This window comes from Bufo bufo, chromosome 1, assembly GCF_905171765.1.
Source record: "Bufo bufo chromosome 1, aBufBuf1.1, whole genome shotgun sequence".
NCBI lineage: Eukaryota > Metazoa > Chordata > Amphibia > Anura > Bufonidae > Bufo > Bufo bufo.
The window spans coordinates 536,392,910-536,537,088 of NC_053389.1; the positions used below are offsets into that span (position 1 = coordinate 536,392,910).

The 144,179-nt window shown below is 44.5% G+C and overlaps 1 protein-coding gene across 1 annotated transcript; it reads left to right on the top strand.

Moving 5' to 3' along the window:
* Nucleotides 1-62,586: 62,586 nt before the first annotated feature.
* Nucleotides 62,587-117,899, top strand: BRD1 (bromodomain containing 1). The gene is made up of 13 exons (XM_040412201.1): nt 62,587-62,892; nt 69,962-71,335; nt 83,459-83,618; nt 84,555-84,686; nt 85,098-85,226; nt 85,360-85,672; nt 87,614-87,877; nt 97,712-98,206; nt 108,032-108,164; nt 111,741-111,871; nt 114,467-114,576; nt 114,735-114,889; nt 116,314-117,899. The coding sequence occupies exons 2-13, from the start codon at nt 69,972-69,974 to the stop codon at nt 116,495-116,497; spliced, it is 3,570 nt and encodes a 1,189-aa protein (XP_040268135.1). The 5' UTR covers nt 62,587-62,892; nt 69,962-69,971; the 3' UTR covers nt 116,498-117,899.
* Nucleotides 117,900-144,179: the final 26,280 nt, after the last annotated feature.

Below are 144,179 nucleotides of genomic sequence, written 5' to 3' on the forward strand. Positions count from 1 at the left end.
GTGTCCAGCCAAGACAGTACAGTGATGTTCCTCAAATACCTTATGACGTAAGTCTGAAGGAGCAGGTAGCTGAAAGGCGGTAGGTGACAATGAAGTTAAATCTGGTGAAAAACAGCGACCATCTGGCCTGCTTTGGATTCAGTCGTTTAGCCGACTCAAGGTAAGCCAGATTTTTGTGATCAGTAATTACCATAATAGGATGAATTGCTCCTTCCAACCAATAGCGCCATTCTTCAAAACCAACTTAAAGGTAGTCTGTCACCTCCATATGGCCATATACAGTGGTTACATTGTCCTATAGCACACCTATACATTAATGTAATGTAATGCTACCTTTTGTCTTTTTCTTTACACTTGCAGAAGCTGGAAAAAACGAACTTTGATTCATATGCAAATGAGCAGTCGCAAGTGCCCAGGGGGGGCGTTCACTGTGTTGGTGCCCAGGCTGCTCTGCCTTTTTTTCATTGTTTCCCCACCCCAGCCTCTGCCTATGCCCGCCCTCCTATTCCCGTGCGTCATCCATTGGTCTGGCCGAGATCCTGCGCACTGCCTCGCCGGGCCAGGGCATGCACACTGCGATGCCTATTGTTTGCATGGCATCGCTTTAACTACTGCACATGCGCCGGCGAATGGCACGAAACCAGCGGCAATGTGGGTTTGCCGGCGCATGCGCAGTAGTTAAAGCGAGGCCGTGCCCACAATGGGCATCGCAGTGCACATGCTCCGGCGAGGCAGTGCACAGGCGCGGGATCTCGGCCGGACCAAATGATGACGCAAGGGAATAGGAGGGCGGGCAGAGGATGGGGCGGGGAAACAATGAAAAAAGGCAGAGCAGCCTGGACTCCAACACAGTGAATGCCGCCCCTGGGCACTTGTGGGTGCTCATTTGTATATGAATTAAACTTAGTTTTTTCCAGCTTCTGCAAGTCTAAAGAAAATAACAAAGGTACCATTACATTCATGTATAGGTGTGCTATAGGACAATGTAAGCACTGTATATGGCCATATGGTGGTGACAGACTCCCTTTAATGGCCAGCAATTCCCTATTCCCCACATCATAATTTATTTCAGTAGTCGAAAGTTTTTTTAGAGAAAAAAGCACATGGGCGCCATTTACTAGGTGAAGGACCTTGCGACAAAACTGCTCCCACCCCTACCTCGGATGTGTCAACCTCTACAAGGAATCGCTGAGACACATCCGGTTGCACCAGAATAGGGGCTGAAGCAAAACATTCCTTCACAGCAGAAAAGGCTTGTAATGCTGCCTTAGACCAAACAGAGAAATCAACCCCCTTCCTAGTCATGTCTGTTAAAGGTTTAACCACAGTTGAATAGTTCAAGATGAATTTACGGTAGTAGTTGGTGAATCCCAAAAACCGCATAAGCGCTTTCAGATTTTCGGGTCGATCCCAGCCCAACACCGCACTGACTTTCTCGGGATCCATACGAAAACCTGAAGATGAGAGCAGGTAACCCAGGAATTGCACTTCCTGAACAGCAAAAACAAATTTTTCCATCTTCGCATACAATTTATTCTCTCTTAGGATCTGTAACACCTGTCTCACATGATCCTTATGAGTCTCCATGTCTGGAGAATAAATTAGTATGTCATCCAGATATACAAAAACAAATCTCCCCACCAGATGATGAAAGATGTCATTGATAAAGTGTTGAAAAACCGCTGGAGCATTGTTTAACCCAAAGGGCATGATCAGGGTTTCAAAATGACCCTGAGGGGTATTAAATGCGGTCTTCCACTCTTCCTCCTCCCTGACGGAAGTCCAGACATGGTCTAAGGGTACCGTCTTTTTCTTTTACAAAGAACAACCCAGCAGCCACTGGGGATTTGGATGGTCTGATATGACCCTTCGCCAACCTCTCGGTGATATACTCTCGCATAGCCTTTCTTTCGGGCTCCGAAAGATTATACAACCGAGATTTGGGCAGTTTAGCTCCAGGAATAAGATTGACGGGACAATCATACTCCTGATGCGGGGGTAACTCCTGGTTACCACTCTCAGAAAACACATCAGAAAATTCAGAAATGAACACGGGTACAGTTTTAGTGGTGACCACAGAGAAAGACGCATTAAGACCATGCAAAAATCACTTCAATCGAGAATCTGTCTCGCTTGCCAGTCGATGGTATGATTATGTTTGCTTAACCATGGTAAGCCCAAAACTATCGGAGCAGGCAGACCCTCCAACACATAACACGAGACAGATTCCTGATGGAAATCACCCACTCTTAAATGGATGTCATTTACCACCTGCGACAGGCATTTTTGGGTAAGAGGTGCAGAATCAATTGCAAAGACAAAAATGCTTCTCTCTAGTGCACTACTAGTCAACCCATGAATACGAACAAACTGTCCATCAATCAGGTTAACCCCAGCCCCACTGTCGATGAATACCTCGATTTCCACAGTTTTGGACTCTAGCGCCACCTCGGCAGACAGGAGAAAATGGGTACTACCAGTAAATGACAAAAGTAAGTTTTCTTGCTCCCCACCCACACCACCAATAGTAATTTAGGGATTAAGCGTTTTTTTGTTTTGTTTACACCTTGATGCTGAATGTACAGACAAATATTCACGAAATGTCCCTTCTTTCCACAACAAAAACAGACTCCCTTCATATGACCAGAGCTCTTACCAGCAGTCCCAGGAGTAGCTCCCCCCCAACTGCATAGGCTCCTCACAAGGCGTAACCACAGGTGTCTCTTTACCATAAGTGTCAAAGGAAGCTGCCACCTTATTTGACAGTACGTCCTGAGGATGAGGACCCTTAGATCTCCCCCTCAGCCGTCTATCCAGACGTACAGCAAGGTATATGGCTGCTTCCAATGACTCAGGTTTTTCATGAAAGGCCAATGCGTCCTGCAGCCTCTCAGATAGACCCTGACAGAACTGGCTACGGAGAGCAAGATCATTCCACTCCGTATCCGTAGCCCATCTCCTAAATTCAGAGCAATAGATCTCCGTGGAGCGTTCTCCTTGCCGTAAACCACGTAACTTGGTCTCAGCATGAGAGATCCGATCCGGGTCATCATAAATATGACCCAAGGCCCGAAACATTAATCTACCGACTGGAGGGACGGTGATCAGGTCGGCAGAGAAAAAGCCAGAGACTGTGCATCATCCTTAAGCAAAGAAATGATCATACCTACACGTTGACACTCATCCCCAGAAGAGTACGGATGCAGCTTAAAGTACAATTTACACGATTCCCTGAACCAAATTAAATTGTCACTACCCCCAGAAAATCTGTCCGGGAGGGCAACATTAGGTTCAGGGCAAGCCTGGTACCCACCATTGGAACCAGCCGCCTGTAATCTCTGAATCCGTAAGACTGGTGCGCAGAGGTCAGCTACCTCCAAAAGTCCCTGTAGCTGTTCGACCAGTACAGACATAGGATCCATAGCTGCAGTGACCTGAACGAAATGGCTTTTTTTGTGGCGGTTGATAATGTTACTATCAGTGTGGGGGGGGGGACTCCACACTGTACACAGGAGGGAAGGGGAACAGTAAATGAGCCTGGAAACTAGGGAAGAAACAGGTCACCTCCTAGACAACCCTAATCCGGTCCCTGACTACCTATCAATATGAGTAGACCTTGAAGGTAGGAATATTCATAAGCAGGATACCTAGGCCCTGATTTCCCTATTAGGCCCTGAAATAGGTATAGGACCAGAGACAACCCATTCCTCCCCAGATGGACGAATGGAAGTCTCTGTCTCAGGCCCAGATACAACAACAGGGAATATAACAAATACAAACAAACGTGACACTTAACTTTTGTAGAGATGGAAGAACAGGAACACCAGAGAGGATCTCACACCAGCTCAGCCAAACCCAAATGAAGCTATCAACCGCATAGTCAGAAGGGTGGAGTGAGACTATAAAGGGTAGAAGTGATGACCACTGAACAAGGCTGTTAGATTCCTCCACGCTCAGACAATCTCCTTGATTTCCTGACATCAGTCACCTGAGGGACCATGACAGTCCTACTCATAGCTCACCTTAATCCCAAAACCCGGAAAAGACTCCCTCAATTGTCAAAATTATAGGCCTATTTTATTACTTAAAGGGAACCTTTCACCTCCAAAACACATTTTAAACCTACTTAATTACCTTACAGTAGCCCCCAGTGTGTTCTTAATCATGTTTGTCATTCCTCCACTGGTTGTTGTATACTTTATAAAAACGCTGTTTTAATCTGTGTTTTCGCTATCCTCAGAGTCAGCTTGAAGTCTGCGCATGCGCCGGGCAAGCGCGCACAATGGAAAAGCCCAGCACATGCGCAGAGAGAGGAAAGCGGCCGGCTGAGTGCGGGAGCTGGAGACGGGATCGCGCAGTGACAAGGAGCGCATTGTGCATGCACAAGGCTTGCACGATCCAAGACTCACAGCAGGATGTCAATCACAGTGAAGGGAGGACAGGTAAGGGGCGGGCTTAGCTTGACTTGAAGCAGGGAGGCTGCTGCCTCCTTGACTTCAAGCTGACTCTGAGGATAGCAAAAACACAGATTAAAACAGCGTTTTTATAAAGTATACAACAACCAGTGGAGGAATGAAAAACATGATTAGGAACACACTGGGGGCTACTGTAAGGTAATGATGTCATTTTAACCACTTAAGGACCACAGGTTTATACCCCCCTAAAGACCAGGCCCTTTTTTACAAATCGGCACTCCACAACTCGGTCATGCAACTTACCACCCAAATGAATTTTACCTCCTTTTCTTCTCACTAATAGAGCTTTCATTTGGTGGTATTTCATTGCTGCTGACATTTTTACTTTTTTTGTTATTAATCGAAATTTAACGATTTTTTTGCAAAAAAATGACATTTTTCACTTTCAGTTGTAAAATTTTGCAAAAAAAAACGACATCTATATATAAATTTTGCTCTAAATTTATTGTTCTACATGTCTTTGATAAAAAAAAAATGTTTGAGTAAAAAAAATTGGTTTGGGTAAAAGTTATAGCGTTTACAAACTATGGTACAAAAATGTGAATTTCCGCTTTTTGAAGCAGCTCTGACTTTCTGAGCACCTGTCATGTTTCCTGAGGTTCTACAATGGCCAGACAGTACAAACACCCCACAAATGACCCCATTTCGGAAAGTAGACACCCTAAGGTATTCGCTGATGGGCATAGTGAGTTCATAGAACTTTTTATTTTTTGTCACAAGTTAGCGGAAAATGATGATTTTTTTTTAATTTTTTTATTTTTTCTTACCACGTCTCATATTCCACTAACTTGTGACAAAAAATAAAAACTTCCATGAACTCACTATGCCCATCAGCGAATACCTTGGGGTGTCTTCTTTCCAAAATGGGGTCACTTGTGGGGTAGTTATACTGCCCTGGCATTCTAGGGGCCCAAATGTGTGGTAAGGAGTTTGAAATCAAATTCTGTAAAAAATGGCCGGTGAAATCCGAAAGGTGCTCTTTGGAATGTGGGCCCCTTTGCCCACCTAGGCTGCAAAAAAGTGTCACACATGTGGTATCTCCGTATTCAGGAGAAGTTGGGGAATGTGTTTTGGGGTGTCATTTTACATATACACATGCTGGGTGAGATAAATATCTTGGTCAAATGCCAACTTTGTATAAAAAAATTGGAAAAGTTGTCTTTTGCCAAGATATTTCTCTCACCCAGCATGAGTATATGTAAAAAGACACCCCAAAACACATTCCCCAACTTCTCCTGAATACGGAGATACCACATGTGTGACACTTTTTTGCAGCCTAGGTGGGCAAAGGGGCCCATATTCCAAAGAGCACCTTTCGGATTTCACTGGTCATTTTTTACAGAATTTGATTTCAAACTCCTTACCACACATTTGGGCCCCTAGAATGCCAGGGCAGTATAACTACCCCACAAGTGACCCCATTTTGGAAAGAAGACACCCCAAGGTATTCGCTGATGGGCATAGTGAGTTCATGGAAGTTTTTATTTTTTGTCACAAGTTAGTGGAATATGAGACTTTGTAAGGGAAAAAATAAAAATAAAAAAATCATAATTTTCCGCTAACTTGTGACAAAAAATATAAAAGTCTAGGAACTCGCCATGCCCCTCACGGAATACCTTGGGGTGTCTTCTTTCCAAAATGGGGTCACTTGTGGGGTAGTTATACTGCCCTGGCATTTTCCAGGGGCCCTAATGTGTGGTAAGTAGGTAAATGACCTGTGAAATCCTAAAGGTGCTCTTTGGAATGTGGGCCCCTTTGCCCACCTAGGCTGCAAAAAAGTGTCACACATGTGGTATCGCCGTATTCAGGAGAAGTTGGGCAATGTGTTTTGGGGTGTCTTTTTACATATACTCATGCTGGGTGAGAGAAATATCTCGGCAAAAGACAACTTTTCCCATTTTTTTATACAAAGTTGGCATTTGACCAAGATATTTATCTTATTGATTCCGCTACCACGGACCACAACGGAATTCGGAATCCATATCGGGATCCTCCGCTAACCGGATGCCGAACTTTAGACGCCGAACTTAAAACAGAAGTTCGCTCATCTCTACTCCTGATGACGGTTATTTAAAGCAAACTCAGCAAAAGACAAAAAAGAACACCAATCCTCCTGATTCTCCGCCACAAAACAGCGCAGATATGTCTCCAGATTCTGATTGACGCGTTCGGTCTGACCATTCGACTGCGGGTGAAAAGCAGAAGAGAACGACAACCGAACCCCCAAGCGAGAACAGAAGGCCTTCCAGAATCTGGAAACAAATTGCGTGCCCCTATCAGAAACGATGTCTGAAGTAATGCCATGCAATTTAACAATGTGATCAACAAACGCTTGCGCCAGCGTCTTAGCATTGGGTAACCCAGGAAAGGGAATGAAATGCGCCATTTTGCTAAAACGGTCAACTACTACCAGAATCACAGTCTTCCCCGAGGAACGAGGCAGGTCCGTAATGAAGTCCATGGACAGATGCGTCCAAGGACGGGAAGGAATGGGTAACGGGAGGAGAGAACCCGATGGCCGTGAATGAGGGACCTTGGCACGAGCGCAGGTCTCGCAGGCTGCCACAAAACCCTCAACCGTCTTAGGAAGAGCCGGCCACCAGAATCTCTGAGCAATGAGATCCACTGTGGCTCTACTCCCCGGGTGCCCAGCAAGGACCGTATCGTGGTGCTCCTTAAAAACCTTGTGTCGTAAAGCGAGAGGCACAAACAACCTCCCAGGGGGACAAAGATTAGGAGCCTCTGCCTGGGCTGCCTGAACCTCTGCCTCCAAATCAGGATAAAGAGCAGAGATGACCACCCCTTCAGACAAAATGGGACCTGGGTCTTCAAAGTTCCCCCCTCCCGGAAAACAACGTGACAGGGCATCCGCCTTCATATTTTTAACCCCAGGGCGGAACGTAACAACAAAATTAAACCTAGAAAAGAACAAAGACCATCTGGCCTGTCTCTGGTTCAGACGCTTGGCTGATTCCAAGTAGGCCAGATTCTTATGGTCTGTAAACACGGTAATAGGGTGTCTGGCTCCCTCTAACCAATGGCGCCATTCCTCCAAAAGCTAATTTGATGGCCAACAACTCCCTATCTCCCACATCGTAATTTCTCTCTGCAGAGGAGAGTTTCCTTGAGAAAAAGGCACACGGTCGCCATTTGGCAGGAGAGGGACCCTGAGATAAGACCGCACCCACACCCACCTCAGAAGCGTCCACCTCAACAATAAACGGTAGAGAGACATCAGGTTGTACCAAAATGGGAGCGGAAGCAAAACTCTCTTTGATAGTAGAAAAGGCTTTAAACGCATCTACCGACCACGAAGAAAAATCTACCCCCTTTTTAGTCATATTAGTGAGTGGCTTAACAACAGGAATAATTCAAAATTAACTTTCTGTAATAAATTGGCAAAACCCAAAAACCGCATCAGCGCCTTCTGATTCTCAGGAAGCTCCCAATCAAGCACAGCGCTGACCTTCTCAGGGTCCATGCGAAAACCAGAAGCGGAGAGAAGAAAACCAAGAAATTGAATCTCCGGAACTGCAAACACACATTTTTCCAGTTTAGCATACAATTTATTATCCCGCAGAATCGGCAAGACCTGACGTAGGTGGTCTCGATGAGTCTTGAAATTAGGAGAAAAAATCAAAATGTCATCTAGATACACCAGTACAAATTTCCCCATTAAATGATAAAAAATGCTGTTCACAAAATGTTGGAAGACGGCCGGAGCATTCATCAAACCAAAGGGCATAACCAAATTCTCGAAATGACCCTCAGGGGTATTGAAGGCCGTCTTCCATTCGTCCCCTTCCCTGACCCTGACCAGGTTGTATGCCCCTCTTAAATCCAACTAAGGCTACTTTCACACTTGCGTTTGGAGCGGATCCGTCTGGTGTCTGCACAGACGGATCCGCTCCTATAATGCAAACGCTTGCATCCGTTCAGAATGGATCCGTCTGCATAACTGGTTTTTACAGATCTGATTTTTCACTTCGTGAAAACTCAGATCCGACAGTATATTCTAACACCCCAGGCGTTCCCATGGTGATGGGGACGCTTCAAGTTAGAATATACTAAAAGAACTGTGTACATGACTGCTGCCTGGCAGCCCCCCTGATCTCTTACAGGGGGCTGTGATCCGCACAATTATTGTGCGAATCATAGCCCCCTGTAAGAGATCAGGTGCTGCCAGGCAGGAGGGGGCAGACCCCCTCCCTCCCCTGTATTAAATGTGACCAGTGCGGCCCCCCTCCCTCAATATTCATTGGTGGCCAGTGCGGCCCCCCCCCTCCCCTGTATTAAATGTGACCAGTGCGGCCCCCCTCTCTCTATATTCATTGGTGGCCAATGCGGCCCCCCCTCCCTCCCTCCCCAGTATTAAATGTGACCAGTGCGGCCCCCCTCCCTCTATATTCATTGGTGGCCAGTGCGGCCCCCCCCTCCCTCCCCTGTATTAAATGTGACCAGTGCGGCCCCCCTCTCTCTATATTCATTGGTGGCCAATGCGGCCCCCCCCCTCCCCAGTATTAAATGTGACCAGTGCGGCCCCCCTCCCTCTATATTCATTGGTGGCCAGTGCGGCCCCCCCTCCCTCCCTCCCCAGTATTAAATGTGACCAGTGCGGCCCCCCTCCCTCTATATTCATTGGTGCCCAGTGCGGATTCCCAGTATTAAATGTGACCAGTGCGGCCTCCCCTCTTCCCCCCCCTAATTAAAATCACACCCCCCCCCATCATTGGTGGCAGCGGAGAGTTCCGATCGGAGTCCCAGTTTAATCGCTGGGGCTCCGATCAGTTACCATGGCAGCCAAGACGCTATTGCAGTCTGGGCTGCCATGGTTACTTAGCAATAAATAGAAGCATTATACTTTACCTGCGATGTCTGTGACCGGCCGGGAGCTCCTCCTACTGGTAAGTGAAAGGTCTGTGCGGCGCATTGCTTATAGCACAGACCTGTCACTTACCAGTAGGAGGAGCGCCCGGCCGGTCACAGACATCGCAGCTCGCAGGTAAGTATAATGCTTCTAAAAATTGCTAAGTAACCATGGCAACCAGGACTGCAGTAGCGTCCTGGTTGCCATGGTTACCGATCGGAGCCCCAGCGATTAAACTGGGACTCCGATCGGAACTCTCCGCTGCCACCAATGATGGGGGGGTGATTTTAATTAGGGGGGGGGGAGAGGGGAGGCCGCACTGGTCACATTTAATACTGGGAATCCGCACTGGGCACCAATGAATATAGAGGGAGGGGGGCCGCACTGGTCACATTTAATACTGGGGAGGGAGGGGGGCCGCACTGGCCACCGGCACCAATGAGTTAAATACAGGGGGGGGAGGGGGGGGTCTGCCCCCTGCTGCCTGGCAGCACCTGAGGAGGTGGGCCGCACCACCGCAACAGCATTGCCTGACCAAGTATAATAGCAAAGCCACAGCGCTTCAGCCATATCTAATTAATCTCTGGCAAAGCATTGTACTACATTGTCAGTAAAAGTGACTGGGGAGCATTAAACGAACAGCAAACATCCAGCTGCACCTGCAGCTGCAGCACACCAGACTTGATAAAGGGGTCATGCGCACCCCGAAACACGTTGTCTCTCAATAAACCCATACTTGTCAAATCCGGTTGTGATTTGCGCCTCACGTCCACCAGCTCGCCAGACTACAAAGGTCGTGACGGGCACTGTCAGTATTTCTAGAAATTAACGAAGTGGCGACTTGGCCCTCGCCCTTGGTTCTGTTGGACACGGCAGCTCCAACCTGATACCTAGCTAATCCAGCGGACCTTCATCACGGTTGCACCCAATCGGTGCAACATAAACAGGTGAGCAGCACATATTCACCTTAAATTGAAGAACGCTGTTTCATCTTTACCTATTTACCCTATGAGCGCCTTTCTCATCCTGTGGCCACATATTTGCTTGGACTGAATATGACAGGAAGGAGTAGTCTCCTCTCTCTCTCTAAGACGCCTGTCAATATGAACAGCTAGAAACATGGCAGATTCTAACGAGACTGGTCTCTCATGAAAAGCAAATGCATCTTTCAATCTTTCCGAAAGACCATTGCAAAATTGACTTCGGAGTGCAGCATCATTCCAACCAGTATCAGCTGCCCATCTCCGAAATTCTGAACAATATATCTCTGCGGACTGTTTACCCTGGCATAAAAGACGCAGTTTAGATTCAGCCAGAGCAATACGATCCGGATCATCATATATCTGCCCCAGGGCTACAAAAAATTCATCCACCGATCGGAGGGGCCGTGCCCCCACCGGCAGCGAAAGGGCCCAAGACTGAGCGTTATCCCTGAGCAGCGAGATGATGATCCCCACCCTCTGCTCCTCATCACCAGAGGAATGGAGATGTAGGCGAAAATGGAGTTTGCAAGCCTCTCTAAAGCGAACAAAATTCTCACTACCCCCGGAGAACGTATCCGGAAGCGAGATCTTAGGCTCGGAACAAACTCCATGAACGCCAGCAGAACCGGTCACCTGAAACTGAGACACAGTTTTACAGAGATCTGCTACCTCCAGCGAAAGACCTTGCATGCGGTCAATCAAGGTTGAAACCGGATCCATGCTTAAGACGGTTATGGCGGTTTATAATGTCCAGAAAGCTGGAACTTCTAAATAAACATCCGACTGGCTTGATCACAAACTAAGGAGCATATGGGTGAGCCCTATAAAACCCCTAGAGCTCTCCCTGACTGCTATGCCCATGCAAAGGTCTTTATGGTAGACGATTGCATGCCCACGTACCTTATACTGTGTGACACCTGAAAACCCTATAATAGTGAGGGGACACGACCACCGGCTCCCTGCACTTAATACGGACGAAGTCAGGGTCACCCAGAATCAAGCCAGTAAGGAAACACAAATAAAGGAAAAGGACTTATCTGAGGAATCATCAGTAGGAGCCTCCAGCAGTGAACAACTCATCCAGGAAGAAGTATAAACTGCAAAGTGAGGCAGTATGGGAGGGAATATAAAGGAAGACAATTAGTGAAAATAGGTGACAGCTGGGAGAAGGAAAGGAGATCACAAAGTGAAACCAAAACAAAGAACCTCATGCAAGAGGTAGAGAAGAACGTCTAACAGACCTTCTCACAGAACTGGCGGTGACAGAAGGAGGCATTGCTTCTTAGTTTGGACGCTGAAAAAGAGTTTGACCACCTAAGCTGGCCATTTCTGTTTGCGACCTTGAAAGCATACGGTCTATCTGCCCCTTTGTTCAGGCCATCCGAGGCTTATACTCCTCCCCCACAGCGACAATCAAGCTTCTGCACGCTGAATCTCGACCCATACACATAGCCAATGGGACAAGACAGGGGTGTCCCTTATTCCCCTTATTATTCGCAATGTGTATTGAACCCCTAGCGGCTAAAATTAGGGCTTGCCATGACGTCAAGGGTATTATGGTCAGGTTCAAGCTCTCACTATATGCGGATGATGTTCTTCTCCCCCTCACTAAACTCCATATCTCCCTTCCAAAACTTCACTCCATATTACAAAAGTTTGGACGACTGTCGGGGTATAAGGTCAACACCCAAAAAACTGAGGCCCTCCCCCTCAATATACCTCAGGCGACCCTTGGTTCCCTCCTGGCAAACTTCCCTTTCCATTGGAAGGAGGATTCCTTATGATAATTGGGTGTGAACCTTACCCCGTTACACAGACCTCTACAAACTTAATTTCCCACACATACAGCTAGGTCCATAAATATTGGGACATCGACATAATTCTAACATTTTTGGCTCTATACACCACCACAATGGATTTGAAACAAAACAAGATGTGCTTTAACTGCAGACTGTCGGCTTTAATTTGAGGGTATTTACATCCAAATCAGGTGAACGGTGTAGGAATTACAACAGTTTGCATATGTGCCTCCTTAAGGGACCAAAAGTAATGGGACAGAATAATAATCATAAATCAAACTTTCACTTTTTAATACTTGGTTGCAAATCCTTAGCAGTCAATTACAGCCTGAAGTCTGGAACGCATAGACATCACCAGACGCTGGGCTTCAGTTCCTGTTTGTTCTTGGGGCATTTTCCCTTCAGTTTTGTCTTCAGCAAGTGAAATGCATGCTCAATCGGATTCAGGTCAGGTGATTGACTTGGCCATTGCATAACATTCCACTTCTTTCCCTTAAAAAACTGTTTGGTTGCTTTTGCAGTATGCTTTGGGTCATTGTCCATCTGCACTGTGAAGCGTCGTCCAATGAGTTCTGAAGCATTTGGCTGAATATGAGCAGATAATATTGCCCGAAACACTTCAGAATTAATCCTGCTGCTTTTGTCAGCAGTTACATCATCAATAAATATAAGAGAACCAGTTCCATTGGCAGCCATACATGCCCCCGCCATGACACTACCACCACCATGCTTCACTGCTGAGGTGGTATGCTTAGGATCAAAGTTCCTTTCCTTCTCCATACTCTTCTCTTCCCATCACTCTGGTACACGTTGATCTTGGTCTCATCTGTCTATAGGATGTTGTTCCAGAACTGTGCAGGCTTTTTTAGATGTCGTTTGGCAAACTCTAATCTGGCCTTCCTGTTTTTGAGGCTCACCAATGGTTTACATCTTGTGGTGAACCCTCTGTATTCACTCTGGTGAGGTCTTCTCTTGATTGTTGACTTTGACACACATACATCTACCTCCTGGAGAGTGTTCTTGATCTGGCCAACTGTTGTGAAGGGTGTTTTCTTTACCAGGAAAATAATTCTTCGGTCATCCACCACAGTTGTCTTCCGGGTCTTTTGGTGTTGCTGAGCTCACCGGTGCGTTCCTTCTTTTTAAGAATGTTCCAAACAGTTGTTTTGGCCACGCCTAATGTTTTTGCTATCTCTCTGATGGGTTTGTTTTGTTTTTTCAGCCTAATGATGGCTTGCTTCACTGATAGTGACAGCTCTTTGGATTTCATCTTGAGAGTTGACAGCAACAGATTCCAAATGCAGTGTATACTATATAAAATAGACAGATGGCTCACTGTGGATAACCACAACTGGTGCTCAGGTTTAAAGAAACACCCCTGGTTCTTGAGTGTATAAATGTTTAAAAGGTAGAATCGGCACTCAGGACACTTCGAGAATACGTAGAAACGAATAAATGTATTATGTTAAAAACATTGTGTACCTAGATAACAATACATGTAAAAAAATTATAAAAATAAAAAATAAAAAGTATACGTAAAATAGTGAAATATAGCGGATGTTAGGGATGGCAAAATCACAATTTTAAAACATGCCCAGAATCCACTACATCCAATGGTTGTGTCAGATGGCACCAATAGGTCTCAGTGGATGTAATGGGATGGGGTATCCAGCTGGATAGACTTATACCCCAATGTATGGTGTAGCTGGTGATTCAATAGTGAATCATCAAATCCCATGCAATGCGTTATTTCTTATATTAGTTCAGTCCATACATGGGTCACATCATCGATTAATCTCACTGTATGAGTAAAATACTACTTTGGTTTGCGATCTTTGACTCTCTTATGTGAATAGAGGTATGCTTGCATAAGCAGAAGTCCCGATGTCAGGTACCGTGTCAGGTACTTGTAGTCTTGTGTGTAGAGGACACAGTTTCTACGTAGTTCCAACTTTCAAAGTCAGTCAAATTCACCCGTATGTGGGGAATACAGTGTTCACATTTGGTGTATAGTAGTTACGATAAGTTGCGCTGGTCAGAATCTTTTCGCGTGTAGAGACTTTCAGTGGCGTCCCACAGCTCCACCATGCTCCAGCAGTGTCGGTTTCGATTTGCAGCGTCTCTCTGGATTTGGTCCCAATTCTCGTAAGACTTGGTCCGTCTATTGATTTCGTAAGTGAAGCGATACTGTATTCCTTGACGGTATGATTTAATACATGGCCATGTATATTTCGCAGTTAATTGACGCATAGGTATTCCGCCCTGGGCACCCACAGTACCTGACATCGGGACTTCTGCTTATGCAAGCATACCTCTATTCACATAAGAGAGTCAAAGATCGCAAACCAAAGTAGTATTTTACTCATACAGTGAGATTAATCGATGATGTGACCCATGTATAGACTGAACTAATATAAGAAATAACGCATTGCATGGGATTTGATGATTCACTATTGAATCACTAGCTACACCATACATTGGGGTATAAGTCTATCCAGCTGGATACCCCGTCCCATTACATCCACTGAGACCTATTGGTGCTATCTGACACAACCATTGGATGTAGTGGATTCTGGGCATGTTATAAAATTGCGATTTTTCCATCCCTAACATCCTCTATATTTCACTATTTTACGTATACTTTTTATTTTTATTATTTTTTTAGATGTATAGTTATCTAGGTATGACGTTTTTAACATAATAAATTTTATAAGTTTCTACATATTCTCGAAGTGTCCTGAGTGCCGGTTCTACCTTTTAACCATTTATAGATTCCAAATGCAAATAGCACACTTGAAATGAACTCTGGACCTTTTATCTGCTCATTATAATTGGGATAATGAGGGAATAACACACACCTGGCCATGGAACAGCTGAGAAGCCAATTGTCCCATTACTTTTGGTCCCTTTAACAAGTGGGAGGCACATATGCAAACTGTTGTAATTCCTACACCGTTCACCTGATTTGGATGTAAGTACCCTCAAATTAAAGCTGACAGTCTGCAGTTAAAGCACGTCTTGTTTGTTTTTATTTCAAATCCATTGTGGTAGTGTATAGAGCCAAAAATGTTACAATTGTGTTGATGTCCCAATATTTATGAACCTGACTATATATAAAGAAATTAGGGACCTCCTCGCCAAATGGCAAGCACTCTCTATCCTTTTTAGGTCTTATCGCGGAGGTAAAAATGATAATTCTACCCAAGATCCGGAAACCTGTTTGAGACCCTACCCATCCCAGTTCCCCTCAGAGATTTGAAATCTATTCAGTCACAACTCCTCCGATTTATATGGGCTGAGAGACTCCATAGGATCCCTAGGTCTATACTCCTGTGTAGCAAGTCTCATGGGGGTCTGGGAGTACCTGACCTGATCAAGTATTATTGGGCAGCTCAGTTATGTTGCATCACAGCTTGGGCATCCCTGCAACCTTATTCCATCTGGATGCAGATATAGAGACTCTGGCTGGCTCCTATACACCCTAATACTTTGCTATGTTCTAGTACCTATAATACGTCAGCACCAAGGGAAATTCTGGGGCCCATGGCCTGCACTAGTTCCATATGGCGAACCTGTAGTCGTAGATTTCCTTTGGTCTCCTACCACTCTTCCATGACTTCTTTTCTATATCATCCACTACTGCCAGCGAGTCTCACCACTTCAGCAACTAGACTATGGTTTCAGTGCGGTGTCTTTCGCTATGCAGACATTGTAGACCCATTCACTAGGGACCTACTGCCTTTCTCAACTGTTCAGACCAAATATATCCTTCCCACTTCAACCAATTACTTTTATGTTCAGATCAGACACTTTGCCCAATCTATCTTCTCAGGGTTCAAAGTCTCTCTCCCGACGGCATTTGAGCACCTTTGTAGAAGGGGGTCCATATGAAGGGGTTAATATCTAAGATCTATTCCATTCTGTTGACCCCCTCCCCGGAATGAATTTGTAGACACTCTTATATGGTCCGATGGGAGGAATACTTAGGGAGATCCCTTATATGGAGGAGAGCAGCGAAGACTTCAATGTCAGTTCTCTGTCAAGAGAACCAGTATAAAATCCTAATGTACTGGTATCATACTCCCGATCTCCTCCATAGATTGAATCCTGCAGTCGCAGAGATTTGTTGGAGATGTGGGACAACTAGGGGAACACTGCACCATATTTTCTGGGACTGCCCCTTGATATGCACTTTATTGAGTGATATTTTGGGCTACAGTATACCTCCTGACCCCATATCCTACCTACTTAATATTACGCCCCCACATATAAGTAAACATTCACTTAAACTGCTATTACTAGTACTGACGGCAGTCCGCTGCCTTATTGCCCGCTTCTGGAAATGATCTGACCCACCAAAAATGTTCGATCTATATGCTAAGGTGACAGAAATCCGGACCCTGGAATGCACGACTGTTGTCTTCCAGGATAAAGTAGATCTATTCCATGCCATTTGGGATGTGTGGGACAATTATTGGGCTATTAGGCAACCCTGAGATGTAACCAAGAGAGCTATGTATACCCCCCTCCCCCCGATGTGTCTTCGTCTGTATTGTCTAAGTTTTTATTTCCTCTGCTGTTACATTCTTTATGATAGTGATGCTCTGATAGGATTCAATACAGATCATACCCACCCTAATAACAGATTTATATGGCTACTTCCCCAGGAATGTTCTTCTAACGGTGGGATACCACCTAATTGTCTCTTTTTTTTAATTTCTTTTCTTTTTTAAATAACTGAATACGACCAGATTTTGGATTTTCACATATCCTTTATTGACTTTTGCCTGGTTTACATTGCACATATCACCAGATGTTATTTTGTGTTCTTTTCCTGAATATTTTGTGCATTCTGCCTGTTCACTTTGATCTGTACAATGGTGCATACAGTTGAAATTGATTTGTGCTGTTGTATTTCAATAAAAATACAATTGTATAAAAAAATATTTTAATAGTTTAGACTTTTACTTTTATGTTTATTTTGTATATATTTTATATGTAAAATTGGGAAACGGGGTGATTTAAACTTATTTTGGTGTTTTTTTTTAGGGGGGGCACTGCACCACCAGTGAAGATAGTTAACCTGTTAATATAAATGTAGGATGCGATATGTGATACCGCCCGCACCCGGCCTCTATGACAACGTGCTGCGATCCCCATCAATTAACCTCTCAGGTGCGGCACCTGAGGAGTTAATTACCGTGGTTCGGCGGATTGCAGGGCCCTGTCATAGAGGGCGGATGCCGAGTATGTGATACCGCCGGCACCCTACATCTGACATTTGTATTGACAGGTTAATTATCTTCATTGGTAGCGCAGTGTCCACTGCCCCTCCCCTCCTCCTCCCCTTTCTTCTCAGTGGCAGCGGCACAGTGGGGAGGGAGGGACACGTGCAATAGCGCAGCCTAGTATCAGAAAATAGTAAAACCCGGTATTAAATCCGGGTACAAAAGTATTGATTGTCTATTGAAAGTTGGATACCTGGTGAAACCCTAATTTTATGGTCACTATTTCCCAGGAGTCCCCCAACTTGCACATCTCTTAGGGTACTTTCACACTTGCGTTAGAGGATTCCGTCAGGCAGTTCCGTTGCTGAAACTGCCTGCCAGATCCGGAAATCCGTATGCAAACGGATAGCATTTGTTTCTGGATCCGGATGCAGATCTGTCTGACAAATGCATTGAAATACCGGATCCGTGTCTCCGGTGTCATCCGGAAAAACGGATCTGGTATTTATTTTTTACACATTTTTTAAAGGTCTGCGTATGCGCAGACTGGGTAACCAGATCAGTTTTTCCGGAACACTTGGTACCAGATCCGGCATTAATACATTTCAATGGAAATTAATGCGGGATCCAGCTTTCCGGCAAGTGTTCCGGAATTTTGGCCGGAGAAAATACCGCAGCATGCTGCAGTATTTTCTCCGGCCAAATACCGTAAGAGTGACTGAACTGAAGACATCCTGATGCATACTGAACGGAATGCTTTCCATTCAGAATGCATTATGATAAAACTGAAGCGTTTTTTTTTTCGGTATTGAGCCTCTGTGACGGAACTCAATACCGGAAAACTTTAACTCTAGTGTGAAAGTACCCTTATTCTGTCAGATCTATTGGTTAATACTAAGTCCAGTATGGCTGTCCCTCTAGTCGGATCCTGAACCAGTTGGGAAACGTAATTGTCTTTGGTTATTGCCAAGAACTTTTTTCCTTTTATAAACGTGACTGATCATTTGCTGTATGCTGCTGTCTTGAATGGTGGGACTCTTAGGTGAGTGGGGGTTTTTGGGGCTCAAACATTCTCTTATTTTATATCTTGCACAAATAAATATGCTGGAATTGTAAAAGTTTAACAGTACACAGCATTTAAACCTTTCACCTTGTGAATCAAATCATTCAGAAAATCATGTCTACAGCCCTTCATCTGATCTGGTTGATTGAAAGGACTTCTTCTGTTCAGTGTCGAGAAATCGGTAATTCAGTCACTTTCTTTCAATCAGTGCTTGTACTGGTTAATTCTGTTTCATCCTCATTGTGGTCTTTTTTTATGTAAATCTGGCCACATAGTAGTTGAATCATATAAATTACGGAAAACGTATAGCAATATCAAATGCAAAAATTCTATATATTTCCATTTATAGAGATTCTGAAATGAACAATGCAGACAGGGAAAATGATCCTTCTTATGTTCACTGAAAAGTAAGTGTATGACGGGACGATGTTTGATTTAACTAATCTGTCCCTTAAGTAAATGCCTCCTCTAGGTAACCTAAGAGGAGAACTGGAGAAGGCTGCAATGTTTTTTATAGCCCCTCCTAAGTCGGGACCAAAGTTCACTAAGATTCTGTGTTATATGATTCTTCATAGGTACAAAAGGTGAAAAAAAGGAGTATGTCGGTCATTGATCTGTGTGTAGTGTTCTGTTTCTGAATTTAGCCAACGTTAATTTCTGTTTCTTTCTAGACAAGTGGACCCTAACAGAAACCTGTAATCATAAAAATGCAGTCCAGTCTGCAGTCCAGATGTTTTAGAGCAGGAGGAGCTGAGCAGACTGATATATAGTTTTATGGGAAAAGATTCAGTATAACTTGTCATTTATTCATTTAAACTCTGCTCATTCTGGGTAAGATCTACTGTATGTCAGCCGAACCAGACAATTTCAGGCCAACCATCTAATCCTCCAACAGCAGATGACAGGGTAGCTAAGGATTGGGCATGTTTGATACCAAGACACTGCCAGATGTGTCTGGCTTTCTGCTGTCACCACATTCACTATATATGCATGCTTAACCAAGCTGAGCATGCATATGTATGGGAGGATCAGGGGAGATAGCTATTGGTCAGACAGTTATCCCGTGTATGGCCAGCTTTAGGAGTCATATGGGAGGTCCGATCATTAAATAACATATGTCTCTCTATGACTTTGCATATAGTGAAGGCTGTCAGTCATTGCTATGACCTCTCCTAAGCTCAAAAGGAGTTGAGATTTCAATGAATAAATGACACATTTCACAGAATCTTTTCCCATAAAATCTGCTTAGCTCTTCCTGCTCTATAACATGATGTCTGTAGATTGCATTGAATTTTCACAGTGGCAGGTTCAATTTAAATGGGTCTGGTAACAGATATTTACAGCATATCTACAGAATATGCTGTGTGTAATATCTGGAGAATGGGGGTCCCCTAAACCCTCTTCAGCAATCCAAAGTGGATGGAGGCAAGTGTCCATAACACCTATACACCTACAATGGAAATGATTGTGAGCAGCCAGCATCCTGCTCTATCTCAGTATATGCAGACACTTGTTCTTGCAGTACATGGGGAACTAGAGGTGAGATACCCATCTATCAGATTTTTATAATTCTAATATGTACTGTGGTTATACAGTATACTATAAATGTCTGTAGTTAGAATAGCCCTTTAACTTGTGAATTAGCCAGATATGAGGAAGAGTATCAAATGCTGTAGTAAAGTTTAACTATGTCACATCTCGTGCCATCCCTCTGTCCAGATTCTGACTTCATAAATATTATTGTAACGCAGCGCGTGTGGAGCCACTGTGTCACTTAACGGATCTGCCTTAGGGCTGTTTTTAAGTGCATTATCTAAGTGGCTCTTCTGGTCTTCACCCTTTCACCCCGATACAGGGATCTGGTCTCCAATGCAGGGAAACCACCAGCCCACTACCTCTTGGAGTAGTCTACTTTCAGTGAAAGCTGACCAAAGTAGGTCAACAGACACCGATGCGTGGCACTAAAGGGGATAGGGAGTATTGTAGCCAGTGGACATGCAGAGGTCAGAGCAGGCAATCCAATAAACAGGACAAGGATGGGAGCACAGGGTCAGTACTATAAACAGGAGGAGGTCAAGGCAGATGAAACCATTAAAATATAGTGAATGGTCATAGGTCAAATATAGAAGATCAGAAAACATCTTTACCAGGCTACGAACCTTTTGTTCAGTAACCCTTTCATAAATACCCTGGGAAGGCTAGCCATAGGCTGTGACAGAGAGCACAGACATCTTATGGGCAGAGATGACTGCAATTAGAAAAAAAGAGGTCACAGCCCCAGCATGGAGTGGATAGGCCGAACACTACTCCAGCAGCTTTGTCTGCCGAGAAGGAGCAGAGAGATACTGGTGGGCACATACCACCAGATAAACAGGACAGAGGGACAAGTGAATGTTCTGGCAACCTTAGCCGACAGGGGTGGAGAAACAGTGTTACAATACCTCCTCTTTATGCCCCTTCTTTATTGGTCCAGACTGTAGGAGACGTCTTCTAAGGAGGACTGTGTGTCAATGTTCTTGGCAGGTTCCCAGGATCTTTCTTCCGGACCAAAATACTTCCAGTCCACCAAATAGTTATTCTCCCAACCTTCTTCATAACCAGGATACTCTTAACCCTAAACTCATCTTCAGGGACAATTGGATTGAGGGCTGAGACTGAAATAATGGTTGCACACCAATGGTTTGAGGTGGGAAACGGGTAAGGAATTGGGAATTGTCAGGATCAGGGACTTAGATTCAGAAGGGGAGCCTGCAGGGTCACCCCGGACCTCCCTCTATCAGCACTCCTTCCTGAAACTAATGAGTCTTAGTTGCCACCACTTGTCATATCAGGCTGACGAGACACCTTTGCATTAAATAACACCTAAGTACTCTCGACAGCTGCTAGCATTCACAGGTTTAATAAATCTAGGTAACGCTTCTTCTAAGGTCATGGAATGGTTGGTACACAAGAAGGCTCTTATTAAAGTGAAGTTTTAATATAAAAAATGGACTGTGTGTACAAACAATGGGGTTATCATAGAAAATATAACATAAAATACACAGCCATATACATACAGTGCAAAATAACAGTTTGTAAAATAAAAGGGATAAAAACAGAACTTAATACATTACGAGACGGTTAAGTCCGGTTGCCTGGGGAAGCAGAAATATTGGTTAGTCCATCAAGCTAGTGATCCTAAAAGAAATGACAGTTTGCTTTTCTCTATGCATGTGTTAAAAAGGGTCAATATCTTCCCCCATCACCTGTGATGTCAGAGGAGGGCAGGGAGTATGGTAGTGACCTTTTAAAGGGCTTCTGTCATCCCCCAAAATTCATTTTTCATTTTTGGGCATATTAAAATCCTTATTGTACGACTATTCCCTATATAGGGCTCTTACCTTGTTCTGTGGCTTCGTTTCATTAAAAATCGAGCTTTTAAAATATGCAAATGACTTCACTACCAGCAAGTAGGGCGTCTACTTGCTGGTAGCCGCCCCCTCCTCCAGTTGATTGACAGGGCCAGCGAGCGCTCTACTCCTCCGGCTGGCCCTGTCTGCAATTCAAATCCCGCGCCTGCGCCTTACGTGTCTTCATTCGGCGCAGGCGCTCTGAGAGAAGGACGCTCGCTTCCTCAGCACTTCCTCAGTGCGCCTGCACCGATGACGTCTTCTCTTTCGGGTTTAGAGGAGACGTCATCGGTGCAGGCGCACTGAGGGAGTGTTGAGGAAGTGAGCGTCCTTCTCTCAGAGCGCCTGCGCCGAATGAAGACATGTAAGGCGCAGGCGCGGGATTTGAAATGCTGACAGGGCCAGCCGGAGGAGGAGAGCGCTCGCTGGCCCTGTCAATCAACTGGAGAAGGGGGCGTTTTTTTAAAGGAAGATGCGGTGGCTACCAGCAAGTAGACGCCCTACTTGCTGGTAGTGAAGTCATTTGCATATTTTAAAAGCTCGATTTTTAATGAAACGAAGCCACAGAACAAGGTAAGAGCCCTATATAGGGAATAGTCGTACAATAAGGATTTTAATATGCCCAAAAATGAAAAATGAGTTTTGGGGGATGACAGAAGCCCTGACTGCCTCAAAATCTTTGTATTGAAATATCTTTTCGGGTATTCACCTTAGCAATTTCATATTACCTCCATCCACTCCGTCAGAATGTCCTGCACACATGCATACCAAACATGGCGGAGGTAATGGCAGGATAGATGGAGTTATCTAATTGCTCCCTGTTACTGAGGTGGGATCTATTTGATTTTGATACCATGGAAGAATATACATGGCATGAGTTCTTAGGAGGAAGCATGTGGTTCAAATATGGATTTGTCCACTTATTTATTTGATCTATATTGCAAGATAGGAGTTTCATGTGTGACCTCGGCTGGAAAGGACACTAGCCTTTTCCTGACCCCTCTAACTGTTCTGGTCTGTATAACGCTGGTATCTGACATCTTCACACTTTATAATACGGCTCTGGTTTCGATGAAGTTGTTCCATCCTAATGGTTTTTATTGCTACAATCTCAGGCCTGGAAGGACATGGAGGAGGTGATGACCCCCTACAGCAATGTAAAGGGAGGGGTTGCCTACTCCTAACAAAATTTTAATATCTGGATGGATGGCAGGTCCATGATAAAGTCCATCGCGAAATGTTGCCATGGAATATCAGGCAAAGGAAGGCACAGTCTACCAGGCGTCTGCCGGGAGGACTTATTCTGTGCACATGTGACACAGAAGGCAACATAGTCATGGGCATCATGGGAAAGTGCAGGCCACCAATAGTTTTGGGAAATAAAATTTGCGTTCTTGCAGAGAACTGAGCATCCTGCAAATTTTGACTTGTGTTCGCAAACAATGATACACCTCTATTTGGCCACAGGAATGAATGTAATACCAAGTGGGAATGTCCTTAACTAAGACCCGAGCTACTGACATGATTCCAGTGGATCAGTATTATGTTGAGGCTCCACAATCTGGTCTGTTGGGTCAGAGGAATGCAATAGGGCATCTGCCTTAATGTGCTCTGCAGGACGAAAATGTAGAACAAAGTTGGAACAGGCAAAGAAAAGAGACCACCTGGCTTGACGTGGATTGAGTTGCTGGACCGTCTGGAGATAGATCAGATTGTTGTGGTTGGTGTAAATAACCACAGCTTGACTGGCCTTGCTCTCTGGCACCCACGTTACTCCTGGTCCCTGCATGGCTGCCGCTGCATCTCCCCATACGCGGATGAAAACATGGGGGAAGTGGGAGGGGCAGCCAAAAGCAGGCAGCAACTGGGACGAGCCTCCCTAGCGTCACCTGCGATGCTAGGGAGGCTCAGCCCCGTCGCCGCCTGCCATTGGCTGCCCGCCCCCCTGACACCGTATGATTTCATCCGCGCATGGGAATGAGAATGCATTAGGGCAAAACTGATCCGTTTTGGATCGCTTTTGAGAGCCCTGAACGGATCTCACAAACGGAAAGCCAAAACGCTAGTGTGACAGTAGCCTTAGATCTTTGAGTGGAGTCATCTGCAGGGAATAATGCAATGTACTAAAGCATAGTTGCATCAGTCTGGGTCTCCTGCTTGTCAAATTTGGATACATCCAGCTGTGGGGGGGGGGGTGAAACATAGCAGGGAAGCATTGTTGGTGTCTTGTTGATTGAAATATCTTTTATTCACAATCAGTTGTCAGATTACAAACATATGGTATACTGCAACGCAGTACAGGCTAGAACACAGTACAATACATACTACACACATACTTTATAGTTCATACTTTAGGGTACACGGACATTCCAATAAAGCATCACATACAGTACCAATATATTACATATCAATTAACAAGCATCACACAAGTGATATGGAAGTGGGAAAGGGAGCGGAGTCAAAGGCCCAAAACTTTATTGAAAGATGGAAACACCGAGGGGAGAGGAGTAGGACAGGGGTTTTAATCCCTTTTTTTAATCGAAGTCCAGACAGTCTATGATAGCTTCTGTGCAGGTTGTGAAGCAGCTTACAGCAGTCCTGAATGGACATCCTCTCCCAGTTCATCACCAGGCGCAGCTGTTTTCATGTTATTCTATTCGATTTTTTATTTTATTTATGTTTATACTAATTTGATGTTTGCCTCTCCAGATATGTAGCTGTACTGTCAATGTTATATAAAAACTAGTGTTGATCGAGCACTAAAGTTCTCGGGTGTTCGGGTCGAACACCTCGGGATGCTCGGGTGCTCTACCGAGCACAATGGAAGTCAATGGGAGAACCCAAGCATTAAACCAGGCACCCTCTGCTCTGAAGAGGGGAGGGTGTCTGGTTCATAGGAAAAGGTCAGAAATTGATGGAAACACCACCGAAATGGTTCGGGAAAACATGGGGAGGATGTCTGGATGCATCTTGGACTCCCAGGTCGCTGCTGGGAATGATGTTGTTCAAGTAGTACGCCACTTTTACAGACTGACAATAATACGCACAAAACCGAAGATAAAAATGGATTTTAGAGGAAAAATTGTTAGGAAACATTCTTTCCTGTATATTAACTTGTATATAAAGTGCAAGTGCTGCCAAAAATTACAAGGAAGAGGCACTCCGATAGAACCTGTATATCAGTGTTTCCCAACCAGTGTGCCTCCAGCTGTTGCAAAACTACAACTCCCAGCATGCCCGCACAGCCAAAGGTTGTCCGGGCATGCTGGGAGTTGTAGTTTTGCAACAGCTGGAGGCACACTGGTTGGGAAACACTGCTGTATATCACATAATGGAGGTCTCATTCACATTGTGGTACAAGTTTTCAGGTAGTGGGACTCCTACACTCATAAAGCCTATGCACTAAGTAAAAGGGCTTCCAAAAATTACTAGGAACCGGCACTCCAATACACCCTTTATTACACATAAAGGAGGGCATCATACACCTTTGAAAAATTATGATTGATGGCCTGCTGGTGACCCTCAAAAACATTAAGAGCAAGGGCCTGCTGGCAGGGGCGTAGCTAAAAGCTCATGGGCCCGGGTGCAAGAGTTCAGCTTGGGCCCCCGTCCCTCAGCGCTTGTTGGCAAGGGGCAGGGGAGCACATATCCTTTCTGCTGCCTGAGGCAAACATTGAAAGGGCACCCCCTCATGCCAAATTGTTAACCTAACCCCTTCCCTCCAGCCAGAGGTGTAAATTGAGCAGTATGCACTTTCTATAATGCCAGTGTCTCATGTGGCACAAGGGTCTTTGGGCCCCCTCAGGCTCCTGGGCCCGGTAGCGACTGCTACCTCTGCACCCCCTATAGCTACGCCCTTGCCTGCTAGTAACCCTATAAAACATTATGGGCGAGGGCCTGCTGCTGAGCTGACCATCTAAAACATTAGGGGTGAGGGTCTGTTGCAGAGCTGACTCTCTAAAACATTAGGGGCGAGTGCCTGCTGCTGATCTGAGCATTGAAAAAATTATGGGCAAATGCCTGCTGCTTAGCTAACCATTGAAAAAAATATGGGCGAGGGCCTGCTGGTGAGCTGACCCTCAAAAACATTATATGCAAGGGCCTGCTGGTGAGCTGACCCTCTAAAAGATTGTAGGTGAGGGCCTGCTGGTGAGCTGACCCTGTAAAACATTATGGTTGAGGGCTTGCTGGTGAGCTGAAATTGGGGTACGTTTTGAGAAACCGCTGAACCACTAAGTTGAAGACGAGGGCTAGGCATGGAATGTGTGTGAGCTTGCCAAGCTCCAAAGCCGCCACCAAGTTATGGCCATTATCAGACACAACCATGACTGGTTCTAGGTTGATTGGCGAGAGCCACAGCTCAGTCTGGTCTCTTATTCCCTTCCACAGCTCTGCGGCGGTGTGTTGTTAGTCACCTAAGCAGATCAACTTAAGCACGGCCTGTTGACGCTTCCCCACTGCAGTGCTACACTGCTTCAAGCTACCGACTGATGGCTGACTGGTGCTGCAAGAGGATAATTCTGAGGTGGAAGTGGAGGAGGAGGCGGAGGAGGAGAAGTGGGGGTTGGAGCCACTAACGTAGATGGTGGCGGAAACCCTAATGGAATTAGGGCCCGCAATCCTTGGCGTCGGTAGCACCTATGCCATCCCAGGGTACGAGTCGCTCCCGGCCTCCACAACGTTCACCCAGAGTGCCACCAGGGAGATGTAGCATCCCTTGTCTATGTGTCAGTGGTTAAGTGGATCTTCCCAGTAACTGCATTGGTCAGGGCACGGGTGATGTTACGGGACACATGCTGGTTTAAGGCGGGCACACCGTGAAAAATAGTGGCTGGTGGGGACTGCGTAACGAGAGACGGCTGCTGAAATCAGGCTGCGGAAGGCCTCAGTGTCTACAAGCCTTAAGGCCAACATTTCCAGGGCTAGTAATTTGGAAAGTTGCGCATCTAATGCTATCGCCTGTGGGTGGGTGGCTGGGTATTTGCACTTGCGTTGAAATGCCTGGGGTAAGGACATTTGTACGCTGCGCTGGGACACGGAAGTGGATGTGGTCGCTGACGGTGCTTGTGAAGGTCCAGGTGCATGGCGGGAGGCATACGGGCCTGCGTCTTTGACAGGGGATGGGCCAGCATGTAACACAGGGGAAGAGGAGGCAGTGATGTGACCTGCAGACACATATTTTGGACCCAGGCATTCGGCCCACCTATTACAGTGCTTTGATGCCATGTGGCGGATCATGCTGGTGGTGGTAAGGTTGCTAGTGTTCACACCCATGCTCATTTTTGTATGGCACATTTTGCAAATTACAATTCTTTTGTCGTCCGCACTTTCCTCAAAGAAACTCCTAACCCTTGGCAAGGGAAATTTCCGCTAGGGTGTGTTCTGGGGAACAGTTGCGGGCCTGTTTGGTGTGGCCCGCCTCCTCCCTTTTGCCACCCCACTGCCTCTTCCAGCCTGTTGCAGTGCTGCAGATCCCTCCCCTTCCGTACTGCTGTCCTCGCTCGGCTCGCCACCTTCCCAGGTTGGGTCATTGACTTCATCGTCCACCACCTTCTCTTCCACTTCCTCACTCTGCTCATCCTACTGTCTTGTTGACCTAACAACCTCAGTTATTGACTGTTTCTCATCCTCATCATCAACCTCTTGAGACACTAATTGCCGTTGACTTATTGGCAACTGTGTCTCATCATCATCATCCACCTCGTGAAACACTAATTGCTGTTCCCCACCGTAATCTTCTTGTGACTGTGGATGCTCCAGAGTTTGGGAATCAGGGCAAAAGATTTCCTCATGTCCCATTTCAAGCAGGCTTGGCGAGAGGCACAAATTAAGGAATGGCGATGAAAAAAGCTCCTCGGAATATCTGAGTATAGGATGTCTTGTTTGGCAAGACTCTCCATGGTGGGAGGAAAGAGGATCAGGGTGAGGATTGTGTTGACCAGATTCTTGGCTACTGAGACTAGATTTGGTGGAAGACAGGGTGGTGCTTAACCGACTGGATGCATTATCTGCTGCAATCCAACCGACCACCTGGTCGCAGTAGTCTGACTTCGAGAGCGTTGTCCTGCGCCGCCCTGCAAACTGGGACATGAAGCTAGGTATCGTGGATGATTGTTTTTCTTGTGCTCTGGCAGCAGGCACAGTTTCAACGCGCACGGGGCCACGGCCTCTGCGTGCACCATCAGCATCGCGGCCACTTCCCTGACCCTTACTGCTCGCCTTCTTCATATTAAATGTTATACATGCTTGAAAGTATGTCATAAGTACAGTAGCATAGGATTTGTAAGTGTATGCACAAAAAAATTAAAAAAGGTATTTGGGATGTGGAAATTTTACACAAGAGATATACCGCAAATAATGTCGCTGATAGCAGCAGCTAATAAAATATTACAGGGAATGTCACAGGTATTTAGGATGTGGAAATGTTACACAGCAGAAATACTGCAGATAACGTCGCTGATGTCACCAGTGGCTAATATAAAATTACAGGGAATGTCACAGGTATTTTGGATGTGGAAACGTTACATAGGAGAAATACTGCAGATAATGTTGCTGATGTCACCAGCGGTTAATAAAAAATTACAAGGAATATCACAGGTATTTGGGATCTGGAAACGTTACACAGGAGATGTACAAGTTGCGCTAAAAATATACGGTATATTGCTGCTGCCACACACAACAATAGTCCTTAAAAGGACTTTTGGGTCTGTAATGTTTTAGCAATTTAGCGCAGGTTGCGCTAAAAATATATATTGCTGCTGCCACACACAACAATAGTCCTTAAAAGTTTTTAAACGTACAAAAAAAAATATTTCACTCCCTACACTATCTTTCCCTTCTTCAGCACAGCTCTCCCTGACTAACACTGAGCCGAACACGTGTCATCGGGTGCTATATAGCACCCGATGACACGTTACGGCCAGCCAATCATTGTTATGCCAGTAACCAACATGGCTATGGCATTACAGTGAAGGGCAGTATTTACCTGCACGTTTATTGGCTGCGAGCTGAACTGGTGTTTGGCCGAGCATGCTCGATCAACACTAATAAAAACCTATAAAAATGTGTTATCATATATAAATCTCAATACCATAGTGTGTAATGATATTCTCCAGTTCAGATTTTAACATTTATTTAAAATGTGTATATAAGAGCCATGTTGGTTTGGCTACATGCATACACTACTCACAAAAAGTTAGGGATATTTGGCTTTCATTTGAAATCCATGGAAAACGTGAAATGTTCACGCTACAGTGATATTATATCATGAAAATAGGGCATTTAGGTAGAAGCATACAATTGTGATTTTCTCATCTTAAAACAGTGGTAGGTATACCCCACAAATAATGTCAGTGTCTCAGTTACTTGTAGTAAAGAGACCGGCACTCCGCAATTCCAATAATGAAAAATGGTTTCTTTTATTCGTCACCCATATGTGACTTATTGTCTGATGAGGCATGGCATCCCACTCTTCTTGAAGGGCGGCCCTTAGGTCATTGAGGTTCTGGGGTACAGTTATGAGCCTCTACACGTCGACTCAGCTGTTTCCATAGGTTTTCAATGGGATTCGGGTCTGGAGAAGGTGCAGGCACCTCCATTTGAGGTACCCCAGTCTCCAGCAGCCGTTCCCTAATGATGCAACCTCGATGAGCTGGAGCATCGTTGTCCATGAAGATGAAATTAGGCCTGTGTTGTTAATGCAGAGGTACATTGACTGGATTAATGATGTTCAAGTAGTATGGGCTTGTCACTGTCCCATTCACAAAGTGTAGGGCAGTTCTGTATTGACTAGACACACCTGCCCACACTGTAACACTACTACCACCAAATACTCGTCTGGTGACAACAGTTGCTTATGCATAGCGTTCTCCTTGATGTCTCCAACATCGTTGGCGGCCATCATTTCTGCGCAAAGTAAATCAACTTTTATCAGTGAACAGCATTGAGACCCACTGGTCCATCGTCCAGCGTAGATGCTCCCTGGCCCATGCAAGGCAATTAAGCCTGTGTCTGGTGGTGTGGTCAGGTACCCTTGCAGGTCGTCTAGCACGCAAACCATGCTGATGTACAAACCGGATTCCAAAAAAGTTGGGACACTAAACAAATTGTGAATAAAAACTGGAGATGGCAAATGTCAATATTTTATTTGTAATAGAACGTAGATGACAGATCAAACGTTTAATCCGAGTAAATGTATCATTTTAAAGGAAAAATACGTTGATTCCAGTTTTCACGGTGTCAACAAATCCCAAAAAAGTTGGGACAAGTAGCAATAAGAGGCTGGAAAAAGTAAATTTGAGCATAACTAAGAGCTGGAAGACCAATTAACACTAATTAGGTCAATTGGCAACATGATTGGGTATAAAAAGAGCTTCTCAGAGTGGCAGTGTCTCTCAGAAGCCAAGATGGGTAGAGGATCACCAATTCCCACAATGTTGCGCAGAAAGATAGTGGAGCAATATCAGAAAGGTGTTACCCAGCGAAAAATTGCAAAGACTTTGCATCTATCATCATCAACTGTGCATAACATCATCCGAAGATTCAGAGAATCTGGAACAATCTCTGTGCGTAAGGGTCAAGGCCGTAAAACCATACTGGATGCCCGTGATCTCCGGGGCCTTAAACGACACTGCACCACAAACAGGAATGCTACTGTAAAGGAAATCATAGAATGGGCTCATGAATACTTCCAGAAACCATTGTCAGTGAACACAATCCACCGTGCCATCCGCCGTTGCCAGCTGAAACTCTACAGTGCAAAGAAGAAGCCATTTCTAAGCAAGATCCACAAGCTCAGGCGTTTTCACTGGGCCAGGGATCATTTAAAATGGAGTGTGGCAAAATGGAAGACTGTTCTGTGGTCAGACGAGTAACGATTCGAAGTTCTTTTTGGAAATCTGGGACGCCATGTCATCCGGACCAAAGAGGACAAGGACAACCCAAGTTGTTATCAACGCTCAGTTCAGAAGCCTGCATCTCTGATGGTATGGGGTTGCATGAGTGCGTGTGGCATGGGCAGCTTGCATGTCTGGAAAGGCACCATCAATGCAGAAAAATATATTCAGGTTCTAGAATAACATATGCTTCCATCCAGACGTCATCTCTTTCAGGGAAGACCCTGCATTTTTCAACAAGATAATGCCAGACCACATTCTGCATCAATCACAACATCATGGATGCGTTGGAGAAGGATCCGGGTACTGAAATGGCCAGTCTGCAGTCCAGATCTTTCACCTATAGAGAACATTTGGCGCATCATAAAGAGGAAGGTGCAACAAAGAAGGCCCAAGACGATTGAACAGTTAGAGGCCTGTATTAGACAAGAATGGGAGAGCATTCCTATTTCTAAACTTGAGAAACTGGTCTCCTCGGTCCCCAGACGTCTGTTGAGTGTTGTAAGAAGGGGAGATGCCACACAGTGGTGAAAATGGCCTTGTCACAACTTTTTTGGGATTTGTTGACACCATGAAATTCTGATTCAACATATTTTTCCCTTAAAATGGTACATTTTCTCAGTTTAAACTTTTGTTCCGTGATTTATGTTCTATTCTGAATAAAATATTAGAAGTTGGCACCTCCACATCATTGCATTCAGTTTTTATTCACGATTTGTCCCAACTTTTTTGGAATCCGGTTTGTAAATGGTTTCAAATGGTCTGACATGAAACTTGGGTTCCTCTCGCCTTCCTTAAATTTGCCTCGAATTGTGTGGCATTCATCATCTGGTTCCACAGGGCATTGTTCACAATGAAGTGATAATCAGTGTGGGATGTGGCCAAAGGACATCCACTTCTATACCTTTCTGTGACTTTTCCAGTCTCTCTGTATCACTGTTGCAACTTGCTGATAACACTCTGTGATACTCTAAGCTCAGTGGCCACTTCCGTCTAAGAACATCCTGCTTGAAGCATCACAATGGCAACGTACTATTGATCAATTGTTAGGTGTCATCTTGGTCTCATGATATCAAAATGTGAACAGAATTTTGAGGAGGACTGTTTAAATACAATTCTAATTGAACCAGGACATTTATTGGTCAATTCATGGATCAAACACCTGTTGTGAATTCTGCTGTTAAGCTCCTTGTTAGAGAACAGCAAGTTGTGCAAAAAGTACTGAAACACTGAACAGCTGGACACGTGCATTCAGAAGTTTAGAGAAGGTCACATTAAATTCACCTGTAAAGGATATAGTGCATTTTAGGTTCATCCTGAAATTTCACCTACAAGCCAAATATCCCTAACCTGTATATGTTTCAGCAACTGAAGGAGCGAATCGCTCAGAAATGCATTTGGCATATGGAGTATTTTATGCAAAAATCTGTGTCACTACAGTACCATTCAGGTTGCACTAATAGCCAGGGCCGTCTTTAATATTGATTGGACCCTGGGCAAGAATTTACTTGGGCCCCCTGGATCCCGCCTTCCCACACCTTAAAAAAAAAGCGAAAATCTTATACTCACCTGTGTCCTTTCACTGGCGCTCACTAGCTGCTGGTACGGCGAGGGATGGTGCAACGCAGACGCGCACACCTTACAGCGTCCTGGCACAGGCGGGCGTGATGACATCATCACGCCTGCCTGCGCTGGGATTTCACTACCAAATAGACCTCAGGCCTGTAGCCTATGACAAGTCTTGTCGCCATCTGCAAATTTTAAGGCGCATTGGCGACCATTTTGGTCGCCATCTGGAGCGCTGTATTGCATCAGTGACATGAACACTCTCCACATATAATGTTATATTACATCAGTGACATCACCGCTGTCCACATATAAGTGATATTTTACATCAGTGACATCACCGCTGTCCACATATATGTGATGGGCGGTGATGTCACTGATGTAATATATTACTTACCGGTATATGTGGACAGCAGTGATGTCACTGATGTAATATATTACTTATGTGTGGAGAGTGGTGATGTCACTGATGTAATAGATCACTTATAAGTAATATATTACATCAGTGACATCACCGCTCTCCACATATAAGAGGCATATTACATCAGTGACGTCATCCCTTGGCGCTGGGGTGCGCGGCCAGGGCCGGCCTTAGGTGTTCAGGCGCCCTGTGTAAGCTAACCTTGTGGTAGTGTTACCTGCAGTCCTATGTAAAACCACAGATAACACTAGTGTAGATCATGTGGAAGTGTTACCTTCGTCCTTAGTGTGCCTCCCTGTGTCTATCGCATGGACTCCATGCTGGCGCTGCCTCCTCTTCCATCTTCTTCCTCTTGCCCCGCACAGAACGTTCTGAAGCAGCTGCGTCAAGACATAGGAACACTGTGGGCATGGTGATACACACAGGGAGAGACACACACAAAGGGACAGGGACACACACAGGGACGGACACACACACACACAAAGGGACAGACACACACACAAAGGGACAGACACACACACAAAGGGACAGACACACACACACACACACACACACAAAGGGACAGACACACACACACAAAGGGACAGACACACACACACACAAAGGGACAGACACACACACACACAAAGGGACAGACACACACAAAGGGACAGGCACACACACACACACACAAAGGGACAGACACACACACACACAAAGGGACAGACACACACACACACACACAAAGGGACAGACACACACACACACACAAAGGGACAGACACACACACACACACACACAGGGACAGACACACACACACACACAAAGAGACAGACACACACACACACAAAGGGACAGACACACACACACACAAAGGGACAGACACACACACACACACAGGGACAGACACACACACACACAAAGGGACAGACACACACACAAAGGGACAGACACACACACAAAGGGACAGACACACACACACACAAAGGGACAGACACACACACACAAAGGGACAGACACACACACACACAAAGGGACAGACACACACACACAAAGGGACAGACACACACACACACACAAAGGGACAGACACACACACACACACACAAAGGGACAGACACACACACACACAAAGGGACACACACACACACACACACACACACACCCACACACACAGGGACGCCCCCCCCCCCCTCCCCCCGGGCTACCAAATACCTGTAAGTTCTGTCAGTTGCTTGGCTGGCTCAGGCTGTGTGTTGGGGCTGCTGGCTCGGGCTCCGCCTCCTTCCTCTCTCTCTGCCTGTGCGGCAGCTCAGCTGCGTCACGCTCCAGCAGCCACTGGTCTGCTCTGTTAAAGAGACAGGAGGCCAGGCAGCAGAGCGGAGCGCAGAGCGGCCGCGGCCCCCACGCCCCCTCCTCACTCAGTCTATTTCTGTAGACCGGACCGTGACTTTGTGCTGTTAGATGGGCGGCGGCGGCAACAAAATATAGGGGGCCCAAGTAAAATCCAAGTAAAATGCTGCTTGGGCCCCCCAGGAGCAACTGGGCCCGGGGCAGCTGCCCCTTTTGCCCTGCGGTAAAGACGGCCCTGCTAATAGCGAGCGATTTCCAATGTTCTGCAGGAGCCACAGCGAATGTACAAGGAAACAAGCACTATTGGAAACATCAGAATAAAAGACGACCATGATATCTACACAACTGTGGCACTCAGCGAAGACTCCAGGCAGAGAAGGATTCTCTTCTACTTTTAAAGAGTTTGTCTGGGTTCAGAGCTGAACCCGGACATAAGCTTCCCTTCACTCATTTACCATCTCTGAGTGGCGCATCGGAGCATTTATTGTGCATGACGAGGACTTTTTCTTTGCTACCAGTAACATACCAGGCTTCACATGGGTATGCTAGGCCGTGAGCCCTGTGACTGCACAAATCAGCGGTCTTTAACACTGCCCTAGCCTGTTTTAAAGGCTAGGGCAGTGCTAAAGACTGCCCATTAGTGCTGATGACGTCACCAGGATCACTGCTAGGTGGAAGCCTCCACCTTGCAAACTGAGAAAAAGCTGGGTACGTCACTTACATGCAGTGATCGCCACAGTATGGGAAGGAGTGATCACTAATGCCATCGCTTGTCCCCATACAAAATCATTGTTTGCCGGCAGAAGAGCTTGTTTAGACCACACAAACGATCATATTACCCAATAAATGGGCGTTTCACTCATTCATCGGGTAATTGGTGGCACTTTTACTCCAGCAGATAATCACTAACGGGCATTCCTACAAACGCTTGTTAGCTTTTATCTGGCTGATTCTTGGCCATTATAAAAGGGGCCTTAAAGCGAACCTTTCACCTCATTTTCACTTTATAAACTAGCAACAGTACCTTATAGATCATCTTCAGTGTGTTCTTATACATGTTAGTGCCACTTTCCTGCGCTGTTTATTCTTGAAAAAATCGTCTTATAAAGTTCACATTTCCTGCTCCAACAGTCACGCAACAAGTCAAGGGGGTATCCCTTCCCTCACCTCTGGCTGTACCTCCCCTGCCCTAACCCCGCCTCTATGCTCTGTAATTGACAGCCGGCTCAGTCGCCGGGACCGCGCTTGTGAATCCTGCTCATGCGCCGTCCTCATTCGCCGCGCAATCCCGTCTTTCTTGCGGACACAAGCACGATCCTGTAACAGAATCGCGCATGCGCCGTACGCGATGCCTGCCTGTCTGCTCTCCCTCCCGTGGGCGCACTCCCCTATCTTCAGGCTCCAAGTGCCCCACGTGATCACTGTAGACTTGCCGCAGATGGCAAGTCTACAGTGATCACGTGGGGCACTTAGAGCCTGAAGATAGGGGAGCGCGCACACGGGAGGGAGAGCAGACAGGCAGGCATCGCGTACGGTGCATGCGCGATTCTGTTACAGGATCGCGCTTGTGTCCGCAAGAAAGACGGGATCGCGCGGCGAATGAGGAGGACGGCGCATGCGCAGGATTCACAAGCACGGTCCCGGCGACTGAGCCGGCTGTCAATTACAGAGCATAGAGGCGGGGTTAGGGCAGGGGAGGTACAGCCAGAGGTGAGGGAAGGGATACCCCCTTGACTTGTTGCGTGACTGTTGGAGCTGTAAATGTGAACTTTATAAGACGATTTTTTCAAGAATAAACAGCGCAGGAAAGTGGCACTAACATGTATAAGAACACACTGAAGATGATCTATAAGGTACTGTTGCTAGTTTATAAAGTGAAAATGAGGTGAAAGGTTCGCTTTAAGCTGGAGAAACCTTCACCCAGGCAGTTAGAGAAAGAAATGAAAACAGTATACACATTATTCATACAGTAGACTCTCAGCTTTTGGTTCTGTTTGTTTTTCTGGGTGTTTAATTAGCTAATAACGCTCCTGGGCACAGGGAAAAGCCTTTGTTGTGCTGCAGAATTCTAAACAACCTCTTTAAAGACTATATCCACTTTAATTCATAATGATGACCTATCCTCAGAATAGGTCATCAATATCGCATCGGCAGGGGTCCGAGTCCCGGCACCCCTGCCGATTAGCTGTTTTAGGGAGCTGTCACACTCACTGGAGCTCTGGTGAGTGCAGCCTGATCCCCGCAGCCTTTCAAGCACAGCGCCATACATAGTACATGGGCTGTGCTTGGTATTGCAGCTCAGCCCCATTGAGTTGAATGGGGCTGAGAAGCAACTAGGAGCACTGGCCCCTTCTAAGTGCTGATTGCCTGGGGGTCCCGGTTGTTGGACCCCGGCTGATCTGATATTGATGACCTATCCAGAGGATAGGTTATCAATATAAATTACAGGATAACCTCTTTAAAGAATAAAAAAGAATTGCTCAACTTGTCTTCTACACCCTGCATGTACTCTCACACATTGCAGGCTGCTCAGTGCCGTTCAGTGTAAAATCCATCAGAAAAGTTTCTGGCTATGTATGTAGCCCCTCTGCTGTCCCGAATATATAGACTTGCATATCCTACAAATCAACGCTTTGTCATGTTCCTCAAACCATTCCTGAATAATTTTTGCAGTGTGGCAGAATACGTTATCCTGCTAAAAGAGGCCACCGCCATTAAGATATACCATTGCCATGAAGTGGTGTATATTGTCTGCAGCAATGTTTAGGCAGGTGTTAAATCAAAGTAACAGCCGCACGAATGTTAGCAGTCAAGGTTTCCCACCTAGTAGTAAATTGGCCAGAACATCACACTCCACTGGCTTACCTTCTTTCCATAGTGCATAGTGGTGTCATCTCTTTCCCAAGTAAGCAATGCACACACACGGCCATCTACATAGCAAAGAAAACCTGATTCATAAGACCAGGCCACCTTCTTTTATTACTCTATGGTCCAGTTCTGATGCTCACATGCCCAATATAGGTGCTTTTGATGAAGGACAGGGGTCAGCATGGGCATTCTGACCAGTCTGTGACTACAGAGCCCAATATGTAACAAGCTACAATGTGTCCCAGATTTATCATTAGCTCAAGTGAAATTAATGGAGTGAAAAAGTTGCAAATTTTTGCGCAATCGCTAAAACTGCGTAAAATTTGCGACTTTTATTGGCTCTGCACTATGCTCAAACCACAAATTGAGGAGTAGGGGCATTGCCACAGAGCATATATGATATATACCCCTGATGTGTCGTCCCTTTATTTTTCTTTATTTTAATTTCTATGTTTTGTTTGTCTGTGGGAGTTTGTTATTTTATATATAACCAATATTAAAGGCTACGTTTTATAGCAGGAGGTACCCTGTGACTTAAAGGGAACCTGTCACCTGGATATAGAGCTGAGGACATGGGTTGCTAGATGGCCGCTAGCACATCCGCAATATCCAGTCCCCATAGCTCTGTGTGCTTTTATTGTGTAAAAAAAACGATTTGATCCAATATGCAAATGAACCTGAGATGAGTCCTGTCCCTGACTCCTCTCACGTACAGGACTCATCTCAGGGTAATTTGCATATGTATCAAATCGTTTTTTTCACACAATAAAAGCACACAGAGCTATGGGGACTGGGTATTGCGGATGTGCTAGCGGCCATCTAGCAGCCCATGTCCTCAGCTCTATACACAAAATCCCGGTGACAGGTTCCCTTTAACAATTATACATACATACTACCTGTGATTATTACTCCCTCTGACGGGATATTGTCTTTGTTCTGTCCCCACATGAAGGCGAATGAAGGTGTAAATGATAATGACTTTGTGACTGGCCTACCTTCGTATCCAAGCAGTGGAGCAGACCGGACCGGCAGATGCTCAGGTTAGATGGATCCAGACGTAGACATGAGGATGCAATCAAACGTGGGTTTATTTGATCCAGAGCAGTGACATACGGTGATATAATACAGGAATGCAGTAGATGCTGTGATGTGGATGTCTTTCTGAGGCTAACTGCTGAGGCAACTGCTGAGGCAACTGCTGATCAAAAACTGATGCCTTCACAAGCCGAGGTGTGTGTCTCCAGTCACAAAGGATGCAGCACTGAAAAAGGCTACAGGAAGTGACCAGGCCCAAGGCTGCTAAAACCACGCCCAGAGAAAACTTTATAGACAACGAACGAAGCGTGCAGCATACAAATTCCGGCCAGCAGATGGCAGCAGAGAACAATAGACTTAAACAACATAGGTAGAACAAGAAATAATACAGTGCAGAAATTCAATATGAAAGGAACAGCACACTCCCCGTCTGAAATTCACTTTGGGGATTTCACTATGACGAATGTCCATAAAATATAAACAACCTGTAAAAGAAAAACATGTTAGAATGCAAAAAAGATTAGTCCCGTTTTCCAACTTGGAATGGAGAAGATCTGCGAAGCTATATACAGTCCTGTTCACCCATCAGGGACGTTCTCGATGGGTCTCATCCAACTGGAGAAACGTTCAAAGCGCTGACAACTGAAGCTGGCGGTTTGCTTTGTTCCAGTGACTAATGCACTAACTTCAGTGCGGATTTCTGGATCATTATCCGGATCCTGGATGCTGAAAACTTCCTGTACACATTCGTCCGCCTCTTCAAGCAGAAACTCTGGACCAAAGACGAATCCAACGTGATTTTGGTTGTTGGGTTCTGTGACTTTCAGATAGGCAACCGCTGCGATGGCCTCCGTGGAGGCGTCCGAGAACACGTGGAGTTCTTTCTTTATGCTAGAGGAAAGTGAAGTTTTAATATAGCATCTCGGGATGTGGATCTCATCCAAGGCACACAAAGATCGCTTCCAGGCTTCCCATTTTTGCTCTTTCTCGGAGGGAAGTGGGGTATCCCAATCCTTGACTGTTTCAGAAAACTGTCTCAGTAGAGATTTACCTTGTATGGTAATGGGCGCTACAAATCCCAGCGGATCAAATAGGCTGTTTACTACTGATAGGACGCCTCGTTTTGTGAATGGCTTGTCTGCACAACTTATCTGAAAACCGAAGGAGTCAGCCGAGAGATCCCATCTGAGGCCCAAGCTCCTCTGCACAGGTGGACTGTCCAGTCCCAAGTTAATGTCCTTGAATCCTGGTGCATGATCGCCTGATTCGAAGGCCCTCATAACAGCCAGGCTGTTTGAAGCAATTTTGTGTAGTCTAAGTTTAGCTTGGTACAACATACTTTGAGTCCTTTTGAGCAGATCGATAGCCGCTTCTTCAGTGGGTAGTGATTTGAGTCCATCGTCTACGTAGAAGTCCTTTTCTACAAAGTCTCTGGCGTCTTTACCGTACTCGAATTCTCCCTCTAATGCAGTGCGCCGAAGGCCGTAAGTTGCCACGGCAGGTGAAGGGCTGTTTCCAAATACGTGTACCCTCATACGATATTCTGCCATCTCTGCGTTGGTGTCATTATTCTTGTACCACAGAAACCTGAGGAAATTCCGGTGGTCCTCTCTGACTACGAAACAGTGGAACATCTGTTCAATGTCGGCGGTGATGGCAACGAGCTCTTTTCTGAACCTCATCAGCACTCCGACTAAGTTATTCGTCAGATTAGGACCTGTGAGAAGGACATCATTAAGCGATACACCTTGATGTTTGGCACTTGAGTCGAAAACAACCCTAATTTGATTAGGTTTCCGTGGGTGATACACTCCAAATGAAGGCAAGTACCAGCACTCGTCGTTCTTCCCTAAGGATGGAGCTGGTTCTGCATGGTTGTTGCGGAATATTTTGTCGATAAAGGCAACGATGTGTTCTCTCATCTCAGGCTTACTGTTCATGGTACGCTGAAGAGAGTTAAATCTAGACAGAGCTTGTTCCCTATTGTTCGGGAGTCTCACCCTGGTAGCTCGGAAGGGTAATGGAGAAACCCAGTGATTGGTTTCGTCTTTAAGGAACTCATTGTCCATTATCTTGATAAATTCTCTGTCCTCTACTGACAAAGCTACTTTATCATCGTCCTTGCTTGTGTGAAAGACTAATCTTCCCAAGTTGTCAGCAAAGGGAGGAATGTCGTCAGGTGGTTGTATGAGGTCTGGAGGCTTCTCTTTCACCTCATAGTGATGAGGGCAAGGCTTAATGCAAGTTGTGCGTCCATCTCCACGCACGTACGTTTTGAATGAGCGGATTTTTGGTTGATCCAGGCATACATTTCCTATGACTACCCATCCCAAGTCCAGTCTCTGGGCGTATGGTGCATAGTCGGGACCATTACACTGTTGACGCACCTTGTGTACCCTTAGATTGTCTCTGCCAAGCAGGAGTAGAATCTCGGCGTTGTTGTCCATAGGTGGGATAACATTGGCTAGGTGCCTTAGGTGTGGATGGTGAAATGCAGCTTCCGGGGTAGGAATTTCATCCCTATGGTTGGGTATTTGATCACATTCGATCAGCGTCGGTAGAGGTATTTCCGTATTTCCACTGACGGAACAAGCGATGAATCCTTGTGCCCTCCTGCCGCTAGTCTCTATGCGACCCGAGCAGGTGTTTAAGATGTAGGGTTCTGACGGTCCCTTTATTCCAAAGGCTTCAAAGAATTTAGGTCCTGCTAGGGAGCGGTTGCTTTGGTCGTCAATGATGGCATACATTTTTACTGCCTTTTCTGGTAGCCCCTCCGGGTAGACCTTGATTAGGCATATGCGGGCACAACATTTCTCACTCTGGCCCTTCCCACATACGTCCAAGCATGAGCAGGAAACAGCAGTGGCTGTGTTAGCGTGGTTCTGGGGCTCCCCGCCATGACTTTGAGCAGGACTGGTGGTGACAGCAGCAGGTGAGTCCCTTGTGAGTGTAGTTGGGTGCATAGCTGAGGCATGTCTTTCACTATGACACTCCTCACACTTGATAATGGATTTACAGTCCTTAGCCATGTGCTCCAATGAGGCGCAGCACCTGAAACATACCCCAAGCTCGGTGAGGACTTTCTTGCGCTCCTGCATGGTTTTGGATCTAAATCCTCTGCATTTGTTCAGTGAGTGTGGTTTTTTATGAATGGGACATTCACGATTGAAGGCCTTGTCTCCTGATGAGGTAGTGTACTGTCTACCAGTGAGTACTGCAGATGATGGTAGGTTAGTCTTTCTAACATTCACGCTGCTCTTAAAGTCTCTGTGTTTATGTACAATACTTTCATACCTTGATGATGGTGTCACTGAGGCTGTAGTATTGAACTCCAGGAAGTCGAGGCTGGGGTCATTCCTCATCTGGGACTGTTCATCGATGAATCTGCAGAAATGAATAAATGGGGGAAAAGTGACGTCATGCACTCTTTTGTACCTTGAGACTGATGCCGCCCACTTCTCTTGCAGGCTGTATGGTAACTTCACGACAATTGGGTTCACCCCATGGGCTGTATCGAGGTAGCACAGCCCGGACAGACGAGGGTCTCTTTTGGCAAGCTCCAGTTCCATGAGCAAATCACTTAAATCCTGAAGCTTATGGACATCCTTGAGACTGATCTTGGGGACGTTCTGCAGTCTCCTGAATAGTGCCTTCTCTATTGCTTCTGCACTGCCAAAGGTGCGTTCGAGTCTCTGCCAGGCTGCAGCGAGACCTGCTTCTGCTTGTCCTACATAGACAGTTCTAAGGCTCTTGATACGATTTGTGGAGCCTGGGCCCAGCCATTTGATCAAGAGGTCGAGCTCCTGCTCTGCGGTTAGGTTGAGGTTGACGATGGCAGCTTTGAAGGTTGCCTTCCAGGCTCTGTAGCTTTCCGCACGGTCATCAAATTTTGAGAGACTGGTGTTAATTAGCTCTCTGCTCACCATAAACCTGGCAAACTCAGACATATCTGATTTCTCACTGCTTGTTGCCATGACAACTTGTGATGCCCCTGGGGCGTATAGGCTGCGTGGCGTGAAAGGGTGAGATGCTTCCGGGTAGAATGATGTTGCTGCAGGGTTGAGCTGTGGTCTAGCCTCTGTAGATTCTGATGACTGCTGCTTGAGCTGTGGAGGTAGGCCAGGAAACACATGGTAGCCATCTTGCTGTAATAACTGTCCTTGAGAGGGTGCGTCTGGGCGACTGTTATTGGATTGCTCAGGTGCTGTGGGTGTCACTGGCACTGCAGGTAGAGCTGACTTGGAGGTTTCAGTGTTGTTGGCTTGGACAGTACTGCACACTGGGGGTGGTGCAGATAACTGTTTCAGTACGTAGTCGCTGGTGCGATCAGCTGGATCGTCTATCTCCTCTGGTGGTAAGCAGACTGAATCAGGGCCTTGGCTCAATGCTTGCTCAAGTAGTCTTACTTTTGCTAATGCGATTTCCTCTTCCCTCTCTGATTCAAGGATCTTTATTCGAGCCTCTGCTTCTGCCCTGGCAAGGACTTCTTTTTCGACGAAGGAACGCCTCACTTTGGATTGCTCTGCATTTATGCGGGCCTCTAGTAATCTGTCGCTCAGGGCGGAGCTTCTAGAGCATGATGATCTGTAGGACCGCGAGGACTGTTTGGATGAATGCGATCTGTGTGATCTAGTTTCTTGCAAATGAGAGATGCGGAGTTCCACTTTATCTTTAGCATCCAGCACCATGGCGTCTCTTTGTCTGTCTATTGATTCTGCCTTGCACAATTCTGACGGGGCTTCTTCAATATTAGAGTCTTTTAGAAAGGTTATATACCTTGTGGACAGTCTCTTGTATCTTTCATGGGCTGCGCTCAGCCGCCCGACGGCAACTTGTAAACTGGTGGCATCGCCTGAGGAGGACTTAAATCCTGATATGAGGGAGGAAACTCGTTCCCATAGCTCTTCCAGGTTGTCACATAGCTCATCTTTCCTGGTGTGATAATTTTCTGTGATCTTCATAGTTGGTTTGAGAGAGCGCGTTGGTCGCGTGACTTGGTCTGCTGGAAGTGTGGGTTCTACATCCAGCTCTTCATAATGATCAGTATCAGGTAGCATTTGTTTTGTTTCATCACTGGGGAACTGTACGAGGTCCTTTTCGGCCATTTTTATTTAAGGTGCGCTGTCTCTTTAAGAAAATGAACTTTTGAATTGGGGGCTGAAAATTGCTGTGCGGCTCAGATGAGGCACCCCGATGAGTTTCCCAAGGTGTTTTAAGTGAATAGCGGGGTTTTGGTTTGAGGGAGGCCCCACGTGTGTGAACAGTCCTTATATCGTGCGAGCAAGGGTTAATATAGGATGTAGAAAGTGGCTTGGCGAGTAGTGGAGGACTTCCAGGCGAGAGTATATCTACTGCGGACACGCCGTGCTTCCCCTTGGGCTTATGGGACGTGCACTGTTGCCGGGCAGATTTGCTGGGAGTGGGCCTGTTGCAGGGGAGGTTCCTGAGTGTGGCGCTGGGCTCTGAGGGAACCTGTAGCCGGGCATTGGACATTCAGACGGGTATTTACTGGGGTATAAGGCTTTAAGGCAGTTTTTGACTGTTCTGTCCCCACATGAAGGCGAATGAAGGTGTAAATGATAATGACTTTGTGACTGGCCTACCTTCGTATCCAAGCAGTGGAGCAGACCGGACCGGCAGATGCTCAGGTTAGATGGATCCAGACGTAGACATGAGGATGCAATCAAACGTGGGTTTATTTGATCCAGAGCAGTGACATACGGTGATATAATACAGGAATGCAGTAGATGCTGTGATGTGGATGTCTTTCTGAGGCTAACTGCTGAGGCAACTGCTGAGGCAACTGCTGATCAAAAACTGATGCCTTCACAAGCCGAGGTGTGTGTCTCCAGTCACAAAGGATGCAGCACTGAAAAAGGCTACAGGAAGTGACCAGGCCCAAGGCTGCTAAAACCACGCCCAGAGAAAACTTTATAGACAACGAACGAAGCGTGCAGCATACAAATTCCGGCCAGCAGATGGCAGCAGAGAACAATAGACTTAAACAACATAGGTAGAACAAGAAATAATACAGTGCAGAAATTCAATATGAAAGGAACAGCACAGTCTTAGCTGTGATCTGCACTATGCCTGCCAGTTTTCTCAAAGTGGACGTGTTTTCTTATGTAAATGAATCTCCAGACAGATTTACTATTGCGACAATTTAAAAAGTCGCTAAAAATTGCGCAAGTTCACTTCAGTGAGGACCATGCTTATCTTAAGCGACTTTTTAATAGAACATGCGACTTTTTCGTAAAGATGTGTGACTTTTGTAAAGCCGCTTACTGAAGGATAAACTGCTACCGTCAAACCACATTTATCAAAGTATTAAAGGACCGTTAATAAATCTGACTTACTAGGGGGAGAAAAACAGAACTGCATCGCACATCCACAATGCTATGCTTTGATCTAATCAAACTCGCTTCTCAGCGCCATGTTGAAGTGTACAGCCACCCATACTGCATGCTGTACAAGAGGCATTAGTGTACATTTTGATCAAAAGGCATAAGCCCACTCACCACGCCAAGGTGACCCTTTTTGAGTGGGACCTACTCTGACAAAAAGGCGCAGCGCAATGCGGTGACAAAGCGGAACTTCCCTAGTAGGCGGCGGGACCCAGGAGTCAAACAGCAACCCTGCTGTCTGACAATGCCACCCATGGCACTGGGTCATTGTCGGACAGCAGGGTTGCTGTTTGACTCCTGGGTCCCGCCGCCTACTATGGCAGTTCCGCTTTGTCACCGCATTGTGCTGCGCCTTTTTGTCAGAGTAGGTCCCACTCAAAGAGGCGACCTTGGCGTGGTGAGTGGGCTTATGCCTTTTGATCAGAATGTACACTAATGCCTCTTGTACAGCATGCAGTATTGGCGGCTGTACACTTTAATATTGCGCTGAGAAGCGAGTTCAATTAGATCTAAGCATAGCATTGTGGATGTGCGATCCAGTTCTGTTTTCTTCCCCTGATAATTATTAATAAATCTGACTTAGCCAAAAGTTACTTTGGACATATGTAAAAGTGGAGTAAGATGTACAGTCAGGTCCATAAATATTGGGACAGACACAATTCTAACATTTTTGGCTCTATACACCACAATGGATTTGAAATGAAACGAACAAGATGTGCTTTAAAGGGCTTCTGTCACCCCATTAAACCGTTTTCTTTTTTTTTTTCTTTACTAATAATCCCTATAGTGCGATCTCATGATACATAAGCAAATTAATAATTTTGGTTCAGTAGAATTTGCTAAAAATCGATTTTTAAAATATGCTTATTACCTTGCTACCAGCAAGTAGGGCGGCTACTTGCTGGTAGCAGCCGCATCCTCCGATGGTAATGACGCCCCCTCGGCATGCTGATTGACAGGGCCAGGGAAGGGAATCGTTCTCTGCTGGCGCTGTTAGAATTTGAAATCTCGCGCCTGCGCCGTACCTGTCTTCAATCGGCGCAGGCGCACTGAGAGGCGGCCGCTCGCTCGACCGCTCCATCCTCAATGCGCCTGCGTCGATGACGTCATCAAGTACACCCCGAAGAGAAGACGCCGGCATCGCTGGAAGGAGGCGGAGAGTCTGGTGACGTCGCTGGGTGCTCGAATCAGGTAAGTATGTACATAATAAGCATGCTGCCACAAAAACCACCAACGAAATGGGAATAAATAATTTTATAAAAATGACAGTTATTAACACTATACCACCAACGATTATTAATAATAAATCTCTTCCGGGTGTACTTGATGACGTCATCGACGCAGGCGCATTGAGGATGGAGCGGTCGAGAGAGCGGCCGCCTCTCAGTGCGCTTGCGCCGATTGAAGACAGGTACGGCGCAGGCGCGAGATTTCAAATTCTAACAGCGCCAGCAGAGAACGATTCCCTTCCCTGGCCCTGTCAATCAGCATGCCGAGGGGGCGTCATTACCATCGGAGGATGCGGCTGCTACCAGCAAGTAGCCGCCCTACTTGCTGGTAGCAAGGTAATTAGCATATTTTAAAAATCGATTTTTAGCAAATTCTACTGAACCAAAATGATTAATTTGCTTATGTATCATGAGATCGCACTATAGGGAATATTAGTAAAGAAAAAAAAAAAAAAAACGGTTTAATGGGGTGACAGAAACCCTTTAACTGCAGACTGTCCGCTTTAATTTGAGGGCATTTACATCCAAATCAGGGGAACGGTGTAGGAGTTACAACAGTTTGCATATATGCCTCCAACTTGTTAAGGGACCAAAAGTAATGGGACAGAATAATAATCATAAATCAAACTTTCCCTTTTTAATACTTGGTTGCAAATCCTTTGCAGTCAATTACAGTCTGAAGTCTGGAACGCATAGACATCACCAGACGCTGGGTTTCATCCCTGGTGATGCTCTGCCAGGCCTCTACTGCAACTGTCTTCAGTTCCTGCTTGTTCTTGGGGCATTTTCCCATCAGTTTTTTCTTCAGCAAATGAAATGCATGCTCAATCGGATTCAGGTCAGGTGATTGACTTGGCCATTGTATAACATTCCACTTCTTTCCCTTAAAAAACTCTTTGGTTGCCTTTGCAGTATGCTTTGGGTCATTGTCCATCAGCACTGTGAAGAGTCGTCCAATGAGTTCTGCAGCATTTGGCTGAATATGAGCAGACAATATTGCCCGAAACACTTCAGAATTCATCCTGATGCTTTTGTCAGCAGTCACATCATCAATAAATACAAGAGAACCAGTTCCATTGGCAGTCATACATGCCCACGCCATGACACTACCACCACCATGCTTCACTGATGAGGTGGTATGCTTAGGATCATGAGCAGTTCCTTTCCTTCTCCATACTCTTCTCTTCCCATCACTCTGGTACAAGTTGATCTTGGTCTCATCTGTCCATAGGATGTTGCTCCAGAACTGTGAAGGCTTTTTTAGATGTTGTTTGGCAAACTCTAATCTGGCCTTCCTGTTTTTGAGGCTCACCAATGGTTTACATCTTGTAGTGAACCCTCTGTATTCACTCTGGTGAAGTCTTCTCTTGATTGTTGACTTTGACACACATACACCTACCTCCTGGAGAGTGTTTTTGATCTGGCCAACTGTTGTGAAGGGCGTTTTCTTCACCAGGGAAAGAATTCTTCTGTCATCCACCACAGTTGTTTTCCGTGGTCTTCCGGGTTTTTGGGCGTTTCTGAGCTCACCGATGCGTTCCTTCTTTTTAAGAATGTTCCACACATTTTTTTTTGCCACGCCAAATGTTTTTGCTATCTCTCTGATGGGTTTGTTTTTTCAGCCTAATGATGGCTTGCTTCACTGATAGTGACAGCTCTTTGGATCTCATCTTGAGAGTTGACAGCAACGGATTCCAAATGCAAATAGCACACTTGAAATGAACTCTGGACCTTTTATCTGCTCATTGTAATTGGGATAATGAGGGAATAACACACACACCTGGCCATGGAACAGCTGAGAAGCCAATTGTCCCATTACTTTTGGTCCCTTAACAAGTGGGAGGCACTTACAGGGGGACGCTGCGGCATGACGTAAGCAAACGGGCGTGCAGCGGTCCTCCCCGCCCCCAACGCCGGCTCTTGATGCAGCACGGGCAATGCTGCTGCTGAGCTACTCAACCCCCTGCTGAGACGCCGATGTACCTGCCGATGTGTCTGCTGGGCTTGCTGGACTAACCCCTTGCCGTGCAGGGCACCGCTGCTCTGCCTGCTGAGTCGGCGTCGGAAGTTAGACGTCCGAGGTCCATGCCTGTTCCAGGCTGGAGGTTCCACACGTTCAGAATCTTAAAATCGCATTGTGAGTGGACGTCCTTTCTATCCCTCCATCTCTGAGAGCCCCGTCCGCCCTGAGCTGTATACTGAGAGCGGCCGTCTGTATGCCGTTTTATTTGCCTCACCTGCCTTATCTGCTGAGCTGTTCTGAAGAGGCGGGGGGCTGTTTGACTGGGAAAGGTTGCTCCTTTCTCCTACTATTGCTGCTGTTTTATCTGCCTGCTGTCCCACCCTACGCCGCTTTACCTGCCAGCGGTTTTATCTGACTTACCTGTGGAGCCGCTCTGAAAGTTGCGATGGTTATACAGCTGTGGGGCTTTGCCCTGGGTGCTATATCAGTGCTGCCTCCGCTTTGCTGCTGGACACTGTACTGTCACGTTTGAATACTGCTTTGTCATCCCTCTGAGCCCTGGACCCCTGAACCTACGAGCTCCAGGCGGCCGCGTTGGTCCATCACCCAGTGAGTGAGTGAAGGCCGCTGAACAACGTAGGCGTGAGTGAAGGCCGCTGAATAACGTAGGCGGACTGTGCCGAAGACACCGGGAGAACCCCACTCCGAAGTTGTCCGTGATTCAGGAAACTAGGGAATCAAGAACTAAGGAGATCGAGGATATGTAAGACTCTCTGATTTATTTTTCTGTGTCATAAGACATTTATGACTGTCTATTTAGAAATACAGAGATCTGTGTAATATAAATCCTGAAAGCAACCGCGTAAGAGAAGGAAAGGAGGAGGGGGGAAAGGGGGAGGAGGGGAAAAAAAATAATAAAAAATGGCCCCAAAACTACCCAACAGAAAGTCCATGGGAACATCTTCACCCAAAGGGGGCGCAGTAAGGACGCAGTTAGATAAATATCTCAAATCCCCACCTCCATTAACTAAGACAAGGAGTAATCAGAAACAAACACCGCAGATGGAGGATTATGAAGAGAACGAAAATCCTCTAAATAGGGCAGGAGAAAACCGGGCATTAGAAGCAGACAACCAGATGAGCAATATTGATCACAAATTAGCGGGTATACTGGAGGCAGTTAAAACAACTAATCAATCATTAAGTACCTTGACGACAACGGTGGCAGCAGTGCAGACCGACATCTCAGTAATCCGAGACGACTTAAACAAAATGAGGCAACGTGTCAAAGAGTACGAAATTCTGACTACAGAACTGCAAAAAGAATCTAGTCAGATAAAAAAAAGGATAGAAACAGTAGAAAGCGATAATAAGGCACTGAAGGAAAAAATGGCGGATTTGGAGGACAGATCCCAGAGAGACAATCTCAAACTAGTGGGTTTCCCGGAAGGAGCAGAAAAAGACGACCCCACAGGTTTCATCCAAAAATGGTTGTCAAATAATGTAAGAGACAGCTGTAACACTCATAGTGGAGAGAGCACATCGCATCCCAATAAGAAAACTTCCACCAGGGTCAGCACCAAGGCCATTGTTAATTAAAATGGCTTCCTCAAGAGATCGGGACTATATCCTTAGGTGGAAAAGAGAGATACAAACGGCGAAATACAACGATGCTAATATATAGAGATATACCCGGACTTTTCTAAAGTTACGCAAGATAAAAGAAGAGAATATAAGGATGTAAAAAAGAGATTGATACAAGCCCGACTAAAATATTCCATGATGTATCCCGCGAAACTACGGGTTATCTACAAAGAAACCGTTCAATTCTTCTCCAACCCAAGTGATGCAGCTGATTGGATGGACTCTAAGGGCATTAAATAATCTGCTCGTGGTGCCGTGAGGGGGAGCTGGGGGCGGGGGTCGACGGCGGAGGGGAGGGGGGGGGATAGTCTATAGTTAGAGACCTATGAGTCACAGTTTGCGACTCGCAGGTCAGAATGGGAGTGGGATTTGGGGGGGTGGGAGGGGGGGCTTTTTTCCGTGGGGAACTGTCGAGGTATTGAGGGTGCATCGTTGGGGGTGCCCCTGCCCTTCCGCCCAGTGCTGTCCTAAAGTTAGGGGGGACTAAAAAAAAAATTAAAAAAAAATATTGACATGGAATATCCACGGTTTTGCGGATAAAATTAAGAGGTGCGTAGTGTTTGATTTGGTCTCTAGACATTTACCAGCAATAGTTGCCCTGCTAGAAACACACCTTACAGGTGAAAAAGTGGCAGCGCTCGGCGGAAGGAGATGGGCCTCTCACGAATATCACTCTTGCTATTCCACATATTCTCGTGGAATTAGCGTTTATGTTCATAGACAGGTAGATTATGACCCAATAGAACAGCTAATTGATCAAAAGGGCCGGTATATTTTTCTTCACTGTTATTGGCAGGGGCAAAGGAGAATTATTGCTTTTATATATATTCCACCCCCTTTCACAACAACTGTGTTATGTAAACTGATGGATTATATTGCAGCACGAGAGGAGTGCCCAATACTGGTGATGGGCGACTTCAACTCGGTCATGGACATTAAAAAAGATAGGATTTATACTATAACCAATTATGAATCAAATCTTGGTTCAAGTACTCTACTATCTAGAATGTGTAAAGAAATGGCATTGGTCGACATATGGCGATCTCTTTATGGAAATAAGCAAGTTTTTTCATGTTTTAGTAAGACATATAGGTCCATGTCGCGAGTTGATCTGGCCCTCGCCAGCCCCGGGCTCATTAATAGGGTTAAAAAAATGAATTATGAACGTCACAGTGTTTCTGACCACAGCCCGGTTATGGTAATACTGGATAGCCATAATAAACCAAACAAAAATAGAATTTTTAAACTTAACCCCCATTGGATGACATTAATAAGGGATGTGGATAAGATTAACGAAGAAATAAAGCTCTTTTGGAGCGATAACGTTAATTCAACACACATTCACATGGTTTGGGACTCGCTTAAGGCATACCTTCGGGGTATATATTCACATCAAATCAGGAAACAGAATAATGCCTTTGCTCAAACTCAAAAAGAAATAGAAGGTATGCTCGACCAGATAATGAACGAGATCACCCATGTAAACACCCCAGAAAAACAACTTCAATTAAAAAAAGTACAAGATGAATATAAACAATATCTATATAAAAAAGCACAGAATAAAATGTTCTTCTCAGGGTTGAGAACCTTTAGCGAGTCCGGCAAACCAAGCAGACTGTTATCCATGATAGTAAAAAATCAAAGGGGGAGTAATAATATCACCGGAATTAGGACAGAGGCAGGAAACATTCTACGAGACCCTGATGATATCCTAAGGGAATTTACCCGATATTTCTCGACGCTATATCAAGCTGGGTCTAAAAATCAGGGAGGAAAAATAGATCAATACCTAGACAATATTAAGATTCCTGAATTTGACCAACAAGATATTGACTGGTTGAATAGACCTATCCAACTGATCGAGCTACAAACTACGTTGCAATCTATTAAGGGTAATACATCCCCAGGGTTGAACGGCTTTCCATTCGAAGTATACCGAAAACATGAGGGAATTATCCTTCCCCAAATGTTGAAGGTATTAAACCAATCATGGATAATGGGTTCCCTACCCCCCTCATGGATGGAAGCAACCATCACATTAATCCCCAAAAAATGGAAAGATCCGCTGTCAGTCACATCTTATCGCCCCATCTCTCTGTTGAACACAGATTATAAAATCCTTGCCAAATTGTTAGCCAATAGATTAAAAACAGTTATCCACAAATTCGTCCATGCGGACCAAACTGGGTTTATTCCCAAAAGGAATATACAGGACAACATAAGGAGGGCCTTCCTGAACGTCCAGATGGGGGATGGGGAGGACTGCTCCATCCTGTCCTTGGACGCCGCCAAGGCCTTCGACAGGGTGGAGTGGCCCTTCCTCTGGAGAGTAATGTCTCGGGTGAAAATAGGTGAATATTTCTCCAGATGGGTTCGCATTCTGTATCAAAGCCCGGTATCCAGGGTCCGAATCAATGGTGAATATTCTGTCCCCTTCCCCCTGACCCGAGGAACGCATCAGGGTTGCCCCCTCTCCCCCTTGCTCTTCTCGTTGTTCTTGGAGCCAATGGCATGTAAAATCAGAGCAGATGGGGAAATACCGGGTTTTGGGCGCGAGGGAGAAGTTGACAAAATAAGTCTCTATGCGGACGATACGTTACTTTTTTTGGGGAGAGGGTATATGAATTTACCCAGGGTTATGGAAAGCCTGGACGAATTTGGATGCCTATCTGGATATGAGATAAACTGGGAAAAATCTAAATTTCTCCCATTAAGACGTCCGGTCCCGCCCGGTCATAATTTTCGGGTTAGCATATTGACTCCAGCAGACTCCTTACTATATCTAGGCATCCAGATAGGGACCAAACTGGAACATTACACGAAACTGAATATACTTCCAATAATAGATAGAGTTAAGGAAAAAATTTGAACATGGCTAAAACTTCCCCTGTCACAAATCAACCGCATAGCCCTTATAAAAATGACGTTACTACCAATGTTACTATATGTATTTAACGCAAGTCCAATAACGATAGAAGATACGTTTTTTAATAAGCTAGAGACCCTCTTCAATGAACTAATATGGGGGCGCAAACGAGTTAGAATTAAGATACAATATCTGTATAAAGAAGAGGGTGGAATCTCTGTCCCTTTTCTAAAAGGATATTATATAGCTGCCCAATTGAGATGGTGCGTGAGGAATCGAAAGAATAAATGCATTCGGCCTATTTTTGGGGAGCACTGTAGACCCTGGGAGGATCTTTTTCACATTCTCGAAACTGGTATTATTGAGAAGAAAACAATATTAAACCCGTTCAGTAGAATGCTTGGGTATATTTGGCAACAAGTTAGATATATGGTTGAAGTAACCCAGGCAGTTCAGTACACCCCATTGTGGGGGAATGCACACTTACCACAAGTTATGCAACTGGGTGATGTGGAATACTGGGAAAAATATAGGATACATTTAATTGCACAGGTTTTCCATAAAGGACAGATTAAGCCCTTAAATGAAATCTTACCTGACATCACATTAGGATTTATTGATAAATTCCGATATGAACAACTACGACACGCTATTCACTACACGGAGAATAAGAATTATCTAAATATTGTACGGAACACTTTTTTAGATTTTTGTCAAGATATGACATTCAACACTTCTATATCGCACATCTATGCAAAGTTAAAATATGAATACACGAAAACGATCACATTTAGAGGTGAGGTTAAATGGGAAAAAGATCTGCAAAATGGGGAACCCATTCCGTGGAATACAATTTACAGAAATATTAAAAGATCGACGGTCTCCCCCGCCCATGCATGGATCCTTTTGAAAATCATACACCGTCTCTATTACACACCAGCATTACTGCATATCATTTATAAAGACAGAAAACAGAATTGTTATAAATGTAACAAAGACAGAGGAGATTATAAACATTTGCTGTGGGAATGCCCAGGGATAAATGATTATTGGATTAAAATATTCCGGAAACTGCGGGATAGCTCCCCCATGAAATATGAAGCCTGTATTGATTATGTTATCCTGGGCACTGTCCCAGAGACAGATAAAAATAAAACTGAGCAGACACTTTGGTTCCGGGGCATTGCCCTGGCCAAAATAATAATTGTTAAACATTGGGGCTCCACGAAATATCCTAATTTTCAGGAGTGGATGGAGCGGATGAACAGGGTTAAGCAATATGAATACATTCTCGCCCAAACAGCGGGGAAAAAGGCAGCCTGGTCGCGGATATGGGGCAACTGGAAATGATAACACTAGGTGTAACGACAGTAGCTCCGCGGAAAAAAGGGGGTTGGAGGGAGGCATGGGGGGGTTAAAAATAAGAGGGAAACTCAGTATAAGATGAGATGATGTATTATTGTTTTGTGATATTGAAATGGAAGACTGTAGATTTCTATCTTTTGAAAAATAAATAAAAAATAAATAAAAAAACAAGTGGGAGGCACATATGCAAACTGTTGTTATTCCTACACCGTTCACCTGATTTGGATGTAAATACCCTCAAAATAAAGCTGACAGTCTGCAGGTAAAGCACATCTTGTTCGTTTCATTTCAAATCCATTGTGGTGTATGGTGTATTTATGGACCTGACTGTAAGTGGAATGATAAATCTGGCCCTGTGTGTTTTGAAACCTTAATGCACTAGCGAAAAATGAAAAAAAAAAAAAAAATAACATCTGTAAAATGTGATTGAACTGAGGTTGACAAAGTTTAAACTGCTAGTGGTGCTTGGTCAATGATCACACAATCAAGATGGTGCAGCCTTCATTTTGGGTTCTGCAGCCGGGTATGTTGAGTAAAGGTCACATTAATACTGGGTGGCATCTCACCCTCATACAGATGCTGGATATCCTCCTGTGGTATATCATTCCAAGCTCTTTCAATTTGGACCAGTAGTAATTGGCTACTGTGCAAGGGAGATCTGTCACCCCATCTAGTTCCAAACATTCTTGAGGGGAGATAGATCTGGTGATTGAGCTGGCCGGGAGACTGCTTTTTTGTTTAATTTTTAAACTTATTTTTTCCAAACTCAGCATATATGCATACCAAGAAAATAAACCAGGGAAAATATACACATCATTCGGACAATTAATGGCAAGTCTTAAACCAGTAAGCTTCCTCCTATCCTCTTAGAATGGCCATGGTATCTGATGGCGCCCCCGCACCATACCTGGTGTTGGTCCTTAGTGTCTCTGCACTATGCATTATGGCAGTAGGCGCCTTCCATCCCTCTTGTCAACTCTGATGTGGCCATCATTAGCACCAAGGCAGAACCTGCTTTCATCACTAAACACAAGTGTTTGCCATTTATGCCTCCACGTGCTCTCTCACTGCACCAGTGCAGGTGGTCTTGGAGATGGTGAGAGTTCCGTGGCAAATGAGCTAGTGGAGAGACAGTTTTTTATGGTCTTGGTGGTGTAGGGGGTTAGCTCTTCACCGGGGGTCATTCTCACAGATACGCCTTTAGGACACCAGGTTTCAGGTCCAAACAGTGTATTTATTGTGCACACTCCAACCAATACAGGTTATCATGAAGTCGCAGCTTCACCTAACACATGTGACATCCACATAAAATAATAAACACTCGCCCGTCCAGGCTCTAACTAAACATAAAGTTTCCTGACTCACCTAGGTCCCAGTTCACACCCTGTGAACTCATGCGGCTTTTGTCAGCCAATGTCCCACAGCCTCCTGGCTGTACAGAGCACAGTACGCCCACTGCCTCCAGTCCAGTGTCTCTTGTGGGGGATTGGGGCTCAGTAGTCGGCCTGACTATGGCCCTGCGACCCTCCCAGGCGTCGCTGCGTCCCCCAACTCCAGGCTATCTCCCAGCCTTGTGGTCCCTCAGCCTTACCCAGCTGAGACCACACAGACAGAGCCTCCAGGCCTCTGTCCACAGGTAACACACTACCCCCTTTCTGACACTCTGGGAGGTGCCTTATGCCAGGCTGATTACCTCCAGCTTGTCTCACCTGTGGTGGAACAGGGGTGTGGACCGCACTATCCACCCCTTCCTTGCCTCTAACCTGAGTGAGACCTGTCACTGTCTCACAGTGGTCACTGCAGAAACAATTTGTGATGCTGTGACAGTCCTTGAGATACAGCAGCTCTTCTTATACAGCGATCTTGCTGTATATTTAATTACATAAATTAGACCCAGGCACATGTCAAGGCACTTCAAATTAATTTTACTATTAGTCAGACTATTTGCCTTATTTTAACATATGTCTTATTCACACTGATAAAACGTAACTTTTTAGATTCATTGTTCTTAAATCATTAAATTGATCATTAAATGCCTATATTAAAACTATCAGTTGTGTCGCCTCCTTTATTTTCAGAGTATTTCATCAGCACTGTTGTAACATAGTGCTGGTCTATCTGTGGCGAGAGGCTGGTAGCCGCACGCTGGCCCCAGACCTACCACATAGTATTTGACCTACAAGGAAAACGGAGCCGGGGAGCGTTGTGGCTGGAAACCCGGGGTCCGTCCACCACCAGGCGCAGTTCCTCGCCTCTTTCATTGAAGTAAATGGGAGCAACCCGCGCATGCACGGCCACCGCTCCCATTCATTTCTATGGGGCGGCTCCATAGAAATGAATGGAGGGTGGCTGCACATGCGCAGTGCGCCCTCCTCAACTTTCTCCGCTCCATTCTCCTTGTAGGTGCGGGTCCCAGCAACTATCAGACAATGGGGGCATATCCGAGCGATATGCCCCCATTGTCTAAGATGGGATAACCCCTTTAATTGTAGGTAAATGTCTCATCACTGTAATTGTGAATACCGTTTTGCAGTCTTCAAAATCCTTCCCTGCTCTGATTTCTTATTACGTCCTGGTAGTAACAGGAAACACCTTTAGGCACCAGAGGCCACTGCGGACGCTAGCATTAACCCCTTCAAACATGCTAGGTCATCAGAGGTGTTTACATTAATCCCTTCCCTAGACCACCAAGAATGCATGTTAGGCTCTTCACTGCTCTAGACCACCAAGCCTATTGGCATTGACCCCTTCAGTAACTAGACAGTCAGGAAAGTTGACAGGCATTAAACCCTTGACTACTTTAGATTGTTAAAGACATTTTTAACCCTTTCACTAGCCTAGACCCAAGGGATATTAGATAACAAAAGTTCTACAGGAGAAGCCATTCCCCCAAAATCACATAGCCACACACAGAGGGAAATAATACAATGTCTAATACAGTAACTACCCAACATCTGCTTGCTTTCAATGAAGCACGTAAGCTGCACCTTACTTTTTACACCAGCCTGATGAACTGCTCCCAAATCTTAGCTTCTGTGCAGGAGCTTAAAGGGGTTTTCTGAGATTTTACTCCTGTAGATAGGTCATCAGTATCTGATTGGTGGGGGGCCAACACCCGGGACCGCCAACGACCAGCTGTCTGAGAAGGCACTGCCAGTCCTCTGAGCGCTGCTGCCTTCTCGCAGCTTTTCCTAGTCCATGTGATGACATGTTCATCAGTCAAAGAAATGATTGGAGCTTAGCGTGATACCAAGCACAGCCGCTATACAATGTGCAGCGCTTTGCTTGGTAAGCTACGATAAGGTGCGGCACTCACAGGAGCGCTGGTACCTTCTCAAACAGCTGGTCAGTGGGGGTCTCGGGTGTCGGACCCCCACCGATCAGATACTGATGACCTGTGAGCGCTGCGCCTTTCTCCGTGCTCATCAAGCACAGCGCCATACGTTGTATAGTGGCTATGCTTGGTATCGCAGCTCAGCCCCATTGACCTATTTGACTGATGAACGTGTAATCACACGGACTAGGAAAAGTTGTGAGAAGGCTGTGGTGCCACCACGAGAGCCGATGCCTTCTTGAACAGCTGATTGGCGGGGGTCCTGGCTGTCGGACCCATACCAATCATAATGAAGGAAAATGGTGGCTCACCCTGTCAGTAACTCTGGAGTGGGTGCTGCAAAGCCCTATTGACTCACCCGGTCAAAAAGTAGTAATAGAATAGAATATAAATTAAGGCTGAGCACTCATCATCTGTAGGACAATATAGCAGAGCAAACACCTGTGGGATTTATTATTAAAAAATATATAGACATAAATAAGACCAATAGATGAATGTTCATGAGTAGCGATGCTGAGTAAAATCGCATGTAGCGACAATGAGCAGAATACAGTGCGATTGTGCTGGATCACTGGCTCAGTATATATAGAGCGATAGTATAGTGTCCGGTGTTGGTTGTCAGATCCTGGATTGTTTCTACAGTAGTGGTAATGAATGGCACATAACAATCACTGTTGTATCTTCTCCCAGATATTAACAGCAATTATATTGCATCAAGGAATAGATGTAAATAATGCTGACTGTAATATTAGAGTTGCACTCAACGGTGCACTATGACACCAGCGTATAATAGAAGACGTAATAGTAATATGCTGTGCGATCTGCGCTCAGTGGCGTCCCACGTGGCTGCAGTATCTAAACCAGCAATATCTTACTGTGAGTTGTCGGCTGGAACTGCTGTTAGAACGGGTGGTCGCTTGACTGGGCGGACTTTAGTTTCGTTATCCCGCTTTCACTTTGTAAAAAGTCGCCGACCAATGATCGTATGAGGACTCTAAATGGCTTGCAAAGCTGGAGAGTCAGATCGCAGCATTCCTTGTTTGTCAAATGGGAGGTAAGGCTTTATTGTATAAGACCTTGCCTGCAAATGTATCCAAAGATGAAGTCGATGCAGGGGTATACGTCCATCAGCTGATGTGCGGGTCAGGAAGGGGCCAGGTATAGACCCCGAAACGCGTATGGTTAATAGGAGACCCGCACATCAGCTGATGGACGTTTACTCCTGCATCGACTTCATCTTTACTATTACGTCTTCTATTATACGCTGGTGTCATAGTGCACCGTTGAGTGCAACTCTAATATTACGGTCAGCATTATTTACATCTATTCCTTGATGCAATATAATTGCTGTTAATACATGGGAGAAGATACAACAGTGATTGTTATGTGACATTACTGTAGAAACAATCCAGGATCTGACAACCAACACCGGACACTAGACTATCGCTCTATATATATGGAGCCAGTGATCCAGCACAATCGCACTGTATTCTGCTCATTGTCGCTAATTTTACTCACCATCGCTACTCAGGAACATTCATCAATTGTAAAGTAAAAAGAATGGGCACTCATATCTGATCCACAGAGTTAGCAAAGCGACAATGGTTTATTGATAGTGTATATGCAAAAGAAATAATAGTATACAAGAGATGACAGTATACAAGTATATACACAAATAATGATATATAACCTAAACAGAGCTGTAACCCCAAAATAGGTGTTAAAAAAATAAATATGCAGTAAAATATCAAATAACAGTCCACTGATATAACTGATATATGGAAAACCGGGAATAAATGGAACAAAATCTGTCCAGACAGTATATGAACTAGCGGGCTGGTTGTCTTCTATTACTTAAAGGGTTTCTATCACTTCGTATGACATAATTAGCTCTCAGACACTAGCGATCCGCTAGTGTCTGCTCTGGCCAACCATCCTAATATAACAGCTTTTGGGGCAGCCGTTTTGCTAAAAAAATAACTTTTATAAATATGCTAATGAGCCTCTAGGTGCTATGTGGGTGTCATTAGCACCTAGAGGCTCCGTCTACCTTCATACACAGCCACCGCCCAGCGCGTCCTTCCAGCCCGCCCATCTCCAGTTGAATGCGATCCTCCGTGTGACGCAGCGGACGAATTCTCGCGCATGCGCCGTGCGCGGCTGTATTCGGCGCATGCGCAGTGAATGTCTGACCGCTTCCCTGCTCAGACATCTCCACTGCGCCTGCGCCGATGACGTCATAGTGCTCCAAGGAACAGGCGCAGTGGAGATGTCTGAGCAGGGAAGCGGTCAGACATTCACTGCGCATGCGCCGAATACAGCCGCGCACGGCGCATGCGCGAGAATTCGTCCGCTGCGTCACACGGAGGATCGCATTCAACTGGAGATGGGCGGGCTGGAGGGACACGCTGGGCGGCGGCTGTTTATGAAGGTAGACGGAGCCTCTAGGTGCTAATGACGCCCACATAGCACCTAGAGGCTCATTAGCATATTTATAAAAGTTATTTTTTTAGCAAAACGGCTGCCCAAAAAGCTCTTATATTAGGATGGTTGGCCAGAGCAGACACTAGCGGATCGCTAGTGTCTGAGAGCTAATTATGTCATACGAAGTGATAGAAACCCTTTAAGACAGTGGCTGATACCAAATGAGTCTCCACAGATACGATTCAAAGTGAAAATGAAATTCGAAGTGATAATAAACCGGTGAGTATAAATACCAAGTGACAGCAAAACATTAAATCAAACGTGGTAATGCAGTGACGTTATAGTGCATTGCGTGATAATGACTGTAAAATAAATATATCGATATATATATATATAAAACAGTGCTCAAATCATTTGGGTGTAAAAAAAATATAAAGTGTCTCTGGAGAGTCGGCAGTATTTGATGGACACTTCGTCCCACTAGTACTTCTATTCCTAAAGCTCAGTCTTTCTGTAGTGTTAGAGCAGGTCTCCTGCGAACCGGCTTTATATTTCTATAATAGGTCCACACAGTTCCTGGGAATACACTAAGTTTCACACAGTTGCAGTCCTGCAAATATCTACTTAAGCGAACTTTGGATTCAACGGCAACAGTGCAGTAGATACGGTAAGGTAGTTATGCAGCGGTACATATAGATGTAGCAGTGTTAGGTTGGTTACTCACATACAGTCCTACTATTCCCACCGTGGCGTCCCACATGGTGTAGATTCCGGATAGACTTGTCTTTGGGCAGCACGATCAGAAAGCTGCCTTGCTGCTATATAAAAGTGTTAAGCAGACTAGTATTATAATTTGTAAGTCCGGCTGTGAACGGGAACACTTGCTGTATCACGCTGCAAATCCACATTAGGTTTCCTTGATTAGAGTAGGTGTTCCACCTGTCTGGATCAGCACAGGTGGTTGGATCTCACCCGTCAATTGCTGCACTGTGTCCAAAGGAAGCCGCGGTTCATTTCTCCTTGGGAAGCACTTTCTTAGTCCGGCAAATAAAACAAGCTATTATAGTTGAAAGTTAGCCGGTATTTTGTCAGGTCCAATTCCTCCACGCCAGACGCGTTTCGAAGGTTATCCTCCTTCTTCCTCAGTGGCTCTGTTGGATCTGACTAACTTGCCGGCTATTTATTCATTTTTACATCCAGGAGGCTCTATGTTAAACCCGAGATGGATCTAAAGGATCTGGATTTCACATATTAAAATTGTATCTGTGAAATCCAGATCCTTTAGATCCATCTCCCCCCATAGAGAATCATTTTTTCTCGTGCCGCAGATTACTGTTTAGACAGCACGCTCCGCGGCACGACCACCTGATGAACGAGCCTTTGCTTTTTCATTGGATGATTGCCGGCAACATTTACACAGGCCAATTATCGGGAGTAAAGGATCTGGATTTCACATATTAAAATTGTATCTGGCGTGGAGGAATTGGACCTGACAAAATACCGGCTAACTTTCAACTATAATAGCTTGTTTTATTTGCCGGACTAAGAAAGTGCTTCCCAAGGAGAAATGAACCGCGGCTTTCTTTGGACACAGTGCAGCAATTGACGGGTGAGATCCAACCACCTGTGCTGATCCAGACAGGTGGAACACCTACTCTAATCAAGGAAACCTAATGTGGATTTGCAGCGTGATACAGCAAGTGTTCCCGTTCACAGCCGGACTTACAAATTATAATACTAGTCTGCTTAACACTTTTATATAGCAGCAAGGCAGCTTTCTGATCGTGCTGCCCAAAGACAAGTCTATCCGGAATCTACACCATGTGGGACGCCACGGTGGGAATAGTAGGACTGTATGTGATTAACCAACCTAACACTGCTACATCTATATGCACCGCTGCATAACTACCTTACCGTATCTACTGCACTGTTGCCGTTGAATCCAAAGTTCGCTTAAGTAGATATTTGCAGGACTGCAACTGTGTGAAACTTAGTGTATTCCCAGGAACTGTGTGGACCTATTATAGAAATATAAAGCCGGTTCGCAGGAGACCTGCTCTAACACTACAGAAAGACTGAGCTTTAGGAATAGAAGTACTAGTGGGACGAAGTGTCCATCAAATACTGCCGACTCTCCAGAGACACTTTATATTTTTTTTACACCCAAATGATTTGAGCACTGTTTTATATATATAAATCGATATATTTATTTTACAGTCATTATCACGCAATGCACTATAACGTCACTGCATTACCACGTTTGATTTAATGTTTTGCTGTCACTTGGTATTTATACTCACCGGTTTATTATCACTTCGAATTTCATTTTCACTTTGAATCGTATCTGTGGAGACTCATTCGGTATCAGCCACTGTCTTAACTAATAGAAGACAACCAGCCCGCTAGTTCATATACTGTCTGGACAGATTTTGTTCCATTTATTCCCGGTTTTCCATATATCAGTTATATCAGTGGACTGTTATTTGATATTTTACTGCATATTTATTTTTTTAACACCTATTTTGGGGTTACAGCTCTGTTTAGGTTATATATCATTATTTGTGTATATAATTGTATACTGTCATCTCTTGTATACTATTATTTCTTTTGCATATACACTATCAATAAACCATTGTCGCTTTGCTAACTCTGTGGATCAGATATGAGTGCCCATCCTTTTTACTTTACAATTGTTCTTTGGTGATCAGGGTACGACATCTGGTTGGTGCACCTTGCCGTATAGAATCAGAGGTGAGCCGTCCTTTACTTATCACATTCATCTATTGGTCTTATTTATGTCTATATATTTTTTTAATAATAAATCCCACAGGTGTTTGCTCTGCTATATTGTCCTACAGATGATGAGTGCTCAGCCTTAATTTATATTATATTCCATACCAATCAGATACTGATGACCTATCCAGAACATAGATCATCAGTAAGGATGAGCGAATCGACTTGGGACGAAACATCCGAAGTCGATTTCCATAAAACTCTGTACAGTATTAGAATGTATTGGCTCCCATGAGGCGAAGACTTTGCGCAATAACTTCATAAATTTATTTCTACTGTAAAAAAAACATTTCCCGAACTCGGGATTGGTTCCAAGTCCAACAGCCTTTTTCAAATAAGCATAGGCTGTTTAGCTGAAACGCGGCGTCACATCTGCTTGTATTTTAGGCAATAGTGAAGATTTATTAGCATCATAAAGTGAGCGCTGATCCACTTCTTCTACTTGGAGGTACGGGCCAGCAACCCCGTGTAGGAGCCCCACGGTTCATCTCTTCCAGCATGTTTCCACACATCCAGAAGGTGCCAGTGCTCCTATCACCATGACAACCCTTTGGTGTGGACAGCAGGCTTGCCTCCCCTAACATGGCGGCACGTAACGTACGTGACGCCGTTACGTCTGTCCAGCGGAGAGGGGCGGTACGCGTTCTGGTGAAACCGCATTGTTTGTTTCAAAGGAAGAATCTGGGCCGAGCCGCGGCCGCCGTGCGTCTACCCGGGGACAGGCCGAGGCGTCGACACGGATCCCAGGAAAGCTGCTCACGGCTGATTCCGGGGCCCCTCCTCCTCCGCCTCCATTTGCCTGGACAGGGGAGGGAGTCACGACCGGAAGAGCTGGAGAGGAGGGGAGGCTTTTGTGATCGCTCCGTGGCGGTGGCCACAGTTGGCGGTCAGGCTGGGAGAACGACCCGTCGCCATTAGAGGCTCCCCCGACTATTCAGCGTCCCCCTGCAGGTAACGGTGCCCACTAGCCCTGCAGCCGCCGGCCAGCCATCTTCATGCTGGGACTCTCCTCCCCCATCCCCAGCCGGCGTCAGGGGAAGGAGGACCGCTGCTCCCCGGCTCTGTGTGCCTTCTGCTTTGTGCGCTGGTTTTGTTAGACGCCATGTTTGCAGCTGGCCGGCCGGAGCGCCGTGTGGGGGAGCGGGGCGCTGCTGCTCCCGGCCGCTTAAACGGCCACCTATTGATTTGAACGGGCCCGGGAAAAGGGTTTGGTGCAGTGACGTCACGGGGCTGGCTCCTGTCCCGAGTTCGGGGGGCAGCATTTAACTCTTGAGCTCCCGTAGGGGTCAGGTGCTCGTGCTGTTATCAAACACTGCGAGGACTGCCTATCAGTGCTGCCTTAAAGGCGCAGGCCACCCAGGCTGATAACAGGGAGTACTACACTAGTCTGAGCACTGGGGGGCTGTGTTTTCCATGTATACCCCCCCAGATTGACAGCTCTGTTGCTGAGTTACCTGGAGCATCCCACACCAAAACCACCAATCCAGTGCCCTTCATCATGTCGTCCCGTTCCACTTTCTCACCACAACTTTGCATATGGTACTTGAGAGCGCCTGAGATCTTGGCGGAGCCTGTAGACCTCTGTCAGATGCGTTGGTAGAAACCCGTATCTGAGGCTTCGCGTTCATTGCCTGGTGGCTGGTTCGTCCTTGGTGTAAGGGTGCTTTCACACTTGCCGGATCCTGTAATCTGTATGCAAATGGCTACCATCAGTAGATCCGTCTCACAAATGCATTGCAATACCGGATCTGTCTCTCCTGTTGTCATCTGGAAAAACGGATCCGGTAGTTTAACTTTCTCTCATTTTTAAAGATCTGCGCATGCGATGGATCCGGCATTAATGCTTTTCAATGGAAAATAATGCCGGCAAGTGTTCCGGAATTTTGGACGGAGAAAATGCCACAGCACGCTTCGGTATTTTCTCCGTCCAAAAACCGTACAGTGACTGAACTGAAGACATCCTGAACGGATTGCTCTCCATTCAGAATGCATAGGGATATGCCTGATCAGTTCTTTTCTGGTATAGAGCTCCTGTGATGGAACTCTATACCAGAAAACAAAACCGATGGTGTGAAAGTACCCTAAGGTAAGCACTGTGATTTCACACGTAGACTTGCACCTGTATTGCTCGGTTCGTAAGAGAACGTGTAAAAACGGAATTAAAGTTGCGCCAGCTTACGCTGGGTGGAGGGATTTTCTGATGCACGGTTCTAGATGACCAGTCAGAAGTGTGCCACCATTCCACACGTGGCATAGACACACCAAGACGTTCTCTTCTACTCTTTAGGCTGGCTTCACATCGCTGTAGGGGGTGATTTACGCGACCGTAAGAGCTCTGTCCTGCGGACTGCAAATGGCGGTCCACAATGCATGGGCAGCGGCCGTGTGAATCCCGTATTGCTCTGCAGAGCCATTGACCTGAACGGGTCCGCAATCCGCAAAATACAGCGAAAGATAGGCAATAACCTATCTTTTGTGCTGTTAAAGTACGGACCTGAAAGCCCACGGAAGCGCTACATAGTGTTTTCATGGGCTTCCGAGCCGTACCTCCGCTCCGCAAAAGATAGGACTTCTGTCTTATGCCGTATTTTGTGGATTGGGGACCACAACACAGAGTGCACATGGCTGGTGCCCGTATTTTGCAGTCCACAATATGGGCACTGAGTGTTTACGGTCGTGTGAATGGACTGTTAAAGGGGTTGTCACTTCAGTAAGTGGCATTTATCATGTGGAGGAAGTTGATACAAGGCACTTACTAATGTATTGTGATTATCCATATTGCCTCCTTTGCTGGCTGGATTCATTTTCCCATCACATTATACACTGCTCGTTTCCATGGTTATGACCACCCTGCAATCCATCAGTGGTGGTCGTGCTTGCACACTAAAGGAAAAAAGCACTAGTCTGTGTGCTCCTAGGGTCCTTTGCTTTTTCCTATAGCGTGCAAGCATGGCCAACGTGTGATGGAAAAATGAATCCAGCCAGCAAAGGAAGCAATATGGACACTCACAATACATTATTAAGTGCCTTGTATTAACTTCCTCTACATGATGAATACCATTTGCTGAAGTGAGAAAACCCCTTTAAGCTTTGCTTTCCTTCTGATCCATCAGAAGAACAGAAAAAGAAAGAAAACGACGTATCAGTTAGCAACACTTTACACTAAAAATGACGGATCCGTCTTGTTTAAGCCTCAGTTATGAGTTTGTGTCACGTCCATTAGAGATCAGTTATTTTTGACGGGAGAAAAAGTACTGCATGCATGTGAGCGTACTGTACGTAAAGTCGCTCACTCCCGATAATTGGCCTGTGTAAATGTTGCCGGCGATCATCCAATGAAAAAGCAAAGGCTCGTTCATCAGGCGGTCGTGCCGCGGAGCGTGCTGTCTAAACAGTGATCTGCGGCACGAGAAAAAAGGATTCTCTATGGGGGGTGAACGATCTCTAGCGATCACTTGTCCCCATACAGCGGAAGAGGTTGCTGCATGTACATGTACGCATCAATCGGGCAGTTGTCAGAAAGGCTTGGTTCATTCAGGAGAATTGCCTGATGTACAGTCCGTGTAACATGACCTTTAGCACGCCTGCGCGCAGATTTGTATTTCAGAAAATCTGCATGAAAACAGCATCCAAAACACGGTAAAAATGCACATAAGGCTACTTTCACACTTGCGGCAGAGGAATCCGGCAGGCGGTTCTGTCGCCGGAACTGCCTGCCGGATCTGTCTAAACGTGTGCCAACTGATGGCATTTGTCAGACGGATCAGCATTGCGGTATTTTGAATGCTGTATAAAACCGTAGCATGCTGCGATATTATCTCCGTCCTGAACTGAAGACATCCTGATGCATCCTGAACGGATTGCTCTCTATTCAGAATGCATTAGGATAAAACTGATCAGTTCTTTTCCGGATTTGAGCCCCTAGGACGGAACTCAGTGCCGGAAAAGAAAAACGCCAGTGTGAAAGTAGCCTTAATCCGCACACGAGTGGAGATTTCAAAACAGAAAATCAGTGCGGTTTATTTAATGTGGATTTTCTTACTAAAAACTGCATTTGTTACTTTTTTTTGGTGCACATTTGCTGCAGTTTTGCTGCAGATACCGTCCTTCCATGGAAAAGGCACAAACGATTGACATACTGTGGATTTCTGTCCACCTCTGCGCAGAAGGAGAAAGCAGTGTGCGCCCTGTATTACGCTGCCGTGTCTCTGCAGGCGCCCTGAATGCGGTTTTGGTGCAAATTTTCAGTTTATTTCCACATCCCCATTGAAGTCTGAGGAAAACCACTCTACGTAAGTTGCAGAATCTCACCACGGCTGGTGAATTTCCAGGAGTAAAAAATATGAACTGTGTACGTGTGATTTGGCAAATCTTCACTTTGCTTATGTTACACTGGGGGTTATAATCCTCAACCTGTGCAGTTACCCATAAGGCTCCATTCAGACGTCCGTGTGTGTTTAGCGGATCCGCAAAACACGGACACCGGCAATGTGCATTCCGCTTTTTGTGGACCGCACATCGCCGGCACTTAATAGAAAATGCCTAATCTTGTCCGCAATTGCGGACAAGAATAGGACCTGTTCTATTTTTTTCGGGAACGGAATTTCTGGATCCGGGCAGCATATAGTGCGGCCCCATAGAAATGAATGGGTCCGCAATTCCGTTCCGCAAAATGCGCAACAGAATTTCGGACGTGTGAATGGAGCCTAAAGAGGTTTTCTGGGTGTTTAATATTGTTGCTCTATCCTCGGGATAGGTCATCAATACCCGATTAGCGAGGGTCCGACACTTGGCACTGTCACTGATCAGCAGCACGTCCATAGGAGAGTGTCATCCTTGGTATTTACCTGAATGGGACTGACCTGCTCCTAGGCCCATGCCCTGGTGAGGACTGGAGGATGGAGAAAGCAGGTAAGTATGAATCTTCAGGGGCTTGTGGGCACATATTACCAGAAACCCCCTGTGAGGTGGTCACAGACTTTTCTCAAAGTTGATACAAAGTCTATGATTAATATCATGTAGCTGTAGTTTACCTTTAGGCCTAAAAGTACTACCACACATTGCGGCTGTGCTGCGTTTTGGAAGGACGGTGACCCTGCACAAGCGCCTCAAAATGAACAGAGCGCCAGATCGAATGCACACTGCGGCTCCTGTCACTCCATTTATCTGTCTTTGAAACTTCCATAGAGATGAAACAAGCGGCCAGTCCGTGTTCTTGTGATTGGTGGGGTCCCAGCGGTTGGACCTCCACCAGTCTAATATGACGCCCATCCTGTTGATAGACTATACCCTGCTACAACTGGAATACCCCTTTAGCAGCCTTTTTTTTTGCAAAGGCCACACAAAACCAGTGTGTAACTCCAGCTTTATACTTGAAAATCTCAGTTGGAGCTCATGCACATGGCACAGCGGGCACCGGCTGAGTGCACCCCGCATCACGGATGCGGACCCTTTCACTTGAATGGGTCCGCACTCCGGGAGGTGCCCAGATGTGAATGGTTCTGTGGGTTTTCTGTCCGTGCCTCCGCTCCGCAAAAAAGTTGTGTATGCACTGCTTTTTTGCAGTGCGGACCGTTGGATGCAGATTGCAGACCCCATTCAAGTGAAAGGGTCCGCATGCCACTGTCCCGCGGTCCGCAGCATGGGCCCGGCAAGCACATGGTCGGAAACAAACCACTCTCTCCTGATAATTGCAGCGATATGCCATCAGTCCCAGGTGGGAATACTACTTTAAGGTCTTACCCTGAAGCCTGGGTTAGAGATGGCAGGAACAAAATGTACAATTCGCCTAGTCTACTTTTTTTTTTTTTTATATTTTCTTTTAGGTGGTGTTTTAGATCATTTTATTTCCCCCAGGATATATAATTGAAAAGTAATATTTTATATATATATATTGTACCAAAAAAAGTAGAAAAAAAAAAAATGTGGATGTAAAGAAATGCTGAAGTGCCAGCCACCATAGCTTGGTGTGGAAGACGACTCCTGACTGGAGGACCTATGACCACTGCAGGGTTCCTGGAGTCTATGTACAATCTGTGGCTGTTGATTGTGTAACTATATAGGGAGTCTTCTAGCGCAGGGATTTAGGAGCTCATTTCACTGGTAGAACATTTTTATGAGCTGAAGGTCTCCCCAGGCTTATGTCCTATAGTGACATACTCCATAATTATATGCTTTCAAGCTTACTTGAAGGAGCTGCCAACATTCCTTTGAACTGTGCAACCCATATGCTGTCTAGTATCCTAGGATGATGGAGGTGGATTTATCAGGGTAGTTTCAAATAGTATTCACATGTGATTGTGGAAACCGATCATTCTAACAATGCAATGTCATATGTTCTGTTTGGAGAGCATGATGTCACTTTTACCTGTAAAAATCAGTTGTGGTAAAAACGCATATTTTCTTTTTTTTCCCCCTCCACAAAAACTGGACCGTATAAACCCAGCCATATATTTCCAAAAAGTGTTCATCTAGGTTTTTCATAGGATGCATTTTCTTTACATGTCAGGAGGTACAAACGTTAATCTTATAGTCTCTACTTTTCATTGCTTAGTGCTGAAGACAGGGAGGCGTAATCTAGTTTACCACTAAACCAGTCACCTGTCATCTGCTAAGGCCACGAAAACCATAGCGTCATGCTAATTGGGGTGTTGGGGTACTTTCACACTTGCGGCAGAGGAATCCGCAATGCCAACTGATGGCATTTGTAAGACTGATCAGGATCCTGATCCGTCTGACAAATGCATTGAAATGCCGGATCCGTCTCTCCGGTGTCATCTGGAAAAACGGATCAGGAATCTTATAATTTTTTTGGTCTGCGCATGTGCAGACCGGAAGGACTGATCTGGCATTGCGGTATTTTGAATGCACTAATTCATTCCTATGGAAAAAAATGTCGGCATTCAGGCAAGTGTTCCGAATTTTTGGCCGGAGATAAAACCGTAGCATGCGGTATTATTTCCGTCCTGAACAGTCAAAATGACTGAACTGAAGACATCCTGATGCATCCTGAACGGATTGCTCTCCATTCAGAATGCATGGGGATATGCCTGATCAGTTCTTTTCCGGTATTGAGCCCCTAAGACGGAACTCTATGCCGGAAAATAAAAACGCTAATGTGAAAGTACCCTTAGCAGTTAAACCTCTTTCTCGTGACTGATTGGCTCCGGATGCGTTCAGGGTGCTTTCGGTGAAACTCGCACCATTTTGCAAGCAAGTTCAGTCAGTTTTGTCTGCGATTGTGTTCAGTTTTGTCTGCGCGTGTGCAATGCGTTTTGATGCGTTTTTCACGTGCGTAATAAAAAAACTGAAGGTTTACAAACAACATCTCGTAGCAACCATCAGTGAAAAACGCATTGCATCCGCACTTCCGGATGCAATGCGTTTTTTACTGAAGCCCCATTCACTTCTATGGGGCCAGGGCTGCGTGAAAAACGCAGAATATAGAACAACACAGAACTGATGCGTGAAGAAAAACCGCTGATGTACACAGACCCATTGAAATGAATGGGTCAGGATTTAGTGCGGGTGCTATGCGTTCACGTCACGCATTGCACCTGCGCGGAAAACTCGCTAGTGTGAAAGGGGCCTTACAGTTGTAAAAGGGGTTGTGCCACCAATATAAAGGCATCCCACCCAACAGACATTACTGCTACATCACTTTCCTCAAATACCCCAATTTATCAAAACTGCCTTTTTCTAAAGTATTTAGTCTATCATTGATTTCATATTCAGTTGCTGTAGTTTACACCCTGCATCGGAGCCTTGTAATGGGGGATGACATGGTTAGTGGTTTATGGCACAACCTCTTGAACAATCCATTTGCGTGTTGGTGCGGTCATCAGTCGCCGGCCAGCTGCGATGTCAGACTGTGAAGGATTGGCTTGAAGAGGTGATGCGATTTGTTCCACGTTTAGTTTCAGTTACAGGACTATATTACTATGTAAAACTAGGTCTTGAATGTCAGCATTTTTCTTAAATGCCTGTATGTCTCCACTAATATTTGTTAATTTTGTTTCAGATCTCCCAAGATGAGGCGAAAGGGACGTTGGCATAGGGTTTCTGCCCCCAGAACATCTACTTCTCCATGTAGTATGAAACATTCCCCGACTCGAGAGACCTTGACCTATGCCCAGGCACAGAGAATGGTTGAGATTGAAATTGAAGGCCGCTTGCACAGAATAAGTATATTTGACCCTCTAGATATTATTTCTGACGATGACCCCACTGCTCAAGAAATGAGTGAATGCAATAGCAATAAAGAAAACAGCGAGCAACCTCCCCAGGTTTGTCTGCGGTCTAAAAGACACAAAGCAAGCAAAGCGAAAAAGAAAAGTGAAGTTCTTCCAACCACTCATGGTCATGCGACCACCAGCACTCTGCCAGAGCCCAAAGTTCGCGTCATAGAATGTAGCCCCCCATCAGCTCCTAATAGGCCTTCTGCTTACTACCAGTTTCAGGAAAAGTCCTCCGAAGAGTTGGATACAGAAGTGGAATACGACATGGATGAGGAGGATTATGCTTGGTTGGAAATAATAAATGAAAAAAGGAAAAGCGAGGGCTTCTCAGTAGTTTCTCAAGACATCTTTGAATTTCTTATGGACCGATTTGAGAAAGAATCTTACTTTGAAAACCAAAAGCAGGGTGAGCAGCAGTCGCTGATCGATGAGGATGCCGTGTGTTGTATTTGTATGGACGGTGAATGTCAGAATAGTAATGTTATCTTGTTTTGCGATATGTGTAACTTAGCAGTACATCAAGAGTGTTACGGCGTGCCATACATACCAGAAGGACAGTGGCTATGTAGGCATTGTCTACAGTCAGGTAATACCGCTATTGAGTGCATGTTGTGCCCAAACAGGGGAGGTGCCTTTAAAAAGACTGATGATGATCGATGGGGACATGTTGTTTGTGCCCTATGGATACCGGAAGTAGGGTTTTCAAACACAGTTTTTATTGAACCAATTGACGGTGTTCGAAACATTCCCCCGGCAAGATGGAAATTAACTTGCTACCTCTGCAAGAAAAAAGGTGTTGGTGCCTGCATTCAGTGCCATAAGGCGAACTGTTACACCGCTTTCCATGTAACCTGTGCTCAGAAGGCCGGGCTGTACATGAAAATGGAGCCTGTGAAGGAAGTGACTGTGAGCGGCACTACATTTTCTGTAAAGAAGACTGCGTACTGTGATGCCCACACTCCCTCAGGGAGTGTCAGGCGGCCACTAAATATTTATGATGAACCAGAGACAAAAAATGGGATTTGTAGGAAGGGCACGGATAAGTCCATGAGGTCAACATCTAAAGTTAGGAAAAAAGCTAAGAAATCAAGAAAAGCTGCGACAGAAACCTGTACAGTGGTACCCACAGTCAGTGTACCGGATATTCCACCTCAGAGGTAAGGTGGGAAAGCCATATGTTAATGATGTGTGTATTCTTACTATCCAAGGCTACTTTCACACTAGCGTTTCTATTTGCCGGTATTGAGATCCGTCATAGGGTCTCAATACCGGAAAAAGACGCCTCCGTTTTGTGTCCGTTCATTTTTAATGGGGACAAATCGTAACTGAACAGAACGGAGTGCTCCAAAATGCGTTTCGGTCTCATACCGGAGAGCAAACCGCAGCAGAGATTTCTCTGATGCCATCTGACACAATAGAAACCGGATCCGTCCCCCATTGACTTTCAATGGAGTTCATGACAGATCCTTCTTGGCAATGTTATAGATAATCCAACCAGATCCGTTCATAACGGATGCAGACGGTTGTATTATCAGTAACGGAAGCGTTTTTGCTGAACCCTGCCGTATCAGGCAAAAACACTAGTGTGAAAGCGGCGCAAGTCGGCAGTTGTCATGCGTTGTTCCTTCACGTTTGTATGGTACATTTTCACCTTCTTGAACACCATTTAAAAGTATGTATATTTACTGATGTAGTACTTTTTTGCTATCTGTTAGCTCTGGTCCCCTTTTCAGGGTATCTCCTGGTGCATATGCTGAACAAGAACCATAGGGTAGAATACGTATTCCGCTGGTTGTTTATGGAAAATTATAATTATACTTCACCAGGCGGAGTAAAGTAGAAAAGTGTCTTTCTACAGAAAATTTCTTCCTGATTTTAGACTGTTTACTTCTGTGTTGTTGGTCTATAATGACGAAAATGGCTGAGCGCATGTGCAGTGCGCTCCCCTTCACTACTATGGGGAGAGTGCTTGGTGGTGGCCGGACCCAGGGTCCTCCGACCACCACCCTCTCCGCTCAGTGGGACCCACACCTATCAGACCTATATCCTAGCGATAGGCCCCCATTGTCTCAGATGGTATACCCCTGTAAGCTGCTCACTGGTGTCTGATGTTTCAGCAGGAGTAGAAGAACTGCAGCAACACTTCCATCAAATTTTTTAATTTTTTTTTGTTTTGTTAGGGGGGATGGTTTTCTTGATATAATATTTATTAAAGTCCCTATGTTTGCTAGTTCCTGTCCAGAGTCCCTATCTGTGGATAGGAACTAGTATACATCCGTCAGACCAGGAGAAGTGAAGGGTGGTGACTCGGAGCGGCACACGTTTCCTATACTAGATCGGTAGTGTCGCTGGTCAGGGTTTCTCACATTTTACAGGTACATCTCAATAAACTAGAATATAATCGAAAAGTTAATTTATTTCAGTAATTCATTTAAAAAAGTGAAACTCATTTAAGGGCTCTTTCACACTTGCGTTGTTCTTTTCCGGATTAGAGTTCCGTCGTCGGGGCTCTATGCCGGAAGAATCCTGATCAGGATTATCCCAATGCATTCTGAATGGAGAGAAATCCGTTCAGGATGTCTTCAGTTCCGGAACGGAACGTTTTTTGGCGGGAGAAAATACCACAGCATGCTGCGCTTTTTGCTCTGGCCAAAAATCCTGAACACTTGCCACAAGGCCGGATCCGGATCCCATTGAAAGGCATTAATCCGGATCCGGCCTTAAGCTAAACGTTGTTTCGGCGCATTGCCGGATCCGATGTTTAGCTTTTTCTGAATGGTTACCATGGCTGCCAGGACGCTAAAGTCCTGTTTGCCATGGTAAAGTGTAGTGGGGAGCGGGGGAGCAGTATACTTACCGTCCGTGCGGCTCCTGGGGCGCTTCAGAGTGACGTCAGGGCGCCCCACACGCATGGATGACGTGATCGCATGGATCACGTCATCCATGCGCATGGGGCGCTCTGACGTCATTCTGGAGCGCCCCGGGAGCCAGACGGACTGTAAGTATACTGCTCCCCCGCTCCCCACTACTACTATGGCAGCCAGGACTTTAATAGCGTCCTGGCTGCCATAGTAACACTGAACGCATTTTGAAGACTGATCCGTCTTCAAATGCTTTCAGTTCACTTGCGGTGTTACGGATCCGGCGGGCACTTCCGGCAAATGGAGTACACGACGGATCCGGACAACGCAAGTGTGAAAGAGCCCTAATATATTCATTAAACACAGAGTGGTCTATTTCAAGCATTTATTCCTTTTAATGATGATTATGGCTAATGAAAACCCAAAAGGCAGTTTTTCAGAAAATGATGTACAGAAACGTACGTACAGTATATGCACTCCATACTTGGTTGGGGCTCCTTTTGCATTAATTATTGTGTGTCATGGAGGTCATCAGCCTGTGGCACTGCTGAGGTGTTATGGAAGCCCAGGTTGCCTCGATAACGGCCTTCAGCTTGTCTACATTGTTGGGTCTGGTGTCTCATCTTCCTCTTGACAATATCCCATAGATTCTCTTTGGGGTTTAGGTCAGGCAAGTTTGCTGGTCAATGAAGCACAGTGATACCACGGTTATTAAACCAAGTATTGGTACTTTTGGCAGTATGGGCAGGTGCCAAGTCCTGCTGGAAAATGAAATCCGCATCTCCATAAAGCTAGTCAACAGAGGGAAGCTCTAAAATTCCCTGGTAGACATCTGCGCTAACTTTGATATAACACAGTGGACCAACACTGGCAGATGACATGGCTCTCCACTGACTGTGGAAACTGCACACTGGACCTCAAGCAACAAGGATTATGTGCCCCCTGCTCTTCTAGAGTCTGGGACCCTGATTTCCAACTGAAATGCAAAATTTACTGTCATCTGTAAACAGGATTTTGGACCACTGAGCAAGAGTCCAGTCCTTTTTCTCCTTAGCCTAGTTAAGATGTTTCTGGGTCGTGAGTGGCTTGAAAAATGGAATGCGACAGTTGTAGCCCATGTCCTAGATACATCTGTGTGTGGTGGCTGGACAACAAGTCAGCAGTCTTCCCCATGATTGTATATAGCCTACTAAACCAGGCTGAGGGACCATTTAAATCTTTGCAGGTTTCTCTGGTTGATTAGCTGATTAGAGTGTGACTGCAATATTGAACCTTTTCACAACAGTCTAATTGTCTGAAATACTGACTTTTGGGTTTTCATTAGCTGTAAGTCATAATCATCAATATTAAAAGAAATAAGTGTGTGAAATAGACCACTCTGTGTAAGAATCTATATCATATGAGTTTCAATAACTTTTTCATGATATTCTAATTTATTGAGATTAGGGCTGGGCGATATCAAAAATATTCAGACGATAACGATATTAAGAAATTTATCGTGATAACAATATATATCGCAATAAATAACCGTTTAAAAGAAAATAACACAAGGAGAGGTTATACTGTATGGGACAGCCTGAAGGAGAGGTTATACTGTATGGGGCAGCCTGAAGGAGAGGTTATACTGTATGTGGCAGCCTGAAGTAGAGGTTATACTGTATGGGGCAGCCTGAAGGAGACGTTATACTGTATGGGGCAGCCTGAAGGAGAGGTTATACTGTATGTGGCAGCCTGAAGTAGAGGTTATACTGTATGGGGCAGCCTGAAGGAGACGTTATACTGCATGGGGCAGCCTGAAGGAGACGTTATACTGCGTGGGGCAGCCTGAAGGAGAGGTTATACTGCGTGGGGCAGCCTGAAGGAGACGTTATACTGTGTGGGGCAGCCTGAAGGAGACGTTATACTGTGTGGGGCAGCCTGAAGGAGACGTTATACTGTGTGGGGCAGCCTGAAGGAGACGTTATACTGTGTGGGGCAGCCTGAAGGAGACGTTATACTGTGTGGGGCAGCCTGAAGGAGACGTTATACTGTGTGGGGCAGCCTGAAGGAGACGTTATACTGTATGGGGCAGCCTGAAGGAGAGGTTATACTGTATGTGGCAGCCTGAAGTAGAGGTTATACTGTATGGGACAGCCTGAAGGAGAGGTTATACTGTATGGGGCAGCCTGAAGTAGAGGTTATACTGTATGGGGCAGCCTGAAGGAGACGTTATACTGTATGGGGCAGCCTGAAGGAGACGTTATACTGCATGGGGCAGCCTGAAGGAGACGTTATACTGCGTGGGGCAGCCTGAAGGAGAGGTTATACTGTGTGGGGCAGCCTGAAGGAGACATTATACTGTATGGGGCAGCCTGAAGGAGACGTTATACTGTGTGGGGCAGCCTGAAGGAGACGTTATACTGTGTGGGGCAGCCTGAAGGAGACGTTATACTGTGTGGGGCAGCCTGAAGGAGACGTTATACTGTGTGGGGCAGCCTGAAGGAGACGTTATACTGTGTGGGGCAGCCTGAAGGAGACGTTATACTGTGTGGGGCAGCCTGAAGGAGACGTTATACTGTGTGGGGCAGCCTGAAGGAGACGTTATACTGTGTGGGGCAGCCTGAAGGAGACGTTATACTGTGTGGGGCAGCCTGAAGGAGACGTTATACTGTGTGGGGCAGTTTTCATGCTACGGTTTTCTCTTTTGTCTGATCAGTCAAAAAGACTGAACTGAAGACATCCTGATGCATCCTGAACGGATTACTCTCCATTCAGAATGCATTAGGATAAAACTGATCAGTTCTTTTCCGGATTTGAGCCCCTAGGACGGAACTCGGCGCCGGAAAATAAAAACGCTAGTGTGAAAGTACCCCAAGTCAGATTTATTAATAGTCCTTTAATGCTGTGATAAATGTGGTTTGACGGTAGCGGTTTATCCTTCAGTAAGCGACTTTACAAAAGTCGCACGTCTTTACGAAAAAGTCGCATAAGATAAGCATGGTCCTCACTGGAGTGAACTTGCAAAATTTTTGCGACTTTTTAAATTGTCGCAATAGTAAATCTGTCTAGAGATTAATTTACATAAGAAAACACGCCCACTTTCAGAAAACTGGCGGGCATAGTGCAGAGCCAATAAATGTCACAAATTTTGACTTTTTCACTCCATTATTTTGACTTGAGCTAATAAATCTGGCCCTGTGTGTGGGAGTTGGAGACTTCTCCCGCCTGGCTGTTGTGCTCTCCTCTGCTGTTATCCAATTCTCACGTCGGTGGGCGGAGGCATGAATATTGGGAGCTAGGAGGAGCCGGGGCGGCCACTGTGGGCAGTAATGTGGTTGTGAGTACTGTGATGCAGGAGCCAGCGGACACAGATTTAGAAGCTGTCGGAGCACATGTGACTGCTTCTTAGGGGTGGGCGGTATAGGCGATATGCGATATAAATTTGGGCCACGATATGGATTTTCGCCATATCGCCTATATCACCAGACCGCGATATGATCGCGCTCTCTGCGCGCACCATTTTCTCCTGATGAGCCGGCCGCCACAGTGGAGGGAGAAGGAGGGAGTCCATCCCTCCCCACTGTGCGCGGCTGCCGCTGAACACCAATGAGGACAGAGTAGGAGGAGGAGGGGAGGGACTGTGGCCACTGCACCACCAATGAATGTGCCGGCCATATCCCACAGGGTCCCCCTCCTCCCCCCCATCATTAGTGGCAGTTCCGAGGCTGGGGGGAGCATATAAAGTGACATATATTCTTCTATTGGTCTTAATATGATAAATTAAACTATACCATTATCACCCCTCACTGCCTTTCCGTTACTTATAAAAAGTGTTTTTATCAAAATGCTAATTACCTTACTTTGCCGTCCCCAACTGCCGTCTCCTAGTGCCGCCCAGCTCATTAGTATTCACTGCACTGGGCGGCTTTATTTTCTCCCGACGCGGCGAAATCCCGCGCATGCCCAGTACTATCTTCCTGGCATCAGCCTCATCTTGTCGCTATCTTCTAGCCTCATCTTGTCGCTATCTTCAGTACTATCTTCTAGCTCCAGTAGAAGATAGTACTGGGCATGCGCAGGATTTCGCCGCGTCGGGAGAAAATAAAGCCGCCCAGTGCAGTGAATACTAATGAGCTGGGCGGCACTAGGAGACGGCAGTTGGGGCACGGCTGGGCACAGCACTGATTGAGGGACAGCCCCTTGGGCGCAAAGTAAGGTAATTAGCATTTTGATAAAAACACTTTTTATAAGTAACGGAAAGGCAGTGAGGGGTGATAATGGTATAGTTTAATTTATCATATTAAGACCAATAGAAGAATATATGTCACTTTATATGCTCTAACGGCCTGTCAGTGTCCCTTTAAGGTCTTTTTCTCAACTCTGTTCATGTTATAAAATTTTTGCTGTGAAGAAGAGGCATGTGATCTCTGCTGAGTCAAATTCAGTTTTGGGAACAGCAAAAGTAAACCAAGCATCTGTGATAATATCTTGTAGGCAGAGAAACTGCCCAATAATCTTACAAAAACCTCTGGAAGAGCATGACATTGTGAATGGATTAATGGAATTTATTTACCAAAAAAATTAAACATCTACAGCCTTATTCTACATAATTAAAAAACTAATCTTTATTTCATGTTTAAATAACCTTTGGATGGTAATATATTTTCCTCAAAAGGCATTTTATATAAAAAAAAATCCGATTTAAATAAAAAAATAAAAAAAATAAATCATTGATTTTTATCCACCCTGCTATGTTGTGGGACAGGAGGGGGCGTGACGATCCATTGAAGTGAATGGCACCGTAGCCACAGCCGCAGGCGATCGGATGCACGGGATCGCAAGGCACAATTATACATGAGGTTCGGTCAAAATGCTGCTTGCAGCATTTTGTTTGGACTGGACCGCAGGCATAATGTGCCTTGCAATCCTGTGCAGCCGATTGCGTTGCAGCAGTTGGGCATGGTTATGGTGCCAATCACTACAACAGACCACTACGCCCCCTCCTGCCCCACAATATAGTTAGTCGGCCGCAATGCGGTGCAGTGCATTCTGGACAGAATCAGGCCGGAACGCACTGCCTGGTGTAAACGAGGCCTTAATGTGATCACAGCTTCCTGTCAGAGGTTGGATGCCGGGAATGTTTCTACAATGTTTGCATTGGTGGGCAGTGTGCCGCCCTCCCCGGTATTAAAATCATTGGTGGGCAGTGCGCCAGAACACAGACCAGTGAGTTACAAGGAGGAGGAGCGCCGGGCGGCCACAGCGCATGTAAGTATAATGCTGCAGAGTAACTGACCATGGCAGACAGGACTCAGTAGCGTCCTGGTTGCCATGGTAACCAATCGGAGCCCTAGCATTACACTGCTGGGACTCCGATCGGAACTGCCGCTGCCACCATTGATGGAGGGGGAGGGCGCACTGCCCACCAATGCAGACATTGTAGAATTATTACCGGCACCCGACCTCTGACAGGGAGCTACCGTCCGCACAATTTACCCCTCAGGTGCTGCTGATGGCAGCCCCCTGTCAGAGGTGCATCCCCATCACCATGGGAACACCTTGGGTTTAGAATATATCATCGAATCTGAGTTTTCTCCAATCCGATGGTATATTTTAAACTTCAAGCATCACCATGGGAATGTCTCTTCACGCCCAGCTTGTCGCCGATTCACTGCGTGACACTTCGGTAAACAAAGCCATCTCAGCCCTGCCACTTGCCTGCCGCAGGGCTGAGCTACTGAACAAATTACCTGCCCGGCGCCTTTGGTTGGGTGAACCCTACAGAGAGGCAACTGGGGGGCATCGGGGAGGCGAACAGATAAGAATACATGAGCCATACAGCGAAACTAATTTATAGTTGGCACCAATTGCCTCTGATCTTTCTGCCTTTAGAAAGATATAGGCTAGTTAGGTGGGCATCAGCATACCTCCAGTCTCTGTGTCATGTACACTTAGGCCCCTTTCACACGAGCGAGTATTCCGCGCGGATGCGATGCGTGAGGTGAACGCATTGCACCTGCACTGGATACCGATCCATTCATTTCTATGGGGCTGTTCACATGAGCGGTGATTTTCACGCATCACTTGTGCGTTGCGTGAAAATCGCAGCATGCTCCTCTTTTTTCACTCCTCGTTTTTCACGCAACGCAGGCCCCATAGAAGTGAATGGGGTTGCGTGAAAATCGCAAGCAAGTGCGGATGCGGTGCGATTTTCACGCACGGTTGCTAGGAGACTATCGGGATGGAGCCCCAATCATTATTATTTTCCCTTATAACATGGTTATAAGGGAAAATAACAGCATTCTGAATACAGAATGCATAGTAAAATAGCGCTGGAGGGGTTAAAAAAATAAAAATAATAATTTAACTCACCTTAGTCCACTTGCTCGCGTAGCCCGGCATCTGCTTCTGTCTCCTTTGTTGAATAGGACCTGTGGTGAGCATTAAGTACAGTTACAGGACCTTTGATGACGTCACTCCGGTCATCACATGGTACGTCACATGATCTTTTACCATGGTGATGGATCATGTGATGACGGAGTGATGTTATCAAAAGTCCTGGAATGAATGCTTTCCACAGGTCCTGTTCAGCACAGAAGGAGACAGACGAGATGCCGGCAGTGCCAGCAAGTGGATTAAGGTTAGTTAAATTATTTTTTATATTTTTTTAACCCCTCCAGCTCTATTTTACTATGCATTCTGTATTCAGAATGCTATTATTTTCCCTTATAACCATGTTATAAGGGAAAATAATACAATCTACAGAACACCGATCCCAAGCCCGAACTTCTGTGAAGAAGTTCGGGTTTGGGTACCAAACATGCGCGAGTGCAAAACGCATTACAATGTTTTGCACTCGCGCAGAAAAATCGTGGGTGTTCCCGCAACGCACCCGCACACTTTCCCGCAACGCCCGTGTGAAAGGGGCCTTACTTTTCTAATACCTATAGGTAACCAGCCTTGAAATAAGAGGTCCAAAATGGTGATATGACCACAAAGTAGCACATGCTCCCTGACCATACAGTTGTAGATTAGTGCTTTCTACAAATCCGAGGACACAATTTTGGCACTTTCATGACTATCTTCTGGTTGTCTTATTGTCCATTCACAAGTCTGTATGTGTTTTGCAGATCCGCAAAACAGACACCAGCAATGTGCGTTCTGCATTTTGCGGACCGCACATCGCCGACATTCTCATAGAAAATGCATTTTCTTGTCCACAATTGCGGACAAGAATAGGACATGTTCTTTTTTTTTGCAGAACAGAAGTGCGGATGCGGTCAGCACATTCCGGCCCCATTGAAAATGAATGGGTCCGCACCTGTTCCGCAAAATTGCAGAACGGATGCAGACCCATTTCGCGGACGTGTGGACAGGATCTGTGATTATCCAACGTCTTCCGCAACTCATTTTCTCATAAACCATTCACGAATAATTCATATTCATATTACTGCCTGTGCTGTGTCAATGTACCAGTCCCTGGAGTGTTTATATCTGGTGTTCATCTTTTCTGCTGCAGCCGATGACTGGCTTCAGCGGTGATGTGCCGCTTGTGGGCACATCGCCACTGAAGCCAGTTATTGGCTGCAGTGGAGCATGTGACCAAGCCCATGAAGTGCTGTATGTCAACACTTCGGGAACTGGCACATGGACGCAAGCGTGGAGGCATTCAGCAGGCATTATATAAAAAGTGATTCTTACCAGAAAACCTCTTTTAAGGACTGCTTTCCTAAAAGGGAAACTGGCCATGTGTACTCAGTGTAAGGATCCTTTCACACGTCCGTATGTGTTTTGCAAATTGCGTATCCACAAAACACGGACACCGGCAATGTGTGTTCCGCATTTTGCGGACCGCACATCTCCAGCACTCTCATAGAAAATGCCTTTTTCTTGTCCGCAATTGCGGACAAGAATAGGACATATTCAATTTTTTTGCGGATCCGCAAATGCGGATGTGGACAGCACGTTCCAGCCCCATTGAAAATGAATAGGTCTGCACCTGTTCCGCAAAACCCTTAGTAGATGTTGTGGGGGATAGCATGTTTGCATGCTTTTTGCATTACATCCAGGCCTGTGCTTTTGCATATGAAAGGACTACATAAACATTTGACTTCAAACATCTCCAGTATATCTCTCAGTTCCTTCCAGAAATGTGCCCACTGACTCTGGTCTCCCTGTCCTGCATGGCAGGATGGTGAACCTTCTCTAACCTGCCCCTTCAGAGGAAACGCTGCCGATAATGGCCTGCTAGTCATGACTGGGACATTGCTGACAACCTAATCTTTAACGTGGCTCAAAAACCTTTTCATCTGAAGAGCCCTTAAAGGGGTTGCCCAGGATTTTTATATTAATGACTTCTCCTCAGGATAGGCCATCAGGTACCTTGGAACCGACCCCGAGTCTGGTACCAAGGTTTTTTACAGTCGAAATCAATTTCCAAAGTTATTGCACAAAGTCTTGCGAGACTTCACAAAGTAAGAACTTCGGCTCATCGGAGCCACTACATTCTAATACTGTACAGAGCTCCCACTCCGTACAGTGTTAAAATGAAGTTTTATGCGAATTGAAGCATCCAGAGTGGATTCGCTCGTTCCTACTGACTACACAACGGACAGAGCCGTGTAGTTCCTTCGCCTATTCCCGAGGATTGGCCAACAGTATAAAGATCCTGGACAACCCTGTTTTAAGATTTATTTCTTTTTTGTGATTTTTGCAAAAAAATAAAAAATTGGTTATGAGAAAGGGCCATTTAATGGTAGTCAGTAAATGTGACAAATTATATAGAGTGCTGTTTTTGTCACTTCTTTGCTTTAGTATCTAAAGCCTCATTCACACGTCTGTGCTTAAATCTGTGAAAAGGTAGTCGGTGATGCCTCCGAAGATGTCCGTGTGTTCTCCGTGTTTCACTGACACTCAACAGCTGAAAAATAATTTTCAAAGCATTTCCTCCTAATGATCCGTGAAACACGGATGGCATCCGTGGTTTTCATGGACCCACAGACTATGATGGGCGTGATGGATCCGTGAACGGACAAAATAGAGCCCATGGACCGTGCTGAAAAACTGGTGTGTGTGTGTGTGTGTGTGTGTGTATATACACATTAAAATGAATGGAGATGTGTGCTGTCCGTGGAGAGCACGAATGAGGCTTAACAGTCGTAATACACGGTCAGTGTGAGCGCTGATAAAAGATCACGTCTTTTGGCGTTTACCCAGACCAATGCATACTGAATGTGGTAGGAACCATCGCTACCGCAGTCGTTCCTTCCCCGTTGTGTTCATTATTACACAGGGAGATGCTGCTGATGATTGGATATATTTCATCCTGATAAAAGATGCCCAAAATGACCATTTGCTCCTTCATCTCATGCTTGATTATACGAGGCAATTATTGGGAACAAGCAGTTGTATTCCCGATAATTCTGTAAAGAAAATGGGGGTTAGTCAGCACCTCCCAGTGCGCAGGTGCACGCTGCCATGGCTAAAAACATAGAGAAAAAAGACAATGCAGCAGCACCCTGCAAATCAGATAAAGTACAATAATGTCATAGTCACCAAAATATTAGTGCTAATACTACGCTTATTTATAAAGTGAGATGCTTGGCAAATGCATTTTGTATAAAACCATCTGAGCCCGTCTGCCGAACGCTTCCTGAACTTTATGGCGGCCATTATGGCGCATAACAGGTAGTATTTAGTGTTAGGACCCGTCTTACAGAGATCGCCTTGACGTTCAGCAGACGGGCTCAAATGGTTTTGTACAAAATTCATTGGCCAAGCATCTCACTTTATAAATAAGCGTAGCATTAACACTATCATTTTTGGCATTATTGTACTTTATCTGGTATGTAGGGTGCTGCTGCATTGTCTTTTTTTTTTCTCTATTCCTGATAATTGGCCCAAAAATGTGCAGGGTAATAGGGCCCCTTACAGGTTCTCATGGAAGAGACCCAGCAGGTATGTGGTATTTTCAAGGCAATGCTCCATGGGGAAAAAGTAGTCAAATTAGCTCATCAACCAAACCAGAGACTATTCCGAAAGGAAGAGCCATCTCTAGACCGCTTGCTTGTGAGATATGATATCTGACCTTCCATAAGCAAAAAGTGCTTAAAGCAGTGAGTGGTCCAAGATTAGAAAAAGATGGCCGCTTTCTTCCAAAAACAGCACCACCGCTATCCACAAGTTGTGCGGTATTACAGCTCAGCCCCATTCACTTCATACAAGGCACAACTCCTGGTCAGGTTTTGGATAAAGCAGCCATGTTTTTCTAGTCGTGGACAACTCCTCACGGTAGAGACAGATGGGAAACCTTTAGTGTAGCCTGCTCCTAAATGATCCATTTTTAAAGCGGTTCTCCAGGAGTACTTGACCGTGTTCAGATGAATATACTGCTGTGTTCTGATACTGTTAACAATGATCTTATTTCCTTATCTCCTGTAGAATAAACAAAATAATAAACCAGGTATCAATTCAGCGGAAAAAGCAATTTGTTGAGCGGGTACAAAGTTACTGGCTCCTAAAGAGACTGTCAAGAAATGGCATTCCTTTACTGAGACGACTACAGTCCAGTCTACAGTCCCAGAGAAATATTCATCAACAGGTATGGGGGGGGGGGAGGGGGGAATTATTAGTCTAAAATCATTTATGAACGTTGTCCTGTAAAATTCTCAGAGGCCGGCTATAAACACTGAAAACTGCGGTTGTTTGTTATATATTATCATGTTTGTCCCCCCCCAATACTGCGACCACCTTCCCCCATTCTTGAGATGCAGGGGTTTCTATTCGTAGACCGCTTTGGTGGTGCAGCTCCTTGCTGGGGTCTTCTTCCTGAATGTCTGTCCATCCGTCCCCCAATGCAGTGAGAGCAGAGGCCGGTCTCCGGAGATGGCGCTGCACTTACTGCTCTGTCCGCAATGATTAGACAGCATCAGACTGACTAAGAGCGCTCCCACTTTGCTGCCCCATTGCTTGAATAGCGTATCAAACGCTAGAACTATCAACCCTGATATATTGGGAAAGGAGGGGGATGAGGCCCTAAAAAACATGGGAAGAATCAGGAGAGCAGCAGTAGTACATGGGGTGGGAAGTTTTACTATTGGGTCCTCCTAAGGGAGCTGTCTCGCCCATTAACACACTGGAGGAACTAATACAATAATTCCTAACCTTTCCGGTCCCTGGCCGCTCATGGTTCCGTGTTGATCTCTTGCTTCCTGGTCCCTTTTCATACACAGGTTATGACTGACAACCCCATTAACCCTTTTCTGCCCCTGAGCTGCCGCTTTGGCTTAGTAGACAGTGGTGCACCAGGTAATTCTAGTAGTGTAGTGAGTGTCCGGCCTTCAGCCCAATTGCAAAGAATTTCGAGGCCATATTCTCGTTTTAGAAGGGCCGGATTCTTTTCTACAACCTCCTTCATAAGCTTAGCTGATTAATTACCAGAGGCAGGCATCCGAGTCATCCCCTGCTTCTATTAGTAGTACGTTTGTATTTCAGTGTTCTCGTCGTAGATTTGTCATTGTGTTCATTTTTGTCTTAGAGAGAAGATGATGAGGAAGTCCAGTCCTTGAAAAAGAAGTTAAAATACTGGCAGCGGTTAAGGCATGACCTTGAAAGAGCGCGGTTACTTATTGAACTTATCCGAAAACGGGAAAAATTAAAACGTGAACAGGTGCTGTTTTTTATTTATTTATCCCACCGTGAATAAATATAGTACGGTTGTGTGCACAGTATATGTACTTGTTTCCCAGCAATTCCTGAAAATCCTGGTGAAGTCCATTGTGCCGGGGTACTTCTAGGTCAGCGTGTGGGTGCCAGGAAGCACCTGTAGAGACACATGTCTAGGAAACTTCACTTTTAGTAGGATCCAAGATCCATTCATGGAAGTTCTGCAGCTATTGGACTTTTTAATCTTCGTGTATTTATGTACATGTTTGAGCAAAGTATATCTGTCATAGAGATGGATTATAATAAGCTGGCTTTATGTACACCAGTCTTAGTCGAAAGTCTGACGAGATTCTTCATCCGTTGTTGGTTGGATGTAGAGAGGACGTGTTTTTTATGTGACCTTTTGTTTTGTTAGGTTAAAGTTGAGCAGGTGGCTATGGAGCTTCAGTTGACCCCACTGACGGTACTACTGCGATCACTGCTTGAACAACTGCAGGAGAAGGATCCTGCCCATATATTTTCTCAGCCTGTTAATCTTTCAGAGGTGAGAGATGAAATACTGGTGGCCTGAAATGCAATGCATCTGCTGTCCTGCTTCCATCTCTGTATACCACCACCATTCTAAGTGTGTGCTTGTTTCCGATGAGGCTTTTTTATACTGCTTAATTTATTTCAAGGTTCCGGATTATTTGGACCACATAAAACACCCCATGGACTTTTCTACCATGAAGCAACGGTTAGAGGAGCAGAGGTACAAAAATCTGAATTTGTTTGAAGAGGACTTCAATCTAATCATTGAGAACTGCATGAAGTATAATGCCAAGGACACAATGTTCTATCGCGCTGCTGTTCGGTTGCGGGATCAAGGCGGGGTTTTGTTAAGGCAAACTAGACGAGATGTTAATGCCATTGGTTTTGATGAAGAAACAGGAATGCATTTGCCAGAGCCACCAAAAATTGAACCACCACCTCACTTTTCATGGGAAGACGGTAAGCCTCAACCTGGTCTGTGTCATTGAAATCTACTTAAAGAGCATCTGTCGACCCTATTACACCAAGTATATTGCCGTGTTATTATTATTTTTTAGATCTGCAGTTTTTCATATGCTAATGAGGTTTTCAGTGCATCAATAGACGGGCCTGGCCCCTCAGGGCACTGCTTCACCGCTTCTATTTCCCCTTTTAGCCTCTCCAGCTGTCTCCCTGAGTGACAGGGCTAGGTGTCCTCATTGTCTTCCTACCTGTAATCCCAGGCATGTGCTTGTGAATGTTCAATCAGCGCATGTGTAGTACATTTCACTCGCCTTTTCCCGCAATTTGGATCTCTGTATCGGGGGGAAAGCCAACTGAGATGTACTGTGCATACACCAATGGAACAGTCACCGGGGTGTAGTGGTGCTCCAAAGGGCTGGGCCCACATGTTTGTGTACTAAAAACCTCATTTTCATATGAAATGAACAGCAGATTTCTCAAAAATGAGACCATGGATTTCAACGATAAGGAGGGTGTTTCACTTAGCATGATCACCCCTAACAGGCAGTATGACTGGCTTAATAGGGTTGATTATGCCGACAGTTCATCTTTAAGGCGCTGTCACTTTGAGCAATATTCCTTTATTTTTGTTGGTGCCTTATTAAGAGTTAGACCTTTTGATCTTTCATACGTTTGTCGGTTGTAAGCAAAAACCTTTAAAGGAGCATCCAATAATATTAACAATTTCTATTTAAATATGCTATGTAATATTTTTTTGTACAAAAAAACTAAAACGGGTGGATGGTTTTCTGGGTTTAATCCTTTGAAGTCACTCCGTGTTCTACTTGCTTCCCTTGATTTATAGTATGGCAAACAGCATCGCTTGACTTAGACGATTCACTGTGACCAGAGAGGGAAGGTGGATAAGTGACTTAGTGCAATGTGGGATGCTCCAAGTGCAATGCCCTTCTGTGGATGTCTTCACCTAGAGTCATGGTGAACCTCTTAGCGGTCGAGTGCCCAAACTGCAACCCAAAACTCACTTATTTATCGGAAAGTGCCAACACAGCAATGTAACCAGTATAGTATATCTTCCATGTACTTTATCACTTAGCTAGAACAGCCTGCCTACGTTCAGTGCGCTTCCTGTGCTGTTAATGGCAGGAGAAGTATAAGGCATATTGGTACACCTTAGAATTTTTCCATGTTGTGGGTGCCCACAGAGAGGACTCGGAGTGCCGCCTCTGGCACCTGTGCCATAGGTTCGCCACCACTGATCCAGACCTAGCGAGAGAAAAATAGAGCTGCCATACTGTTATCCTATGTCTACCAATCCATTTTAATACTGCTGGGATTACACTGCATTTAACTGGGGCAGTATATTTGAGTAACTCGTTTGTATGGAGAGCCCCATCCTGCGCTGCTCCCCTTCCCAATGATGTATAAGACCTCATGCACACGACTGTATGTGTTGTCTGGTCTGCATACCGCTGACCCGCCACACGTGGATACCGGTCGTGTGCATGTCTCCATTTTTTATTTTATTTTCTTGGCGACAAGAATAGGATATGTACTATTTTTGTTATTTTTGCTGGCTGGCAATAGAGATATGGATTAAAATGAACAGTTCCACATCTGATCTGCAAGAGACGTGGAACAAAAATGTGGTTGTGTGCTTGGGGCCTTCCTGGCATCTAATGATACTTCTGCACTGTGGCTGCCCATCCAGTGAGAATTTATAGACAGCGGTCTTCTTCATGAAACCTCTTCAGATCTCTGTTTACACTGCTTCTGCTCCTCCAATGAAGTGTCAATGCTTTGACAGTTTGCAAACCATTTTGTAGATCTCTTCCTGAGCATCTGGTTCTCTGTACCTAAAAAGATGGTGCTTGTGATATGATCTGCTGAAAGGGAATCATTTGTAATAGTGCTTTTTCTCTTTATTCCTTGTTCCTTCAGTTGATAAGCTGCTAAATCCCAGTTATCGTGTCCATATGCCCTTGGAGGAACAGCTGAAAGAGATGCTGGAGAAACTAGACTTAACTTTTGCTATGAAATCAAGTGGATCCCGCAGTAAACGCTTAAAACTGTTAAAGCGAGAGATTAGTAACGTCCGGCAGCTGCTGTCCCAGCAGCATGTTCAGCCTCCACAAATAGAGTCAGGTATTGGAAGCTTTGAAGAGGAGAACGGGTCAATCGTGGAGAACGACGGTGATGAAGACGGTAAGACTTTGTCCTGTTTGGCGCTACCTTCATGTGTGTCTGTTACGTTTTCTAACCACATGCAGTAGCTTAAAGTGAATGTCCACCAGTAAACTAGGTTTTAGATTCTGTCAAGTACTTCATGTATCTTTTATGGTGGCTGGAGCACTTTTTCAGATGCAGAGCTCTAAACCCCCTGCATACTGTGAATGTAAAAGCGATCAGCCGCCACTGGAGGGAGATTACAGTCCAGAGGTTGTGGAGTCCTCATGTGACATTACGGAGCAAAGAGAGGGACATGGGGACCTGCTTTTATTATGTGCTAGGGTGGACTGCCAAGGAAATGGGAGGGCTTGCTGTGACTACTGAGTGAGCAGGAAGACGCCTTGGCCTTAGAGGGGCCCTGCCGGTAAGGGAAGTGCTAGGGGAGCCTGCTTTTAGAGGGGAAGAGGGCTGTTTACTGCTGCGACCGCTATTATTGTGTCCAGACAACGAACACTTCATGTGGATCTCTGAGTATTCTATTCCCAAAACCACCCACAAACCTCTTCCTAATGCTTCCAATGGGAATTCTGCACAATATTGCAGATGGTCACGGGTTTTACCCCGCTGATGTGAAATTACTGATCATGGAGGAAGAAAGTCACAGATTTTCTTGTGAATTGGTGTTTGATTATTCAGCCTGATAAATCAGTCAAGTGAACATATCCTTAAAGGGGGAGCCTGTCTCCTCTCTGAGGGCAGCCTAGTGTTGCCTGCTATCGGCTGCTCTTCCCCGTCACTGGATGTTGTGATCTGTGCGATATAGAACAGGAGAAGCAGGGCAGATTGATATATGGGAAAAGATTCAGTATAATAGTCATTTCCAATAAAATGGGTCCAATAATCCCTCAAGGCACGGGCTATATGTATTTCTTGCATAAATGTAACAATGGTAGATAAGGGTACTTTCACACTTGCGGCAGGACGGATCCGACAGGCTGTTTACCCTGTCGGATCAGTCCTTCCGCTATTTCGCCGGACCGCCGCTCCGTCCCCATTGACTATAATGGGGACGGGTCGGAGCTCCGGCGCAGTACGGCAGTTCGCGGTCGGAGGCCGCCAGACTAAAAAGTCGGACATGCAGGACTTTTAGTCCGGCGGCCTTTCACCGGGCACTGCTGTGCTGCGCCGGAGCTCCTCCCCGTCCCCATTATAGTCAATGGGGACGGAGCGGCGGTCCAGTGGCACGGCGAAATAGCGGAAGGACGTATCCGACAGGGTGAAAAGCCTGGCGGATCCGTCCTGCCGCAAGTGTGAAAGTACCCTAAGACAAAGAATGGACATTAATTGCATTAAAAGCACAAAAATAAAATCCTATAAAAATATGAAATATCCCCTGTAGGTACTAACTGAAGAAGCCGTAAGTTCTTATATGTTGCAGTTCACAAATATTCTTCCCCAGATTATAATATTGATTTCTTGTTTTTAAATATTATTATATTGGTACACAAATGTCAGCTATCCGGGGATAGATCTAGCATGTGGTCACTGTTTATATTCCTTTTCCATTAGTTAGTCTCCTATCGGTCTTGTTTTTATACCTGGGCCCCTCTAAATAGTCCACAGACGTGAAGTGCGAGTGGTTCTTGTAAAGGGTAATGTTGTTTTTATACTGGGTGCGACTGTGTGTCGCTACACTAGGATTCCCTCTCTGAGATTAGCCCCACCCTGGATTCGCTGCTCTAGCACACCACATAAACGTGGGAGCTGCTGGCTGGTTTTATGGCGTTCTCGGTGTCCCGATATTTCAGCAGCGCATGCGCCTTACTGTATGGCAGATATAATTAGTATCTGATCCTGCCTTGCACCAAATGTAGTTGTTTTACTGGCCCGCTCTCGGCAACAGAATAGAGCTAGGAAGTGTAATTGAGAGCAGACTGGACTAGTAAAGTTATGGGATTCTTTACTTTAAAGGGTTTCTGTCATGAGAAATAACATTGTTACTGGCTGACACTAGCGATGTGCTAATGTCAGCAGTACATAGCAGTGTGCTTTAGAACTCCCTGCCTCCCTTTATAATATGCTACTGAGCCTCTAGCTGCTATTAGGGCGTTGCTTCAGCACCTAGAGGCTCGGTCTACGCACCCTTTGGCACGCCCAGGTCCCGTTAATTGACTTTTGAGTTCTCCTCGTCGTCCCATAAAACCCGCGCCTGTGCCGTCCCATTTAGTATTCGGCGCAGGTGCAGTGAGTGAAGGATGCGCTCCTGCTACCGGCTTCCTCCCTTCCTTCGGCGCACGCGCAGTGAGGAAGCCAGCAGCAGGAGCACCTGCGGCGAATACTAAAAGGGACGGCGTGGGATTTACGCGACACTGAGGAGAACTCGAAAGTAAATCAACTTGACCTAGGCGTGCCAAAGGGTGCGTAGACCGATCCTCTAGGTGCTGAAGCAACGCCCTAATAGCAGCTAGAGGCTCTTTAGCATATTAGAGAAGTGAGCTTCAGTCAGCTACATAACGTTATTTCTCATGACAGAAACCCTTTAATCCGTTTTTTGTTTCTTCCCTGCTGTGATTCTGCTGATAAAATATAGATCATACGAGTGTATTACTGTAGTGCAGCGGCGGCATGAAGCGCACGGCGTCATAGCAACCAATGACGCTGTGCGCTCCTGCTCTCTGCAGGATGCCAGGCCGGGATACCACGGACCGCTCACGGCCGTGTGCATTCGGCCTTAGGCTAATTGGTGGGTCCCCCCCCCATGAAACTAAAAATAGGACTGACAGGACCAACACTCTATGGCCAGACCTTCAACGTATGGCGGTGAATCTTCTACCTAATAAAATAGTTCTACTTGCCCTTGATTTGCAGTTAGATCAATGGCATTTGGACTTGCATTAACACTTGCCTTTCCCAAATGTGGTAAAAAAAACAGCCTTCTCTTAACTGACTGGCTTCTAAATAGTAAAATAGTAGTAAAATCCTTTTATGATGCTGTAGGGGATATTTAGCAAGGCCTGCGCCTGTCTTGATATCCCCTGCCCTGCTGGAGGATGCGCCTAATTGATGTTGAGGCGCAGGCCACGTCATAGCATTGACCTGCTGTGTATTTCTGGCTTAATTTGCGGCAGAAGACTGGCATAAATGAAGATACGCTAGTTGCAGCGGCTAGCCACGGCTCATTCCTGCCCTTACCACACCCTTTTTTTTTTTTTTTTAAGTGGCGTAAAACTGCTCTTTGCAAGTTTTTTTTTTTTTTTTTTGAGTAAAAGTCACAAGTGCACGTGTTTGCCACTTTTTAACACCACTTTTCTGGCACAGTAAGGTAAATCTACCAAGCTTTTCATCAGGGAATCTTTTTTTAAAGACTGGTTTGTTATTAGAACAATACCCCAAAAAATCTGTACTTCCAGTCCCAAACCCCCTTCATTCCAGTTCTGTTGCTCCTATCCCTGCTCCCTCCACTGCATCCAGTTTCGTCATATACTGCACGCGATTGCTGCAGCCAGTTACTGCCCCTAAACCGGTTTGTAGAACAGACTGCTGAGACCATGGATTGGCTGGAGCTGTCACGTGAAAAATACAGATTTTAGATTTTCATTGCCATATTCCGACCCCCCCCATAACTTTTTTTTTTTATCTTTTAAGTCTACTGAGCTGTCGGATTTTTTAGAGTGTGGATTTTGGAGTGTGTGTGTGCCTTATTTCATCACTTCTTTTTCTTTTTTTACTTTTCTTTTCGCCTTTATTAAGTCCCCTTAGGGGACTTGAATATGCGATTTAAGTCACATGAACTGCAATGATTTTACCTATGGGCCCCTGCTCATTTTTCTTCATTTACTCCAGTTTCTTGGCATAAATGAAGGCTGAAATCGAGGGTAGCTCTGAGCTGCTATAGATTTCTGTGTAGGCACACAGACTGCTGGAAGATGTGCCTCGTCATGTATTAGACACCTCATAGACTGGTGTAAAACGCTGGTCCGTGATAAATCTTCCCCGTTATGCCCTACAATAGGCACATCATTTAAAAAAAAAAAATTTTGTGCCTCAAGTCTTGTCTGCTCTTTATCGGCCTAGATGATTTTAACCTTTTTAATCTTTGTGGCGTTCTTTGTGCCTGGCTCAGGAGACCTGTTTGAGGACCATATATTGTTGGCTCTTTTAGAACGCGATGCCCATGTCCAGCAGCTGTTCACTTGTGTTCCATTGTTTTCACATTTTAAGCTAGCGATGAATGAGCCATATGGTGTGCCCTTCTATCCAACTTGGGAAACCATAAAGGGTCCCGTTTGTTCCTTTTGTCTCTATACGCAAACTCCAGAAACTGCAAAACAATATGGTGTTTTCAGTGAGTCATTTCCTACTGATGTCTCTGTTGTCTCTGCAGCTCTTCTGCATTTGGCGCTAGGATTCCGACATTCGTGTTTTCTTCACCTTATCCTCACAAAGTAGCTTTTGATTCTCCTGTTAGATGACAACCCTAATAAACTCCGTGCTAGGTCATCTGCACAGAGTTAGATCTTTCCCTTTCACTAGCTGTGCTTTAGGCCTTGACTGAACATATTGTAGTGGTTATTATTATTATTTTTTTTATAACCGTGAGACTGATGGATGAATGAAAATGTGTGCAGACTTTTCTTTTTACCGTATAAGACCTTGGATGCCGTCAGTGTAGATCGAGGATTCAGAGTTACAGATCACTACTGTGGACATGGGTCAGATATTGGTTAGAGAAGCTTCAGCTTTGGAGATGATAAACTGCCTATTACAGCAGTATGTTTTCCCTAGATTTTAGTTTTTAGGGGATTGGCAACATTATTGATAATGATGACTATATCCTACTTACCCACTAAAACATGCTTTTTTTAAAGTCCTGTTTTCTGTATTCCTGAAGTTATGCCCCCTTGCTCATCCATGTCTACAGTGCTCCTGTCCATAAAATGGGTGCAGAATGAGGGGGCTCATGACTAGAGATGAGCGAATTTCAGGTTATGAAACGCTTCGTTTACTGGTAAAAGGTGAATTGCGTTATGGATTCCATTACCACAGACCATAACGCAATTCTATAACGGAATGCCTCTAAAGGCATTCCGTCATAATAGAAGTCTATGGGCGGCAAAACGTATCCGGCCCGTTTCCGTTATGCAGGAGAGGACTCCCCTGCATAATAGAACAGATCTGTTTTGCATTTCATAGACTTCTATTAGAACGGAATGAATAATGGAGTGCCTCTAAAGGCATTCAGTTATGGATTCCGTTACCACTGACCATAACGCAATTCTATAACGCAATTCACCTTTTACCAGTAAACTAATATATGAAATTCGCTCATCTCTAGTCATGACCATATATGTCAGTCAGCTCCCTTCGTACTGCATAGGCACAGGCACAGCGGAGGAGCCAGAATGAGCGGTCTGGTCACTTGCCCCTCCATCTGCAGGCATCTTGTTAACAGGAACATCATCCAGACAAGACAGAAGACTGGCCGAGCAAGGTGGCGTGACTTCAGAAATATAAAAACCAGTGCTTGTGTTGGTAAGTTACATATAATTGTCATTATATTAGCAATCAAGTGACAAACCTTTGATATACATGGCAGGGGGTTCGGTAATTTGGATAAAGAGAACCTTTGGTCAGAGCACATGCCTGACGCGCTAACTGTTCTATGAAATACCTGCTTAGAATTGTATACTGCCAGGTAATAACTGCTGCTAATTCCTTTCCTTCACGTGTGAAAAGGCAGAAGTTTCTTTATCTGTATTTCTCTCGTGTCATGGGACATTGAGCGGATCACTTGATCTACATCTAAGGGGCTGTTCCCATCACGTTGTAGCTGTCTGCCGAGCTTTCCAGCGGTGAGCTTAGCGGACGCCTAAAATGTGATAGGAACAGCCCCTAATCCTCCTCCTAATCTAACTATATTCTACATAAACCTTAAGGGTATGTCCACACGTGGCGTAAACACTGCAGATTTGCCACGGTCAAATCCTCAGTGTTGTACAGTACTGGGAAAGTGGATGAGATTTTTAAGAAATCTCCTCCATACTCGGGAGAAGAAAAACAAGCTTACGCTGCTGGCTTTTCAGTTTGCAGGGTGACCATTTATGCTGCAGGTTTTACCCTCCAGCTTTCCACAAAGGTTATTAAGCATTCTAAGACCAGCTGCGAATCCGCCAGAAATGCAGTCGCAAAAAAACAGCCCATTTCGGCCCTATCCACCGCAGGAACTGATCAGCAGATTTGCCAAGTGTGAACATACGCTAATTGAAGACTCCTGGAATATTGTAAAATATCATTGGACAGCAGCCCTTCCTTCTGCGTAAAAAGTTAAGCCACTTTGTAAGTTGTTTGCTTTACTTATTTTGTACTATTTCTTCAATTATAACATGTTTTTCTGGATGTAAATTCAGATTTCTGCTGCTTTCCTTTTACCACTAATCAATGGATTGACTGACTTAGAACTGAAGCTGGCCATCCACACGAGACAAGTTGGCCTAATATTGTTTGAAAATTAGCGTTGACTTGCAGACACTTGGCCATCTTCAGTCTGCACTGCACGTTTACGGCATGATCGGCCAGGTTTGGTTAATTGTTTGCCATTGTGCTGAAGGACAAGGGAGTCTGTTAAAAAAAAATAAAATAATAATAATAATTCCCTGATCGTCCCGTTTGGTCTGGCATGTTGCTGGTGGGATCATTTGCAATGTGGTCAATCATTGCCTCAAGTGTATGGCCAGCATAAGCTTTTAGGTCTCATGGCAAGCGGCAGACTGTGGAGGTGAAGCTGTAAAAGGAAACCAACAGAATTGTGAACAAGTACTGGAGGGTATATGAATATAAAAACTAAAAATCGATGCAGAACGGTAAAGCAACGTATTTACAGAGTTCCTCAACTTTTATTTACATTTCAGTTTTGAAATTGTGTTAAAAGGTGACTGGACGAGCTGGAAATGTCATGAGAGCAGCTGAAGAGGTAACCTACCGACAACCCACTCGAAAGTGCTTCTGGAGTTCCCCTTTAAAGAGATTATCACAGTGAAAGTTTGAACTGAAAGAGTAATATTAGAGAATGTGGAGTGTAAATGCCCTCCTAATGCCTAAAATTTGGTGGGACAAAGCATTTTTCTGTGGAGGCTTGTGATGGCACTGGTTCTCCAACCTAAATAATTACTGATGGGCAAGAACCAGTGTAAAAAGTAAATGAAAATAAAAATCCTACCGTTCCAGCGCTGTCCACACCAGATCAGAACCGATCACATTCCTTTCCCAGCCAATCACGGGCCTCATCAGTCACATGCCATTCTTGCACATGTGACTGCTGAAGTGAGCATGTGCCCACAGACCGGAGCCACAACACTGGAATGGCAGGACTTTCATAAGGCGAGTTGTTGTTTGGGCTGTTTTTACACTGGTTTCTGTCTCGCTATTTCTTTTATTTACATCAGACGATCCCTTTAAGGGTGTATTCACATGTGACAGATTTGTTGCAGATCTGAAAATCCGTTCCCTTCATCTGAATGAGGTTGTTTTAGGGTTCTGGAGCCGGTAAGCTCTGACTTCTGTAATTTATCACAGGCCAACTGCTTCATAAATGGACAATAATTAGTAGTAAGAAATTTACTGTAGTAAAATGGTAACATCGGCCTTTTCTCATCCTATAAATAATCAGGCTACTTAGAACATAAACCATATTTATTGGAATGCACTGAACAAATATATATTCCTGTACGTAAGCAATGCACTATGCATTTAATAACTGGAAATACTGTTATACACTTCATAATCTTTAGATAATTATGAATTTGTCCGCATTGAAAGTTAGAAAACCTATACAGTGCTGCCTCAGGATACAATGGTTGCCTATGAACCAATTAATATTGTAACTTGAGGGACCTTATTTATGTCCCAGAAATGCAGAGAATCACAAGCAAGTCTAAATGAGAACAAAGGAAGCATGTAAAAAGTGCAACTGCTGTATTCGGGGCTTGCCTTAAAGGGGTTGTCCAGGAATAAATATGCGGTTCATACTTACCTGCTTGTTGCTTGCATGTCCATCTTCCCGTCCATGTCTTTACTTCCTCCCTGGCATGGCCATGATCATCTGCTCCTCATCAGCCAGTGACTGGATTTGGCTGTAACTTGTCCACAAGAGACACATCACTGCTGAAGCCAGTTATTGGCTGCAGCAGAGCAGATGATCATGGCTATGTCAGGGATGAAGTAACAAGCTACAGACTGAAAGATAGACACACGGGAGCCACAAGTAAAACCAGAGCAGCAGGTAAGTGCAGGCCGTGGGCTCCTGTGGAAGGTTTCTTATTCCCGGACAACCCCTTTTAATGCTGTCATCCTGTGCCGTCTAGCCGTTCTGAGATGACTGCAGGCATGCTCAGCAGTGACCTTCCTCCTCTGGTCTTTTAGAGGAGGAACTTATTACGGGACATGTGCAGAACAGTTTCAAGAATTGTCACTTAAGGGCCTTGGAGCAGCATGAAGATCCCTAGTATAAGGGACAGGCGAGGTGAGAACTGACTATCGCCAATAGACCCGGCTTATCGCTGATTTTGATAAATATGGGCCTTAGATTGACGGCACATAAAATGGATTTATGAATAACATTTCTATACTGTTCTCAATTCCTATGACAGGTAATTAAACAAATACTGTTCTAAATGAATTATACAATATTAACGTAATTCTTTTAGGAAGAATCAGTACGTTTCTAGCGACTGACTTGGCTCAACAACTCCACAGCCCCAGCTGTTTTGGTGGCAAGCACGTGGATTTCTGCAATCATTCAGCCTCATTCAGATGAACAGGACAGTTGCATAATATGAGTATACCCCTGTGTTTGACAGTAACGTGTGCATAGAGCCTGCGCAGTGGAACCACAGTGCAGTGCCCCAGTTTTTCTCGGGTCCATACAAGCACTGTGCTCCTCGGTGACTTACTAGCTGGTAATAGTGGACAGTAGTGGAGACCCTGTGCCTCATTTTTAACATTCTTCAGAATTCATCCGAGCTCTCTAACTTGAAGGGCTATTCCTATGATAAAAAGTGATGTATATTCTAGGGTTTGCTCAATCATGTGAATGGAGAGGGTCACTGCTGCATTCCCACCCACCTCCTGCAGGGAACTGGAACTGTCCTGCTGTACGCAGAAAGGTCTGTGAGCCACAACATTTACTAGCACCGGTTCCCATCATTCTGAGAAATTGGGGGCGACTGTGCATTGGATCCCGCTTATTAGGTGGACATCCTAACGATATGCCATCACTTTTTAACATGTGTATATCCATATGTATGTATGTTCCATTCTGTTCATGAGGAAGTATAGCTGACATCACTAGAGAATATGTCCGCCAATCAGTTGAGCCTAGTTGGCCCAAGTTACATTTACTCATGATTGAAGATCAAAAACGATGCATCCGGTTACTTAGGTTAACTCTCCATGGTCCAGAAAGAAATCTGCTTGCACACCCACCGGTTTTACTATTAGTATAGCTCATTACAAATAAATGAAGCACTTCACATATCACTTGTGCCCCGGCTAGCTGTTTTAGGCCTGGACCCAGACACAACTGATATGTGCACAGATCCGGCAGAAAACTATGGGATCGCTTCAGTTCCCTTCCTGTATTTTCTACTTAACGCAGGAAGGGGAACTGAACCAGATTGCCGGACATGTTTGAAGGGGGTCTTTTCTTTTTAGAGAAAGTCGGTCCAGTAGTGTTTAGTGTGTTACTGTTTGCTGTAAGATTTGTGTTTGTTTTAAGTGACATTTTTAAGTTGTAATAGTTTAGATTTGTATCATAGAGAACGTTTCTCATTTCATACAGTTTTCAAAAATGGCGCTTTATTTATAATTTTTCAGGAGATAAATCTCCCCCTAAACTTGAACCATCTGATGCATTACCTCTACCTTCAAACTCGGAGACTAATTCTGAACCACCAACCCTCAAACCAATAGAGCTCAATCCCGAGCAGAGTAAGCTATACAAACGAGTCACTTTTGATAATGAATTACATAGCACTACTGTTCAGGATGAAATGGTAAATGGACACAGTTCAGAACATTTACTTAAGGACAGTAATCTAAGTGATTCGACAGATGGTGAAGTAGCGGAGTCCTCAGCTGATGTAAACAGACGTACATCCGTTCTCTTCCGCAAATCCAAAAGTGTAAGCCCCCAAAAGCCTGGAAAGAACAATGAAACCCAGCCAACTTCACCACAGCTAGGGCCCAAAACCTTTTTGTCTGTAGTCCTTCCAAGGTTGGAAACATTGCTGCAGCCAAGAAAAAGGTCAAGGAGCTCATGTGGAGATTCGGAGCCAGACGACGAGTCCCCTGTAAAGCGTTTGGATACAGGTAAATACATTCATTTACTTATCCCATAAAGTGTATATCATGGATGCTATAGTCAAAACAAAAGATTTATGAAGGTTTATTTTATTTCACGCTTTGCCCATAATGTCATTAACATCCAGTTTGCGTTGTTACCTGCTTGTTGATTGCATTGTATCCTTTACTGACCTGTTTGCCAAGCATTTCTTGTACTTGTCCTGTCTCTTGCCCCTAACATACGCTGATGTGCGCATGAAGGAATGCTTCTTTCCATAGCTTTACAGTGCTGCTTCCATTACATTTACATGCAATAAATGTTTTTTTCTCATTCACTTGTTAATATTTAATTTTGATTCAAGAGCCGTAAACCTCTAGAGGGCACTGTACATATGAAAAACAGAGGGGTATGAAATACATAACGTCAATACAGAAAGTACAATAAACATGACCTTACTGGGTTTTAAACTAGTACTGAAGGAGCAGAGTCCCAGCCCATGAGGACTTACACTCTGCATCTGCATGGTAAGGGGCCAAAGTGAGGTTTGAAGTTGCTTTTATATTTGTGCAGAGGAAACAGGGTTATTGTAGGCTGTAGCTTTTTTGTGAAAAGGTGGGTTATCAGGTTGCTGTGGAAAATTTTGATGTTAAAAAGTCTTGAACACTCAATAGCGATCTGCCGGGAAGGAATGCTTCCCTCCTGACAATCGCCTGCTGAATCTGCTAGTGTAATAATAGCTTTACTCAACACAACAGCCTATTGGGGAATGTACTGGAGATTATATTAACCACTTCCCGTCCGCCCATAGGATATAAACGTCCTATGGGTGGACGTCTATTTCTGACAGCACGTTTTAGAACGTCCTGTCAGAAATAGCAGCTGCACGCTAATCGTGCAGCTGCTGATCGGGTTGCCCGCTGTCAGTGACAGCAGGGCAACCCTAAGACAAGGCAGGGACAGTTCCCAGGTGTCCCTGCCTTCACGATCGCTGCAGACACAGCGCTCACCGAGGTGCAACAAAAGGTGCAACACCAAGTGATCAAAAATGCGTATGTCCCACAAAATAGTACCAATAAAACCGTCACCTCATCCCGCAAAAAATGAGCCCCTACATAAGAAAATCTCTCAAAAAATAAAAAAACTATAGCTCTCAGAACATGGACACATTAAAATATAATTTTTTTGTTTCAAAAATGCTATTATTGTGTAAAACTTTAATAAATGAGAAAAAGTATACATATTAGGTATCGCCACGTCCGTAACAATCTGCTCTATAAAAATGTCACTTGACTGAACCCCTCAGGTGAACACCGTAAAAATAAATAAATAGAAACTGTGCTAAAACAACCAATTTTTTGGTCACCTTGCCCCATAAAGTGTTATAATGAATGATCAAAAAATCATATGTACCCAAAAATAGTACTAATAAAACTGGCACCTTATCCCCTAGTTTCCAAAATGGGGTCACTTCTTGGGAGTTTCTACTGTAAGGGTGTATCAGGGGGCTTCAAATGGGACATGGCATCTAAAAACCATGTGGAGTTCCTTTTCTTGTGCGCCCTGCCGTGTGCCCATACAGCAGTTTATGACCACATGTGGGGTGTTTCTGTAAACCGCAGAATCTGGGTAATAAATATTGAGTTTTGTTTGGCTGTTAACCATCGATGTGTTAAAGAAAAAAATTGATTAAAATGGAAAATCTGCCAAAAAAATGAAATTTTAAAATTTGATCTCCATTTTCCTTTAATTCTTGTGGAACGCCTAAAGGGTTAACAAAGTTTGTAAAATCGGTTTTGAATACTTTGAGGGGTGTAGTTTCTACAATGGGGTCATTTATGGGGGTATCCACTATGTAGGCCCCACAAAGTGACTTCAGACCTGAACTGGTCCTTATAAAGTGGATTTTGGCAATTTTCTTAAAAATTTGAAGAATTCCTTCTAAACTTCTAAGCCTTCTAACGTCCTAAAAAAATAAAATGACATTTCCAAAATGATGCCAACATAAAGTAGACATATGGGGAATGTTAAATAATAAATATTTTATGAGGTATCACTTTCTGTTTTAAAAGCAGAGAAATTGAAATTTAGAAAATTGCGAATTTTTCAAATTTTTGGGTAAATTTGGGATTTTTTCATAAATAAAGGTGAAATATTTTGACTCAAATTTATGACTATCATGAAGTACAATGTGTCACGAGAAAACAATTTCTGAATGACTTGGATAAATAAAGGCGTTCCAAAGTTATTACCACATAAAGTGAGATATGTCAGTTTTGCAAAATTTGGCCTGGTCAGGAAGGGGGCAAAGGGCCCAGATGGGAAGTGGTTAAAGGGGTTCTCAGGAAATTAAGAAAATGAAAATACTTAATTACTTTATTATAAAAATATTCTCAAATGCCTTTCATTATTTATAATGGCTCGATCTGTCTGGGGAGCAATCAGGGGAAGCAAAATGGCCGCTGTCCCATTAGTTCACACAAAACCTGTCCTGATCACACAGAAGGACAAGTTTACAACACTAAGGTAAAGAGCTACCTCAGGGCTCCAGATGGCGACCAAAACGGTTGACAATGCGCCTTAAAATTTGCAGATGGCGACAAGACTTTTTAGTCTTGTCGCCATTTGCGACTGTACCGCCACGATCCTGCGCAGCCTAAGTTCTCTTGAGTAGCACAGCACAGTGGAGATGGAAGGAGTCCCTCCCTCTCCACTGTCACGCGGCCCCCACTACCACCAATCGGGAGATAGCAGGGAGGAGGAGGAGGGGAGGAGCTGTCGCCACTGCGCCACCAATGAATGTAAAACATAAGTATAGGCAGCGGTATCACAGACCCGGCCTCAATAACAGGGCATGCGATCCGCGGCAATTAACCCCTCATTCAGGTGCCACAGATCGCATGCCCTGTTATTGAGGCCGGGTGCCGGGTCTGTGATACCGCTGCAGACAATTGTATAAAGGAGTTAAAGAGGGCCTTTCGTGGGTCCAAAGAATTAGTAGCAGGCTGCATAGAGCGGCGCCCAGGGATCTAAGTGCACTTACTAATATTCCTGGGCGCCACTCTGTTCGTCCGCTGTGGCCCCCGGTATTTTCAACATTCAGAGCAAGGAGGAGGAGACGCCAGTGTCTCTCCGTCTCCATGACAGCAGCGCTGTCCAATCACAGTGCAGAGCTCAGAGCCAGGGAGAAAAAAAAAACTCCCTCGCTCTGAGCTCTGATTGGACCGCGCTGCTGTCATGGAGACGGAGAGACACTGGCGTCTCCTCCTCCTTGCTCTGAATGTTGAAAATACCGGGGGCCACAGCGGACGAACGGAGCGGCGCCCAGGAATAATAGTAAGCGCACTTAGATCCCTGGGCGCCGCTCTATGCAGCCTGCTACTAAGTTCATATTCTTTGGACCCACGAAAGGTCCTCTTTTTAATTACATTCATCGGTGGTGCAGTGCGTCTCCCCCCCCCCCCAAAGCCTCTCTGCGCCGCCGCCCCCTCCCCAAATTATCACTGGCCACAAGCCGTCGTAAAAAAAAAATAGAACATGTCCTATTATTGTCCGCGTTATGGACAAGGATAGTACTGTTCTATGAAGGGCCAGCTGTTCCGTTCCGTAAAATACGGAATGCACACGGACGTCATCCATATTTTTTGTGGATCCGTATTTTGCGGGCCACAAAATACATACGGTCGTGTGCATGAGGCCTTACACAGAGAATACTATCCATCAGATATCACCTCCCCTGTGTACAACTGTCAGTGACTGACAGCTACAGTCGGGTCCATAAATATTGGGACATGGACACAATTCTAACATTTTTGGCTCTATACACCACCACAATGGATTTGAAATGAAACTAACAAGATGTGCTTTAACTTCAGACTGCCAGCTTTAATGTGAGGGTATTTACATCCAAATCAGGTGAACGGTGTACGAATTACAACAGTTTGCATATGTGCCTCCCACTTGTTAAGGGACCAAAAGTAATGGGACAATTGGCTTCTCAGCTGTTCCATGGCCAGGTGTGTGTTATTCCCTCATTATCCCAATTACAACGAGCAGATAAAAGGTCCAGAGTTCATTTCAAGTGTACTATTGCTGTCAACTCTCAAGATGAGATCCAAAGAGCTGTCACAATCAGTGAAGCAAGCCATCATTAGGCTGAAAAAAACAAAACAAACCCATCAGAGATAGCAAAAATATTAGGCGTGGCCAAAACAACTGTTTGGAACATTCTTAAAAAGAAGGAACGCCACCGGTAAGCTCAGCAACACCAAAAAACCCGGAAGACTACGGAAAACAACTGTGGTGGATGACCGAAGAATTCTTTCCCTGGAAAACACCCTTCACAACAGTTGGCCAGATCAAGAACACTCACCAGGAGGTAAGATGTATGTGTGTCAAAGTCAACAATCAGAGTGAATACACAGGGTTCACCACAAGATGTAAACCATTGTGGTGAGCCTCAAAAACAGGAAGGCCAGATTAGAGTTTGCCAAACGACATCTAAAAAAGCCTTCACAGTTCTGAAACAACATCCTATGGACAGATGAGACCAAGATCAACTTGTACCAGAGTGTTGGGAAGAGAAAGAGTATGGAGAAGGAAAGGAACTGCTCATGATCCTAATGGTGGTGGTAGTGTCATGGCGTGGGCATGTATGGCTGCCAATGGAACTCGTTTTCTTGTATTTATTGATGATGTGGCTGCTGAGAAAAGCAGCAGGATGAATTCTGAAGTGTTCCGGGCAATATTATCTGCTCATATTCAGCCAAATGCTTCAGAACTCATTGGACGGCGCTTCACAGTGCAGATGGACAATGACCCTAAGCATACTGCAAAAGCAACCAAAGAGTTTTTTAAGGGAAAGAAGTGGAATGTTATACAATGGCCGAGTCAATCACCTGACCTGAATCCGATTGAGCATGCATTTCACTTGCTGAAGACAAAACTGAAGGGAAAATGCCCCAAGTGGAAGCAGGAACTGAAGACAGTTGCAGTAGAGGCCTGGCAGAGCATCACCAGGGATGAAACCCAGCGTCTGGTGATGTCTATGCGTTCCAGACTTCAGGCTGTAATTGACTGCAAAGGATTTGCAACCAAGTATTCAAAAGTGAAAGTTTGATGTATTATTATGTCCCATTACTTTTGGTCCCTTAACAAGTGGGAGGCACATATGCAAACTGTTGTAATTTCTACACCGTTCACCTGATTTGGATGTAAATACCCTCAGATTAAAGCTGACAATCTGCAGTTAAAGCACATCTTGTTCGTTTCATTTCAAATCCATTGTGGTGGTGTTCTAGAGCCAAACATTTTAGAATTGTTTTGATGGACCTTACTGTATCTCTGTATACACACTTATCAGTGATTTTTAGCATTCTCTGTATAACACCTCCGCCATGTACAACTATCAGTGACTAACAGCGTGTCCGCAATATATGGGCACTGGCCGTATACGCACTTTATCACATATGCAGACCCATTCACTTGAATGGGTCCGCAATCCTGATGATCCGGTGCAGTGCGGAACGGAGGCATGGATCTGAAGCACCACAGAGTGCTTCCGTGGGTTTTCTGTCCGTGCCTCTGCACTGCAAAAAAAAAGTAGTGCATGACCGTCATCCACAGACCCACCGTGCAATTTGAGGTCTGCAGCACATGCCCGGCCAGCACACATTCATGTGTATGAGCCCTTACACAGAGAATACGATCAGTCACTGATAAGATGTCCCTCTTGTACAGCTATCAGTGACTGACAGCTATCTATGTATACACACTTACACAGAGAATGCTATCACTGATAACACCTTCCTTGTGTACAACGATCTGTGACTGATAGCTATCTATGTATACACACTTAGGCCTCTTTCACACGAGCGTGACGGATTAGATCCCGATGCGTTCACAAATTATTTATGAACAAAATAAGTTTCACTTGCACGGTCATACTTTTTACCATTGCCTCCTTTCACCAAGTCTTTGGTCATCTCATTCAACATATATATATATTTTTTTTTTATTGACCCACAAGAAATAAGCCCTCATAAAGCTCTGTAGATGAAAATTATAAAGAAAATAAAAATGGCTATGCAAAGAAAATATTTTTCCCCCCAAAGTTTTTAAGTATTTTAAACACAATAAAAAACTATATAAATGAGCTATTGCTGTGATCGTAATGTCCAGAGAATGAAAGGAACAGGTCAGTTTTACTTCATAGGGAATGCTGTAAAATGAAACCCATAAAACTATTGTGGAATTACATCTTTTTTTTCATATTTTTTTTTCCTCTTTGCTCCTCTCCCCCTTTCCTGAATTAGCATTCATTCTGAAGACAGACTGTCAGTTCACTAAAGCATTAAAGGGGTTCTCCGGAGATTAAGAAAATAAAAATACTTATATATTACTTTACTATAAATATATTCCCAAATACCTTGCATTAGTTACAGTGGCTCTTTCTGTCTGGGGAGCAATCATCAGGAAAAATAAAATGGCCGTCATCCCATTAGTACTCCCAAAACCTGTCCTCATCACACAGCAGGACAAGTTACTTCACGACACTGAGCTAAAGAGCCGCTTTATCCTCCTCTCTGCTCTGCTTGTTAGGGATTATGATCTTGAATACAGCTAAGAACTTCAGCTGAATCTCTGTGGGAATCGAGTTTATGAGGAGACATGAAGTACATAGGACGGACACGACAGACACTGGTAATGGAGACGGCATACAAGTGCTGCTGTTCATCAGTCACACCCCAGAGATTCAGCTAAAGATCATATTAAACTGTATTCTTAATCCCTGACAATAGAGCAGAGAGGAGGACGAGGCAGCTCTTTAGCTCAGTGTTGTGAAGTAACTTGTCCATCTGTGTGATTAGGACAGGTTTTGTGTGTACTAATAGGATGACGGCCATTTTATTTCTCCTAATGATTGCTCCCTAGACAAAACAAGCCATTATAACTAATGAAAGGTATTTGGAATTATATTTATAATAGTCTCACCACAGTTTCTTTATTCCCACCTCTACTACTCAGTACTTCTCCATAATGTCCTAAGGGATACTGAGAGGGGGAGTCGAATCGGTTTTCTCCATGTGTGGTGTATGGGAGATTTATCAAGAGTGGTACTTTATTAACCAGTCTTCATATCACCTGATAAATCCCCCCCCCCTTCCCCTAGTGTCTACTGAGGAGCTCAGGGAGAAAACTGAGAATTATATGTAATAACTATAGCCAGATATAGTGTCATGTCTCATGTACATCCACGTGATCTGAAACAATAGGTACAATTTAACGATTTGATTTAAAAGGCAGTCTGTATGCAGGTGAAGTGGAGGATTAGGAAAAACATCCACATTGATCTAAAGATAGCTGTTGGTTACTGAAGACCGCTCACATGACTCTTCAGCCCAGAGTTGAGAGATGAAGCAAGGGGCAACATTGAAGGCTTGTGAAACATGAGATGTTACAAAGAAGTATATTATATGAGCGTGTGGACCCAGCGGTACTACTCAATATGTATTTTCTTTAAGACTTGGCATTTGCTAAATATCTAGTTCCAATATTACCAAATGATATCATGATCATAGTCCTGGAGTGAGCACAATAATTGGTCCTCTAATTGTGTGGAGCAACCTAGCAGCCCGTAGCGGCCCCAGTCCACCCCGCAGGCTTCTCCTATCTACGTACTGGCAGTTGAGAGCATCCTGCTCCATCTTCTAGGTTCCTGGGTCTGGTACTGCAGTGCTGGCCACATACAGGAGACATGGTTTCCTGGTGCGTAGATATGAGCAGTCTGCAGCCGGTCTGTGCTGCTATTTAGAAGCAGAATTTGCTATACAGAGGATTTTGAAAAGCAATTATTTTGCGCGCCCCTGTGCTAGGTTTAGTCTACTTGATATGGCATTAGAGGTTTTGGTCCTTCAACTGCAACTCCCAGTAATGATGACAAAAGACTTCAAACGTGTCCTCCTCTATTAAAGGAGTATTCCACTACTTAAGATGTTGATGACTTGTTCTCAAGATCAGATGGGTGAGATCCTGTCACCCTGCAACCCCCTCTGATCAGCTGTTCTGGGCAGTGAATGGCACTGGAAGCACAAAGTTCTGGCCACAGACTAGTGGAAATGTCTGGGTGTTGACCTGCAGTACGCCAGAGCTGATTGTGGGGGTGTCGTACTCCAGCCAAACTGATATTGATGACTGCCATTACTAACATGCTGAAGAAGAACCATTCTGCTATATCTTACTGTAGTTTCTGTGCTGGAAAGAGCACCAAGATCGTGGCGAGTGGCCACACATTGGTTATCCCCGTTAAATGTGGCTAGTCGGCATGCAGAAACCAGATGCTCAGCCTCTACTTTCCGCCGCGGGTTCCACTGATTTTTTTTCCCTGAGTATCTTACTCGTGTAAAGTATACCCTAATAGAGCAGAGGTAAAAGTAGTAGGCGCAGGGGAGTTACCAGCTGGACATTCTCTTTACTGCTGGCCAATTACTGTAGACAAACGACGGCTGATACTTTATAAAGGCTGTTCTTTCTTTTCCTATGATTGTAATGTAATGGTTTTAGGCCCCTTTACACTGCTCAATGAAGCAGATGAGTTTCTGGAAGTATTACTTGTTGACAATCTCCTGCTCCTCAATTGAGGTGACTGCTGCATTTACGTACAGCGATCCCCTCCACAGTATGGGGAGGAGCCATCACTAATGCCAACGCTCGTCCCCATACAGAATTCTTGACAGTACGTTCTGCCTGGCAAGCGATTATTTAAACGATCCATTACCTGATAAACAAGCGTTTCACTCATTCATCGGATAATTGGCGGTACCTATACACCAGCGGATTATCGTTTATATGAACGCTTGTTAGTGATAATCTGCCCAAATATCCAGCAGTGTAAAGGGGCCGTTGGTGTGCATGTTCATGTGTAGACAGTCGCTTAGGAAAGGCTCGAATTACTCTACAGCGGTCTTTATAAATCCTTACATCGGGAATGTCCAACCTGTTGCCCTCCAGCTGTTGCAAAACTACAACTGGAGGGCCGCAGGTTGAGCATCCCTGCCTTAGATTATTATGCTGCTCACTAAAACTTCTTTCGAAGTCTGTGTACATCCAGTATACTTGCATACTGTATAGAAATGAGTGTAATGTACTGTTGATAACCCGTCAGGCTTCTGTCCGTTGTGGGTGCACTTCATTACAATGTGCTTGCGCAGTAAGAATTTGTGACAGTCGTACTAACCACTGCTTTCCTAATTCAGCTTTTAGGAATGTCTTTGCTGCTATAGTCTGAGCCATGTGCAATGATGTGCATCTGATAATCCTGCAATTTTAGCAGCAAAAATCTGCGATATGTAGAATTTTGAAGTTTCGCAAGATTGGAGGTTGACCGCTAAGCAGAGGGAACACATTGGTAACTGCCTCTGAGTAGATAGTGATAGCTGCAGTTTATATGTGAACATTTTGGGTGCGCTCTCCCTGAGGATACGTTTCAGTCGCTATCTGTAAATCCTAATGTTTAATAATCTGGGTAAGCTTGTTGTAACCACCAAATCTCTGGGACGCTACAGTGTAAACACAAAGTATATAATCATCGATGACGACTGTACCTTATAGAATTTGGAAGCGTCCATATACTGATATTTGGTAGCTAAGTGCATCTTGCGGTGAATTTCCCCAGTTTTGTATTGTTCGCTAGTTTTGTGTATGCAACGAATAGAAAAGCTGGATTATCTAATTACAGATTTTTATTTCAGGTTTTAGCGATGCATGATATGTGTGGTTCCCCTTTTATATCTCAAAGACCTCTCAGAATATGGTGCCCAACTTGTGACCATTTTGAATGTTTGTCCATTTTTCAGGTCTTCCCAATGGCTTTGAAGGAGGAGACAAGGAAAAAGATGAAGTAGCTCCTGTACGGAAAGTGGAACCACGGAGAAGGTGTGCTTCAGAATCTAGTCTCTCCTCCAACAACAGCATGCTGTGTAACTCGAGGTACTGGATGGGTTTTTCTTTTAGTTACATCTGTGCACCTAGCAGGAGTCTAAAGCTGTGACCGTGTCCCTTGTGCTCAATAAAGTGCCAAAAGAACTATTTAGAATAAAATCGGGTCATGTGAGAAAGTAGCCTGTAATGTGCATTAAACAGCAGTTAGAGGGGATATATGCTACCTACACGTTTTGCCCATGTAAACATAGCCTAAGGCCTCATGTACGTGACTGTATTTTTGTCTCCATCTGATGCACATTTTTTTGTGGATCAAATGTGGGCCTATTCATTTCTATGGGGCTATAAAAGATGCAGACCGCACACCATATGCTGACTGGTCCGCGGGTCCACAAAGATGGTAGAACACATCCTATTGTCCGTATTGCAGACAAGACTAGGCATTTTTAAAATCGTGTGGGGCTTGTAGAACGGGAAAGTGTGCAGAGCATGTGGCTGGTATTCGTGTTTTGTGGATCTGCGTTTTGCAGACCACAAAATGGATACAATGGTGTGGATGAGGCCACAGGTATTTGTAGAAAACCGCTTGTGTTTTCAGAACACACTGATGCAAAATCAAGAGTGCGAGTTGCTCAACTGCACAGCTTGCGATATAAAGGTATGCAATTTTTGCAAGCAGTGTGGCATCCCATCAGCCTAACATTGACAACACCTTTAAGAGAACAGAGCTATAAAACAAACCTTGGATAACCCTGTAAATGGCCTAAAATATCACATTGATGTATACTCGCCTTTTTTTCCTCCTCTGCTTCTTGTTGCGCTATGCTCCGGTCCACTCCGCTGCACATAGGTCACCTTTGCAGCCAATCACTGGCCTCAGCAGAATCGTCCTGTGCACAGCTGATGCCAGCGAAATTACATCAGCAGCATGAGGACCGGAGCACAGCACTCAAACAGCAGAGAAAATAGGCAAGTATCCTTTCATTTGTTGTTTTACAGGGATTGTCAGGTGCCAAGTTTTATATAACTTGGACAACCCTTTTAACCCCTTCACGGCATATGACGTAATATTACGTCATGGTGGCAAGTGACTTGCCACATTTTGACGTACTATTATGTCATGGTGATCGGGCTGGCACCGGAGCGGTGCGCGCTCGATCACTGCATGGGCCGATGCCGGCGGATTCACCACTTCTATGCTGTGGTCAGCTCTGACCGCTGCATAAAAGGTGCATGCGGCGAGTGAGGGATGGCGCTGCCGTGGCTGGCACCCGATGGGTGACAAGGCAGCCCGATGCCATGCAAAGGCTGCCCAATGCCTTGCATGGCATCGGGACCTGCCTTCTATGGGTGCCCAGGAGATCCAGCCTCAGACTGGATCTCCTAGACAACCGGTTAGTGTATTACTCTGTGTAATACACTAACAGGCAATGCATTACAATACAGATGTATTGTAATGCATTGCAGAGGGGATCAGACCCTCAAAAGTTGAAGTCCCAGAGTGGGACAGAAATAAATTATTTATTTATTTTTAATGCAAAAAAAATAGTTTCAAGTAAATAATAAAAAGGAAAAACTCCCCTTTCCCCTGATTTTATGATTTAAAAAAAAGGGAAAAAACACACACTAGGTATCACCGCGTCCTTAACGACCGGCTCTATAAATATATCACATGATTCACCCCGTCCGATAAACACCATAAAAAAAAACCCTTAGCATCTTACATCACAAAAGTGCAACACCAAGTGATCAAAAAGGCATATGTCCCACAAAATGGTACCAATAAAACCGTTGCCTCATCCCGCAAAAAATGAGCCCCTACATAAGAAAATCGCTCAATAAATAAAAAAAAACTATAGCTCTCAGAACATGGAGACACTAAGACATTAATAGCATATTTGAAACAAAAAAAAATATTGTGTTAACGTGAAATAAATAAATAAAAAAAGTATACATATTGGGTATGGCCATGTCTGGAACAACCTGCTCTATAAAAATGTCACATGGCCTAACCCCTCAGGTGAACGCTGTAAAAATAAATTAATTAATAAAAAAAAAATTTTTGGTCACCTTGCCCAATAAAGTGTAATAATTAATGATCAAAAAATCATATGTACCCAAAAATGGTACCAATAAAAACATCAACTCTTCCTGCAAAAATCGAGCCCCATGCACAAGACTATCGGCAGAAAATTTAAAAAAATAACGCTTTCAGAAAATGGAGACACAAACATAATTTTTTTTTTCAAAAATGCTTTATGTAAAACTGAAACAAAGAAAGTAGACATGTTTTATATCATTGTGTCTGTAACAACCTGCGCTATAAAAATAGCACCTGATCTACCCTGTCAGATGAATGTTGTAAAAAATAAAAATGGTGCAAAAATCATATGTACCCTAAAATAGTACCAATAAAACTGGCACCTTATCCCCTAGTTTCCAAAATAGGGTCACTTTTTGTGAGTTTCTACTGTAAGGGTGCATCAGGGGGATTCAAATGGGTCATGGCATCTAAAAACCAGTCCAGCAAAATCTGCCTTCCAAAAAACATCCTTTTCTTCTGCGCCCTGCCGTGTGCCCTTACATCAGTTTACAACCACATGTGGGATGTTTCTGTAAACCACAGAATAAGGGTAATAAATATTGAGTTTTGTTTGGCTGTTAACACTGGATGAATTAAAGAAAAAAAATTTGATTAAAATGGAAAATCTGCCAAAAAGTGAAATTTAGAAATTTCTTCTCTATTTTCCTTTTAATTTTTGTAAAATCAATTTTGGATACCTTGAGGGGTGTAGTTTCTACAATGGGGTCATTTATGGGGGGTTTCCACTATGTAAGCCCCCACAAAGTAACTTCAGACCTGAACTGGTCCTTTTTAAAAAGTGGGTTTTGGAAATGTTCTTAAAAATTAAGAATTGCTTTTAAAATTCTAAGCCTTGTAACGTCCTTAAAAATAAAATAAAAAAATTAAAAAAATTTTTACAAAATAATGAACATAAAGGAGACATATGGGGAATGTTAAGTAATAAAAGCAGAGAAATATAAATATTTATGACACCGGAGAGACGTATCCGGTATTTTAGTGCATTTGTAAGACTGATCCGGATCCGTCTGACAAATGCCATCTGTTTGCGTCAGGATTGCTGCATCTGGCAGGCAGTTCCAGCAACGGAACTGCCTGCCGGAATCCTCTGCCGCAAGTGTGAAAGTACCCTTATTACCACATAAAGTGACACATGTCAGATTTGCAAAAACTGGCCCGGGCTAGAAGGGGTTAATGAGGACCTGTCACCACAAAATGCAGTGCAATGTGCACGCAGCAGGATATAGAGCAGGAAGTTTTTATTTGCTGTGATATCATGTACTTGGACAACGATAAGGGAATGTCTGTGTAACTAGCTGGGTGTTAGTGGTGGTCCTGAGGCTGTGGCTGAGAGAGAAGTGCTGCATACAGCATGGAACAAACCAGAGGGACAGTAGGAAAAGGAAGTACATAAAGTAAGCAATTGTGACTGATACATTTGGTTCAATACAAAAGTCCAGCACAACTGACTTCAAAATAATTACCGTTCATTTGTGATGTGACCTGTCTATACAGTTTTACAAATCTTTGTTCTTTTATAGCACCTTTACGTTGCCGAAGTGCGGCAGAGGTAAACCGGCACTTGTACGCCGTCACACAATAGAAGATCGAAGTGAGCTTATATCTTGCATAGAGAATGGGAATTACGCAAGGGCGGCCAGAATTGCAGCGGGTATGTTTTTATTCCTGTGTGTGTATATGTGTGTGTGTGTGTGTGTGTTATATATATATATATATATAATTTTATACTTCAGATCTGTATTGAGCTTGTATGCTTTCCCCCTCGTTTAAGATCAATTCCTCCAGATACTCTGCTTTTCTCCCACAAATGTACCCATTAGATAGCCCCTTAACGACCAGTGTTTGGGTGCTAAATGCCCAGACACTTGTGCACTTTGAGGGGGAGAAATGCACCACATTTCTTAGGTTTTCTAGACACACTTTTTTCAACTCCTCCACATGGGGTCATCAATGCGAGTGTGCGCCAAACAGTGTGCCAAAATGGTGGAGCCTTAGTGTAGTGATAGGTTGTATAGGTTCTCATGTCTGAACTGTGACTAGACGGTGTAAAAATGTACCAGATTCATCACTGGCTGATAAATGTGGTGCACCTTTACACGGGATAAAAATGACAGAATTAGTAAATCTGCCCCTTTGTGGACATGGTTTAACAGCCTTATCTATTTTTATTTTTTATTTTATTTCTTGGGTGACTAAAATTCATTTCTGCAACATTTTTACACACAGGACTAGTTTTAATACATTTTATAGAATGTTTTTCCGTTTTTTTTTTTGTTTTGTTTTTTAATAAGTGGTAATGTGTATAAAGAAAAAAAAAAATCTGAATATAATTCTTTACTCTTTAAATTTGTTAAATGCACCTCCATGCGGCCATAAGAGATGTCACACTTTAAAATTAGCAGTTTTTCCCCGGGTCTGGGGCAACCATCTGAGCTGCTAAGATCCAGCAGCTGTATTGAACGAAATACCTCGTGATCACACGATCACAGAGTCGAGCACAGCTGGTGCCTCTACTCCATGTATACAGTGGTCTTTGAAGGTTGGGGGCCCTACAGAATTTTCTAGATTTCTGCATAAATTTGAGCTTAAAAGTACATCAGATTTTCACACACACCCTACAGGTAAAGATAACCAAATAAAAAAGTCAACAATATTAGACTTTTACTGATGAAAATGATGCAATATGGCAAGTATGAGTGGGAAAAGTACGTGAACCTTTAGGATTAGCAGATAAGGCTACTTTCACACCTGCGTTCAGGTGTCCACTCGTGAGCTCCGTTTGAAGGGGCTCACAAGCGGTCCTGAACGCAGCCGTCCGGCACCAATGCATTCTCAGTGGAGGCGGATCCACTGAGAATACATCCGCCTGCCAGCGCTCAGCCTCCGCTCCGCTCAGTGAGCGGACACCTGAACGCTGCTTGCAGCGTTCGGGGGTCCGCCTGGCCGTGCGGAGGCGAGCGGATCCGTCCAGACTTATAATGGAAGTCAATAGGGACGGATCCGCTTGAAGATGACACCATATGGCTCAATCTTCAAGCGGATCCGTTCCCCATTGACTTACAATGTAAAGTCTGGACGGATCCGCTCAGGCTACTTTTAGACTTAGAAAATTTTCTAAGTAATAATGCAGACGGATCCGTTCTGAACGGATGCAAACGCCTGCATTATAGGAGCAGATCCGTCTGATGAAACATCAGACGGATCCGCTCTGAACGCTAGTGTGAAAGTAGCCTCATTTACAGGTGTTTTCCATCAATGGGATGACTGTAAAGTGTGAGTGGGCGACTGACCGGTTTTCTTTCAATGTCTGATCTTCACAACACGTTTAAATAAAGAGTATCATGGAAAAGACTAAGGAGATTGTTGAGGGCCTGGAAGAGGTTCCAAAACCATGTCTAAACCACCACCAATCCACAGCTAGAGCAGCCCGCCATCAGTGCCAGTGACGTCACCGGGAATACTGCTAGGTGGAAGCCTCCACCTAGCAGTGTAAAAATATAAACTAACTGCCCTTGCCCTGTGCGATGCAAGGGAGAGCATGAAATGTTGTGATACTTATAACAGAGTGCCTACCTGGGTGAAAATGTGGATATGTCCGGGTTCAGCTCTGAACCCGGGCAACCCCTTTAAGTGGCGTTGTGCTTGAACTACAGCTTTAGAAGCAGTGGTGGGACTTCTTTTATTATTTTAATTTATTCTTGTTATTCAGAAAGACCTTTGTGATTTGTTTGTACACCTTTTTCTGCTATGACTAGAACTGTCCTGTCCTAGCAGCCCCAGTTACAGAGCTGGTTAGCAGCTCCGTCTGACAGTTGTCCCAGCCCTGCTGCATCTGTTGCTTGGGAAGTGGTTTTCTCTTTTGGCTTCTGTGCAGTCACTGTTTGTAGAGCCCTCCAAAAGAGCCTCCTAGTGGCTCAGAAACACACGATCAGTCATTAAAAGAATTGTCCAGGATTTGACCATCCATGGTGGATTCCAACAACCCGCACCCTGTTGATCACCTGTTCTGTTAGCTCTGGCGTCAGGACTACACAGCTTCCATCCACTCTGTACGGGGGGGGACAGGGCTGAAGGTTGTCTGAACACTTGATCAGATGTTGATGGCCTATTCCTGGCCATCCCTTTAAAGGGGCTAGAAACACTACAGCATCAAATCTGCTTGCCTAATGTGATGGTTATTTTTCAGCATTTTTGCACATGCTAAAACCTGCTAATTTCTTTTTTTTATTTTTTATTTTTTTTAAAGAAGTTGGACAGACAAATATGTGGGTATCTGCAAGTGCGTCTGCTGCCTTTCTTGAACCTTTAAAAGTTGTGTGGGCCAAGTGCAGTGGCTATCCTTCTTATCCAGCATTGGTAAGAGCGGCTACATTTCTTTTTCCTATCAGATGGCATGTATAATGCTTGCCATGATGGGTCCTGTACACAAGCTGCCATAGTCATCAGTGACCTGCACCTTCTGGTTGTAGCAGTGAATATCTGTATAGAATCTGATACATGTATTCTGCTTTCAGATAATAGACCCGAAGATGCCACGTGTCGGTTGTAATCACAATGGTGTTGCTATACCAATTCCTCCTATGGATGTGTTAAAAACTGGAGAACAGATGCAAACAAGGGCCGAAGAAAAGCTTTTTTTGGTTCTGTTTTTTGACACTAAAAGGAGCTGGTAAGTGTGATCGAACCTGCCGCAAGGCGTGACTTCTTGTGTAGGTCATCATTCTGATAGCTTTCCACTTTGAAAGGGCACAGCAACTCTTTACAAAGAGGACCCCTGTTGGATTGTAAAGAGTCAGGACTATGGGCAAGAGCTGTGAGGTATCTCCTTCCTTTTGCAGTATTATCTTTTGATTTATACGAATGAATGCGGTTTGACGGTTGTTTGCTCAGTTATTGTTAGTTTTGTTGATCCCTTAATTGAATGCTGTTTCAGAACACCAGCAGCCTCATACAGTTGAATGGAGCAGCAGCATGCATGTCTGTCTGTCCTCTCTTGAGGACTTTTACTTAAAAGGAACCGGTCATCAACGTTATGCAGACCTCACTGAGGGCAGCATAAAATAGTGACAGAAATGCTGGTCTCAGCGTTGTGTCACTCATGAGCTAAAAGTCAGTGGTTGCTGAGAACCAGCAGAATAATCATTGCAGCCCAGGCCTGGAAAAGAGTCCAATCTACCTGAGAAGAGTCACTGTTATCCATAATCTCCTGCTCTCCAGCCCATCCGCTGATGATTGGCAGTTCTCTACTAGAGAGAAAGGGAGAAAACTAGGTAGAAGACATCGGCAGGTGGGTCAGTCATCAGCAGGTGGGTATGGAGGGATGGAGTTCAGGAATAACCAGGACTCTTCTCAGGTGGCCGTGAATCTTTTCCAGGCCCAGTCTGCAATGGTTGTGATGTTGGTTCTCGGCAACCACTTACTTTTTACTTATAAATGACAGACTGCTGGAATCAACTCACCTGTCTCTACTTTATGCTGCCATTAGTATGGGCAGCGTAAAGTTGATGACAGGTTCTCTTTAACTGTAATTCCTTTGTACAACAGGGGAAACCTGAGGAAATTATTGCTCTATATCAATCTGGAACTACATATTCTTTGTTTTCTTTTATTTGATACATACAATCCTTCACGTAGGTCCAGACAGTGGTACTCCCGTATTTCTACACTCTCCTCCGCTTGACACAAAGTTTCAGAGGTCTCTGTCTCTTTACTGGAGCTGGTGAGGAGGTGGAGTCCTCCAAAACGTTGCGTCAGGTGGAGAAAAGTCTAGGGCTCGATGTACTCTGATCCCATTGTTTGTATCCACATAAAGGACTTAGAAGCTTGTCAATCAGGGAGCCTGGCATTTTACTGGAAAAAATACCATTGCTTTTATTTTATTTATTTTTTGTCAAATTTTCAAAGAATCTTTGAGGCTCCTAATACAGCCTTTGATGTAGATGTGAGCATAGCCTAAGACTGTGTGAAATCCCAGAATAAAAGAGCCTCCAAAAGGAATACAGTGGGCCTCCTTTATCAAAACGAACAGTCAAAATTGCATACATTTTAGTTGACATCCTTTTTTAATTTTTTTATTTTTTTTTTATGTTCTAGGCAGTGGCTTCCAAAGTCTAAAATGGTTCCTCTTGGCATAGATGAAACTATTGACAAGTTGAAAATGATGGAAGGACGCAACTCAAGCATTCGGAAGGCTGTACGCGTAGCTTATGATCGAGCCTTGAACCATTTAAGCAGGGTTCAAGGGGAGTCCGTTAGTGACTTCAGCGATATTGACTAAGGAAGGTGCTATGAAGACACAACACGCCTCATGTACTCTTAAGCTTTATTTCTAACCTCTTCCTCTGAAAGAATGTATTGAAGACACAATTCCTAATCTTCAAATGGGTGAAGATGTGTGTTTTTTTGTTTGTTTTTTTTGTAAAGGAGCATGAACCTATTGCTACCATTTGGATGATTTTATCTCATTGTAGTTTGGAGGAGCTTCCACTAAAGTTGTTAAAAGTTATTATGTTTATAGTGTTCATAATGTGTACATAAATGTATATTGGGAAACACTTAACTTATTCTGACTGAGATGGTTCATAAATTCCCAACAGGCCAAAACCTGTCAATGCATTTTTTGTTTATTTGAATCAAAATTTAGAGGTTTATTTTTTTTTTTTTAACAGTTGAGCCTTAGCACCACTTTACAAAAGGATTATTATTTTATTTTTATTTTAATACGCTAGGTTTGGAAATTGCTGTTTAAAATATATTTAATATACTGCTACCTAGCGTGTCCACTCTTCTATTGACTACTGTATCTATATAAGTATTTTAAATGATGTATTTACCATGGCAAAGAGAACAATGTGCTATTATGTTTGGATATTTTGATTTCAACCGGGCATTGGAAAAATCCATTGGCTGTTAAGGCTGGTGTCTAGATCCTTGCAGTTGTGCATACTTGTTTCTTCCCCTGCCACGTTAACATGCCATAATATATTATTTAAGAAACATTTATCCAGCGTTATGTTATAATTTTGCCAATAGACTTCTAATTTGGCAAAAAATTTGTGTTCCCTTTCAAAGATACCTCCTTGTTGCACCCTTCTGCAGCACCATTGTTTTTGTTTCCTTAATTATTTTAAAATGTTTCATTTTTTTTATATATTTTTAATCTTTTTTGGAGAAAAGGGTTCTCAGCACATTGTCCTCTTTCAATTCCCACTACCTTTCTCCCATAGATTTTATTTTTTTTATATACATAAATATATATATACGTTTAATTATGTGTGCCTGGGTTGTTTGTTTAAAAAAAATTAATTTGCTTTAAAATGAAAATTTAATTTTGTCAAATTCTATTAACATATTTTATTTCAGGCACATAACAGTCAACATGCTTTAGAAGAAATATGCATCAAAATCTGTTATGGAATATGAGATTGCTTTTCTGTGTTTCCTTTTTGTTTTTCTTTATTTTAATTTTTTTTTATTTTTTTTTCCCTAAGGAAATGGGTTAGGTAACCTGTTATAATTTAGAAGCTTAGTAGCAATAGAACCTTTGGATACATTTTGTATGGTACATGTGATGTATATAGAATTAGTACTTTATTTTTAAGACCTAAAGCATTATGTTAGGGACATATATGTATGGTGGGTTTCCAGAGCTGCATTTTTATATTAAAATAAAAAGTCAAGATTTTGATGTACCTTAGCATACTGGCACTGTTCTGAATTAGTAATATGTAGACTCTTACAAATCTTTCTAAGAAAGAACATTTTATTCTACAAAAAGCTTTGGTAAAAATTAGCATTGTACCATGTACGTTTTGTATGTTAATGACCATGTCCCATGTTTCCTGTGTTTATTGGATTGACGACTTTCTGCTCTTGATAGTAGTGCTATTGATTTACAGCACCAAATTACTAGGTTTTCTAAAGAAGTCATGTGTTGATGGCCCAGCAAACACTTTAGGTGTTTTGCTTTTTGAAGCAGCCCTTCTGTTTGTGGAATCGGTGTGGATCCCAGCTCCTGGACCTCTGCCAACATTATAAAACACATCATGTATACACAACTTAGAACTTAAAGGTTTTTTTTTTTTCTGGATTTTTTCAACTGATGATCTGTCCTCAAGATAGGTCATCAGTATCTGATCGGTTGTTGTCCGACACCCGGGACCCCCACCTTGTAACTGTTTGAGAAGGCATCTGTGCTCGCTGTAGCACTGTGGCCTTCTCTCTGATCACCAAGCACAGTGCCGTACATTGTCTAGCGGCTGTGCGTGGTATTCCAGATCATCCCCAATGAGGCGGAGCTGCTCCTAGGCAATGTGACCAATGTCATGGCCTGGAGAAAGCTGCGGTGCTATTGCCTTCTTAAACAGCTTATCTGCGGTCCTTGGTAGGGATGAGCGAAGCAAGCTTCGGATCCTAGAGCTGAAGTTGTTTCACTCAAAACTTCGGTTTAGTGCTGTACGGAGACGAGTCTCCATACAGCATTAAAATGTATGGCCTCTGACGAGTTTGGATCGAAGTTTAAAAATTGTTTTTCAAGCTTAAAAATCAAATACTGAAGGTATTGACCAAAGTCTCGCGAGACTTCGGGTATAACACTCTTCACCTCGTTTGAGGCCATACATTTTAATGCTGTACAGAGACTGATCTCCGTACAGCATTAAACCGAAGTTTTGAGCAAAGAGACTTCGGCTTTAGGAAGCTCCCTTCACTCATCCCGAGTATCAGACTCCCACTGATCAGGTACTGATTACCTAGCCAGAAAATCGCCTTAATGTTACGGCTGCATTCACATGGCACATATCCTGGACGAACCAGGCATTATAGTGATCTGTAATGTTTTGAGTTCCAGCCCAACTGCAAATCTATTGTCCTGTATTCACAGCATAATTTGAGCACGGGACAATACACAATGAGTTCAGCTCACTTGAGCTGCGCCCTGTCTGGGAACTGTGGCCATCACACATGCCATGTGAAAGGACTCTAATAATCTGTTGGTCCCTACAGGTCCGGACAACTGTTTTGGCAGTATGAGAACACCATGCCTTGACCTTACAAGACTCATGGATTCCATGTGACCTCTGAAGGTGTACTGTGTTCTCTGGCACCAAGAAATTAGCAGCGCATCCATTAGGCCTAACTTTTTTGCTACCTTTGGTCAAGCTTTTTTTTTCCAGTACATGACACAGATCATTTATCTGATTGAGATCTAGTGAATTTGGAGGCTAAGTCAGCACCTTGAACGCTTTATGTTCATCAAACCATTCTTGAGCAATTTTTGCACTGTCAAGGTCCCTGATCCTGTTGAAAGAGGCCACTGCTATTAGGGAATACTGTTGCCTCAAAGTGGTGCACTTGGTCTGTTACAATATTTAGGTAGATTATAAATGTCAAAGCAACATTCATATGAATGCAAGCACTCATGGTTTCCAAGCAGAACATTGTCCAGAGCAGTGTTTCCCAACCAGCGTGCCTCCAGCTGTTGCAAAACTACAACTCCCAGCATGCCCGGACAGCCTTTGGCTGTGCAGGCATGCTGGGAGGTGTAGTTTTGCAACAGCTGGAGGCACGCTGGTTGGGAAACACTGGTCCAGAGCATTACTCTGCTCTTGCTACATTGCCTTCCTTATAGTAGTGCAGCAAAGTGCCAACTTTTCCCCAGGTATGCAATGCCCACATCATGTAAAGTGCCACACATCAGGCCACCTTCCTCCATTACTGAAATATGCTTGAAGCTTGTATACTCCCTTGTAGGTATTTTCTGGCTGGGGGACAGGAGACAATATGGGCACTTTGACCAGATTGTGCATACAGAACAAGCTACACTACAGTGTTTGTACTGACACCTTTCTGTTTTAGCCAGGATTTGCTTTTCTAGGAAATGATATTCTTGTGTGGACCTGGGCTTGCTTTTGCTCCCCACATGTTTTAGTGATCCTGTGCCTGTGGACCACACTTGGTAGGTACTATCTACTGCATATACATATAAGACCTGTTGTCTAGTCAGCATAATTTGACTCTGATCCGGATGCTTGCACATTTTTCCTGCCTCCAACATTTCAACTTCAAGAATTGACTATTCATTTGCTGTTTTGTAATTCCCACCTTTCAACAAGTGCTATTAGCACAGTGTTACTCACTTCAGCTGTTACTGGTCATAATTTTATGGCTGGTTTGGTGTAAATATTCAGAAATACAGACACTCACAAATTATGAACACCAATGCATGGATTCTCTGTGACTGCGCTTGTGGGAGAGAAACCCTTGCCGGGAATATGAGACCCCAAAGTGAGCTGGCAGTGGAACAGACTACTGGACTCACTGTATCCATCTTAGCCTCGCACCACCTAGTGTTGGGCGGTTTACCGGTCCTCATGATATACTGTGGTATTAAGAAATGGCGATATCACAGTTTCTTAGTGACCAAAGTATTTGTCATGTCTTAGGGGCCGTCGTGCACTGACTGCCTCTAAACCAGCAGTATGCTGCCCACTTAGTGAAGTGGGTGTTCATTGCCAGGAGCCTGCACTGGCACTCTAGCTATCCCTTCACAGCTTTCTACAGCAACCATAGAGCAGCCAGGGCGGGCCAGAGTGGTGGCAATCATAGAGAGGCCAGGAGGAGCCATAGCAACTGTACAGAAGTGCAAGTGAGGCAGGGGCTGATGGGAGTGAAGTGTGGGGCAGGAGGGGAGCGGACAATATACCGACCAAGTAGGCCAGGCATGCTCAACCTGCAGACCTCCAGCTGTTGTTAAACTACAGGGTGGGCCATTTATATGGATACACCTTAATAAAATGGGAATGGTTGGTGATATTAACTTCCTGTTTGTGGCACATTAGTATATGTGAGGGGGGAAACTTTTCAATATGGGTGGTGACCATGGTGGCCATTTTGAATCCAACTTTAGTTTTTTCAACAGGAAGAGGGTCATGTGACACATCAAACTTATTGGGAATTTCACACGAAAAACAATGGTGTGCTTGGTTTTAACGTAACTTTATTCTTTCATGAGTTATTTCCAAGTTTCTGACCACTTATAAAATGTGTTCAATGTGCTGCCCGTTGTGTTGGATTGTCAATGCAACCCTCTTCTCCCACTCTTCACACACTGATAGCAACACCGCAGGAGAAATGCTAGCACAGGCTTCCAGTATCCGTAGTTTCAGGTGCTGCACGTATCTTCACAACATAGACAATTGCCTTCAGATGACCCCAAAGATAAAAGTCTAAGGGGGTCAGATCGGGAGACCTTGGGGGCCATTCAACTGGCCCACGACGACCAATCCACTTTCCAGGAAACTGTTCATCTAGGAATGCTCGGACCTGACACCCATAATGTGGTGGTGCACCATCTTGCTGGAAAAACTCAGGGAACGTGCCAGCTTCAGTGCATAAAGAGGGAAACACATCATCATGTAGCAATTTCGCATATCCAGTGGCCTTGAGGTTTCCATTGATGAAGAATGGCCCCACTATCTTTGTACCCCATATACCACACCACACCATCAATTTTTTTGTTCCAACAGTCTTGGAGGGATCTATCCAATGTGGGTTAGTGTCAGACCAATAGCGGTGGTTTTGTTTGTTAACTTCACCATTCACATAAAAGTTTGCCTCATCACTGAACAAAATCTTCTGCGTAAACTGAGGGTCCTGTAACAATTTTTGTTTTGCCCATTCTGCAAATTCAGTGCGCCGATCTGGGTCTTCCTCGTTGAGATGCTGCAGTAGCTGGAGTTTGTAAGGGTGCCATTTGTGAGTAGCTAATATCCGCCGAAGGGATGTTCGACTAATGCCACTCTCCAGTGACATGCGTCGAGTGCTATGCTGTGGGCTCTTGGTGAATGAAGCTAGGACAGCCACTGATGTTTCTTCATTAGAGACAGATTTCATGCATCCACATTTTGGCAAATCCAACACTGAATCAGTTTCACGAAACTTAGCAAGCAGTTTGCTAACTGTAGCATGGGAGATGGGTGGTCTCGTAGGGTGTCTTGCATTGAAATCTGCTGCAATGACCCGGTTACTGTGTTCACCAGACATCAACACAATTTCTATCCGCTCCTCACGTGTTAACCTCGGCGACATGTCAATGGCTGTAAACAAAGAGAAACGTGTAAATAACTCATGAAAGAATAAAGTTACGTTAAAACCAAGCACACCATTGTTTTTCGTGTGAAATTCCCAATAAGTTTGATGTCACATGACCCTCTTCCTATTGAAAAAACAAAAGTTAGATTCAAAATGGCCACCACCCATCTTGAAAAGTTTCCCTCCTCACATATACTAATGTGCCACAAACAGGAAGTTAATATCACCAACCATTCCCATTTTTATTAAGGTGTATCCATATAAATGGCCCACCCTGTACAACTCCCACAATGCCCTGCTGTAGGCTGATAGCTGTAAGCTGTTCGGGCATGCTGAGTTGTAGTTTTGCAACAGCTGGAGGGCCGCAGGTTGAGCATTCCTGGTGTAGGCTATCCTTTACAACATCTGTATACACACATACCTGCATTTCCCCATACACCTGTATACATTGTGCTCTACCCCATATACCTGTATACACTGACTCTGCACCCTGTATACACTGTGCTGTACCCCCATATACCTGTATAAACCTGTATACACTGACCCTGTATACACTGTGCTGTATATGCTGGTGAATAAAAGCCCTGTTACCGCTCACTGCCTAGCCCGGGCCTCTACATGGTGTGGGACAGTGCAACCACTAGGAGGCATTACTATAATGAATGGGCGCAACACAGAGACATCATACTGTAAAAGTCCCATACAGTATAATGTCTACATGTAGCCTTTATAGAAGAGGAAGCCTGGGCTGCCTGAGGGCGAGACAAGAGAGTGGAAGTGGATGGAACGGAGTCTGTCACCAAATTTCCACCATGTTTTGAGTGTTTTTTTCCTTTTTAAATTGGGTATTTATCAAGATATATATATAGTTATCGTGATAAAATTCTTAATATCGTTATCGTGGAAATATTTTTGATACCGCCCAACCCTAGCACCACCGGATGCCCATCCACTATAATTTGATGCAGCAGCTTTCCAGTTTATATCCTGGCTTTCTGCCTGAAAAATGCAGTGGCTACGCCTTATACAGTAACTCTGGTAGTCTGCACCTCTGCTGGGACATACTACCAGATTACTTTAGTGAAAATGTGAACCTGCCCCAAGCAGCATAGTTCATAGCTTGTGTGGCTGTACCCGGTCAGTAGAACACAAAGCTCTGGCACTGGCAAGACTAAATTTACATTCTCCAAGTTGCATGCAGATAGCAATAAACAGGCATAGCTAAGCATACATGTTTGTGGGAAGTTAAAGATGTTATAGCCTATGGCCACATTTGAATGCATGTTTTATTATTGCATTGTTCTTATTTTGGGCTATGAAGCATTTTCCCAATATGTTTTCATTAAAAAATTGTCAACAATCTGTCTTCTACAACCTGTACCTTCTTATATATAGTGTAGACCAGGGGTCCCAAACTGTGCTTGATATATGGGCCACGCATAGAAAAAAATTTGGGTTGACTGGCTGCGTTCATTTCAAATATGATAAAATACATTATTATTAATGGAATTTAGACCCACATACCTATTACACCCACTGAAATTTCTTCTAATGTAGACCTTCTCTTTCGTTGTTGTCTCCAGTTGGACTAGACCGCCATGACAATTTCTTTCTGCTGTGTCTTGTCTCTACAGACCTCTTAGATTCCTTCGCTTTTACATCATTTTCCCCCCTTCCTGGTATACCAATGTTGTCATCCTGCTGCTACAATACTGTGCCAACTATGCTCTCCAATGCCTGCAAGTTGTACAATGCAGCAAAAATATGTCCTCCAGATAGTACCCCCATAGTGCTCCCAGACTGCCCTTCTTAGTAATAGTGCCCCCTACAGTACCCCCACTGCCCGGAGTGCCCCCTTCAGTAGCAATACCTTCCATATTGTGGCCAATAATAATGCCACCATAATGCCCTCAGCAGTAATAAGATCCCCTCTCTAAGGCATCTCTATAGAGCCCACAGTAATAATAAAGCTCCCTGTCCCCAGTAGTTACAATTCTCCTGTGGTGGCCCTAGTTTTTATTATGCCCCCTGTACCTTCAGTTCTAATGCCCACTTGCAGTTATAACCCCCCCCCCCCCCCAATTGCCCCTCTGTATTATGCGTCCCGTAGTGCTATGGCCTGTTATAATGCCCGCTTGTAGTGGCCCCAGTATTATAATACCCCCTGCAGTGATCAGGCCAGTATTAATGCGCCCCCTTGTCGGGCTATGTCATGTATTAGTGCCCCCTGTATAATGTCCGCCCTGTGTCAATGCTCTCCTCTCCCCCGTATTGCCCCCCGTAGAGTTTTCCATTCTCGGCCGCGGTCTGCGAAGTAGGCCACGCGCCTCTTCTAGCCTGTGACCTGAGTTAGCATGTTCCAGTGCAGGCGATTGTGATGACACCAACCTCCTGCGCTTGGTCTTGTGTGATCACGTGAGACTTGACAAGATGTCATTACGACCTCCTGCACGGCGCTACTGCCTCTTAAGCTTCAGGCCTAGTGACTTTTGTCCTAAGAAGCTGAATGGTGGTGACGGGACCCATAGGCTCCTATGGCCCGCTGTGAACTGACTGGGCTTCGAGCTGCAGTTTGTCAGGGAGATCGTGTTTGAGACCTCTGGTGTAGACTGCTGTTTTTTCCCCAATGAAATCTATCCGAGAGCTTCTGTAGTCCTTATCTTTTCTCTCCAGACAGCTCATAAATACTCATTTAAGCTGAATTCTTATCAATTAGATAAGAATTCAGCCTAAAGGGAAATTTCCAACACAAAAGGGTATTTTTTTTAATTTAAACTCAGTGGGGAAGGGGGGGGTTATTATCCTAATACTTCAAAAAAACTTTTGTAAAAAAAAAAAAAGTTGCAAACCTCAGGCTTGAGACTTTTTAAATGACATGTTTCCGCAAATGCTTTTTCTATGTCACCCTCACCACTTTCTGAAAAGGGGGCATGTTGTGGGTGGGGCCATAGGCCCAGCAGCTCAATTACCATTTATGCCAGCTAAATGAAATCTATGCCAAATACAAGCTACAGGGGGATGTACCTCTTATGATGATGTTTGTGCCTCACCATATATTAAAGGGTTTCTGTCCTGATAAATAACATTATGTATCTGGCTGACACTAGTGATGTGCTAATGTTAGCAGTACATAACAGTATGCTTTATAAGTCTCTCTTAAAATAAAGACTTTTATAATATGCTACTGAGCCTCTAGCTGCTATTAGGGTGTTGCTTCAGCACCTAGAGGCTCGGTCTACGCACCCTTTGGCACGCCCAGGTCCAGTTGATTGACTTTCGAGTTCTCCTCAGTGTCCTGTAAATCCCACGCCTGCGCCGTCCAGTTTAGTATTCGGCGCAGGCGCAGTGAGTGAAGGACGCGCTCCTGCTGTCTGCTTCCTTCTTTTGGCACAGACTCAGTGAGGAAGCCGGCAGCAGGAGCGCATCCTTCACTCACTGCACCTGTGCCGAATACTAAATGGGACGGCGTGTGATTTATGGGACGACGAGGAGAACTCTAAAGTCAATCAACTGGACCTGGGCGTGCCAAAGGGTGCGTAGACCGAGCCTCTAGGTGCTGAAGCAATGCCCTAATAGGCTCAGTAGCATATTTTAAAAGTCTTTATTTTAAGGGTCCATTCACACATCCGTAAGTGTTCTGCGTATCCGCAAGACACGGACACTGGCAATGTGCATTCCGCAATTTGCGGACCGCACATCACCGGCACCATATTAGAAAATGCCTAATTTGTCCGCAATTGCGGACAAGAATAGGACATGTTCTATTTTTTTTGCGGAAACGGAAGCACGGATGTGGAAGTGCGGGTCCGCAAATGCGGATGCGGACAGCACATTCCGGCCCTATTGAAAATGAATGGGTCTGCACCCATTGCGGAACGGATGCGGACCCATTTTGCAGATGTGTGAATGGACCCTAAGAGAACGGCGGCAGGCAGGAAGTTATAAAGCGTACTGTTATGTACTGCTGACATTAGCACATCGCTAATGCCCGTCAGCTACATAACGTTATTTCTCATGACCGAAACCCTTTAAGTGCATCCCCCAGCAGTGCAAATCTCCCCAATATTGTTAGAAAGTGTTTTTTAATGAATTTTTGGCCTTTTTCATTTAGGTAGTACAATTTCATTGAAATGATGGCATGAAAATGTATAACATCCCACAGAAAACAAGCTGCATTGTCAGTATTTATTACAGCCGATGTCAGGCAGGGATCACCCATCATTATAAATATCATGTAGACTTTGTGGAAATTGACCTGCCATACGGATTTCCAAATCCACAGCATGTCAATTATGTTTGCGGTTTTAGCTGCGGATTTCACCCTTTTCAAAAGAACAGTGAGATCTGTGGTAAAACCGCGTCAAATCTGCACCAACAACTATTAAAAATTGAGGCTTTTGGTGCAGATATGAGGCAGAAACGCACAGAAATTCATGTGGATCTTCTGTGCATCCACCGACACGCGTGCTGGCGGCCTAAGTGATCAGGTTACCATCATTAGGCCTCATGCACACGACCGTATTTTGTTTCCGTGTCCGTTCCGTTTTTTTTGCGGATAGGATGCGGACCCATTCATTTCAATGGGTCCGCAGAAAACGCGGACAGCCCACCATGTGCTGTCCGCATCAGTATGTCCGTTCCGTTGCTCCGCAAAAAAAATAGTGCATGTCCTATTTTTTTTCAAGTTTGCGGACAAGGATAGGCATTATTACAATGGCATCCGGTTTTTTTGCGGATCCAAACGGAACGTCATCCGTTTTTTGGGCGGATCCGCAATACACATACGGTCATGTGCATGTAGCCTTAAGCTGCATCAAGGAAAAAATACAATTGTCGCTGCAGCTCCCAGTAATACGTCTCTCTGGAATCGGGAATCAAGCAAATTTGTAGCTTAAAATTTCTACCTGAACAGTGAATAAAACGAAAACCTCTTTAAATGAACGTTAAACAGAGGACCAGTAAGACATTGTGTGGAACTAGAGGTTATATTTGTCAGAAAACTAGAAATGCAGCATACAGCCATGTGCAAGAACATTGCTGCCCTCTAGTGTTCAAAATTCAAAATACAGCTGGTCTTGTTTCAGTGCATAGATACCAGTTATTCATCAAATAAGATTTAGAAAAGAGGACTGATTTTATTTTTTATTTTTACTGTACAGCTCCCTTTTCACATCTTTCAAGCAAGGATGTTTAATTCATTCAATTTCTTACAACAAGACTACAAACTACCTGCTTGTACTTTTACATTACAGATAAATCACAAATTTCAAGTCTGTTGTTATATAGGGTGACCTTTAACAATAGTAAATGGGGTGTTATGAATTTCATTTTCTCTATTTCTAGAACAGGAAGCCACAGAATTTTCTAATAACTCTGGGGTAAGGCCTCCTAATTTCTCTATGTTTGATATACATTAAATGAACAGGAAATATGTATAGTATATAAAATGAAATGAAAAGTCCATATTAAAAGCTTTGTATGGAATTCCCTGTGCTTGGTAGGCATGGCATAAGTAAGGCATATGTGTAGTTTATAGTGGCATGACACAGGAAAATCATTAGGCATTTACTTAAATGGGTTATCTGATTCTAGAAAAATCACTCAGAGCGTGCTCGAGATAAAAAATAGACCATTTCTGACGTAGCAGATCCTGCGCTGCTTCTCCAATTCTCCCGGCCTGGCTTTAAAGTTTTTTTTACAGTAGAAATACATTTCTGAAGTTATTACACAAAGTAATAACTTCGGCTCATCGGCGCCAATACATTTTAATACTGTAAAAAACGCCTGCTCCGTACAGTATTACATTTTTTTTTAATGCAAATCGACTTTGGATAAGGCGTCCGAAGTTCATTCGCTCATCCCTAATCATCAGCCTCGTCCTCCTGCACAAGTTACTCCTCCAACTTCTCCAGTGGCAGCTCCTCATCGTCAACTTTCTCCTTCATGGGACTTTCTTTGTGTGGGTCCCCAACAGCTACAGGGCGGCTACAAGTGTAAGCTGTTCTTCTGCCAACCTTTGTTGCATCAGTGTGATCATCTGCTCTAAGATAAATATCAGGAGGATGACATTGTTTATGCTGCAGTTGTTCCTAATAGCAATTCTGGCTCTGGGTCTGAGTATGTGAAAGGCTGATAAGCTGCCACTGCCTGACCTCGAAAAAACACATGCAACATGGCCACGATGTTCCTGCCATTGTCACTGACCACCTTGCCCTTATGGAGTTGGCGGGGAGACAGTTAACGGTATGACTGCTACTTGCTTCAGTCCTGCCTTACCACTGTTGTGAAAAACATTAATGCAGTGGGCCGTGAAAGACCCAGAATAGCTGCTCCAGGTGTCCATGGTTAAGTGCACCTTGGCGCACAGCGAGAATTGCAAGAAGCAGCTGATGTTCTCTGCCAATTGCCAGTACAAGGCAAGAATGGCTATTTTGGAGAAAAAATGGTGACGAAGTACCTTCCAACAATCGCATGCCATCAGCTTCCTAAAAAATAATCCACAAAGTGGTATAGCAGTAACTGCTTGGCCAGGCTGTAGTTAAGCTTGCATAGTAGTAGTAGTTTCCTGGGTGAGTAGAGATTTTTCTGGCCACACCTTCCCTTATCGATGACTGACAATGGAGTGAAGTAGGAGACGGAGGAGTGGTCTGAGCAGGAGAAACATTAACTGATAATGGCAACAACAATGAGTGCACATAGATGTGGACTGGTTGCTGCAAAGGAGACCAGGAGAAGGAGGACACTTGTTGCACTAGCTGGTGGCCACTTCTATTTTCCTACAGTAACTGGTGATGCCTAGGTTTATGTTTGAACGCCCACAGCTTATTTTCATCCAAGATACAGATCTTGCACGTAGCAATACTTTTGTCTAGAGATGAACGAAAAACAAACTTCGGATCCTAGATTCAAAGTTGCTTCGCTCAAAACTTCATTTTAATGCTGTACGGAGATCGTCTCCGTACAGCATTGAAATGTATGGGCTCCGAGGAGGTGAATAATCACCAAAGCATTTGATTATTAAACTGGAAAACCATTTTAAAGCAGGTATTCACAGTCGACTTCTGTACCGACTGGTACCATGGTACCAAAGCTGACTTCAGAACGAAGCTTTAAATTGTTTTTCAAGTTGAAAAAATCAAATCCCGAAGTTATTCACCGAAGTCCCGAGAGACACAGTATCAGCGACATCACCAGTTCTCGAACTGACCATAATAGAAGCAGATTTTGCTTTTTGGGAGGTTCTGGCTGTATGTTGCCTCAACTCTTTATTGCTGCCACCACCCTCCTTCTTTGCTGTTACCTTCTCCTCAGCACCCGATCCGTTCCAACACAAAAGAATCGTCATCCTCATCATCCACGTAACTTTTGTCAGCATGTAATATGTCATCATGGCCTTCTTTGCTCCCCTCTCAATTCCCTGCCATATATTCGTCCCTAATGCCACTGTTGATACAACTGCCTCTACTGCAATCAACTAAAAGTGCCACTACTACCACCACCAACACAGTATAAATGAACAAACAAACAAGGAGGAAGGTGCGCTTACCTGGATAATAAAGGAAGCAAAGAGCACGCTGGGAACAAAGCGTGGAAGTAACATCCAAAGAAACAGAAATCCAGCTTCCAGTACAAAAAAAGTGGCAGCTTTTATTGGAAATAGTGCATTAAAAACCAAACAGCGAATTCATGTCTATACGTTTCGGATCATGTAGTGCTGATCCTTACTCATGACCGGTCATGGTCATGAGTAAGGATCAGGACTACATGATCCGAAACACATAGACATGAATACCCTGTTTGGTTTTTAATGCATTATTTCCAATAAAAGCTGCCACTTTTTTATGCTGGATTTCTGTTTCTTTGGATACCACCAACACAGCTATGCATGATGTCCCCCCACCGCCACGTAAACATCCTCCTCATTGCAGCCCAAACTCAATAGGGAGACCATCTTAATTAGGGTTGTCCCGATACCGATACTAGTATCGGTATCGGGACCGATTCCGCGTTTTCTCGGCGGTACTCAGCCGCCGATACCCCGCCCCGATACATAAATAGAATACTTTTTTTTTTTCCCGCAATGAATATTTTTGCGGCCCGGCAAAGATGCAGCATCGGGAGAGAGGAGGGGCTGGAGTCCGTAACTATGGGCGGGGCCCGGTGCAGTCACTGTACTCTTACACCGGGCCCCGCCGCTCACCAAAGTATTTATAAACGTGAATCCTTATCCTGTTATTAAGTTGAACTAACGCTGCCCTCTCCCATGTTCCCATGTTCCCCTGTATCCCCCTGTAAGCTTCAATAGCAGGCAGAGCAGACGGCAGCAGTAACGTCACTCACTGACGTAGAGCGCCTGCTCCGCCCACTTTATGAATGAAGCAGGCGGAGCAGACGCGCGACGTCAGTGAGTGACGTTACTGGTGCCGTCCGCTCTGCCTGCTATGGAAGCTTAAGTAAGTGCTGTGGGGATACAGGGGGATACAGGGGAACATGGGAGAGGGCAGCGTTAGTTCAACTTAATAACAGGATAAGGATTCACGTTTATAAATACTTCGGTGAGCGGCGGGGCCCGGTGTATTGGGGGACACTGTTATGAGGGGGATCTGTGGATGACATATAGCAGTGTCATCCACAGATCCTCCCCATAACAGTTCCATCCACAGATCCCCTATAACAGCACCATCCACAGATCCCCCACCAAATAACAATGCCATCCTCAGATCCCCCCACCCCATAACAATGCCATCCACAGATATCCCACCCCATAGCAGTACCATCCACAGATCCCCATAACAGTGCCATCCACAGATCCCCATAACAGTGCCATCCACAGATCCCCATAACAGTGCCATCCACAGATCCCCATAACAGTGCCATCCACAGATCCCCCATAACAGCACCATCCACAGATCCCCATAACAGTGCCATCCACAGATCCCCCATAACAGTGCCATCCACAGATCCCCCATAACAGTGCCATCCACAGATCCCCCATAACAGTGCCAGCCACAGATCCCCCATAACAGTGCCATCCACAGATCCCCATAACAGTGCCATCCACAGATCCCCCATAACAGTGCCATCCACAGATCCCCCATAACAGCGCCATCCACAGATCCCCCATAACAGTGCCATCCACAGATCCCCCATAACAGTGCCATCCACAGATCCCCCATAACAGTGCCATCCACAGGTCCCCCATAACAGTGCCATCCACAGATCCCCCACATGACAGTGCGTCATCCACAGATCCACAGATCCCCCAAAACGGTCACATGACATTTAAAAAAAGTATCGGTATTCGGTATCGGTGACTACTTGAAAAAAAGTATCGGTACTTGTACTCGGTCCTAAAAAAGTGGTATCGGGACAACCCTAATCTTAATTATCTTCCATAGTACATGGAGTTTCACTGGCTCTTCTTAGGAAAAAAGAAGCCACCCCACTAGAAGGGGGCAGTGAAGACCGAGATTATGCAACTGAAAGGCTTCTCTAGGGTTGCAAGGAGGACGAGCAAGGGGAATGCTGTGACCTCTAGCGTCAAGGCACAGTGAGAAGTGACATCCACATCATCCTGCTGTCACTGAGAGAAGGCATGAGCCATCCAATCCACAAGCTCATCTTTTTTGTCCTCCATAATAATGTGGCACCTAATTCGAATCCAGGGGGAATTGTGGCCTACTGCTATTACTACTAGTACTGCCTAGATGGCTAGTGCTGCCATTGCGACTACTAACCACATTCTGACTATTGGATGATGTGGCCAGGGTCTTGCATTTTCTACTCTTTCCTTTTCCAGATATTTTATCATGATGCCTATAAATGAAAAGTCACTGGTTTGGTACACAGATATCAAACAGTACTAGGAAAATTGTAAGTGTTTTTTTTTTTTATATTTAAAGACCAAGGCATAATTAAATGTTCCCTCCCTTCTTAAAACACAGTTCACACTGGCATTGACAATTTATTTTGGTAATAATGCAGTTTTTGCAGTAAAATGTGTTTGAACTACCCGGTATAATGCGTTCACTAACAAGTTCACTTAGTCTTCGTTTAAAGTTGCATTGTTTATCCTGTAGCCTAATCATGCTACCAGAGCTCCCCATGTCTGAAATTGCCGAATATGACAGAGTACCGCTAGATCCACATCAACTATAATGGGATCTGGCAGTGTTGTGGTTGCTTTTCTGCCATAAATGCTGGGTTTTGGCTGGACAAATACCACTTCATGCAGACAGAATAGCCTGCCAGAATGCCAACACAACTTTGAAGGGGGTCTTACACAGGCATAAATGCTATTTTTGCAATGAAATGTCTTTGAACTGTATGGTCTGATGCAGTAATGTGTTCACTAACATGGTTATAGCAATTCAATGCTTGTGGTAAAATACAGCTAGCTTTGTAATATGAGAGACGCAGGAGATTTATCAATGTATTTTTTCCAGTTTTCTGGTATAAATACATTGAGAAATATGGTGTTCAGAATGAACGCCATATATTTGAAGCACCAGTTCCACTTTTACATAGTCTATAAGGCTGAAAAAAGACCAGTTCAGCCTGTTATCCTGCAAATTGATCCAGAATAAGACAAAAAAAAATAAAAAATTGGAGGTAGAAGCCAATTTTACTCACTTTAGGACTCCATTTAGAATAACTCCCTGGATCAACGACCCCTCTCTAGTAGCTATAGCCTGTAATATTATTACGCTCCAGAAATACATCCAGGCCCCTCTTGAATTCCTTTATTGTACTCACCATCACCACCTCCTCAGGCAGAGAGTTCCATAGTCTCACTGCTCTTACCGTAAAGAATCCTCTTCTGTTTGTGTACAAACCTTCTTTCCTCCAGACGCAGAGGATGTCCCCTCGTCATAGTCACAGTCCTGGGTAGGGTATGCTGAAATTCACTGCAAAGGTGCACTACAATATATGCAAATGAAAATACAAGGCTAAACCCTCACGCTAGATGTTAAAATGAGACTTTAGCCAATATATTCCGTTCAAGAACATATCGGAGCCCGCACACCCCATCAAGGTATCTCAGTTGGCGCAGGACCTACCGCTAAACCTACCTATAGTGTGTGAACACTGTCTGATAGTTGCTACGTCCGACTCACAGCCAAGCTTCCACAAACCTGTAAAGTGAGATCACAAATAACTGGAGGAGGGAGGAGGCTGTGGGCCCCACCTATAACAGGCTAGTGTGACACAGGCTACCAGGTGCACCAGAATGTTACTAAAGATAATAAATGGCACATTCCATACATATAGAGACAAATCACTGAATAAAGTGGCCTAAATGGGAGGAAATGCTCAGAATGCTGCAAATCAGTCAGCACTGCAGGTGTATAGTGGCGGTGCACGTGTCCTAGGATTGGCATCCCAAGAATACAATGGTAATAAAGGACCGGCACTCGCTGTTTGTATTCTTTCAAATATTCTTTTTATTGCCACATATCCATATCTGTGACACGTTTCGGCAATTAAAAGTGATTAAACATGCCCCCCCCCCCTCACTTTTAATATTACCGTACACCCAACAGCTTCTGTAGAATGCAGGCAGGCCGGGCGGCAGCGTAACTCCCTGATGTCACGTGCCTGCGCCGCCTACTTTATGAATGAAGCAGGCAAGTGACGTCAGTGAGCGACGCGCCGGCCGTCTGGCCTGCCTGCCTGCGTTGTACAGAAGCTGTTAGTGTGTACGGTAATATTAGGAGTGAGGGGGCATGTCTAATCACTTTTAATTGAATGAGACATTTTATATTTGTATACTGCAGCACTGGGGGGGGGGGGGGGGAGGGGATCTGTGGATGACAGTTTTATGGGGAACATCTATGGATGGCACAGTTAAGGGGTGAGGGGTCTGTGGATGGCACTGTTATGGGCTGGGGGGTCTGTGGATGGCACTGTTATGGGGTGGGGGTCTGTGGATGGCACATATATTACAGTGCCACCCACAGATCCCGCCTGTAACAGTGCCACCCACAGATCCCGCCTGTAACAGTGCCACCCACAGATCCCCCCTGTAACAGTGCCATCCACAGATCCCCCTGTAACAGTGCCAGCCACAGATCCCCCCCTGTAACAGTGCCAGCCACAGATCCCCCCCTGTAACAGTGCCAGCCACAGATCCCCCCCTGTAACAGTGCCAGCCACAGATCCCCCCCTGTAACAGTGCCAGCCACAGATCCCCCCCTGTAACAGTGCCAGCCACAGATCCCCCCCTGTAACAGTGCCAGCCACAGATCCCCCCCTGTAACAGTGCCAGCCACAGATCCCCCCTGTAACAGTGCCAGCCACAGATCCCCCCCTGTAACAGTGCCAGCCACAGATCCCCCATGTAACAGTGCCAGCCACAGATCCCCCATGTAACAGTGCCAGCCACAGATCCCCCATGTAACAGTGCCAGCCACAGATCCCCCATGTAACAGTGCCATCCACAGATCCCCCCCTGTAACAGTGCCATCCACAGATCCCCCTGTAACAGTGCCATCCACAGATCCCCCCTGTAACAGTGCCATCCACAGATCCCCCCTGTAACAGTGCCATCCACAGATCCCCCCTGTAACAGTGCCATCCACAGACCCCCCTGTAACAGTGCCATCCACAGACCCCCCTGTAACAGTGCCATCCACAGATCCCCCCTGTAACAGTGCCATCCACAGATCCCCCCTGTAACAGTGTCAAAAACAGATCCCTAACAGTGTCAGCCACAGATCCCCCCATAACAGTGTCCGTCACAGATCCCCCCAGGATGTCAGTGTCTCCTGGATCGCCCAGGGTGTCTGTGTCTCCTGGATCGTCCAGGGTGTCAGTGTCTCCTGGATCGCCCAGGGTGTCTGTGTCTCCTGGATCGCCCAGGGTGTCAGTGTCTCCTGGATCGCCCAGGGTGTCTGTGTCTCCTGGATCGCCCAGGGTGTCAGTGTCTCCTGGATCGCCCAGGGTGTCTGTGTCTCCTGGTTCGCCCAGGGTGTCTGTGTCTCCTGGATCGCCCAGGATGTCAGTGTCTCCTGGATCGCCCAGGGTGTCTGTGTCTCCTGGATCGTCCAGGGTGTCAGTGTCTCCTGGATCGCCCAGGGTGTCAGTGTCTCCTGGATCGCCCAGGGTGTCGGTGTCTCCTGGATCGCCCAGGGTGTCTACGTGTTCCCTCTTCTTTGTTCCTCGTTAATGGTACCCAGTCATCATCTCCAGTTCTGATGTTTTGTTCCTTCCTTAGATTGGGCAGTAATTGTTCTCTTCTCTCATAATTCGCTTAGGCAAGTTCCGAGGTGCTCCCAGGTAAGTCGGATTAGAGATGGTTGCTGGGGTGGGGTCAGCCGCCAGATTCGATACTCAGGGTCATCTTTTTCATTAGTTTCAACGTAGCGTTTGGCTGATGCAATGTTCCGCTCACTATGGGTTTTCAGCTATCTTCCTCTGTCAGCACATGTGTTTCACAGCACACTCCGGCTCCGCTTTATTTTCTGTCTTACCTGGGTCCTGTCTCCTGGTTCGCCCAGGGTGTCAGTGTCTCCTGGATCGCCCAAGGTGTCTGGGGCGATCCAGGAGACACTGACATCCTGGGCGATCCAGGAGACACAGACACCCTGGGCGAACCAGGAGACACAGACACCCTGTCTGTGTCTCCTGGATCGCCCAGGATGTCAGTGTCTCCTGGATCGCCCAGGGTGTCAGTGTCTCCTGGATCGCCCAGGGTGTCTGTGTCTCCTGGTTCGCCCAGGGTGTCTGTGTCTCCTGGTTCGCCCAGGGTGTCTGTGTCTCCTGGATCGCCCAGGGTGTCAGTGTCTCCTGGATCGCCCAGGGTGTCTGTGTCTCCTGGATCGTCCAGGGTGTCAGTGTCTCCTGGATCGCCCAGGGTGTCAGTGTCTCCTGGATCGTCCAGGGTGTCAGTGTCTCCTGGATCGCCCAGGGTGTCAGTGTCTCCTGGATCGCCCAGGGTGTCAGTGTCTCCTGGATCGCCCAGGGTGTCAGTGTCTCCTGGTTCGCCCAGGGTGTCTGTGTCTCCTGGATCCCCCCTGTAACAGTGCCATCCACAGATCCCCCCTGTAACAGTGTCAGCCACAGATCCCTAACAGTGTCAGCCACAGATCCCCCCATAACAGTGTCCGTCACAGATCCCCCCATATCAGTGCGTCATCCACAGATCCCCCATATAAGTGCGTCATCCACAGATCCCCCCATAACAGTGCGTCATCCACAGATCCCCCCATAACAGTGCGTCATCCAGAGATCCCCCCATAACAGTGTCCTTCACAGATCCCCCCATAACAGTGCCATCCACAGACCACCATTAGTTCCAAACCCACCAAAAGCACACCTTTTGGTTCAAAAATTTTTTTTTCTTATTTTCCTCCCCAAAAACCGTGCGTATTATGGGCCGGTGCGTCTTATAGGGCGAAAAATACGGTAGTCAGCGTTTTGGTGTCCGCCTCCAAAGCGGAATGGAGACAAACTGATGCAAACTGATGCATTCTGGGCGGATCCTATTCCATTCAGAATACATTAGGGCAAAACTGATCCGTTTTGGACCACTTGTGAGAGCCCTAAACGGATATCACAAACGGAAAGCCAAAATGCCAGTGTGAAAGTAGCCTTAGTTTGCTGTTCACTAAAATTCCTAGGTCCTTTTCCATGTCAGTGTTACCGAGTGTTTTACCATTTAGTATGTACTGGTGACTTGCATTATTCCTTCCCATGTGCATAACCTTACATTTGTCAGTGTTAAACCTCATCTGTCTCTTCTCTGTCCAACCCCTCCAATCTATCCAGATCCATCATCTGTAGCAGTATACTGTCCTCTTCTGTGGTAATTACTTTACACAGTTTAGTGTCATCTGCAAAAATTGATATGTTACTGTGCAAGCCTTCTACAAGATCATTAATAAATATATTGAAGAGAATAGGGCCCAATACTGACCCCTGAGGTACCCCACTAGTGACAGTGACCCAATCTGAGTATGTACCGTTAATAACCACCCTCTGTTTTCTATCATTGAGCCAGTTACTTACCCACTTACAGACGTTTTCTCCCAGTCCGAGCATTCTCATTTTATATACTAACCTTTTATGTGGTACAGTGTCAAATGCTTTAGAGAAGTCCAGATATACGACATCCATTGATCGGCCGCTGTCAAGTCTAGAACTTATCTCCTCATAGAAACTGATTAAATTAGTTTGACATGACCGATCCCTCATGAAGCCATGCTGATAAGGCGTTATTCACTTATTTTCATTGAGGTACTCCAAGATAGCATCTCTTAGAAATCCTTTAAACAGTTTACCCATGACAGATGTTAAACTTACAAACCTATAGTTTATGGGCTCTGTTTTATGACCCTTTTGAATATTGGCACCACATTTGCTATGCGCCAATCCTGTGGAGCACTCCCTGTCAACATAGAGTCCTTAACCCCTTAGTGACCAGCCTGTTTTGAGCCTTACTGACCAAGCGTTTTTCTTCCTTTTTTCATTGTCTTCTTCCAAGAGCTATAACTTTTTTTATTTTTCTGTCTATATAGCTGTATGAGGGCTTGTTTTTTGCAGGAAAAGTTGTAGTTTTTAATGGCGCCATATTGGGGTACACATAACTTTCTGTTTAACTTTTATTAACTCTTTCTGGGAGGGAGATGGGAAAAACAGCAATAATGCCACTGGGTTTTTACGTTATAAATTTTACTGCATTCATTTTTCGGTATAAATAACATAATATATTTATTCTCTGGGACAGTACGATTACAGTGATACCAAACACATATGTTTTTATTATGTTTTACTACTTTTTTACAATAAAAACCCCTATTTTTTTAAAGGAATCCCAAGACCCATTACTTTTTATTTTTCTTTCCATGGAGTTGTGTAAGGGCTTTATTTTTGCGGGACGACTTGTGTTTTTCATTGGTATAATTTTGGAGTAAATTCTGCTTTTTGATCGCTTGTTATTAAGTTTGTTCGGTGGCAACTGAGAATAAATGATCATTTCTGTAATTGTTTTTTTATTTTATTTTTTACGGGGTTCACCGTAGGGGATAATTTACATGATATTTATGTAGCCTGGGTCATTAGGGACACGGCAATACCACACATATTGGGGAATTTTCTTTTTGCAATTTTGTTAATTGAAAAGCATCATTTCAATGGGAATTTTATGGAATTTTTTTATTTAATAAAGGTGTTTTTTTTTTTCTTTCTTCTTTCTTCACCACTTAATAGTCCCTCAAGGGGACTATAACAGACAGCATTCTGATTGATTTTAAATTGCAATGCATTATCCCTATAGTGCATTGCATTTTAATGTCAATGCTATACTGACATTGACTAGCAGGCTGTGCCAGAGAGGCACAGCCTGCTGTAAACTACTCAAGGCAGGCTTGGGGCCTTCATAAGACCCCACCCTGCATTTACACATATTGGCACCCCGCGATCGTATTTGCGAGGTGCCGATGGGAGACAGAGGGAGCGCTTTACATGCGGCGAGCGCTATGGCTTGTGGCCCGTAAAGCATTAAACAGCTTGGATCGGCACTCCTGCCGGTCCTGGCTGTTAGAGCAGGGCTGCAGCTTTCATGTAAGAGCCAGGTTCCCTTCTCCCCGCTGCACGGCAGCCCAGCCTAAGGCCCCTTAGTGACCGCCGTAGAAAGGCATATGGGTGGTCACTAAGGGGCTAAATATCAGAAATAAGGGTCTGGCTATGACATTTCTTCATTCTCTTAGGATACGGAGTGTATACCATCTGCTCCCGGCGGTTTGTCTATTTTAATCTTTTTAAGACGCCGCTGTACTTCTTCCTGGTTCAGACAGGGCACTTTTAATGGGGACTTTACTTTTACATTCTGCATTTCATCTGACAGTTTATTTTCCTCAGTGAATACAGGGGAGAAAAAATATTTAATAGCTTTGCTTTTTCCTCATTGCTGTCTGCAACTCTCCCCTCATTACTCTCTGCCGACACATTCAGATTTTAACTTTTTACCATTTATATAATTGAAGAACATTTTAGGGTTGGTTTTACTCTCTATGGCAATGAATCTCTCTGTCTCTAGTTTGGCTGCTTTTGTTTGTCTTTTATATATTAAATTTTTTTCCTTTATGTGATTTAAATGCTTTCTTTTTGTCATTTATTCCGGCTCATGTGCGGACCCATTCACTTCAATGGGGCCATCAAGTTCAACCAAGGCATAGGTGGGGACGCGAATCCCAGAAGGAAAGGAGACTCAGATTTCTACACGTTTTCATAAGCATTAATCTTGTTTACTTTTAAGAATTCATCTAAACCCTTTTTAAAACTGTCTACTGTTCCTGATGTGACCACGTCCTGAGGAAGTCTATTCCACAGATTCACAGTTCTTACAGTAAAGAAGCTTTGATGCTTCTGGAGACTGAACTTTTTCTTCTCCAGTCGGAGGCAGTGCCCCCTTGTCTTTTGAGGGCATTTTACATAGAACAGTTTTTCTCCTTATTTTTTCTATGGCCCATTTATATACTTGTCTATACATAGGTATGTCGCCCCTTAGATGTCTCTTCTCAAGACTAAACAAATTCAATTATTTTAATCTTTCTTTATAACAAAGACCCCCCCCCCCATGCCCCTTATAAGTTTAGTCACTCTCCTCTGTACATGTCTGTTCCGTTCCGCAAATTGTGGAAGGTACATGGGCGGCATCCGTGTTTTGCGGATCCGCAATTTGAGGACCGCAAAACACGACACGTTTATGTGCAAGAGGCCTTAGAGTTTAGGATGCTTTTAAAAATATCCCATTTTGTGGCTTTTTGTTTATTTTTGAGGACTTTGTCCCAGTTTGTTAGGTCAATGGCCTCTCTTAGTTGGCTAAATTTAGGTTTTTTGAGGTTTGGTACTTTTGTTACTCCCTGAAGAAACACTGTTTTGAATGACAGTCGGAAGGTTATTATTCTTTGGTTATTGCCAAGAAACTATTTCATTTATGAGATCTACAGGTTTCAGTTTCCCAGTCTATATCTGAATAATTGATTTGCCGCCTCATCCATCTCTTTTAGTAGCAGGTTTTCTGTGAACTGTGGTATATTAGGTGGCTTATAAAAAACTCTCATTAGTATTTTATTATTATTTTTGCCTCCATGTATTTCTACCCACAGTGACTCCACATGTTCATGTCCCTCACTTATATCTTCCCGGAGTATGGGCTTTAGACAGGACTTTACATAAAGGCAGACCACTCCCCCTCTCCAGTTGTGATGATCTTTTCTAAACAGACTATAACCCTGTACGTTAACCGCCCAGTCATAGCTATCATTTTTCTTTTTTTTTCTTTGTTCATATACAGAAAAAAAATTGTTTATTTTTCTTGCAGGGCATTTTGTAATGCAGAACTAGTTGCCAGAAGCTTCATTAAACACACAACTAGGTGATCAGTCCCTCGCAGGGCACCATTTTTACATGATTCATTTGAAATGAATTGCCAAATCTTTGGATTCGTTTTGTGGACAAATTTTTATGAAATTCGTAAAAAAACTGATTAATTTAGAATCGATTGGCTCATCTCTTAGACTCTATTAACCAGATTTGTCTATGCAAAGTCTGACTACTGAAGCCTTTTAAGTGGATGGGTATGTTACATGTTTGCCCGCTTTTACTGTGGCTGCTATCACTATTATAGGGGTGCTGGCCTATCTGAGAGCAGCATGCAAATGTGTGGCAGTGTCCGGTGCTTTAACCTGTTATGGACACAATTCCGATCACCACCGCCTTTTTTTTTTTATGTTTAACCCCCCCCCCACTGCAGCCCTCTTTGTGGTGTACAGACGGGCTGTGCGGGGGGAGGTGCGGGCGGTGCGGGTGTTGCTGGGGGGGCGGGCAGGTGCGCTATCATCCGCCCGCCCCCTCTCTTAGGATGGCCGAGCTTGTAAAGCAGAGTTTCAGCACATTGCTGACACTCTGCTTGAAACGGCTGACATCATCACACAGATGTCAGCCGTTTAACCCCTTCCATGCCGGGGTCCATAGGGACCGCTGTATGGAAGAGGTTAACATGGCTGCTGTGCCTTTTCAGCCTCCGATTCTTGACGGGATCACAGACTAAGTAAAGTGAAAATACAGTACATTACACTATATAGTGTACTGTATTATACAGACATCAAACCCACTAGATCTTCAAGAACCAAGTGGGTCTGGGTCAAAAAAAAGTAAAAAAAAATAAAAATAAAGTAAAAATAAAAAAACACATTTATCACTGATTATAAAAAAAAAAAAAAAAATTCCCTACATGTTTGATATCACCACGTCCGTAACGACCTGATCTATTAAACGGTCATGTTACTTTCCCCGCATGGTGAACGCCATAAAAAATATATAAATAAAAACTATGATGAAATTGAAATTTTGCCAACCTTACTTCCCAAAAAAAGGTAATAAAAGTGATCAAAAAAGTCGTATGTACGACAAAATAGTACAAATCAAACCGTCACCTCATCCCACAAAAAATTAGCCCCTACATAAGACAATGGCCCAAAGAAAAAAAAAAAACTATGGCTCTCAGACTAAAACATGATTTTTTTGTTTCCAAAATTTTATGTTAAACGTAAAATAAAATAAAAAAAGTATACATATTAGGTATCGCAGTGTTCTTAAGAACGTGCTCTATAAAAATACCACATGAACTAAACCCCGAGGTGAATATCGTAAAAAAATACAAATAAAAACGGTGTCAAAAAAGCTATTTTTTGTCACCTTACATCACAAAAAGTGTAATAGCAAGCGATCAAAATGTCGTATGCCCCCCAAAATAGTGCCAATCTAACCGTCATCTCATCCCACAAAAATGATACCCTACCTAAGACAATCGCCCAATAACTGAAAAAACAATGAATCTCAGACTATGGAGACACTAAAGCATGATTTTTTTTTGTCTCATGATATTATTGTGTAAAACTTAAAAAAATAAAAGAAAGTATACATATTAGGTATCACCACGTCCGTAACGACTGGCTCTATAAAAATATAATATGACATAACCCCTCAGGTGAACACTGTAAAAAAAAAAAAAAAAACTGTGCTAAAAAACATTTGTTTTGTCACCTTACATCACTAAAAGTGCAACACCAAGCGATCAGAAAGGCGTATGCCCCCCACAATGGCGCCAATCTAACCGTCACCTTATCCTGCAAAAAATGATACCCTACATAAGACAATCGCCCAAAAGAATTAAAAAATTATGGCTCTCAGACTATGGAGACACTAAAACATGTTTTTTTTGTTTCAAAAATTATATTATTGTGTAAAACCCAAATTTTTTTTAAAAAAGTATACATATTAGGTATTGCCACGTCTGTAAGAACCTGCTCTATAAAAATACCACATGACCTAACCCCTCAGGTGAACACTGTAAAAAAAAGGTGTCAAAAAAGCTTTTTTTTTCGTCATCTCATCCCGCAAAAATGATACCCAACTTGAGACAATCGCCTAAAAAACTGAAAAAACTATGGCTCTCACACTACGGAGACACTAAAACATGATTTTTTTTTGTTTCAAAAATTACATTATTGTGTAAAACCTAAATAAAAAATAAAAAAGTATACATATTAGGTATCGCCGCGTCCGTAAGAACCTGCTCTATAAAAATAGCACATGATCTAACCTGTCAGATGAACGTTGCAAATAATAAAAAATAAAAACAGTGCCAAAACAGCTATTTTTTGGCAAATTTTCCATTTTAATCAATTTTTCCAGTAACAAAGCAAGGGTTAACAGCCAAACAAAACTCAATATTTATTGCCCTGATTCTGTAGTTTACAGAAATACCCCATATGTGGTCGTAAACTGCTGTATGGCCACACGGCAGGGCGCGGAATGAAAGGAACGCCATATGGTTTTTGGAAGGCAGTTTTTGCTGGACTGGTTTTTTGACACCATGTCACATTTGAAGCCACCCTGATGCACCCCTAGAGTAAAAACTCCAAAAAGTGACCCCATTTAAGAAACTACACCCCTCAAGGTATTCAAAACTGATTTTGCAAACTTAGTTAACCCTTTAAGTGTTCCACAAGAGTTAATGGCAAATGGAGATGAAATTTCAGAATTTCTATTTTTTGTTACTTTGCCTCACAAAAAGTGTAACATAGAGCAACTAAAAATTCTATGTACCCTAAAACAGTACCAAGAAAACTGCCACCTTATCCCGTAGTTTCCAAAATGGGCTCACTTTTTTGGAGTTTCTACTATAGGGGTGCATCAGGGGCTTCAAATGGGACATGGTGTCTAAAAACCAATCCATAAAAATCTGCCTTCCAAAAACCAAATGGCGTTCCTTTCCTTCTGTGTGCCCGTACAGCAGTTTACGACCACATATGGGGTGTTTCTGTAAACTGCAGAATCAGAGTAATAAATGTTGAGTTTTGCTTGGCTGTTAACCCTTGCTTTGTTACTGGAAAAAAAATATTAAAATGGAAAATCTTCCAAAAAAGTGAAATTTTGAAATTTTATCTTCATTTTCCATTAAATCTTATGGAACGCCTAAAGGGTTAACGACATTTGTAAAATCAGTTTTGAATACCTTGAGGGGTTTAGTTTCTAGAATTGGGTCATTTTTGGGTGGTTTCTATTATGTGAGCCTCACAAAGTGACTTCAGACCTGAACTGGTCCTTAAAAAGTGGGTTTTTAAAAATTTCAGAAAAATTTCAAGATTTGCTTTCTAAACTTTTAAGCCTTGTAACGTCCCCAAAAAATAAAATGTCATTCCCAAAATGATCTAAACATGAATTAGACATATGGGGAATGTAAAGTAATAACTATTTTTGTAGGTATTACTATGTATTATAGAAGTAGAGAAATTGAAACTTGGAAATTTTCTAATTTTTCCCAATTTTTGTTAAATTTGGTATTTGTTTATAAATAAAAA

What these genes read in the sequence shown, in the direction of transcription:
- BRD1 (XM_040412201.1), top strand. Translation starts at nt 69,972, where the DNA reads ATGAGGCGAAAGGGACGTTGGCATAGGGTTTCTGCCCCCAGAACATCT. An exon ending in TCACTTTTCATGGGAAGACG is followed by an intron (nt 85,673 to 87,613) that starts GTAAGCCTCAAC and finishes TTGTTCCTTCAG; the next exon opens with TTGATAAGCTGCTAAATCCC. An exon ending in TTTGACACTAAAAGGAGCTG is followed by an intron (nt 114,890 to 116,313) that starts GTAAGTGTGATC and finishes TTTATGTTCTAG; the next exon opens with GCAGTGGCTTCCAAAGTCTA.